General features: G+C 36.7%; 4 long non-coding RNA genes across 15 annotated transcripts; 3 read left to right on the top strand and 1 right to left on the bottom strand.

Moving 5' to 3' along the window:
- Positions 1–37,539: 37,539 nt before the first annotated feature.
- On the bottom strand, positions 37,540–83,807 carry LOC135293863 (uncharacterized). Of its 10 annotated transcripts, XR_010355967.1 has the most exons (8): positions 83,117–83,445; positions 66,662–66,749; positions 60,117–60,209; positions 55,824–55,951; positions 54,851–55,110; positions 50,285–50,362; positions 49,211–49,352; positions 37,540–39,019 (listed from the first exon to the last, which is right to left on the bottom strand). It is a non-coding gene; the product is annotated as an uncharacterized LOC135293863 (long non-coding RNA). The 10 variants fall into 10 exon arrangements; XR_010355963.1 differs by lacking the exon at positions 66,662–66,749; XR_010355966.1 differs by lacking the exons at positions 55,824–55,951; positions 66,662–66,749 and having other exon boundaries at positions 83,117–83,444.
- LOC135293866 (uncharacterized) lies at positions 61,669–104,820 on the top strand. Its single transcript, XR_010355977.1, has 3 exons — positions 61,669–61,912; positions 99,314–99,687; positions 100,653–104,820. It is a non-coding gene; the product is annotated as an uncharacterized LOC135293866 (long non-coding RNA).
- LOC135293865 (uncharacterized) lies at positions 83,858–94,156 on the top strand. 3 transcript variants are annotated; one of them, XR_010355976.1, is made up of 5 exons: positions 83,858–84,006; positions 84,358–84,441; positions 84,526–84,737; positions 89,118–89,168; positions 93,971–94,156. It is a non-coding gene; the product is annotated as an uncharacterized LOC135293865 (long non-coding RNA). The 3 variants fall into 3 exon arrangements; XR_010355974.1 differs by lacking the exon at positions 84,358–84,441; XR_010355975.1 differs by lacking the exons at positions 84,358–84,441; positions 89,118–89,168.
- Positions 94,809–97,144, top strand: LOC135295381 (uncharacterized). The gene is made up of 3 exons (XR_010357450.1): positions 94,809–95,071; positions 96,001–96,018; positions 97,049–97,144. It is a non-coding gene; the product is annotated as an uncharacterized LOC135295381 (long non-coding RNA).
- Positions 104,821–121,896: the final 17,076 nt, after the last annotated feature.

Raw genomic sequence — 121,896 nt, forward strand, 5'->3', positions numbered from 1 at the left:
TACTAACAAAATAAACGTCCTTCATTCATTTTAAGTCAGCAAAAAGGCAGAGGATTCCGGTGGTTTGGTCTATAACTTGCTGTGGAGATAATCTTAGTTTATTTCTTTGCTGTGCTATGGATTCTCTCTGTTATCTGGTGTAAATTGTCTAGACATTTAGGAGCAAATGCTTAATAATGCAGATTTAAGCCTTTGATAACTGCTTTGGGAATAAGATTCATGACAATTATCTAGTCTGTTCAGTGACATAGTTTCCCCAAGTCTTTGACATAAAAGGATTGTTGCTCATCTCAGCCCTTCCCAGCCTTTCTGTGTGGGAATGCACACTGCAAGGTCTTTATAATCCCCCACAGGCAATACAAGCCTGTTCTGCCTTCATTCTGAGATAACTAGAAGTGCTGCTATTTTTGTATGCATAGTGTTTAGACCCTGCCACAGAGAAGGATTTGCTAGCATCAGCTAAGTACTGCAGCAATTACTCTTAAGTAGTTGTTGGAGAAATTGGTGCATATGGCTATCTTACTTCTGCCCTCTGAAAGCATCCTGTCAAAGGTATGGGTCACAGTACTGTACATTTTCACAGCCCAAACACTTCTGTTCTTTTAACAGAGCATCTGTACACACACACACACACACACATACACATATATATACACACATTTATATTTATTATTGTGTGTCTCTGTATATGTATGTGTGACAAAATTCCAAAGCATAAAGCCAACTCGCAAACTTTACTGAAAGTACACTCTTCAAATAATTTCAAATTCCTTCTTTTTAAGCTTAGAGTTTTTCATTGAAAGGCAGTACCATTGTTTTAAGTCCATTCTTTTCAGCAGCAACTTATAATTATTTCCTGGTACATTCTCAGGCAAAATATTTCCAGATTTTCTCACTGTTTTGTAAGGAACGAAACTATCTTCTAATCTGAAATTTATGTTCATTGGAGAGGAAAGGTGACTGGAAAAAAACCAATTCCTTGTGACAGCAATAGGGCTGGCAATCTCGCGTGATGCCAGTGTTGTGCTGTGTACACAGCTGGTTGTGATCACTGATATACAGAATAAAGCTCTCATGGCTGTTCTGCAGTGCTTAACTGATTTGTGTCACCAGCTGTTTTATAGCCATCCTATTATGCCTTGCACTGTCACCCATTCTGTCAACCTTTTTGTTTGCTTTTACAAGCAGCTACTTCATTTGTAACATCCAGGAACTTAATAACTCTGTATAAATCAGAATACAACTCCATAGACTTTTTCAGAAGCTGTTTTGACACCTTCAGTGTTATCTTCAAGCAGCGTTGGGGATGACTTTTGGATTCCAATAATAGGAGCAGAAATTATGAGCACCTCCATTTAAACTTCAGTCAGTAGGTGGTTGAGACCAGAGTGTGTTTAATTGAATTCTTTATAGATGCATATATGAGAATAATTTTTTCCCAGGAAATATTATTTATCTCCAAAGAAAAAGCTGCTTAATCAATTTGTGAATGAGTAAAATATTACCCTTGCATATCAACGTCACCTCGTATGTCTAAACTGAAACTGAATCACAAATTTCTTGTACTCCTTTGCCCCTGACTGAACTTTCTTAAACATTATTATGGTGCAAGAGATACAGGAAACTTTCAAAAACAGATTTGACGTGCATCACCATCTACTTACATGTAATGCTTTCCTCTAAAAAATCTCAGTGTAAGGAATATCAGTTAGAATAAGTAAATAACAATCTTTTTTTCTCTCTCTCTTTTCTGTGTAATCCTCAGAGGTAGCCTTGCCTTGATTAGTCAACAATTCTATAATATACCAGACACATTGATTAATTCCTAATCTTCATGCTCATGCTTATATTTAGTATTTGTTTTTTAAGATTTTAAATCTCTTAAAGGATTGTCTGGTTTTCCCTCCTTCCTATTGCAATATTCTCATGCAAGCACAGCAATGAGCACTTTGGAAATTACTGAAAATATATTTATTTTTGTAATAAATTTAAAAATTGTTTATGTAATTTAATTTTTTAATTAAAAAATACAAATTAGATACTGAAAGTGGATATATTTCTGTAAACATTGCTGATAGAAAAATTGCATCAATACTTAGATTTAGAGTTGCTTTACATTAGTATAATTTTCTTGACATTACTCGGTCTTGAATTCTAGAAAGATTACTTACATTTCTAAAAAGAATATTAAATTTCAAAACCTATATGTCTTAAGATAATTGTAATTAATAAAAAACTATTACACTTTAATGAAGCTTTGGTGGAATTAAATTATTTGTTGACATGTCCTTTGTTCCTATAGTGTCGCAATTCTGGATTCTTGTGACAGAAGTGAAGGTTGATCTGTGGTAGACATTATTAAGTTTAGAGTACTCTATATTGAACAAAGAAAATAATGGTATAATTTTGTTAACAGGTGGTTAATTCTAGAAATATTTTATTTGAGGGCTTTTTGGATGTCTTGGAACCTCTTGTCCCAGAAGTGCTTCAAAGTTGCTAGGTCAAAAGGATTATTCCAGCGGAAGTTTGCACCCATTTCAAAATGCACAAAATCTTGTCTCTCTCTTATTTTTTTTTTTTTTTGTGAAGAAAAACCCCAGACATGTAGAACTTATAATATTCTTTACTCAAATAAAGCCTTAAATTTGATTGCATGGAATTCAGGAGCTTGAGTCAAGGTTCAAAAAAAAAAAAAAAAAAAAAAAAAAAAATCCTTCCTTCAACCTCTGGTAGTTTCAAGGGGATTTTTGGATTTGTTGTTTTGTTTTGGTTTGGTTTTTTTCCCAAAATCTGTGATTTATGTGTGTCATTTATCAAATTTTGTCTGAATCTATGGGCAGTGGGATTATTTATGGATATATGGACAGTCTGAAGATTTCAGTGTTAGGATATGCAAAAACAAACCTTTTATTCTGTAATAACTCAGGTTCTTTTAACTTGTTGCATAAATTCTTAACTACTTGACTGTATCTAACAGGGAAACATCACTTCTATGTATGCAAATGCAGATATATTTTTCATAGGTACTCTCTTCTCTAGGTATCTAATATTGGTGCATGGAAAGAGAAGTATTCAAACAAGGATATAAAAATAAGAAAGTTATAATGTTAACCCTCCAGGAAAATCTGGTGAATGGAAGGATTGGTGTTTTCCAATTCTTTACATAAATTAAGTATTTTTATGTCACCCTATGAATCAAAAGTTATATGCCAAGTTAAGTAGATGGTGAAAAATTAAAGGTCTAAGGGAGAAAATCCTGTGACACTTACGCTTTCCTGAAAATTAGTTTTAGGTATATTTCTGATATAGTTTATTCACTGTTACTTTGTCAACTAATTTTGCTCAACATTTTCATTTATGCTTTCTTATATACAAACCAACAAATATTAATCTGATGTTTATGTTTGTTGTTGTTATTGTTGTTATTGTTTTGTTTGGAGGGGTTTTTTTGTTTTGGTTTGGTTTATTTTTCATTTTAAAGGACTAGAAATGAATATCTGCTTACTTAAGAAGAGCATTTGCATATTTGCAACTTATTTATTAAGGGTATTTTCCAAATCCTATTAAGTTTAATAGCCAGATTTCCATGTATTTAAATTATAAGAGGTCATATCTAATAACAGTTTTGATAGGTATATGTTCAAGCAACCAGGTTAGTTAAAACTGATTTACTATCTTTTAATATCTCAACTTGAAACATACCAGGAAAATGGTCTCATGTCCTTCAAAATGCTTTTCTGCCAAATTGCTAATGCTAGACAGTTTGAAATGCTTTATTTTTAAGGCTGAATTAATCAAGAAGAAGAGTGTACATGAGTAATATATAAGAAATTGGCTTAAGTTTAAAACCAGGGAGAGTACATACCTATGGAGGAAAAAAAATAATTATTTTGTGATGTATTCTGAAAATAACCTCTCCATTAAGTATATAAAAGGGACCTAAAGGAAGGATGAAGAGGGATTTTTTGCAAGGTCATTGTGAGAGATTGGAAGGAGAGTGGGAGGCAGCCAGACTCCAACCAATGCGGGAGAAAACAGATGATGCCCCATGATCCTTTGACTGTGTTGTTGTTATTTATTGCAAAATTTAGGCTCGAGACTGAGAAAAACTCTTGGCATCGCCCCCACAGAGTGAGCTGGGGGAGGGTGGAGGGGGTGAACGGCTCCCTGGGAATAAAAAGTGGGAAATAAATGGAAATTCAGTTTCCCTGTAGGCCCGAGGAAGCTTTACCGACTGGTGCTACACTGCCACCTTCTGGCCGGAGCGAGTGTAGCGCCCCGCCTGCCTCCAGAGGCCAGGAACGGAATTGCCGAAGATGTTGGGAATTAAAGGCCGCAGATGCCTCTGACAGGAAACACTAAACAGCACCAGATGGAAAGTTCTTTCTTTTTCAGACCAATCTAAGCGGGACTAAGTTTTCTTTTTCCCTCCTCTTGCAGGTATTCCAAAATAAGTGGGGTTCCATTAGAAGATGAAGTTGTGACGTGACTGAAGAACTGCTCTTTGTTGCTGCATCGTTTACATGTTTTTATCCTGATAAGTTTTAAGATATTTATGTTCATATATGTTTCATACAAATTTGTTACAAACACTTTTTAATATGTTTGTTTTTTCTCTCTGGTTGGTACCATGGGTAGAAAATATTCTGTGTCACTGATTAAAAAAAAAAACAAAAAAACTGAGGTGATGGGGGTTTGTGTGCAAAGGAGCCAGGGAATAGAAGATAAGACAGAAAAACCTCAGTAATCAGTTAGCAGAGATCGATGGATTTATAACAAGAAACATGAATCCTGAGCCTAATTTCCTCTTCTGGGAAAGAATTTCAAAACACAGGCTACATTCAATGTCATTCTGAAGGACAGCACCTCATAACCATCCTAGAAATTAAGTTTCAAAATGTGATCAAACTGTATTTTCACTGTCAACGCCAACTCATTCAAATGACTATTCACTTTTCAGGTCATATTGCTATTTACATAATTGGCTGAAGCTAATATATACTAGTCAGAAATATTTTGATACACTGCATTTTCCTACTTTATGACTCATGCTTCATGCCTTGATATTTATCACAGATTGAGCTGCACACTATAACTGTTGAGCTTGTGCCTATTTTACTGATTAAACTGAATATTTTAGTAACAGAATTTACATGCACACTGATTGCCCTGTGCTCTTGCATTTTTTTATGAGAGGAAAAAATCTACGGGGTGTTACTTTCATCTATGTTACTTTTAATCTATGCTCTGTTTTCCTAATGTGCATGTGGTTAAAACTTGTTCCAATTATTTATAGGCTTTCTCATTTGCCAGGACTTAGATACTGTGTATATAATTCCAGAATTTAAATCCTTTAGGAATGTGCAGAAATTAAAATAGTCCTCTTAAAAATAAACCAGTAAATTCCCCACCATGATGAAAGAGCAGCCATGTTTGAAAACCTGTCCAAGCAAACACAAAATCTACAGAATCTAGGAATCATATTTTCTGTAATTTGGGGAAACTAAAGACAGTACTGTGGATGTGATAGAAATGTGTGGTTGTTATGTAAAGCGAGCATCCCTTTCCTCTGTTACAAATTTCTACTTTGATGTTTGTTACTGATTTCTCAGTGAAGACTATGAAAGCAGGTCATTGTTTGGAATGTAAAACTATTTTTGAATTAATTTCTGTTTTCGTTTTAACCCTTTATGTTCTCCTGTGTGATTGTGAACATGAACATGCTTTTGATTCTACTTACGCTTTCATAGGAAGTAATTTATTGAGCATAAATACTCACAACATGAATTTTTTTTTCTGCTTATTTGTATTTATACCAAATGGCAATGCAAATGAGCCAGGAAAGATATTTCTGCATTGTTGCCTGGATAGACAGTGTGTTGAGTAGTTCTAGGGACAAAGGCAGTGAACTTTTGGGGATGTAAGAGTCAGAAAATCCCTTACAATTGAGGATTCTCTGGAACTACAACCTTTTGTTTGAGATGAGACATGTTATCACTCTCACAGGAAGTCCCTGGTCCTGTGTTTTATTTCACAGAAGAGGCATAACCTCAGTGGACTTATAGATGAAATTGTAAAATCTAAACCAAAAATGGTCTCAAATCTAAGTGCATACATGCTACATTTAGCCAAGATGGTAGCATTACTGAGCCTTTGTTTAACATGACTCAGTAATTTAGTTAAAGTGCATTTGGTCTATGATAAAATTTCTCACTATGTTTTATCTATCTTAGTTTAAAATAAAGATACCAAATGGAAGATATGGAAGTAATCTTTATCATTCAATCCCAGTCTTTTGGGGCAAGTTTCCATACCAGCTTTTTCCTACCCATGTCAGAGCATTAACTTGAATGCCAGCATTCTGTAGATATGAAAACTCTTGGAATATATTAACTGTATGTGTGACTGTGGAACTGCTTTACAACTTCTCCTTCTATGTGGATTCCAGGTACCAAGTGTAGACCAAAATATTATTATATATGCACTGAGAAAAGTTGATGATTTTCCTAGCAGGTATAGAGGAGTAAGTTTTCAAATATTTCTCTTTTGTATAAATATGATTTATCAGAAGACATTGCATTAGAATAAATACATTGAAAATCATGTAAAAAGGGCATACATCAGGACTAGAGCATTAGCCTGACTCAGGAAGTTATGAGCCAGGAATGCCTATAAGCAAGATAATATTAGCAGTGATGTATTAAAGATTTAGCAGCTGCCCTTTGTTGGAATATCAAAGTACACAGTGAACAAACAGTTAGAAGTGTGAGCTGAATTGAAAACTGACTGGTTTTGAAGGGGACAGCAGCAGCAACAAATATAGTTGGAGGACAGTGACTAGTGGTGAACCCCAGAGGCTAATACTGAATCTGGTCCTCTTTACCCTGTTCATTAAAGATCTGGATAATGAGGCAGAAAGTTTGCAGCCTGAACTGAGAGGAGTAGCTGTGACACCAAAGGGGTATAATTCCCTCCACAGGGACTGAGGAGACTGGAGATGTGGGCTGATAGAAATCCTAGGAAGTTCCACAAGCAGAAATGCAAAGTCCTGCACAGAGGGAAATCTTCAAGTTCAAAAGAAGCTTGTCAGAAAAGGACCTGGCAGTCCCATTGGGTAACAAGGTAGAGCGTAAACTAGCAATGTGTCCATTACAAAATGGGTTACATCAAGCAGAGTATTGCTGGCAGATTAAAGGAGGTGATCCTTCCTGTGTACTTAGTGCTGCTGAGGCTGCACCTGGAGTGCTGCCTACAGTTCTAGGCTCCTCTGGGGGACATGGACATACTGGATGGAGTCCAACAAAGGGTCACAAAGGTGTGAAAGGGAATGGAGTATCTCTCCTATGAGGAAAGGCTGAGAGAGCTGTGGTTGTCCAGCATGGACGAGAGAAGGTCTTTTCAATGAATATAAATACTTCAGGGTGGGGGGGAGGGGTTGCAAAGAAGATGGAGACAGGTTCTTTCAGTGGTTCCCAGCGACAGAATCAGAGGCAATGGAAACAATTTGAAATGCAGGAGGTACCAGGCAACATTTTTTTTTTTTTAATTTTTTTAAAATATGGTCAAGTACTGCAATGGCCTTTCCAGGGGTGGTTGTGAAGTCTTGATCCTAGGAGATAGGTAAAAAAAATCTAGACACTGTCCTGAGCAACTTGTTCTTAATGGCCCTGCTTCAGCAAGGGAGCTGGACCAGATGACCTGAAGAGTGTCCTTGCCAACTTCAACCATTCTGTGATACTGTGAAAGTCATTCACTATTAAAATCTTGTTCAAATATTCACTACTGAAATTAAATGGCTAAACTGACAGCAAGCTGGATTGACAAAAATAAATCTATATACCATTTGGATAGGTATTCATGACAACTCATTACTCTGTAATTCTCTAATTTCACCACATATAGGTGCAAAATTGCATAAATGCTGAAGGTCAATTTCTTAAGAAATAAAAAAAAAAATATTTTTTTTTATAAAGAGGAGGGATTAAACTGTAAAGGAGGAAGAAGAATTTAGCTTTGGCATCCTTGTGAATCCATTATAACTATATGTTTTATGGGTTTTAAAATACTACCGTTGCCATACTGTAGGATATTCCCCAAAACATGCTAAAGGAAATAATGTACTGAAGTAATTTCTTCAGAGTTTGATCATACTTACTTCTGATTTATGCAGTACTTCATCTCAAGACTCTAGCCAACTTATCTTTTCTTGTTGAAGGTCCTAATTGAGACATTAGGTTTTCTATCAGTAGGAAAAATTGCAGGAGAAGGCAGTTTAGGGAAGCCAATGAAGATGGACAGGAAATAAAGGAGATTTTTGGGAGTTCCTAATTCACCTGGAATTTGAAGGTATTGAAGTACAAGCCTAGATTTGAAAGCTTCAAAGATCTTAGAAAGTCCTTTCCACATATAGTGACAGATACGAAATCAGCAGGGCTGTCCAATGTTATTTGAGGATGCTGTGCACATAATACCATGACAAACCTGTGAAATATAGGTAGTGTGCAGGGTACTAAGAGACTCTGTATTATTTTCAATAAGAGGTAAGTAGGTCTCATTTTTCTATATCTATTTTTTAAATTCTAATATATTATTATTTTTAATGGCTGTGAAGATAATTTTGTGTCTGAAAAAAGGAAACAAAAAAACAGCATTATGCAAATGAACATGTCTGTATTGGCACAAAAGAACTACAAAAATCTGAACAGTGGATTGGAGTTGTTTTAACAGAGCAATGAAAGATGAATGACTATATATCAAGTTTTAATGAATACCTGACTGAGGAAGCATATGAAAACAGCATGAGCAGAATTTAGAACAAAGGATTTTCTCAATAGGATATTAGTGATAAAAACTCTCCTGCTCAAAAATGAGACAGAGATGAAGCTTCATAGTCAGCAGAACACAATACTGCCAATATGGACATCAAACTTTTTGTTTTTCAATTCCAACCCATAAAAACTTTACATTCCAGTTGAGTAATAAAACTAGACTTGTTTTGAAAAGCTGTCCTCTGCTTTATCATAAATCTTTTGCTTGTATTGGTCCCAAAATACCAAAGTTTGTAGTAAAAGTTTTAAGTACTTTTGGAATTGCTATTACAATCATAGTGAGAAGCCATGATACAGAAAAGAAATCCCACTCTTGAAAAATGGAAATGGGTTTATTTCTATTGCTCAGATATAGAGTTAAGTTTTCATTAATTTGAGGTAGACTTTTAATCAGAACATTGACTATGTTTATGCTTTCAGAAAAATTATTTAGTCATGTGCTTGGTCTAAGTAATGCATAAACCTATGCCCTAGATTTCAAGTTACTCAAACCCACCCAATCAGGATATTTGCAACTTGCCAACTGCAAATAGTTGATGACTTATGCTGAGTCTTTAGCCAAGACTGTAATTTGTTTTGGAAAGTGTTAAATGACACCTGACCTTTTTACATGAGAAACTATTTTAATATTTTAATGACATAAATGAGCAGTTCCAATGACACTCTCAATGTAACATTCCCTACCACTTTAAAATAATTAGTATAGAGACAGACTCTGCATAAGTATATACAAAAGGAATCAGAGACCTGAAACTGTATGTAAATAGCAGATATCAGACAGAATTATCTTTGTCAATCTACCCTCCACTGGTGCAGATTTATCTTTATTATTGTGTGCAGTTTGCTATACAACAAAATAAAAAGGACATTAAGTTGTTAGAAAGCATCCAAAGGAGGGTCACAGAGATGGTGAAGGGTGAAGGAGGGTCCCAAGGATGGTGAAGGGTCATGAGGATGGTGGAGGGAAAGTTTTATGAAGAGCTGCTGTGATCAGTTGGTTTCTTCAGCCTGGAGGAGACTGAGAAGAGGCCTTGTTGCAGTCTAAAACACCCTTGTGAGGGAGAAATGAGGGGCACTTTGCTCTTGTGATCAGTGACAGGACTTGAAGAAACAGCATGAAGCTGAGTCAGAGGAGTTTTGGGCTGGATATCAGGAAAAGGTTCTTCATCCAGAAGAAGGGCACTAGAACAGTCTCCCCAGGGAAGCAGTCACAGCACCAGCCTGACAGAGTGCAAGAAGCATTTGGACAATCCTAATGGGCACACGGTGTGACTCTTGGGGATAGTCCTGCATAGGGCCAGGAATTGAACTTGATGATCCTGCTGAGTCCCTTTCAACTCAGCATGTTCTGTGATTCTATGAAACTTCTGAAAGGTATTTCATGTGGTAGATTTGTTCTAGATGAACCTCTCAGAGTCAATCTAGAATAAAAGACAAAGAAATGAGTAGTTGTTCAGCTAAGAATACTAATTAATAGTATTTTAGTTTTACTTACAAAGGAGAACCCTCCATAGAATATTTCATCCACTACCATGGATTTACATACTCAGACACAAATTTAAATCAGTTCTAAGCTCTCCACTTCTCATACTGTGTGAGATCAATTATAATTTTTTTTGACTGATTTGAAGATAAATTTGTTTGGGGCTTTATTGTGACAGATAGTGTGAAATAGAGCTGAACTTACTATTTTCAGCATAGACAGGCCAGAGAAGGGAGGATACAATATGCATCAATCCTATAAAGATCATACTGTTCATTAAGAAAAGTGCCGTGGTGTAGGCTTCAGCTTTCCTTTCCAGATACTGATGAGATTACTTATAAACTATTCCAATGCTTGGATTATATTTTCTTGCTGGTAGAGAATATATGAAATATCAACATTCAACTATATTCTGTAATGATCATAAGCAACAATGAAAATGCACATCTGCACTGAGAGTGTGCTGTTCAACAGTGAAGAGGCTGGGTCTTACAGATGACGAGCTACAGTTATGCTAAACATTCTGAAACATCAGTTCTGAATAAAGTCTAGAGGAGAATCTGTGTGGTAAATATCATGCCTGTAAAATTTTTGGAACTAAAAACCCCACAATAATGAGTCTGAGAAATCACAGGGCTTTATCCTCCACATCTTTTGACCTTTTCCACAATATCCATGACATTATTTATGTTTTCTGTATCGTGTTTACTTTCATAGGAAACAGACTGAAAACTTTACTTAAATGTTTTCTTGAAGATCCATAAAGATAAAACAAAAATTTGGTTTATCCTTTAGCAAGGACTTAAACTAAAATACATGATTAGATACAATGCTATAGTTTCATATAATATTGTCTCAGCATCTTTCTTCCTACATCCTTTGCACCTGTTTCTCCTGTGTATTCATAAATCTGCTGCACCAGCATAGTCTTTTTAAATCCCTAAAAATCTGTTGAAATTGCTGGTTTAGCAAGCCAAGGAAATAACAATAAATCTTTAAAAAAATATTTTTGATTCATTAGATTCTGTACATCGTATTGATTTATGCGATTGCAGAGTATGATAAAAATGCACTGATTCTGTTTTTTTCTCATAATCCTCATTCATGGACTTCCTCCAGTTAAAACTGTCTTCCTCCTCAAAATTAGCCATTTGTGTCCCTTGAGGAATGTTCAGTCCCCAAGGACTGAGAGACCCTTGGGTCTTAAAGGACCTTTGTCTTGAAATTCCCATAGAATCAAGAAACCCTGGAGGTAAAAAGCTTCGTAGACATCTGAAGAGAGTGTGATTCTATAAATCTGACCAGTGTACTAATAACATAGTGCTTGAAAAGCCTTTCACACTGGGACAAGCTGTGGGAGCTGCAGGTGCTTCAGGGTCTTAGATCTGCAAAAGCCAGATTTGTTAAAACTTCATTTGCTGAACCTGCTTTTTCTATTGTAAGATTAATTGCTTCAACTAAACACAGTGAAACAGAGGACTGTGCATCATGAACCGTGTTAGAGCTTGTTTGAAAGTTAATATTTACAGATTTTAAACTAAACAGAGTAGCTATACTGTTAATTTATTTAGATATTTCCAATGTCTGCAAAATTAAGAAATAGAAAAATATCACACTGAAAATTAGAGTGCAAGAATTTTCTTTCTTCTTTGCACAAGGTATAGAACAGCACAAACCAGTCTGAAGTGCATATAAACCCTATTTTCCCATGAGACTATCAGACGCTCTATGCTCAGCTCTCTATTCTCTCTGCTATAATGAGCATGGTATATTTTTATCCAGTTATTTCTCTCTCGCTATCAAAAGCAGCATTTCCCCTGCCACCCCTCGCCATATCAGCCCCTTCTCCTTCATTGACCATAGAGCAGTTAAACACTGCTAGGGAAACCTAGGTAGGGATTCCATTTCAGATTAAGCTAAGTGACTATATATTTGCCACATGGACCCTGGAATCTTGGCCACATTGTAATCAAAGAACAATATAGAAAAGAAGGCTGTGGAATGAATATGGTGACGAGCACCAGGTGTGTGACTCAGCAACTTAAATACACTGCAGTGGTTAGGACATCCAAGTGCTGTGCTGTCAGGCATGATACAAGATGCAGTGAGGACTTGCATGCTTTTGGAGTGTCAGCTGGATGCCACACAGGATCAGAGGACAACTTTGGGCATTTGAGTTTGGTTGTCATTCTTTATACTGTGGGGATGTTTTGTTTGCTTGTTTTGACTGATTTGACTGTTTTGTTCTGTTTTGCTTTCCCACTAGGCCTGTGTTCTGTCTCACAGGCATATGCATTAGCAGGTTGTAGGGAGCTGGGTGGATGTAAAGCAAGGGCACCACCATCTCTCCCAGAAAAGGTGTAAAGAAGTGGGGGAACTCATGCTCACAGGAAAGAAGGATGTGCATCTTCATGCCCTGTGAAGCGTGAAGTAGGTGTATGTGTGAATTGGAATGCTTTGGTATTAGTTATGAAACGGTGCTCAAAATGTATAGGGGCTTAACTGACATTTTTGAGTGTTTGGTATCGAGTGTATGGCTGCTATTGACATTGAACTCTTTGACAGTTGATGTCATTAACAAATCAATAAGCTACTTTAATGCCTGATTTGATTTAAAACACGTGACAAACTGCTTGCCTCTGTGACACACTCCAGCAAGCTCTCTATAGATCACCAAAACTCTTGGCCAAGTCAATAGAGTGCCACAATTTGGGAGATACTATTAAGAGCAGACTTCAGTTTTGTAAATCTAACTTTTTTATGTCCTTAAAACACTGTAACACAACCATTCACCTAATCATAGAAAAAATGTAAGTTGAAATAGATCTCTGAAGGTCACCTAATCCAATGAACTGTTGTAAATCTACCCTCAAAATTGGTGTCAAAATGTTCAGGACTTCATCCAGAGAATTTCTTAGGATGGAGATTCCATATCCTCTTTGGACAACTTGTATCAGTGTTTAGCAACTCTTATTGTTAAGTACTGCTTCACTGTTGCCTCTGTGATTTTCCATGCTGCACTTCTACTGTGCAGTTTCTTCTGCAAGTCTGTAATAAGAGTAGAAGAATATTGCTGTCTTCTGAATAACCTCTCTTTAGATAGTGGAAGACTTTAAATACTCCAGTGGAGTTTTTCCTTCCCTTCCCTTCCCTCTTTTTTTTGCTTTTTTGCCTTTTCCTTATTTCCTTTTTTCCCCCCTTTTTCCACTTTTTAAACTTTTTTTCTCTCTCCATTCTCCAACTGAAAAAAGAGACCTTAACCTCTTGTGCCCTAGATCCTTCACCATATGGAGCAAGCCAAAACTACAAGAAGACTGATAGAGATTATTATTTTTTTCTTAGTTTTCTTATTTCAGTGCTATATTCATTATTTCAACAAAGCTTTTAGTATAAATTCTTGCATAAATCTCTTTCTCCCTTTTCTCCAAAATACTGTGAAGTAGTTTGGCAATCTGGCTTTGATGAAAGATACAAAAAGGGATTTGACCCCTACAAAGACTAAGAAGTGTAAAGAATGCATTATTTGACTTTTGAGTGACTGTATTAAACAATATATTATGGTATGTTGAAAAGAAGAATCTGAAGGCTAAAAGGTCTACTTCAAAAACAATTACTTCTTTATTGTTTTAAAGTCAAGGTTAATGTGATCTCAGTGCATTAAAATTATTTCTTTTTAGTGAATATAATCATATAGGAAATAATTATAAAACAAGAAGATGAAAACACGTTTTAAGTCACAGATTTTCACAAAAGAGTACAAACATCAGAAAATGTATTTTAAACAAAGCTATTACATTGAAAATGGTAGGTACCCCACCTCTTCCAACACTTGAACATTATGTACCCTTTTAGATATGTCTGTCTAAAATACTGTGGGTGCCATTTATCATAACGTGATGATGCTTCTTCCAAATAAGAATGACCCTCTGCAGAAAAAGATCACATTCTGTATTGATGCCACATTGGGAGGCTCTGCCTCCAAGCTGTCAGGAAAACTAATAAACCAGCTAATGCAGTACACTTTCAGCATTATTAGCTTTGAGTACAAATGTTAAGGACACTTCAGCTTAGTAAGTAAAGGAATTATCCTTTTTTTTTAATCTTTTTTTTTCTAAAATAGGAAATTGAAAGAAATAATAATCTAATCAATGTAGATTAGACTAGAATATTATGCCAGAATAAACTACAACAGACTTCTTTGCATTCAAATGTAAATTCAACAAATATACCAGTTAGAAGTTTTATGACTTTAGCAGATATTTTAAGCTGAGTTGACATTTTAATTTTAATTATTTTATTAATTATTTTAATTTTAATTTTAATAACATTGCAAAACAAAAATCAAATAGTTTTAAGGCACTGAGTAACTCTATTTCTCACTGAAGTCAGCAGAAGGTAATGACACTCAAAACACTTACAAATTCCATTTCTAATACAAAGGTAGCAGCATGAACCCCTAAAGAAAGATTATTTTTATACCTATAACCAAAGAAGTTTCCTGCAAGTTCCATGTAATTCTGTCTTATGGTTTTAATGAATGCATGCAAATTGTAAATTTGCTTGTTTGGATCTGATTTTAGTTTGAAAAACCCTTTTCTTTAATTCTAGGTTAAAGCTTAACTCTGCAATAATCATGCTAAGCCAGTCAATAACATTAATTCTTGGATCAGATTCACTGATACTCCACAGCAAATTTGTAATGGTTCAGTGCAAAGAAGTCATAAAGCTGATTCATTAAGTTCCTGAGGATTCCCTATAGAACTGCTGTAATAGTGTATATTTTGGGCTTGTGCCCAGAGAAGTTTCCCTCATAAATGGGGTTAGTCAAAGATCTCTTGCTGCCAGAATAAGCCTATAGGCTATGAGCAAAAGCACAAAAATAACCTTAACGTGGGTGACATTATATTCATGACTGGACTGAACTACAGCCAAACCTCTTCTGAGAAAATGAGACAGGCATTCAGTTACCCCTCAGGCTCAGCAAAACAAGGTTAGCAGATCCTCTCACGTAAGTAGATGTGATCATTTTCTGTATTCTTTTAAATTATGTGGGAAGTTAAAAGAATTGAAATGGCAAAACATGCTTGTCATGATGAATCTAAGATTTCATTTATAAAATCTTAATAATTTATCCAAAATGCCTGTAACTCTTAATAGTGCAATAGCTGCTGCTTGTACTTTATCCTCAAAACTATAAGATCAGTATATTTATTCATTAATAGATTAAAGAATTTTTTTTTTTTTTTTGGAAACACAAGTATAAAAGATTTTATCACTTCGTCTGGGTCATTGATTTACATTTTCACTTCATAGGTTTCAAAGAGCTTTTTACCTGCTTTCATTTCCTTCTATGTCCTTCAATATTTCCATTAGCAGATCTGAGAACATTAGTCTGGTGGGTTTTATTTTCCTTTATCCAGTGCTTTAATTTTTTAATGTTATTTTTTGTTTGGGATTTTGTCCCATGCCCCAGCTCAGACTGTCCAACTTTGACTATATTTTTAGCTTTTTTTTCCCTAGTTTATGAATCATTCCTACTCCTAACATTTTATACACACGCACAAAAATTTACAAACAAACATAAACATAGAAATAAATTTATAATAATTTCTATAGATTTGAATTAGATTCTACTTCTCATATATATGAGATGGCTGACTCACTCTGACTATCTTTATTTCTGTTATACATCTAAGTTAAAACTTTAAATTCCATCTGTAATAATGGAGAAAGGTAAACACTTCCACAAAATTACTGTTTAATTTAAGTTAAATTGTCAAGGAATAACATTCAATACAAGGAAAAATCAGTTCTTTAAAGTGTCGTTAATTTCCCTTCCTTGCAATATTAGTTTTGTGATTAATCTTCCCAATTTACAAGGCATGTATTTATATTTGAAAAGAATTTTTCCTTCTGAACCGGAATACTTGCACTTGTTTCCTTGATAGAACAGCTCATATAAGCTCCTTGCTCTCAGCTGACAGTCTGGAAATTTCTTGTAAGTAAAGGAATATTTTATTGCTTTGAAGTGTTATTTGCAATTGGTGACTGATGCTTCTTCTTTGAGTTTTTGGTTGTTTTGTTTGGTTTTTTTTTTCACAGATGTTAAACTGGGTTTTGATTCAGCTCTCACTGGCCCATACTTTGAATGAAAGTTCTAATTACTGTGAATTTTAAAAACCCTTCTGGTGTGTCAGTTTCAAAGCTATGAAGTACAGAAAAAGTGTTATCATCTTCCTTGTTTCTTGTTCTTGTTCTTTTCTTTTTCAAAAGAGAGATTGTTTAGAAGAGGGGAAACTAGAGTATTCAAAGTAGCTTCAGATGGTGGCATAGTCAATATCAACAACCAAGTGCATGGAAGAGATGTGCTGCCAAATCAGATGTTTTGTTCTTAGAATACTGATAAAATCTGCTGAAAATGTTGCAGTAGTATTGCTAATACTTTGGGGAACTGGAAAGTTCCACTAACTGTGTAAACTTGTACAGACATTGTGCTACTGGATCAAACTATTGAATCAATAGCCCAACAGTGACAGGTTGTAGCAAATATGAAGTGGACTAAAATCAAGTGACTATACATATAAATTTCAAAAATAAATTTATTTGTTAATGCAGGATAGTTTATACCTGAAACTTGTCCACATTAACACAACCAGGCTTGCTATTTCGTTTGTTCAACAAGAGATAAACGTTGTGTGCTTCACACAGAGATGCCCAGCCTCAGAGCAGCAAGGGGCTCTGGGCTCAGCCTATTGTTTTCCTCTTGAAGGACTGTGAATAGGTAATTTTTAAGAACTGGAGCACAAAATGGAGAAGAGGAAAACAATTTTCCTTGTGTACTAAATAATTATATATGTACTCCTCTGGAATAAATAATGGTATATATTTTCATAAGAAAATATGTACAATGTTGAAATATACTGGATAAACTAATATTCTCAAAACCAAAATCTATTTGTCCTTTTTACTTTTACTGTTTAGAAATTTGGAACAAGATTGGAATTGCAGCAGTATGGCTTTTCACTGTACTGTGGCTATATTGTTCTGTATCTTGTCAGTGTCATGTGCTTCATTAAGTTACATCAATTCCTGTTTCTGAGCCATTCTGTTGGCTTCTACCAAATAAATTCTCAGTTTCTTCCTGAAACTGAACCAAAAGTACACATTTTCATTACCTTGGAAAGAAATTTGATTTTTAATCAGAAATAACTGATCTTGAATTTGGTAAGGCTCCTTGATTTTAGAAAAAAAAACAACAAAACTCCTCCTTATGTCCAAATGTAAACTGTTCTTTACCTGACAGTGATCAAGACAGGGCCTTTCCCTTTTTACACTTTCACAGTAGTGATATACTATTATTAACTATTAGTCAAAAGTGGTTTCACTCTGAAACAGATGAAACTCAGAGGTCCCTTCTGCTTTTGGTAATGTTGTTTCATAATTATTCAATTAAGGTTTCTTGCAACTCTTGAGGAATAGATTCAATGCCAGTAGGTCGGGGTGCAGCCGCAGTTCAAGGCGCAGGTTGAGCTTGGGGTGTTGGAGCCCCAGCCAGGAGGCTGTGAACTGCTGACCCTTTGCAGAACAGAGGGCACAGGGGCCTGTGGCCCAGCCAGGTGACTGGGAACTCAGGGACACTCAGCTGTAAGACCTCAGACTTTACCTTGCATTGACTGTGAGGGTATGAAAGCCCAGGGGTCCTTTGTTCAGGGTCTGTCCTCAGAGGCACCAGCTTGGTCTGCTGTTCTGTGATTGCACTATGATTAAATTATTTTAGGGATCCAGATGTCTGAGATTCTGCTATGGAAATCCAAGGGGTTGAGCTATTAAGTTTTGTTTCGTCGGGCCAGGGTTTTATGAGCCTTTAAAAGAAAACTTAATACACACAAAGGATAGCTCAGCTATTACCTTTGGAGGCAAATAATGAGCAGGATGGCTTCTGCTGCAGTGTTGGAAACAAAACTGTTTAATAAAAGGAAAAACAATAAACAGAAAATCCGATCCAGGTACAGAGGTCTGCTCCTGGTAAAACACCTTCACAAAAGCCTCGCAGTTCTTTTGTCTTCTCTTTTTCTACCTGATGGCCCAGGCGGGATCTTTTGGCTCTCATCCAATTAGGTGACCCTAAGGTTTTAGTGAAGTCTCTGGGGTCCTATAAGGTAGCTTTTCACCTGATCGTTGGGAGAAACTTCTGGGCCTTCTTCCTTTTTTGGGGGACAAAGGCTAGTTTGTCCCTCTCTCATTGGGGGCATCCCCCTACACTCCTTCATCTCACCCCTTACTATACATTTAGAAAGAAAGAGGAGAAAGGAGTATAGATTAGAATGCCAATAATTTTTGCTGCCAATTCTCTATCTTAACTTTGGTGAAGTGTTTTTCCAGGTAGGCTTCAAATTTCTGGCTATATGTGTGACTTTTACATAGAGGTAGGTTTAACAACTTTTTTATCACAACAATAACTACAAAACTTTTTTAGTGCAAAACTTTCTTGTAAACAATTTTAACTAATGCAAACTTAGAAAACAGTCTTTGCTTCTATCCGTGGCTCAGTTGTTTGTGCATTTTTCTTCTGGTGCCGTCTGCTGCTCTCGGATCGGCTGCACTTGTGGCTTGACATTCTTTGCAGGGATCCATCGAAGACCTGTGTTTGTAGAAATGCATGCAAACCCCCGGCCCCATGTTACAAGAGGATGGGGTCCTGAAATCTGTCCTGTCTCTGGATCCTTGATGAAGACTGGTGGTTTTTCCTTGAGCTTTGCCTGACTGGTATTGCTGAAATGCCTGAAAATTGGTGGTACCTGCTCCATAAAGGAATTGTTTAAGAAGTTAAAAACATATACAGCTTTATTCAGCCTCTCTATTGTAGAAAGCACTTCTGTCCCCCCTTTCTGTCTTTCTAGTATCATTTTCAATGACCTGTGTGCTCTTTCTACAATAGACTGGCCTGTGGAAGAATGTGGAATACCTGTGGTATGTTTGATACCCCAAGTTTTGAAAAACTCTTGCAATTTATTAGAAATGTAGGCTGGTCCGTTGTCAGTTTTGACTTCTTGAGGAATACCTAGGGATGCAAATGCTTGTAAGAAATGTTTAATCACATCTCTACTTTTTTCTCCTTGATGTGCAGAAGCAAAAATTGCTCCTGAGAAGGTATCTATTGATACATGTATATGTTTGAACCTTGCAAATGACTGATATTGAGTGATGTCCGTTTGCCATATCTGCAGGCTATTTAAGCCTCGAGGGTTAACTCCTGTTGCTATTGCTGGTATAGCTAATTTCTGGCAATCTGGACATGACTGAACAATTGCTTTTGCCTGATTCTGAGAGATGTTAAACATTCTTACTAAAGCAGGTGCATTTTGGTGATAGAAAGCATGGCTCATTCTTGCTTGTTCAATAACATTAGGAAGTGTGTGCTGGATTGGCATGGCTAACAAATCAGCCATGGCATTTCCCTCTGCTAAGAAACCTGGAAGAGAAGAATGTGAGCGAATGTGCATTACAAAGTAAGGTTCTTGTCGAATGGAAAGAAGTAAGATTAACTGTTTGAGCAAACTATATAACTGATCATTAGCAACTTCTTTTAGCAGAGATCCTTCTGCTCTTTCCACCACACCTGCAACGTAAATTGAGTCTGTTACTAAATTAAAAGGAAATGTGAATTTTGAAAAGACCCGTACAACTGCTGCCAACTCTGTAATCTGTGCAGAACCATCTACTTCCTCAATATCTGATTCCCATTTTTTTGTCTCTGAATTTTGCCAAGCAATCACAGATTTTTTAGACTTCCCAGAACCGTCTGTAAAAAATGTGATTGCCTCAAGGGGTACATTACTTCTTAAAGGCTTATGAATTAATTTTAAAGATGAACTTAATAGCTCATGTTTGGGACAATTGACTGAAATTTTTCCTGCAAAATTTTCCAAAGCAAATTGCATAACTTCTGAATTTTGAATTAACCATTCTAAGTAGATGGTTGTGACAGGCAGAAAGATTTCTGCAAAATCTCTTCCTGCAAGGGAAAGCATTCGAGATCTAGCCTTGATAATCAATTGTGAAATAATTTCAGGGCAAGTTGTTATAGTTTTACCCAATTGACGCGATAGGAAAACCCACTCTAAGATTATCAGATGGTCCTTCTTCTCTAGATCCCACTGGAATATCAAACCATGAAGTTGTGGACTCTCCCCTAAAACTGCAAACAAAAAAGACAGGTTAGGATTATACCGATGAGCCTGACGTGACTGGATGGCTCTCATCACTTTCTCTAAAGCATTTTGAGCTTCTTTGTTGAATTCTCGCGGTGAGTTTAAGGCTGTGTCTCCTCTTAACAAATCTGCCAGAGGAGCCAAGTCCTGATTTGAAAGGCCTAGTAGTGGACGAAGCCAGTTCAGAGTGCCTACAAGCTGCTGCACTTCATTCAAGGTCTTTGGATTTGTCCTTAGCTGGAGTGGCTGCGGAGTTACCGTTTGTTCTGTGATCCTGTATCCTAAATATTTCCAGGGAGGAAGTGTCTGTATTTTTTCTTTTGCTACAGTGAGTCCTGCTTTCTCTACTGCTGAGATGACCTGATCTGTTGTCTCCTGCATTGATGCTTGGTCCTTTGCTGCTACTAAGATATCATCCATGTAATGTAATATGAGAGAATTTGGATATTGTGCACGAACTGAGGAAAGTATTTTTGCAACATACCACTGACTTATACTCGGCGAGTTGCGCATTCCTTGTGGTAGAGAAAGCCAATGGTATCTTTTCAAAGGTGCTTGCTGATTTATGGATGGGATGGAAAATGCAAATCTTGGTGCATCGTCTGGGTGCAAGGGAATATTGAAAAAACAGTCTTTTAAATCAATAACAGTTAACTTCCAATCTTTTGGAATCATAACAGGAGAGGGTAAACCTGGTTGTAAAGAACCCATTTCTTGAATTACTTCGTTAATTTTTCTGAGATCCTGTAACAACCTCCATTTCCCACTGTTTGGCTTTTTGATTACAAAAACTGGAGTGTTCCAGGGACTAGTAGTTGGAGTTAAATGACCTTTGGTTAACTGTTCCTGCACTAACTGCTCTAAAGCAGCAAGTTTCTCTTCAGGTAAGGGCCACTGGCTGACCCAAATGGGTGTGTTAGATGTCCATGTAAGTTTTAAAGTGTTATGTCCATCAACAGCTTTTGTTAAAATCCAGTTTCTAACCTGAGATGCCATTGTGATAAAATGTCCCGTCCCCAAAGAACTATATCAGCTCCTACAATGAATGGTCTTGTGGTGGCAACACGACCTTCAGGCCCCTCAAATGTGACTGCGTGCGAGCTTCGAAAGCTCTCACAGTGACCACCAATACCTGCCAGCTGATCCAGCGTAGGCACGACGGTCCAGTCCTGTGGCCATTTCGATCTCGATATCAGAGTGACGTCTGCTCCGGTATCTATCAGGCCAGTGAGGGTGATGGCTTGCCCGAGGTGCTTCAGGACACAGGTGAGCTGAGGCCGCCCGCGGCTGATGTGCCTGGTCCAAGCGATGACAGCTGTGTTGTTCTGTGACTCTGGTAGGAGGAAAGCTTGCGCTATGGTTAACCCTTTGGGTAAAAAACATGGAGGGTCTGGACACAAAGCTAAGACTGTAATTTCTTGTGAACAGGTGACAGACAGCACAGTTGGAATGACATAAAAACCTTCTGCATGGGATCTGCTCACTCCCACTATTAAGAACTGACGTGGTTGTGGTTCAGGTCCCAGCTGTCCTGTAGACACTGTGTGAGCAACAGCATTGGTTAGCATCACTGGCTGGGCTGTAGACAGCTCCAGTCTGGTACCTGGGGACATTGTGGTCGGAAGTCCTGCAAGGATGTGTTGCAGTTCTGAACTTGGTGGCCTGTGGTGGTCTCTGGCCTCTGGTGCAGTGGTTTTTGTATCATGGCACGCCACTGCTCCGTGCTGGACTGCACGTTTCCCGGCAGATGGCACGAAAAACCCTGTGCTGGGTAAAAGCTGTTAGTATTGTGACAGAAACCTCTGCATCCACTGTTTCTTGGCAATGGCCTTCTGCGGGTCCTAGGACATCCCCTTTTAAAATGACCTCTCTGACCACACGAATAGCACGAGTCCCTTGGAATTTGTTGGTTCTCAATTGCACCTTTGAATGCTATTAAAGCTTCTGCTAGGGTTTGTGTTTGCCTTTCTACTGCTTTTTCCTGCTGCTTTAGGGTGTTTTCTTGAGCTGTTGTGATGGCACTGGCCAATACTTCTGCCTGCATGGCTGCTGCATGCTCAGGGGTGCCCAGGCGGTTGCAAGCATCTACTAGCTGTGTCAGGGTGGGCTCAGGATCCTGTGGTAATGTACGTAATGCCTTTTTACAGGTTGGGTTTGCATTAGAAATTGCAAGCCGTTTTAATAACTCTTGTCTGGCTCGGTCTATTGGAATCTGCTTTTCTAATGCCATTTTTAAACGGTCCAAAAACTTAATATAAGGCTCATCTATGCCCTGTTTTATTTCTGTGAAATCTAGTTCTGGCTTGTTGCCATCAGGGACCTGTAACAAAGCTGTTTTTGCTGCTTCTTTGACATCCTGCAATACTTGTCTACTAAGAGTTCGGGCTTGTATTTGAGGATCTGTATGAGCTCCTTCACCTGAGAGCTGATCTATAGTCAAATTTGCAGTAGCTGGAGTTCCTGCATAACCTCTTAAAAGGTCGTTTAACAAACGTTTCCATGCTAGTTCCCACAGAGAAAATTCTGTTGGAGATAGCAGGGATGTGCAAAGCTGTTTTAGATCATGTGGAGTGAATATGTTTGCTGTGAAGGTGGCCTGTAATAGGCTTCTGAAATAGGCAGAATCTCTACCATACAGACGAGAGGCTTTGCAAATCTCTTTTAACTCAGCAAAGTTGATTTGTTGCCATGTATCCCTGGGTCCCGGACCTGCAGTGTATTTCACAGGAAAAACCTTCAATTTCGATGCAATTTCCCACTCTCCTTCCTGAACTGCATCCTTTCTTATCCTCTGCCAGGTATCTGTGACTCCCTGTGTGTTAAACTCTTCCTTAGATTGTTTGAAATTACATTGTGGAGCATAGGAATAGTTTGTTTTTTGTTCCGGTAAGTTATCGGACATGGGCGCCGCCATTTTGGACAGGGTCAGTTCCGGCGCATCACTTCCGGTTCCCACGCTCGGCAGAGAGGGGGTGTGCTGTCCCGGGCTGTGGGCGGGGAGCAGGGGCAGGGACACTGACCGGGCACCGCCTACAAAAGGGGCGCATCCCTGCTCCGATGGACAGGAGCTCAGGGAGCAGCCACCCAGGGACTCCTGGGAGTCCGAGGAGCCACGCCCACGAAGGACAGAGCTGGGCTCGGGGCTATAATGGCGATTGCCACGTGCTCTATTGTTCTCAGACTGGATTCTATCGGCTCGGCTTTTTTCAGTTTTACTGTCAAAATTCACCGATTTTGAACACCAAAGCAAGGTTTTGAGAGGAGATATAGAGGACTTTGCTCTGGTAGGGTTTTTGGAAGACGGGTTTTGCAGACAAGCCTGGCCAGGGCTGGTCTGCTCCCCCCTGTTTCGGGATGGGGTCGGTGGGGCAGGCGGGGGGGCAGCTGGCCTGGCTGCCTCCCGGCCTCTCCACCGGGGTTTCTCGGCTGGGATAAAGGAAGGTTTTTGGGTCCCCTCAGAACTTCGCTTTCTCCTGTCTTCTCTGTCCTGCCTGCATTCTGCTCTCTCCCTGGTCTTTGCTTGCTTTTCATTTTCCATTATTACAAATTTCAATACCGTCCTGAATATTGGACGCAGCTTTAAGTTGGACTTCTTGTTCTTTTCTGTGTTATATAATTTCAGTCCAACTGAATCCCAGAAGTCTGGATCGAGTTTCTGAGACATGTCTGAGTTTGGGAACTCTTTTAAGACCCATTTTACAAGCTTTTTAAGCTGTTTTTTGTCAAACTGAATATCTTGGATTTCCAACTTATAGTTAAAATACGAAAAAAATTCCTGCTCAGCTACTGACAACCGATTCCCCATGGTGAAACTCACCGAGTCTTCTGGTCGTCCTTCTTGGTATAGACTTTTTCCCGGGTCCTGGGTGCAACAGTTTCAGCTTAGCCGATTCACAGTATCCTCTGAGGGTGTGCCGTTTGCTCCCGTCCCGTCTGAATTATAGCCTCTTCTTCACCGGTATGAGGCTTCGATTTGGGATTCCCTCTAAACCCCAAATCTCTTCTTCTGAGTTTTCTTTTTTAACGCGACAAAAAACTCAGGTGCAGGCCTGCTTCCCCAAAAACGCAAATACCAAGGAAAATTGTCCTATTTTGATTGAGGTAATCAAAAATTCCTAGACCATCTTCCTCAATATGAGAAATTCTGTCCAGGTGCCACGTATAAAGTTTTGTTTCGTCGGGCCAGGGTTTTATGAGCCTTTAAAAGAAAACTTAATACACACAAAGGATAGCTCAGCTATTACCTTTGGAGGCAAATAATGAGCAGGATGGCTTCTGCTGCAGTGTTGGAAACAAAACTGTTTAATAAAAGGAAAAACAATAAACAGAAAATCCGATCCAGGTACAGAGGTCTGCTCCTGGTAAAACACCTTCACAAAAGCCTCGCAGTTCTTTTGTCTTCTCTTTTTCTACCTGATGGCCCAGGCGGGATCTTTTGGCTCTCATCCAATTAGGTGACCCTAAGGTTTTAGTGAAGTCTCTGGGGTCCTATAAGGTAGCTTTTCACCTGATCGTTGGGAGAAACTTCTGGGCCTTCTTCCTTTTTTGGGGGACAAAGGCTAGTTTGTCCCTCTCTCATTGGGGGCATCCCCCTACACTCCTTCATTGAGCCAGTATGGAAACCTGATCTAACTGTGTGAGAGTGGGGTGTGTAAGACATCATGATGGACACTTGTCATCTCCTTGAAACTGCCATGATCAAGGTTCCAGCAATGAAAGTCTCAGGTGGTGGGAGTGTGACAGCCAGAGTGGCTTCTGGATGGTCAGGCAGAGAAATTTCCTTAACACTGTATCATCTAAAATTACAGTGAGCTTTTCGGGCCCACATCATTTTCTGTCTACATGCTTTCTTTGTTGGGTATCTTGACAAGCAGAAATAGGATCTCCAGCCCAACACACTGTATCTACTTTTGTTCCCATTCTATATATGTGGGTGGTCTCAGATTGTACTATTTATTACTAAATATGTGAGCTGGTCTAGGATCCTTCTTATTTTCACTTCATTTATAAACCTTAAGCCAATCTGCAGAACCCCTGCTCTCTGAGGTAAAATGCTTCCTGCCAGTTCTTTTGGTGGTCTTCTTTCACGTTGTAGTGGATTTGTTTTGATACTTTCTAATGAACTTTTATAGAATGACAGGCACCATCTCAACAATCACAATGATTTTTAGGGAAATTAAACTTTGAGTTGATCTTAACTTTATTAACATTTAACATTTAATATTAGCATTTAATTAAGCTTTCTTTGTTTTAAGCTGTTTTGAAAGAAAGGAGGGAATTAAGTCAGTCCACTGTTTTTAACTTGCAAATAGCAATTAGATACCTCCTGTAGTTTAAGGAAAAACAGCTAGTATTTTGAGGACAGTGTGCCTTTGACTCAAGGAGCAATTGAAATTTTGCTGATAGTACCTCACAGGTAAATTCAGTACTTGGAAGCCAGAGCTGTCTTGAAAATGTGAAACTAGGTAACATTTGTCATGGTATGTCTTATTCTAGTTCAATTTGTTGTATTTAGTGTCATACATCACCATAGATGATTTTGAGCTAAAAATTAATGCATAATAATTTGAAATTATTTGGGAAAGGATTTTACAGTAAAAACATGTTTTCTTTTGTCAAACAATGTTAGACAATATGAAAATTTGAAGTACATTAATGATGAAAACCCAGTATTGTATTTCCTGCCTCTCAGGCATTCACTGGTTTTCCAGGTAGAGCAGAGCCTTAGGCCACCTTAAAGGAATATTTGCTTCAGGCATTTCTCACATTATTGTCTTCTTTTTGACAGTGAACCGTATGTCACCGTATGAAGCCTGAATGTCATGAAAATAATAAACATTGTAACAATTTTCAATTTTTATATCCTTTCTTTTGCATTTTAAAGGCATCACTGAATATATTATAGGTTGTGAACTGAAAAGCAATGACTAAAGCAGATAGAGGCAAAACCAAAATATAAAGTCCAGTTTTTCACCTGAACTTTTCTGGAATGAAACACTCAACCAATCTTGAATGAAAGCATTAACAGATTTTCTGCTTTAAAAACCATACAAAGATAAAATTAATAGCAAAACTATTCCTTGAGAATGCTCAGACAGGCAGGAAAATTTACTAATCCTAAAAATATTTACTGGAAGACATATGTTTATATATACAAAGCAATGACAAAACAAATTATAAAAAATTGTATAACCTGGTCATTTTGAGTTAGAATTAAAAGTTGATTGCTGATTATTTACCAGAGAGAAAAGCAAAATCAGTATTACATATGAATCAGATAATGTGTGCTGGATTATTTTACTCTGTTATTTTTAAAAAGGAAGGAAAAAGACTTCAAATATGAGAAAGGAGGAACATCCTTTACATTTTCAGTCAACCTGAATGTAAATGACCTGCTTTGCTGGATGCTATGACATGGTAAATCTCTCTGATTTTTTTAAATTAAGCATAATTTCAAATACAATGCAGCATTTTGAATATAATTACAAAACTGGGTAATTTAGGTTTGAAAAAATATAATAATCTTAAAACACAAGATTTGGTATTGTGCCGTCAAGGGAACTCAAAAACTACTGGCTTTAAAGAAAACATAAATATAGATGTATCTAACTAAAAAATTAATCTGTTGGGTTAGTAAGGGAATATCTGGTTTTTTAGAATTATTTAACATATTGGATTTTAGGAAAATAAATTAGGAAGACAAAGAGGGATTTTTTTATTTGTTATTTTCTAAATTTAAAGATATGCTAAGACAGAAAAATAATGCAAACGCACAAATTAAAAAGAATTACTTATTACAATAGGGAGAAAAATCCTGAATTATATTGTATCTTTATTTGAAGCACTGGTATTCAATCTAAAGATAAAATGTGAAGAACATAAAAACTAAAAGAGGTTAAGAGAGGACAGTTTGCTGGACATTTGACTATGAATCTGCAGTCAGGCCTACACCACACAAACAGCAATGTTCCTCATAAAACTAATAATGATAAATTCTTTTGCATACAGCATTTTGTTACCATACAGTGAAAATCCACAGCTAAAAATACTGCTGAGGATCCTATGACTGTTGCAAACAGAATAATAGTGATAAATCAAAAGATACCAATAAATGAATTGAAAAATGGTCATGAATTTCTGCAGAGATGTAATTGAGTGTAGGCGGGAAGGAGACATGAATAGCCCAATATTTATAATTAATTAAGGTTACTGATTAATACTTCTTCTGTGATTTCATGAAAGTCTAAAACCAATTTTTGTTCTAAGAAGACATGATTATCATATCAAACAACTTGATGGAGAAGAGGCTAGTCATTGTATCGACACTGGATAGATGGTGGAAGAAGAGAAACTTCCAGAAATGAAAGACACTTAATTAGTGTCTTAATTATAAGACATATTTCTGAAAATAATGATATTTAAAAAAAAAAGATGGTGCTGAAATATTTTATGACTGGAGGTGTCTTTGAAGTGGTAAAGAAAACTGCAGCATATATTTGGAAATTCTCTATGCAGACTGCTCAAAATTCCAATAACAAGAGGTAAGAAAGAGAAATGGAATATTATTAGGAAGATGAAATGAATGAATGATTAGATTATTATCATACAAATGGTTAGGTATCTCTATAATACTTGTAGGTACTTCTAAAAACTCAATACCTCATATCCAATCAGTATTTCAAATATTAATCAGAGGAAGGACCTGTAACTGATTCTCTTTCACTCAAGAAGACTCATTACAGAGCTTGATTGTAATATTAGAACTGCCACTGAGATGTACCAGACTAAAATCTGAAGTGTCTTGTCTGCTAGAACAAGAAATCAAAGCTTGTGATTTCATTAATACATGTTATTAATTTTTTGTTCTAATTACAAGTGGTTTTGCACTAGAAATATAAACATAGAGGGGAATATTTTAATGTTAGAAGTAGATTTTGTAAAAATATGCTCCCTCTCAAATGATTTAAACATTTTAAATATTTTTACAAATATTTAAAGTAATTAATTCTTTGCTATGAGGTCAACTTATTATTTTGGAAGCTTAGTAAAAGAAACTAAGGATTGCTGGCTCGAAAAATTTTGGGTGCATTTGTGGGAGAAAGGGCAGGTCAGGCCATGCCCTGGTGAGGCGATGCTCTGTCCTGCACACCCCACCTCTCCAGGTCTGTACCCCATCTCTGCAGTGGCCACCAATCCCTGGCACACCAGAGGTGCTCCACACCTGTCCCTGGAGCCCCTATCCCAGCTCCTGATTGGCCAAATGACCAAAGTCCTCCCTGGGGGCAGGGCCCAGGAAAGCCAAAGGGTACTTAAGCCAAAGCATGAAGTAAGCACATCTTGATTCCATCTCTTCATGGAATTTCTGTCAGTAAAACACCGCTAGAACCAGGAGTTGTAACTATACTTGTTTTTTTGCCATTTCTTTTCTCTCTTTCTTCTTCTAATTCCCTCTTCTCAGAGTTTTGAGTAACATAAAATCGGACAGGCTTGATGTTTGCTAAGTCGAATATGCCAGATTAAGGATTTGTGAAATTCTTTACATTCACTGAATGCTGCTCTAAACTTTTGCCAAGGTTCTCTTATGTTCTGAAGTTGCCAGTAAAGTTATTTCTTGTTTTGACCTTTTGAGAATATCTTGTCTGTATTTCTCCAGTGCATCTAACTCAGAGTATATAAAAAACCATAAGCCTTTTTAAGAGGCTTGTCAAGGGAGGTTTTGGGGCCTTACAGCCATTCTTGGCAGAAGACCAGAAGAATGGTGTGGGTTTATGTTATATTTTATGTGTATTTTGTTCAATGTTTTATACAATATAAGGATTATATAAGGATTCCTAAAAATACATAGGATTCCACTCTCTTTGTCAAATGCCATAATAGCAAGGGCACAGATAATTTTCTTTCTACCTTCTTTCATCCCAGCTTCAACTCCTTTTTAGAATAATGTCTCATTTGAATTGGAAGACTAGACAAGTGCTTACATAAAAATTTCTCTTTGCTATAACCTGGCTGCTGGCACACAGGTTAGGGCTGGGATGGAATTAGCTTCCCCCACAGCAATGCTTATAGTGCTGTGCTGTGTAGCCAGGATGGTACTGATATCACACCTCTGTTTCAGAGGAGTGAGAGCAGTGTATGAGTGAGTGTGAGTGTACGAGCAGTGCTCATACAGCATCAAGGTTATCTGTCTTGTCACTCCCCACCCCTGCTTCAAAGGTGAGCAAGAGCTTGGGAGGAGACATAGCCAGGATTACTGACCCAAACAGACCAAAAGGTTATTCCATATCATGTGATGTTGTTTTCTGAAACAAATCTAAGTGAAGTAAAAAGAGAAGGAGGGAGGTATTTGTAGTTAAGGTGTTAATTTTCAAAAGCAACTGCTACACATCCTGAGGCTCTACTTCCCAGGAAGTGACTGGACATCAACTGCTGCTGGCAAGTAGAGAATACATATTTTTGTTTTCCTTTGCTTCTATGTGTGTCCCTTGCCTTTCTTCATTAAACTGACTTTATTTTGATGCACAATTTTTTATTTTCCTTTTTGTTTTTCTTTTTATTTGTTTTCCTCCTGTCCTGCAGAAGAGAGAAGTCATAAAGTGGATTTATGGACACCTGGTAGGTGGTAATCCAAGAGGAGCCCACCACAGTTCTTTTTGGTGGCTGAGGTAGGGCACTTGAATATTTGAGAGGAGGACAGTGATTGAGAATGGTAACAGGTACAGTATGGATCAACCATTGTGAATGACAAAATAACTGTTTTTTTCTGTGCTTGTGTGTGATTATGATGAAGAGACAAGGGGTAAAATGAGTGCAACTAGTCACTCTTTGTTGGTGTTATGATGTTGTTTTGACTTAGGTGTAGGAAACTATTTTTGCTAAATATATATAATAGCCATGGCAAGGTTTTTGGTAGTGCGGAGGCTACGAGTGGCTTTTGTGAAAAAACATAAGAAGTGTTCCCATGTCGGGGTAAGTTCCATCTGGCTCCAAGACAGCACCACTTCTGGCAAAAGATGAGTCCATCAATAGTGCTGCAATTGTGCTGGGATAGTGTTTAGAAAGGGTAAAAAAACAAGGGAGAGCAGTGATAAAATTTGAGAGAACTAGTTCTGCCAACACCAAGGTCAGGGAGGAAGTTTGAGAAGAGATGCTACAAGAGTCAGAGCAGATATTCCCCTGCAGCTCACGGAGCAGCCCATGAGGCAGGCTGTTCACCTGCCACCCATGGAGGTCCATGGTGGAGCAGAAACCCATCTGCAGCCCATGGACGATCACCCACTGGAGCAGATGTGTGTGCCCAAAGGCCACGGTGATCCCATGGAGATCTCACACCAGAACAGGTTTTCATACAGGACCTGGGAGCCCAGTGAGGACTCACACTGGAATAGTCTATTCCTGAAGGGCTATACTCCATGGAAAGAGCCCATGTTGGCGTGCTTCATGAAGAATGACATCCTGTGGGAAGGATTTATGTTGGCAAAGTTTGTGGAGAACTGTCTCCCATGGGTGGGATGCCATTCTGGAGCAGGGAAAGGATGTGAAGAGGAAGAAGCAACACAAAAAAAAGTGTGATGTGATCATAGCCTCCATTCCCAGTCCTTGCCAAAGTGCTCAGAGAGGAGGTAGATGAGTCAGGAATGAAGATGATACTGGTAAGACGGGGGTGGAGGGAATTTGGATTTTGTTTATATTTTTCACTGTCTAAAATAAAATCGTTCTGATTCTATCTTAGCTACTTTACCCCACAGGTTCATGTACATATATATATATATATATATATATATATATGTGTGTGTGTGTGTGTGTGTGTGTGTGTGTGTGTGTGTATATATATACTTAGATGAGTTGTCATTAGACAAAGAATGACTGTGCATATGACAGCACACTTTGCAAAGAAGAATAAAGGTGTAAGAATACACGAGAAATATACCTCATGGTTTGTGATTTCACGCGCTGATCCAAATCTTCACCTTTAAATTGGTTCATAAAAGACTATGTGGAAATCTTTGGACTTCTCTGACTCACTCTTCAGATATACCTGCCTGAATCACACCAATGGTTCATGACCAACTGAAAGGCCAAACTGCATGACAACTCAATCTACTTTTCACAGTTATTTTAACATGTTAGCAAGTATATTATTCTAACTTTAGTAGATGGATGAGAAAAAAAAATTCTTCAGCTTTCTACAGAAAAAGTAACAAGAATACATATGTGTTACAATAATGCATTGAAGTTTTTTTTTATGGAGTATACTTCTGTACTGTAAGAGTAAAAATTATGTGAAGGAATTAGAAACAAATAGATGTTAAAAACAAGTATCACAACTAATATGTCAGTGAGAAACAGAAGAGGATTTCAGGCTGCAACTGCGGAAACTAATTGTGGGATACAGGATGCAACTGATGGAGTCCATTGTGGGGATTGAATTGTAAGGTTTAAATTCTGTGTCATGGCAGAGGCTTGCAGCAGGCCCATAGTGTTCAGCTCAGGAGAGCCATAGGGGCCACTATTCCCATAAAAATAATTTCTAGGTCATAACTACTGTGCAGAAACAATATCTGAATATTCAGTTTAAATTCTATTGTAGCAATTCTGTTACAAGACTAAGTATATTAGCCTGGTGGCATACATTTTGTGTAGCACCATTTTGAATGTTAGTTGAATTTTGGATTTGTATGGCCAGGTTTGTTTTGGTACTGAGAAGGCTGCAGGGTGACTTCTGTGAGAAGCTTGACAGAAGGATCTGGAATGGACATACCACTGCCCAAGGCTGGGCCCACCAGAAACGGTGGCAACACTTCCGTAACAACATATTTAAGAAGGAAAAAAAAATAAAAAAAAAAGTCGTGCAGTTGTAATTGCATCCAGAGAAGAGTGGAGTGAAAATGTGTGAGAGGAAGAGCCCTCCTGACACTAAAGTCAGTGGAGAAGGAGAGGGAAGTGGTGCTACATGTGCCCCTGCAGCCCATGAAGATTCATGAGGAAGCAGAAATCCCCCTGTAGCCCTTGGTGGAGACCCATGCCAGAGCAGATGGATTCCTGAAAGTGGAATATGAACCTGGGGGATGTTGAGAAGGTTCCTGGCAGGGACCTGCAGACCTATGGAGACCTGCAGACCCAGGGACCTTCTCTATGGAGAAGAACTGCAGAAGGTTTCCTGGTAGGACTTGTGATCAAATAAGGGACCCACACTGGGGCAGCCTGTCCTTGAAGGACTGCATCTCTGGGAGAGTGACCACATTGCAGAAGTTTGTGAAGAACTCTTGCCTATGGGATGGACTAAAGTTGAAGAAGCCCATGGAGGACTCTCTCTACTGGGATGGACCCCATGCTAGAGGAGAAGCACTCTTCTCCATGGGACTCTTCTCGTTGTGATGAGCCACCCATAGCTCCCATTTCCCACCTCCCTGGGGTGCCACTGGGGGAGGAGGTAAAGGAGAAGGAGAGAGGGGTGAGGGGAAGGTGTTTCTAAGATTTATTTTACTTCTCATTATCCTCCTTCGATTTTGTTAGCAATAAATTCTATTAATATCCTCAATTCAAATCTGTTTTGCCTGTGATGGTTTTTGGTGAGTGATCTCTCATGGATCTTATCTCAACACATGAACCTTTTGTTACATTTTCCCTCCTCTGTCCAGTTACAAAGAGAAGTGATAGAGTGACTTCAGTAGGTAGCTGACGTCCACCCTTGGTCAACCCACTACACTAATCCGAAACATTTGGAAATGGATATGAAATCAAAAGTTCTTATGTGTTTGAGAACACAGAAATTCTGGCAGATGTGGAGTTGTTCACTACTTATCACAGTCCTAAGTGAATGTCACACACAATTAGCAGCACCTGTAATTTATATTATCTGCAATGTGATATTGCACTTCACTGTAAGTTCTTCATTGTGGTCTGTGATTTTGTTGCTAATGTTGCCTTTTGTGTTTTGTTCAATAGTTGGGGTAAGGCTCTATCTCTAAAAGAACATTGTAATCTTGAAACAGATACAGAAAACCCCAAAAAAACAAATTAATAAACAAAACTCAAAAAAGTTGCTTGCTTCACCTTGTCTTATTCCCCGATTGACTTGAATTTCAATGAACTCATCACATCTCAGAGTGGACAAGCAGCACAACTGCTGCAGCAAAGTGGAATGCTACAAACATATCAGTAGGGTGGCATAGATTTACAAAGGTAAGGATTTAGCTCATTTTTCTGTCACTGCAAGATTGGAACAGTCATTAACTTAATGGAAGCTCCTGCATTCTTCAGAAATATTTGGAGGCACCTCATCATGGAGTGCTACTGTTCAGCATTTTGTCAATCCATGATGCTTTACAATGTATCAGTCCTAGTATGTCTAGCTGTTGTGCTTTAGTGTGCATTGTCACTAGAAAGATTGTTTGAGAATGAAGAATCTTTGTCAACATGTGTTCCATCACCATCAAAAATGAAGTGTACTATTTTTGTTTCTAAAAAAGAATCAAGGAGTTCTCATCTTGTATTTTCATCCTTGTTTCTTTTGTCTACTTACTACCACTGAGGCAGACAAAAACAGCTACAGAGAGCAGAGCATAGAAGGGAAAAGATAGGAAAGAAGGAGTCACAAAGGCAGTTAATACTTGAAAAAACTTAGTTATCTTAAAAGATAGGCACACTGAACTTAAAAAAAAAAAAAAACAAAAAAAAAACAAAAAAAAAAAAAAACAAAAAACCCCACAAAAACTTTTATCATTAAAACTTTACTTTTAGAATTAAAATTAGGATTCACATTTTCCTAGTCTGTGATGGTTTTAGCTTATAGCTTCTGAGTCATAGAATCATGGACTTGGTCATCCACCTGAGTGCCTTCCAACTCAGTGTATTCTAACTCCTGACCCTGTGACAGACAACCCTAGTGTCACACTATGACACCATATGCCTGTCTTGTCCAAGCGCTTTTTTAACTCAGACAGGCTGGTGCTGTGACCACTTCCTTGGGAAGCTTGTTGCAGTGCTTAACCACCTTCTGGGTGAAAAATCTTTTTCTGATACCCATCCTAAACCTCCCCTGACTCAGCTTCATACCATTTTTGAGTCCTGTCACTCATCACCAGGAGAAGAGATGTATACCTGACCTTCCTCTTCCCCTCATGACGAAGATGTAGACTGTGGTGAGGTCTCTCCTCAGTCTCCTCCAGGCTGAACAGACCAAGTGACCTCAGCTGCTCCTCATAAGTCAGCCCCTCCAGACCCTTCACCTTCCTTGTGGCCAGCCTTTGAGTGCTGTCTAATAGTTTATTGTCTTTCTCATATTGTGGTGCTTAAAACTGCACACAATATTCAAAGTGAGTTTGCCCCAGCACAGAGCAGAGTGGGATAATCACCTCCTTTGCCCAGCAGGTGATGCTGTGCTTAATGTACCCTACTCTCTAGGCTTTTGAAAGCAGAGAGGAAAATAAAGCAGGACAAAATGCAACTCATGTAAAGACTATTGCCTTTCCCCCTTTATTTCTTTGCATACCATTTCAGAAGTAAAAGGGAGGCAGGGAGCAGATGTATTTAAATTTTACCTGCAAAGACAGATATTTCAGCACTTAGTATTCTAGCATCTGAAAATAATGCACATATGACAAGAGGACCAGCAAAGAAAAGACAAGGATGTCTAAACTAGAATGTTCATGAAAATACATAATGAATAAGAGTATAATTGCTTTGTTTCTATGAAAACAAATATCTCGGACTTATGGCATTTTCTCCCTCTTGCCCTGCACTTCTGGCATCTAGAGGGTGCCATTAACATCAGGTTATTAAAAGAAGAGCTGTAAGAAGTCTTGGCGAAAGGAAAAAAATGAGTTGTTGAGGGAGACAAAAGAAGCAGAGATAACACAAAGTGAAACAGAATATTGTAGTTTGTCACAGCATATGTTGCTGTTGAGAGGACCACGATACACAGAGTATCACCATAAAATTTCAGCAAGCTTCAACACATACAAAGTAACAACAAACCACTTCAAAAGTCTTCAACCATTGGCCCTTCTTCTTCTTAAGCCCAACCTTTCATACCCCTGATCATTCATGCATTACACCTGTGTGCCCTCCGGCCCTTTTGGTGATAGGTCAGTGCACCTGGCTACTCCATGTCTCATTATCTTCAATATTGCTCACCTACTTTTCACAGCTGTAGCCCATTAGGGACAAGACTCAGCCTCAGCCCCATTCCCAATTACCACAAATTTGTACCTACAGTAGTGCTTGCAGCTAAAAGAACACTCTGTCACCACTGGCTGCTTCAAACTGCAGCTTCATTCTGACTTTCAAGATGCAGCAGACTTAAGGAGCTAGAGGAATTTGTGAGGACTGCATTCACGAAGTTATAGTGTAAGGTGAAAAGATGGTGAAACTGGAACAGGAACTGGGAAAGGAAAGGAATAATACAGAGGGAGCAAGTTCTGAGTCTCAAAATAACATGCTTTGTCATTACTTAGAGAGTCATACTGTATTCAAGTGAGAAAGAGGGAAAGAGGACTTTCCCTCTTGTTTATAACCAAGTGTAAAGAAGTGTAGCAGCAATCAATTTCTAGAAAGACTGTGACTAAGGTCCTGTCTTTACAGTAATAATTTAAAATCCTTATTAACAGGTCATAATTTCTGTTACAGAATACTTTCCTTTAAAAAGGAAAAGATATATATTTCCTGCCCACCCATTTGCCCACTCTCATCACCACCCCCTCCCCCCCAAGAAAAGATATTTTAATAGGAAACTAAGACTTGACATGTTCTAAACATGTATACTTGAAAAGGAGTTATTGCAGCAATCATTGGAGATTCTGGTTACTCAAAGTAGAAGCTGTCCCATTGTGTCTCCTGCATGGCTGAAAACAGTTGTCACTTGCAGAAGCAGGCCCATGAGTTCCAGAGTTAACAATGAGCTAAGGAGGGAGGGAGAGAGAGGATGATGTGGGAATATGGACAGTCAAACCATAATACTGCCCTACCATGAATCCCAGCAATGCTGTACTGTCATGAATAATACTCCATCTGAATCCAGGCTAAATGCAGGGGTTTGTCCCTGTCAGGCAAGAGAAAGGTACTGAGACAAAACATAGCCTAGGAAAGCAGAAAAACTTTATCTACTTGGACAAACTGTGTGTCCAGCATACTCATATTAAAGATAAGTTTTACATTTAAAATAAGTAGTCTGCAACTAAAATGAAAGTCTAGGAAGATTACAGAGAGGTTTGAAAACAGTGACTTGTGCCAAATGTGTCTTCGGATAAATAACTATTTTGATAATTTCTTTAAGTGGAGCATTTCAATGTCAGCGTGTTCCCTATCAAAATGGAATGGAACATTTTGATTGCTCAATTTGAAATTATTTTCTTCTGTGGAATGTCCTTCACATTATATAAAAGAGTGGAATTACATGTAATTGATCATCTTCTACTTAAATGCATTCTTTTTTATTAGCAATAATTACTTAACATACATCTGTGAAAGTCCAATAAAATTTTGGGTGCTTTTGAAATTTCACAGAGAAAAAAAAAAACCAAAACATGAACCCACTGAGTTTTATAAAAACAGAAAACTGTCTTCTGTTTGTTTCAAATGTACTAAAAAATACTGTCATAATAATTCAGAGCAATTATTTACAGCCCTTATATTTTCCAGTTTTCAAGGAACACCATGGAGTCTAGTTAGTTCTCCCAGCTTTTAGTCCGAGAGCAAGAAAGACCAGTTTCCAAGAGCTACCCAGAAAAATAAAAACAGTGAAATAAAAACACATCCTCAGGGAGCAAGAGTTCTGGCACAAAAACTATCCTGGGACAATCAACTGCATAAATGTAGCTAAGTATGTGCCATCTGTGAAGGAATTTGTCCAGTGAAATCAGCAGCAGTTCTCTTACAAAACACGCAATTGCTTCAGGATGTGATTCTATGCAGGTAAATTCAGGATATCGAAAGCTGTTGCCAGCCTGTTATCTTGAAATGTCTGAAATGGTGACTGCATTTTGTGTGGCAGGGTTTATTGCAGAAGCCATAACACAGAGAAGCTTCTCGATGTTTATTCCAGCGTTCAAGTGACTTGTTTACCCCTGAACAGATGGTCATTCAACCACAGCATACATCAGCTGACACCTTTATTGCCCTAATAAGGATTGGGAAGAATCACTAACAGGTTTCTATCTTGTTAGCACAGTGGGATGTGCAGGCTACAGCATCTAAGTGCCAGAGGTATCAAAGTAGATGGATCCACCAGGAGTGCGGCAAACTGATCTGCCTTGTTGTGTTGTCAGAGCCCTGGTCTTCTTTGGTACTGGATAAAAAAGGTTTTTGTTTCTCTCCTAACAGGTTTACTGATCTGCAGCATTTCTTAATTTTTCTTTGCTTTTACAGGGTTATATAATATATGTAGCTCAACCAGGGGCCATAAAAGTTGTGGGAAAGAGTATTTACTGCTTGAATAGTATTTGTTCTTTGAATTACACTGAAAACAAGGATGGTGAGGCTTGTGGAATGGACATAGGTGTCATTCCAATGGGAACTGCTGGGCCCTTGGGAGAAGGGAACAATACTTTGTGTCACAGTGTGGGAGTGTACCATGAGGTTATAGGCTGTAGCTGTAGTTGGGGGGCAAGGGAGAAAGATGCACCCCTAGAATCAAGAGCAAGACCTCAGGCTGAGGGGTCTGTACCTGCTGTGTGCTCCTGGTGCACACAACACCAGAAGGAAGGTCGGGGTTTATAACAGAGCCCTTTACACTCTGCCATTTGTAGCTCCATCTACATGCTGAGTTTCTTGGATCCAGAGCACAATTTGGGGCATCATGTTCAGCTTTTCAGAATGCATTAAATGTTGCAGTGCTTAGAACTGCTACAGCTGGCCCAAAGAAACAAAATGCTAGAATATCTGTGTGGGGATGCTTGGTCACCATTTTCACTTGTTTTGCTTAGAAAATTTACCTTCTATTGGTTTTCATTACCTGCTTGTGCAAAAGTAGACCTTTTCCAGTAGCAACGGCTGATGCACAGCAGATTTCCAAAACAAATAAAATTATTTGGCTTCATATATTTAATAGTCTTTCCCTCTTAAATACACAAAGATAAAAGATTTTAGAAGAAAATGCAAGCAAATTTATCCATCTTGTCTCTACAAAAGATCTGACCAGAGCTACATACGCACTGCTTGCATCATGCTTGCCTTCTTTCCAAAGACATCCAGCAATTCCCATCACCATTTTTGCTTACTGCATTTCTAGCATCCATGTTTGTAGAAATGATGTGGCAAATATAAAGCAATATGTAAGTTCTGGCAATGTATATGTCTGAAACTCTCTAAATATTTATTTTTATATTATTCACTGTAATTAAGTCCATTCAAAAGTAATTGGGTCAGACAAATGCTTTATGCTGTAGTTTACTGCTCAGCAGGTACAGTACAGCCTGTGGTGCTGTTTGCTTTCTTCTGTCATCTGGAAAATGTCTCAGCTCTGAAGGTACACCATTGAAGATATCTTCTGTCTGACACATCTGTCAAAATACAATTTGATTATTATTTTTATTTACTTATTATTTACTCTTATTAAACCACTAATCAAAATATTAGGAAAACAAATTATGGCAACTTTGAAAGTAGGATTTCCCTCACAGGTAAAATCTGCCCCAGAGGAATTCCAAGCACTGAAACTGTGTAAGATTGCTGTATACATCAAAGGGGAGAATTAAGTGCTTTTAATAATAAAACTGTATTTCAGAAATAGTTATATAACTTATAAATAAGGAACACCATCATTATCACCAGCAGTGACAACACAGTAGATTCTCCTAAAAAGATAAGAATTTATCAAATCCATATAACTTGAACTTCAATCAAAAGTACTGTCCTTCAATCCCACATTGCTGCTGCCACAGGGATGGTCTGGAGCCGGTGCAGTAAGGCACAGACAGCAGCACACTTCAATTTGTGCACCAGTTTAGGGGATGCTAATCTGATGCTGACATCTCCTTGAATTTTGATGGCACTCTTTAAGTGACATGATCCTAGGAAGCTTTCTGCATGTGTAAGATACTGAAAAGGCAGAGCATTCTACAATTTAATAATGACAATGATATTTTCTAATTATTATTGCCGAAAAGAATCAGAAATGGAATGAAAGATTTCAGTTCCAATATATTGTGCTACATCTTCATGACTGCCCCTTCTTAAAAAGAAAAATTTTGTATTTTCATCCATTTATTTGATTTTACTGAAGTACATCCCATATTTATGAGTTGAAAACAGCTAGGCTTTTATTCCTTCAACTGCTAGTAAAATCACACTTCTGGGATTACTGACCTCAGTACTTGATTTTCCATAAAAATACAGAGGTTTTTTATTTTTGCAGTGTTACTCAAAAGAGAAAATCTCTTCTCCAAGCCCTGTTAGCCCTATATGCATAAAATTCTTCTGCATGCATATAGACATGGACATTTTTAGGATGTGTTTCTTACTTTTCATTAATATGATTTCTTGAAAAAATGTATATTTTACACAAAGAGAATCCTCAGATAAAAATATATTTATGTAGTTATTCCCATCAAAGCAACATGCCCACTGTTATGAAATACATTGTCTTTGCAGAATACGTGCATAGGGCTGACATGCAGTACACAGTTTCTATAGGAGATCTGTATCTTTATGAAAAATGAGTTTTAGGACATCTGAGATGAGCTGAGAAACTGTGTTTAGATGACTGAATCAGATCCCTAGGTGGTTTGTTAAGTGACTTCAATGTTACTGATAATATTTGGATTTCCAGGTCACAAGTTATTTTCTAAACACCACCAAGCAATTAACAGCTGACAGAAATTTATTCAAGTGTACAGTAACAGTCAAACCTCCAAAAATCTTCACAAGATTGAGGACACTGCATGGGCCTTATGGGAGGTCTGGGCAAGGGAGAGGACAAAGATAACAGAACCAGTCTTTTCTTTCTACCAGTTGCCAATTTGATAAATATCTCTTGGAGCTGGTGTTAGGTGTCAGGCAAAGCATCTGAAGTGGGTGGAAAGTAATACATCATATAAATAAAAATGAAACTCTCAGCGTCTGACAAAAAATGCCTGCAGTGCAATACTTTCAGTCATAACTGATTCTCTTAGTAGAGAAAGGAAACATACTGAAAGACTTTTAGCCCTTCACCTTGCCACAGAAAATAAAAATGGCTTCATTCATGATAGAAAAACACTGGCATATGAAATATAAATTTTCTCTCAAAAAAAGTATAATTTTTGATGCAAAAGAAAGGCAGAAAGCAGCTGTAGGATTGTTTAGTATTCCAAACTGACTTGCCCACTTCAGAATGTCTGTTCTAAGTGAATATTTAGTAGTGCAGCTGGCATTGTTACTGATTGAAGAACTCCACTTATCACATTGAGCATCTTACTATCCTGGAAAAATCTCACAGCTTCCTACTCAATTTATCCATCATCTGAGCTCAAATTTCTTATTTGTTTACTTTTTTTTTCCTCTTTTGGTTTTTTTTTTTCTTTTGTTTTCCTTCCCACCCTTGATATCCTCCAATCCTGTTGCCTTCCCCCCTCTAATTTTCTTCTCCCTCTACTTTAACTTCTCCCTCCTTGACCTTCTCATCCTTCCCTTTTCTCTTCCTTCCCTTTAATTTTTAACAGGTCTGAATATTTACCTTTCAAATAACAAAATAAGAAAAAAAAAACAGCTATGGAAAACAGACAATTAAATTATAACCATTAATTTGTAAAAAATGTTCTAATAAGAGAAGCCACGTGCAATGGTTTAGGGGCTAAGATGTAATTATTGTGTGCAAAAAAACCTCAACAATAGATCAAACTCTGAGGTAGTAGCTACTGCAACATGGACTTCAACAAAATGTGGTAATTTTTATGCATTTGAAAATAAGGTATTTTGTCTAGCACTAAGGTGCTGATGGTGATGGAAGCAGGAGAACAGGATATATAAATCTAGAAGAGGTAGCAAAGTCTGAATTTTCAGAATATTAAATAACTTGCTCCAAAAGGTTACGTTCCAAAGGGCATTAAGAGAAAAATATTTGTTATATCTGTATCAGAATGTTTTTTGTCATGCTCAGTTAGTTGTGCATCATACTCTACTTGTTCTGCTGTGTTTACATGCCCAAGAGTTGCAGAATGCTGTTCTCTTTTTAGCCCAAATCATGCTGAAAATATAATTTTTATTTACATTCATAAAAATAAGCAACTAAATGAAACTATCAGGAGCAGCCCTATCAGCTGATACATGTCCTGTAAAGGTAAAATATGTGTACAGTACAGCATCCTGCACTTTAACCCTTTAATTTCAGATAGAGATGATCTCAATTTAAATAGTTTTTGTACGTCAATATTCCTGTCTCTTCACCAGATTCAGTAATAAGTCTTATATTATTAGAAATGGCATGTATTGATTCCTTCATGAAGCAGAGACTCACATTTAACAATTATCTCCATAGTAAACACACATGACACATTCTAGGAATAGAAAAAAAAAAAGTAAAATTGTCATGCTGATTCCCTTTTCCTTAATTTTTGTCCTTTTCTTTTTGTTAAACAGGGTATGCTTATTTAGCTGTATGCTCACCTCTCTTGCTTTATTTTGGAAGTCTCCATATCATGCTATGCCTTAAGCCATTTTTCTTTTCACTTAATTGTGGAAATAATCAAAGGGCCAAAAATGCAGCATGTTGCTAAGCTCTTATTGCTGCTGCAGATAATCGAGAGACAACCCAAAGACAAGTATTTGGCAACTCAGCAAAAATACCTCCTTTTTGCATGTTAATATATTATTTCTGTACAGTACATTTTACTTCAATATTATTATTTCATAAGTTGTAATAATACATTAAACGGGTAAATATGGAAAGAAAAATGCAGCTTTAATGTATCCAAACCCCATTTGTAAACATTAGCTAGGATATTGTATTTGAATGTCAAACAAGCAAACATTACTTTTAAAAATGAGGGGTAGCAAAAGCTTTATCTTCCCCAGAGAAATCAGGAAAAATGCTTCTGTGTCATCACCTGTACTTCAGATGCAATTGCTAAAAACCCAGATTCTTTACAAGGGACTTGAGGTACTTTCTGTGTCCAGCTTCTTGGACAGTATTACATTTTGTTCTGTATAATACTGCAGTAACAGGCACAATAAAGCTTTGATTTTAGGACTGTTTCTGGCAGCTACCTTTCAAATGCTCTTAATTATTATTAAACCTTCTCAATCTTGATGTAGAAAAGACACATTTATCAACAGTCTACTCATCTTTTCAAATAATAGTCTTCTTTTGTGAAGTGGAATCATGGAACATGAAAATCAAGATCAATTGCTGTTTTGGTATGAATTATTTTAAGTAGATCTTACTTTTCCTAACTCTGTGGGCTGTACTTTCATTTCTACAGGAACAATTTCATTTTAGTGGTAGCTGTTTAATCAATGCAAATTCCAAATTTAAAGGATGGTTAGAATCTACTAAATAATCAGAATGGAAATACAAAGAAAAATAAATGTGTAGCCTTCATGGATAGCTTTTCTCTTTGTTTACTTTTTCTGTTGCTTAATTTTGAAGGTGAGGGGGTGTATCTTTTCTGGATGCTTCACTATATGAATAATCTCCATTAGAGAATTAAATTTTGTACTGTGGTGTGAAAAATGGGACTTCCTTTCAGACAAAAGTAGAATATTGGTTACATCTTGTCTTTAAATTGCACAGCTATGTGCTTTTGAAAACAGAATTCTAATCTAAAATCAATTCATTATGTGAGCAGATCTGTGCTTTAATTGCTATAACAATACCAAATGCTGCACTTGCTTAGAGGCAGAATATTACGTGGATGAAAGTGTATTTTGCTTCAGGGTGAGACTGGAATATAAACAATTTAAACCCCTTATTTTCTTGTATTTCTGTTTTCTATGCTTATGTTTTGGTTTCCATTTCACCAGGTTTCTCTGTGTACTTTCCGCAGTCATCTTGAAAAATCAACAGTATAACAAAAGAGATAATTTTTTTGTCCACACTTAGGAGAAATATCCATTTCATTTTGTGAAGTTATTTCATGTAATAGTTTGAATCTAGAGAGTAGAATAATAAAACACAGATGATTGTGCTTTATTATTTACAAAGTTTTCTTTTCAATAGCTAATGAACTCAATAAATCAGAACCCTTCCCCATAATCTCAGAACCCAGACAGTATTGCTGCCACCGACAACACACTTGGGGAGAAAATATTTCCAGTTGTTCTCCTGAGTACTCAGCACCCACAGGCTGAGAGCTCCCTGGAGAATGATAGTAGCCTCATACTCCAGTATGACCCTGGCTCAGGATGCTCAGCAAAGGTGATCCTGAGGATGCTCAGTGAACAGAAATGGCTCAGAACAGGTAGGTGCTGGGTTGGCAGGATGGCTCCAGAGGACAAAGTGGCACTGGAGAAGATAACTCTGCCCACAAAAACCACTACCCTGTCCGTGTGCTCCGGCAGGGCAGTGACAGGGAGGTGCTGAAAGCTTCTGGAGCATGCTTTGATCTACATGGTAGAAGGCAAAGCTTCCCTGGGGACAGAAATCCAGAGTAGCCTGAGCACGCTGCAGCACAACTGTCCATCAGCAGCAGTGTGCACTGGGGGCAGGACAGAATACAGCTTTCAACCCACCAGTACACACCAGGGACTCTGAAATATGTGCTGCTCCAGCAACTGGAAATCTTGACCATTTAACCCATTGTGGGGGTGAGAAGTGAACTCAGCAGCATTTTCTTCTCTCAGAATATTTCTTTCCCTCCAGAGCAATAAAAGCAGGAGTAAGACATCCAGAAGGGGCTGGGGATGTGGAAGGAGTAGTATAAATTCAGCCCACATTCTTCCAGCAACCAGGCCATAATTCTGACTGGCTCATATATCTTCTTTTGTTTGTTGGTTTTTAGTCCCCAGCAGCTCTGTGGTGACAGTTCAATTCCACCAGCAAGATCAAGGGACACTCAGTGTCACTGCACAGCAACATGACTCACAGGAGCCTGACCATATTTTGGCTTGCTGCCTGTCCTCACCTGGTGCCTCAGTCTACATCTCTCAGTTGTATCTCACTGGCACAGCCTTCTCCTGCTGCATGCCATCATTCCCAGCTCGGAACATGGAGAGAACCCAAGGAGGACAGCTGGAACACAAGAGCCTGTACCAGGAGGTAACACGGGTGTGAATGATCCTCCTGTGTGTTGTCACGGGTGGGCACGGCCCTGTGAGAGCAGGCTGAGGGCAGGGAAGTAGGGAGAGGTACGGGCAGGATGAGAAGCATTAGAATAGGGTGCAGGTTTGCTGATTGGGCTGCTTCAGTGTGGGGTTTGGAGCAAAGAGAGGAAAAAAAGGCCAAACAAGGGATATGACACCCTGGAAGATGCCCAGAGATGCTGCCAATACTCTGTCCCTGGCAGTGTTCAGGTGAGGCTGGATGGAGCTTTGAGCTTCCTGGTCTGACGGAAGGTGTCCCTGCCCATGGAAGAGAGGTTGAAACTAGTGATCTTTAAGGTCCCTTCCAACCCAAACCATGATTCTGTGATTCTAAATAGGAATAAAGTAGCCTGTACTGAAATTCTGTCTGCTGTGGACAAATTGCTGTAGGTATTTATGGTAACTGACATCTGCATAAGTGTATATTTGAAGTCATGTACTGATGAAATGTAGCAGTACGGAACCTGGTTGACTTCAGATCCTTTTACTGGTGGTTGCCCATACTGAATAGAATGTGCTAAAATTGTAAACTAAAGCCGTCTGAGACATAGAAAAATTAACTTTTACTCTGTAACTTATTTTTCCAGAATAGTTTCTTTCATAATAGTATTTATCTTTAGAAAAAAAAAAAAATCCATGGGCAAATAGCAGTTTTCGATTAACTGACAGGTTAAAAATAACTTGTCTTCTGTTACATTAATACAGTGAAAACTGAAGAAAACAGTAGAACTGGAGATTTTATAATTTTAGAATATGAGTGAGTGTTTTAAAGATACAACTGCTTTATAGGAAAAAAATAAGTCACAGTTTTTCTCACTTAAAAGACTTGTAAAAATTTTTATAAATGAAGAAAACAAAAGGTCTATTGAAAACTCGTCTCTCCTAATTGCTAGGGGGAAAAATCAGTTTCTCATAATTTCTAGAATCTAACAGTACTCTTTTAGGCCTAGTTCTGTAACAGGCTTCTGTCAGAAACAGACAGCTGAGATAAGTGGACTGTAATTGGGGAAGATAGATAGGCACCTCCAAAGGCAATTACAACATCCTAAAACTGACCTCTAAATTTGATCTAAATTTGATGAGTCATTCTTAAAGTGCTTCCTTTGACCATAAATAAAAGCATGGGCAAATAACTTGGGTTTGGGAACCTGAGACATTTCAAATGAGAAAAATTAATAATGTCCTTAAACTGATATCATATGTGAAGCTTAGATTCTCAAAAAGAGAAAAATGAGTATAATCTTAAGTGAGACATTTAGCTAGTAAAATGCTTTTGTTTATGTAGCAGTTGGAGTAAGTTAACTATGACCTAAGAAATTTTTATCTGTTTGCTTTCTACTCAAAAATTGAAAGTATATAATCTAATTCTCCTAGGGGAAAAAAAAATTCTTACTTTGAGCAGAAAAAATTTATAGACTTCACACATACACAGACATTCAGATGTATATCTTAATTTCCAATGTTGGTTCCTCAATAGCCAGGGGAGGAAAGGATTTTGTTTGCACAAAAGTCAAGTCTTTGAATCTGCTGTGCTTGCTTTGTACAGATTATCACTGTAAACAGCCAGTAGAGAATATTCCCTATGCAAAATCCTGAGCTGGCTTACAGATACCATGATTCCTGCATTTCTTTCTGAATACACTTAAACCTCAAAGATAGTGGATTGAAATAGTGAGGAAAACTTATTTTAAATCCCCGTATTTTCAGATGCTACAGATTAATAACTTCAGCTGCCCGAGCAGAGCAGGATCAACAATATTGTTTCGTTTTAATTTAGATTAGGAATCTGCAACATCTGGAATCCTGATCTGATACCTAGATTTGGAAACCAGAGTAAGTATCTCTCATTCATCTTTCTGTCCCAGGTTTACTGTCCTGAAATTGTGAACTAAATAGAATTAAACAGATTAGGAAAGAAAATTTGTACTGGGCCAATATTATTATGCTGTGTTCTGTTCTGTTTGTTGAAATACTGGCATCTTCTTTATAATATTCTTCTGATATCTATTCTTCTGAAAGTACTTACCATTAAAACAACCAAAACAACTAAATTATAATGTTTGATTTCAAAGTGTTTTATGTAAATCTTCTCATTGTCCAAATGTTCATCTATTTTAACCTCATTTGCTTTAATTCAATTCCAAATCAAGATTATCCATTCCACTTAAACATTTACCAAAAGGTATGTGCTGATTCACTAGTATTCTGTTTGCTTCAGTACTTCTTGCTGGGGGAGGGGTATGTTGTTTTGGTTTGGTTTTATTTGCTGCTATTTCATTATTTTTATCTCAATGATCTTCATTCAGGTGAAAAATAGCAAAAAAAAAAAAAAGAATTCAAGAATAAATTTTTATCAATAATGCCAGTAGCCTCTTGCAAAAACGCTCCAAAAAGCAATTATTGAGGCAATTTTGATTTGCTAAGTCTATTGGCACAAAAGTTTCTTTTTGGTTATTGTTTTAGACTTTTTTTTTAAGAAAATTGTGCACTTGAAGTTATTATTAACCTTTCTACTATTAAGGTTCAATAGGGTTCCTAACCTACAGCCAAGTTCTGATATGAAAATATTTAACTGGATATGCTAATTACAGGAATGTATCCCTGTCCTGATTTCTTTTGAGATAGAGTTACTTTTCTTATGAGTAGCTGCGGCAGTGCTGTGTTCTGTATTTAGGATGACAATGTTGATAGCACACTGATATTATAGTTGTTGATAACAGTGGTCAAGAACTCATCAGCTTCTGAGTGTCCTGCCAGCAAGGAGTCTGGAAGGCACAGGAAACTGAGAGGAGACACAGCCACTACAGCTGACCCAAACTGGCCAAAGGGATATTCCATAACATATGGCATCATGCTCAACTGTGGAGAAAGCTGGCTGGGTATTGGCCATTGGGTGCTGAGGTGATGCAATATATATTGCTTGTTCTGTATTTTCAAATTCTGCTATTACTGTTATTGTTCTTATTATTATTAATAATAATAATAACATGTTTTTTACTGTTCCTGGTTTTGTTATTATTATTTTCCTTTCATTTTCTGTGTGATTAAACTGTCTTTATGTCAAGACTTGGACTTTAGGATTTTTTTCCCTGATACTTTTTCCCCATTCCTCTGTGAGTGGGGAGTGAGGGAGCAGCTGTGTGTTTAGCTGCCTGCTGGATTACTAGCTAGGGAAGGGTTAAGCAGTGGGGAAAAGTAGGCAGGAAATTAGTTGAAGTCTCACAGCTTTTTGGTCATATTTCAGGTGGTCTCTCAGGTGCTTGACAGAATGGAATATGTGCTTTTGTACTTCTTCTGTATACTGTATATGAAGGAAGACTTGCAGGAGCATGAGGAAAAATTCTCAAAAAGAAGCAAAATTAATATATGGAGTTTCAGATGGACAGACCTCATTTCAGAGGTTATCTCTTTTCTCCTGAAAAATTTATTAGACAGCATTAATGCCCTGATGCCCAGTGTTTCTTGTTGCTGGTTCTTTCTGCAACATTATGCTACTAGAAGTACTTATTTCATTCCATAAGCAGCTGCAGAGCCAAAAGGAAAAAAAAATAACCAAAAAAAACCCCAAACCAAACTAAAAAAAAAAACCTCCCCACAACAAAACAAAACAAAAAAACAAAACCAAGAAACAAAATCTCTCTATCTTGTATCTATCAGAAGAGCTAGCTAGTATCAAAATTCCTGCAGATAATCCCATTAGATCTATGTATACAGAAAGAATTAAATTACTTATTCTATGTTTTAATCTGATTTTTAGCCCTGTAGGCCTCACCCGCTGACCCTTTTCTTTTGAAACTGAAGGCACCATCGCTTCTCTAGCTGTAATTCATCTTCTCAGTGGGTAATCAGTTTTGCACTCACAAATGCATTTGATTACATTGAGGGGATACACTGAGTGTCAAGTCCTGCTTGAAAACCTGAATTTCCTTTATGACAAAGTCACTCACTTAGCTGATCAAGGGAAGCCAGTTGATCTAATTTATTTTGGATTTCAGTAAAGCTTTTGATAATGTCTCTCATAGTCTTTCTTATGGACAAAATGTCCAGCACACAGCTGAATAAGCACACCATATGATGGGTGAGCAACAGTCTCACGGGTCAGGCACAAAGGAATGCAGTAAATTGTTACATCAGGCTGGTGACCAGCCACTACCAGGGGTCCTGTAGGACTCCATTTTAGGGCTAGTTCTCTTCAATGTCCTCATAAATGGCTCAGATGCAGTACTTGAAGGCATGCAAATTAAGCTTGCTAATGACACTAAACTGGGAGGAGCTGTAGACTCCTTTGAAAGCGCTGAGGCCCTGCAGAGAGATCTTGAAAAATCAAATGGCTGGGCAGCCATGAACAATATGAAGTTTAACAAGAGCAAAGTCTGGTTTCTGGTTCTATGATCATGGTTATGAGCACTGTCCTCATCCATGCCAATGTGCCTGTATTGATATAGGAGAGAACTTGTTATTCTAGAGATAAATACCTTTTAAGCTATGTATATGTTCATATGCTGAGTCTCAGTTGGTCCACAAGTCCTAGAAATACTTTAGTAGAGTTCTTTTAAATGTTTGGTGCAGATGCCGGCAGAAAAAAAATTCTAGTTTCCTTATTAATAAATATCTCTCCTGTAAAATAAAATCAGAAAATAATATACTATCCAAAATCTGTCAGCTGTTTATCTACATAGTTTTCTAGTGCATTTTGAGTCATAAACTAAGAAAGTACCTATCCAGAATTTCTATGTGGGAAAACAGGGACAATATATAATATTTTTATATTAGGTCTATACCAGAAAGAATCTTTTTGCAGCCAAGAGCATCAGAACGCATAAATATTCTAATTAGAGATCTAAGTTTAGGATAGCTATCTTGACAGTACAGATGTGTGACTGAGTCATTTTAAGCTCTAAGTGTTCATTGCTGTTAAATCTATATACTCATTCCTACTTTCATAACTAATCAAGTTGACATTTCACGTTTGAGACATGCAGATTTGAAGTCTGTCTGCTGACTCCCTTAAAAGTGTAATAGTTGTGTGATTAAACATTTCAGGGGGATAAAAAATGTTCATGCTCCATGACATGTTATCAGAACTTAAATGAGTGACGCAGTACGAATGCGGAGTCAAAATGTGGGGGTTTTTTAACATCTGCATACAGAATTGAAATAAATAATAAAAATTAAAATGTTAAAATAAAGTTTCTTAAATAAGAAAATAAGTCAGATATAATAAAACACCAGAATAGTTTTGTTTCATTTCCAATGAACTAGCATATAATATAATAACAAAATAGAACAACACCTAGTTAAAGAGTTTGAGACCTTTTGTGTCAGATATAGTTTTGAATCTTGAAAATATTTAAATAATCTATTCATCCGGGACATCATTTTTTTTGCTCTTTTACATTTTAATTAAGAAAACAGAGGAGATTCTGACTACTGTAAGAGTTGTTCCATCTAAAAATTGCAGTACTAGATATTTTTCAAGTCAAAAGTGATCCTGTTAAAAATTCTATGTCTTGGACATGAGCAGAAAAATTTTAACATGACTGACTTACCTAAAAAATCTGATGAGAAGTTTTCTTGATTCATAGATAAGAAACAGCACATTGATGCTTTTCATTCTGGGTTTTATTCTGAAATGGAATTAAAGAAATTAGTCCCTTAACTTGGTAATGGCTCACTGAGATTTCTGGTCACCAAAGCACAGGTATAGTATCCAAATGCCGGTTCTGTTGCTATTAAAATCTACCTCCAAATGAATGATTCTGATTTTAAGGTTATAAATTGTATGTCTTTTCACAGGAGAATATGCAGGTACAGTAGGCATAAATTAATATAAATACTCCTCTTATTTTAAGAACTGTAAACACGTTTGAATTTTCAACAAATAATAAAAGTGTTACTATATAAAAGCTAAATTATTTTATATTAGAAAACTAACAAGGCCCCTCAGAAACCCCTGATTTGAATTTTGATAAATTGCAACTTTTGATTATGTTATGTTGTATCTATACTATATTAAATTTAGGTAAGGCCTTCCTTCTGCTTTCCTCCATTCACCTATTGTTCAAATCAGAGAGATGATGTGACTGGTGTATTTTTTTCAAATATCCTGTATATGCATCAAATAGAACATTTCAAATAACATACTAGGAATCTCCTTGCATTCAACCTGATTTATATCTAGGTGCCCCATGTACAAAACTGTGTTTGGCAATAGCTGAAACAGAAGATGGTGACATGGTAAAATATGTCTGAACAGCTGTATGAGCAGCCTGTAGCAATGTAATGCTGTGATGCCAGCTTCATTCAGACCTACAGATGTGTCAGCTGAACCTTTTGTCTCCTCTAAGGCTGCTGTATGTCCCTGTACAAATATCTGAACATAACCATAAAGTATTCTGTTGCAGTTAGTGCTAACATGCACTTGAAACATAATGGAAACATCACTATCCTCATTTTTGTATTTATTCATACTAGCCTGTTAGAAAACATCAAAATATCCCCAAGTAAGCTCTTCAGCAAGGAAGACAAAATCATCAATATCACATTACTCCTGGAATAGGAACCCTGTCATTAAAATTACCCTGCTGATTGAGAACTGGCAATACTGGCAGCTGGGTGTGACTCCTCCCAAAACTAAAACACTGAGACTCAAAAAGGAAATACAAAGGTGAGCATAACAACAAAAGAAGGGGAATTTACCAGGAAGTATGTATGAAACAGCTTTAATTGCTCATTATTCACATTTTCCATAATGGTATTACTTTATTTCTTTTGTTTTCTTTCTGTAAAAATAAAATCTGAATTTAAAATAATTTCTTGATTTGACAGATATGATTTTCATAGTTTGTAAATTGCCAACTTGTCTGGAGTTTTTTTGGTGGTTTTTTTTTTGGTTTTTTTTTTTGGTTTTTTTTGTTGTTTTTTTTTTTTTTTTTGTTTTGTTTTGTTTTTTTTTTGTGGTTTTTTTTTTTTTTTGTTTTTGGGTTTTTATAGAAATTGTTAGTGTTGCAAATACACATCATATATTACATGGTCTGGGACATGTTCTATCTGCTTGGTTCATCATCATACCCTGTGCTGTATAGGTAAATTAAGTCAACCAAGCTACATAGTCACTGATCTCATATAGGAATATGCACATAATGAATACAATCTTATATTCCATGGATTCTGCACCTATATTGGGACAAAAATCTCATTCCACAATATCCCCAGCTTTTGGAAGGAAGCAGTTCTGCAAACACAGTCCTTCCAGGTGATTCATATCATGTACTGTCAGTTTTTAAATATATTTCTCTAACATACAAAGGACAGTTCCTCATTCCTCCCACAACATTCTCTTTTGTGCTCCATTCAATCCATAGACTTATATGGTCTAAAACTGAACACCAAGTTATCAAAATAGTTAAGGAAATTAATTCTTATGATAGATTTAGTCTTCCTTGTATCATATAGAGCACTCATCTTTGTCTCATCTTTCCCTTTTACTAATGTCACCTAAGAACACCTTCATGTCATCCATTTCCACAAACAGATGTTGTAGCCTGTGAAATAGCCTGACAGAAAATACGCCAGGTGGCAATCATAAAAATAGCAGAACTGCCAAACAATGTAAAAAAATGAATAATTTTGAACTCTTCTTCTCTGGAGAGCTCTGTTAAATATGGGAATTAAATAGCAAAAGGGTAACATAAAGTGGTAATATCAGACTGGGTAAGAGTTGACTCTAGGACAAATTATGAACAGTATATGTGTTAAACTGTACACCTCCACTTGTACACACATACACCCACATTCCCACGCACTGACACTTATGAAAGTTACTGACATGTATTCCTAGATCATCTAAGATGTACTGTTTTTTTGTATATGCTAATGTGGGTAATGCATAAAGGTGCACTTTTAAAAATGTTGAAGTCTTTTAAATCATCATATTTTAAAGAATCTGTGGTTATGTTTTTCCTTTTTAAGTCTCTGCATCATGAATATGCCGTGGTTTTGGATGTCACTCTCTTGGCTTTTATTAATGACTTTTCATTTGAATTCTAATGGATTTTCAAAAAGGAACATACTAGTTTAATCTCAGATGTGGCTATTATTTTCCTTCTGACTTCTAGAGCATGGTGTCTGGACTTTGACAGAGAGACTCGATACTGATTTTATCAAGCTATATAGTGATAAACAAGGACCTCATAGACCTATTCCTGATGATGTTGATGTTAACTCATAGTATCAATTCATTTCAAAACTAAAAAATTGCTAGGCCGTAGTCATAATTTTTCTCTGCTAAGGAAGGTTTTGATTCATTTAGCTCTACCATGTGATTTTCATTACTGTTAAATACAGCTAGCCCTTGTGGATAAATGAAGATGGAAAATGCAGAATACAAACCAGATTTGTCATAGTTTGAAGATGTGAAAGCAATAATCCTATTTAATTTAAAAAGATGTTTGTCTGGACTCAAGTTTTCTCTGTAAATTTGGCAGTCCTTGAGCTTGTGGACACTTCTCTGTTTTTGTTAAATACCTTTATATATAATATGTTTTAAATGGTTGTATGCTACTCCTCTTTCAGGAGTGAGCTAAATGATGGAACAAAGAGAACGTCCTAGGGCCAGCCTTACCCATGGAAAAACCCTAGCACCTGACAGGTAGGTAGATTGGAATGGATGAAGTAAATGTATGATGTTTATAACCTACAAAGAGATGGAAAATCGACTTCTAATAGCCTCCCCATTACAGTGACTCTGTTGCTGGGCATGGCTTAGGTTTCGCTGCTCTTCAATGATTTATATCAAGGAAAAATCTTTAGCACAGGAAATCTTTACACACGATTTTTATTTTTAAGAAAAGAAGAGAATTCAGGTGAAGATAAAGCTGATATAGGTGAATCAGTCAAAGCTGATATAGGTGAATCACTGAGCTCAACAAAAAAAATAAAAAAATAAAGAAAAAAGTTAAGAAACAAGTACAAAATATTCATTCTGTACTATTTTGGAAAGGCTCTTCAAAATAAATATAGGAAATTCTTGAACAGGTTGTCTTCCTCTGGAAAATTTGAAAAGGTGTAATGAAAAGGAGACAGAGACAGAAACTAAAAAGCTGCATGAAGTTTAGAGGTCACTATGGTATTTTCTTAGTTGTTCAAGATATTCTAATAGCCTCCCTAAAACCTGATTAAATCAGAATTAAATAATAGAGTATTATCATGCTTTGATATAAATAAACCACATGCTCTCAAACATATTTCATCTTTACAGATATTATTTATCATATAAATAATATAAACATATAATCATTATTTTGCAAACACAGTTTAAGCAGCACTATTTCATCCCTACTAAATATACTTGTACTCTGAAGAGTTTTAAAAAATATCAGTGACTGCTATTTTTTGAGTTCATATCTGGTCCTTCTAACTATCTCCATGTGTTTTCTCTAATTATACTTCCATTAGATTCAACTGCAGAAAGAACTCTGTACTCAATTTGATGAAGACCCTACTTACTGTCTAGAAATAAAAATATTTTCAGTTATCTCCAAGATGGAGTAAGAAACTTTCAATTACAAAACAGCAATCAATGTTTATAAATAAATAAAATATCTGAATAAATAATCTGAACATTTACTTTATCACTGATGTTCTCCAGTGATACTTAAATGCCACTGAAGTATGTGGTTAAGAAACAACTTTCTATGAGCATAATCATCCATAAATAGCTAAATAGATGACTCTGCATTGGTATATAAATAAAACTCCCTTTTCTTGTCCAACTAATCATGTTTGCATACTGAAAGACCATTAACACAAAATGTTATCCAAATTATTATAAATTTACCAATCTCTCATTTAGAGTTTCACTCAACTTCAGGACTTTGCAAACTGGAGCTCAGAAGATTTGTGGCACATCTATACTGACATGGAAAACAGAGCAGGAACTGATCTCATACTATTGCTAGTTAAGTATCATTGTGTTCCCTTCCTCTGTTTTAGACAAACACAAATAGGTTTGTCCATGTTGGGATGTAGGAATAGTTACAGAGATTGGTCACTCTACAGACTTCTTCCAAACCAAACGGCCAAGATTGCTCCAGTTTCAACAGTTTTTATCTTACCTATTACTTCAACAGAATCCAGAATGCTTCAACCAGACAAGTTGGACTCTCACCCTTAATTACCCCATATATCCACATCTCTCTCTCCTTGCATCTTGCAAAATGGAGTCTGAAGTTCATAATTTATAGATACCAAACTGCTTGGGTTGCAAGAGAAAACAAAACAGAAAACACAGCAGCACTCTCTCCTGTCTTTGGTTTACAGCATAGGCACAGTCGCCATGTCTTCTTCTGTCTTTTAATTTTGAATGTATTCACATCTAAAATGAAAATTCAGCTGAACTTCAGCAAAAGTTTTCATTTAAAAGTAAAGGGGGGAAAAAAGAACACCTTCCCATCCCAAAACCCACAAACCAACACCAATCCCAAACAAGATTTTAAGACTACTAAATCAATATCCTTTAATTAGAAGGTTTTTTTCTCATTGCTCTAGAACATATATTTAAAGTTAATGTCTTTGTATTGAAGGGAAAGATAATTCAGTCCAATATACTGCATAAGTCATGACCAACAAAGTAAGATCAATCTTCATTCAGCCAAAGTAGGAATAACTCCAAGGGTGGAGATTGCACCGTCTGAGTTTTGATGTGCTCCTCCAAGAAAACTTTGACTGTTTTCTTGTAATCATACATCAGGTAGCTGAAGAACACAATTAAAACCCCCTTGGCTTTCTCTTCCCTAGTCTCAACAAATCGAGATGAAGTTCAGTAATGTCTATGGGATTTGTTCCTTGTAGGAACTGCCTCCAACTGAAATAAAACAAGCAGAGGTCTTTGAATAAATGTGCAAGAATATTTGGTTGAAATATGCAAGAAAAATAGTGAAAAGCATTCACATAAGCCCCAAGACCTCTTTTGCTCTATTGATAGTTCTCTATGCAATTTAAATGTAACTGGAATATTTTACACTGTCAGTATGATGGTAATAAGTCCTATTGTATATTGTAATATTTCATATTTTCATCTTTACCTACCTCAAGTGATTAAAGAAGCTAGTAGGCATTCTGAAATGAGATCACATCACATTGGTGGAAGGCCATGCAGAGTTATGAAAACCTACATCTTCTTAGTGAACCTTTTTATTTGTTATGATGGCACTGTTCTATCAAAAAAGTAGTAACTCCAGTTAGTCCAACATGGAGTGAATAAAACCACAATAAAAATTTGGAGTGAATAAAATGACAAAAAATATGCTTGGTGGATTTTTGCATAATTTTGTGGTGTTTTTGTATCTCCAATATGTCATTTTTATTGACTTTTAAACCATTTTTTTCTGCTAGAGAAAACCTACAGGTACAGACACTTAGAATGCTTGTACTAGCAATGACAATGTTAGAAGAAAGAGGTTGGGTGGTTTTTGTTTTTCAATAATTAAGCATTTGACTATAAAATTCCACTGTGGAAGACTATAATTTTAAACATTGAATTTCTTAAAACTTAAAAGTAGATGTTTGCTTGCCTTTTGCGTGTGAGAGACAAGGAAATTTTCATACTGAGTTTAAGATATTTTGCTACAGATCACTTCTATTTATAATGCTTAAATAAGCATGACAGTGAAAAAAGACCAGGAACCTACATGCACAATTGTATTTTAAGAGTTTCCCCTTCTGTCAGTAGCTTTGATTACTTGTTAGAGTCTTCACAGTGGCCACCACATATTTTCTGTGAATATAACTGATGAGAACTGATTGGCACTGACTGCTACCAAATTGGCATTTCCATGGCAGCCAACATCAATTACTATCAATGACGGGATGCTCATCTAGGAGAATCTGAACAGCATTGCAATATAAACCAAATCATTTAGGCTACAACAAATGCAAAAGAAATATTAACAAATAGAGAGGGAAAATAAATTAAAAATAACCCAATGTCACTGTCACTACAAGCTGCATATTTGTTGCTACAAACAAGAATGAGTATCATTAGGAAAGAACAAAAAGTGAAACTTTTGTTCTTTATATTTTACCTATATCTATTGTAAATGTAAATATTTATGTTGTAAAAAATATATTCCAGAAATATTTACACAAGGAGTGGGGTTTTTCCAAAGGCAATGTGTTCAGGTTCTTTTCTTTTAATCAGTCTTTTAAATTTTGAATTTCTGATAGGTCTATGAGATTCAGAAAACTTGATATCTAAACTTTCAATATCTTAATTTTCATGAAATATATGTATCTGATGAGAATCTTGTTAAAATGTTTAGGGCTCTTTCTCTGCTTCTCTAATTCATTGCTATTCTAAGGTGTTACTATTCTGTTAACTTCTAGTTAAAATTTGGATACATCATCTGAAATTAGGCAAAGACCTGAACTACCATTTTCCTTTGAAAACAAAGGACTCCCAGGCTTGAGGGTGAAAAAATGCTGCAGGAAACTCTACCAGATTTCCATTCAGATTTGACTCTAGGATGTCAAAAGGTGAACATACCTAATTTTTGAGACAAACGAAATAGGGAAGCTCAAACTCATAACCAGTGTAAGGTAAAATGGTTTAATGTTCACATGAAAAGGTTGAAGAAGGAGAAAGTAGGCAAAAGTATTTATTTTCTTTTTAGTTATATTTTCAAAATATATTTCCTTCACTTTTTTGCAAACTTGCTTTTGAAACATAGCTGAATGTACAGTACCTGTTTAAAAGAAACCTGTCTACAATATTTAAAATCAATAAGAAAAGATTGCTAGTTACAGTTAGGTATAACTAGTAAGAGTGGAAGTTTGGACTTGACTATAGAGAAATTTAACAGAAAGGCAGAATTTTCCTAGACTCAAGAAATCTCATGTGTCTGCAACATCACTGACTCCAAAACATTCATATTTTTATTTGAACTCCAGCCAAGACAATGATTTTGTGATCTAGTTATGACTTAATGTGTCATGGTAATATTAGATAATATAGTTATTAGTATTGCATGTTTTTCAGTTGGCCAGAAAAATACCCTGTTTATCACTTTATTTCCTTAGATGTTGAGTTACCTGAATTATTTTTGATTTGTCAAGCAGACTATAAAAGTAACACCTTGTTCAGTTAATATTGAAATATTAGACCTTATTTATTCTATTTTCCAGCCTTAGAGGAAACCCATAAACTCGGTGCTCTCTCCCCTGTCAGTAGCTGTAACCTGAAAGACTGGTATGCAAGCTATAAATATCTATAAAACTGTGCATAAGTTTCCTTAACTGTGATTACAATTTGAAATACGCCAAAATATAACTGATGTTGATAGTTTATATCCTATAGGTAGGTTAGTGTCATTTAGTTTAGTAAAGCTACATCATTATTTTGTTTTGAATCTCAGCATATGTGGGATCTGAAGGGAATATGTTCCTCTCAACAGTCTATAAACCCAAGCAGGTTCATAAGCATGCACACGTGCATATTTATTTAGTTGCTGGGGGAATCAGAAGGGAAGATATTCTCCTTGAAAGTATCTACAATACTAAATAAAAAAGTGCTAGAAGCCTGTGCCTATCCTCAAGGCAGTCCACCAGTTTATACTCTCAGAGTTTAGACATAGTCTCATTATAGTGGAAACTGATATTGCTGAATATTGTTATCTTGGAAAAATCCACTTGGAAAAGTATACAAATAAGAACTAGGGAATTAAATCAATTTTTAAGCTCTGTGTAACTCATATAAGTAACACTTTTTCCAGGTTTATTTCTTATGTGAATCCTGTTACAATTACTGTAAAATACATGAAGAGTTTTCATCTTCCTTGAACAACAGAACAAATATCCTGATAAATAGATAGTGACAATATTTCCAGTTTGCCTAAACATGGGGGTGGTTCTTAATGTATTTGTAGTTCAAAATCTATAGATTGCCAAGAATCAAAGCTCTTTATTGTGTTCTCATTTCATATTGTCCCCCATGTTGTAACTTTATTGAAATAATAGTATGATAAGGAAGGAGAAGGGAATTAAGTGTGGGAAAGGTGATGTGTCCCCACACACTTCTCACTCAAAGTATTTGAGATCTTACTGTTAAAAGATTGGCTTCCTATAAATTAATATTGCTTCAGAATTGATTGCAGCATTACATAGATTACATCTGACACCTCTGGAAGGCTTGTTTGTGCCCCAGGCATCTCTATATGTGTCTGCAATATTGACAGTATGAGTTATATGGGTAAATATTTACATACCTTCTGCAAAATGTGCTGAGGGGCAAATAAAAAAGCAGAGTCTTCTCTGCTGGAAGTGAAGGGGAATTTGCTACAGAGAATTGCACTGATCAAGCACAGCATGCTTAGTTTAGTATTGAAGGAATTTCTCTCTCTATCCGTCTTGTGTACATTTTCTTGCAGGGACTCTGACCCTTTTTTAACACCTTACTGTCTCTGCATTTTTGCTGTGTATAAAATATTATGTATATGTTGACAGCAATTCTTTCTTCCTTATTTTTTAATACTATATGTCAAGACCAAATTCCTGCAGGTCCTCTGGTTTTAGCCATGAAGCTTCAATTTCTTTCTACATGCTTGTCCTTTCAGGAATACCTATTATATTATAGTATATTCCTTCTTACTTGCAAGTGTTTGGAGGGGCAGGGGGGTGGTGGATGTTTAAGTTTGGGGGGGGGGGGGGGGGTGTTTGTTTGAGGGGTTTTGTTGTTGTTTTTTGGGCCTTTTTTGTTGGATTTTTTTGATTTCTTCAAGATTTTTTTCGGATGTTAAAATGTGTCTTTCAGAACTCAAGAAACCCTTAATATTTGTTTTTCAATTTTCCTTTTCCATCTCCCACTTATATCTGGTAGAAAAATAATGCAGTTGAAACTGATATGTCTCCATGAATGTATTTGGTCTATGAGATGTTTCTTCCAATTTTCCTTTTCTTTGTATTACAAAATATTTTTTTCTTTATGTATTGATATAATTAGTCATATTTCAGTTAAATAATACAATACTAGAATCCTTAATTTGGACATATAAACAATTATGCTGTAAAAAGTAAGTGCTAATTTACTCAAGTATGTTTATATTATTAAATATTAATTTAATGTTTTAAGGATTTTTTATGTTTATAGTTTTATTTTCTATAGGATTACATCTGCTGGTTGATGGAAGCAACAGTGAAAACAAGTTCTGGATATATCTGATATCTGGATATCAACAGATATCCAGATAGATAGATAGCAAGATATCTGGATATCAACAGATCAGAAGATTCACAATTATATAGTATTAAAAATGTAAATTAGGTGGAATTCACAGTATGTGTTTCAGATGAGACAAAAAACTAGCTTTCTGGCAAATACCCACTAACCTTGTAATAATGAGATGTCCTGCTCTCTTGTAGTATCTGAGAAATCATGTACTGGGCTTACTTATGCCTGGTTTCATTTTGGAAAATGTTTGCCTAGAAAATTAAAAGTGATTTGGAGTTTGTAGAATTATTAAAAATAAGCAAAATAACAAATTAATAAAAAAAAAGACTAGTATTTCAGAACAAACCAAATAATTTTGATTTTTCTGATTTAGACCAGTAAAATATAAGTGACTTATTAGAGAATCAGGAATTTTTGCTATCCCTGAAAGATAACACTCTGACAAACATTTCTTTGTCTTGATTATACATAATGGGATGAAAGTCACATCTGTCCTTGAAGCTTTATCACTGCTTTAAAGAAGGGAATTCCTCATAATCAGCATGTTCTCAAAGGTCTGTGCTAACACAGTCTTGTGGTGGCTTCTAAACCAAAGTTTTGGTCTTATGCCCAGGGAAAAGAAATCTGGTCTGTCTATACAAGAAAATATACCTAATATAATTGTGCTTAGTACCAAATATCTGCATAAAATATAAAGTGTATTGTATTCATAAAGTCAAATTGAATAAGTTGATATTCTCTGTTGACCTTGATGTCCATGACAGTATCACTGATAAAAAAGTGTATAAGGAATGAATAAATAACCTGTTTCAAGCATCAAGGACAGTTAAGACAGACTACCTTACATTTCTATTACTAAAACTAGTCCTGTGTAAAACAAGTTTTCTCTGAACATAACCATTTGGATGTTCCAAAATGGAGTCAAGAGACAAACCCACTGTTTAAGACAGTGGGCAACTGGAGTCCACTGTTTAGACGTGCTTTTTGGATATAGGGGAAAATCTGGGAATTGATAACATATTGCTGTATTGGATAGACAAAGTTGGTTGGATGTTAACACAAATGAGGTTAGCTAGGCGAAGTGTAATAATTTACTTAAACAACAATCCATTGCCTATAGATGTTAACTCTAGAGAGCGGATTTAGTTGTTTAAAGTCTGATTGGAAAAGCTGCACAGGAATATAGTGGGATAATATAACCCATTAACGCAGCTGTCCAGATGGCTGAACTTTTGTTTTAGTACTATGAACTGTGAAACTCAAGTTCAGTAGCAGACATGGATGCCAGTACATTAGAACTCACAAGAGAGCATAAGTCTTGAGGCAAGAGCCTTCAGTTTTCATCTCCTATGTACGTTTCCAGCTTGACATATGGCATGCAATTTGGACATAACATTTTTGGCATGTCAGCCACTGAAGGGCTAAGAGAGAATTGGGCAATAATTTTACAAAACGGTCTTGACTCAAATTCCTACTAACAGCAAATCAGAGAAATGGGGGGGTTGTGACGGAAAGAAATAGTAATATTCTTCCATGTGAGCATTTTCCAACTCACAGTAAGCAATCATTGAAGCCTACTGTGTTCACTACTATGAAAACTGTTCATGCATAGTTAGAACTCCTATGTAAAATTGACCAAATAATGAAATGAAAGCTGTTCTGAGTAACTCTTTGCTTTACTCTAAAAAAAGCAGTTAATTGCTTCCGGATATATTAGAGTTTATTGGTATTGTACAGATGTGTATAATCACTGCTTTTCCCTGTTTGAATAGCAGCCATCTGTTTGTCTTTGAATGATTGCGGCATTTAATAAATACACTTCTGTCTGTATCTGAGAAGTATTCACTCTTTCTCTGCCAGTGGAAGCAGGATGGCAAGACACAAAATGATCTTCATCTATTAATGCCAACTAATGTATATAAGTATTGTAACTGGCTGTCCTGATTTTGATCAGGTAGGTTTAATTTTCTTTGTAGTAGCTTATACAGGACTATGCTTTAGATTTGTGCTGAAAACAGTGTTGATGATACTCTGATGTTTTAACTGTTGCTAAGCAGTGCTTGTAGATCATCAAGGCTTTTTCTGCTTCTTTTCATGCCTTCTCACTTTCAAGCAGGATAAGGCTGCATAAGAAGTTAGGCAGGGGACAGAACTGGGACTGCTGACCCCAACTGACCAAAGTGATATTCCATACATGACATTGTACTCAACAGTAAAAGCCAGGAGAGAAAGGAGGAAGGGGTTAACATCAGCAGTTATGGCCTTTATCTTCCCAGGTAGCTGATATAGAGGATGAAACCCTGCTTTCCTTGAGATAACTGAACACCTACCTGCTCAGAGCAGCAGTGAATGAATTCTTCTTTTTGCTTTGCTAGTATGAGCAACTTTGTCTTTCTCTATTAAACCATCTTTATTTCAACCCACATTTTTGCACTTTTACCTTTATTTTCCCCTTTCTTCTGTAAGGGTGTGAGTGAATAGCTGTGTGTTGTTTACCTGCCTGTGAGGTTAAACTATAATAACACTGACTTAGACCAATACAATATTTTTTGAAAGAGCTCCTATGATTCAGTAAACTCAGCTGTGCTAAGTAGAGGTCAATCACTTATAGCATTTATAGAAATTGCAGTTGAGATTCTTTCTCTTTTCATCAATATGTGATAATTTCCTAAGAATCACTTAGAGAATTGTTGCATTATCCGTGTTCTTATTATTTAGCTAAAGAAGAATAAAAAAAAGAGAGAAAAAAGAAGAAAACTCAGTAATTTTACTCTTAAATGTACAGGAGCCTCAGAATCCAGAATGCTACAGCAAGTATGTTATTGTTGCTACTGGGAATTTTTCTTTTAATGTTGAGTACCACTTCAGAAATAAGTGAACTATAGCCATATAGTTCATTCATAGGAGAATATGCATGACTTTAAATTAATTCAACAGCACTTATTTAATCTTTAGATTTTTTTTTTACCCTGAAAGCTGAGTGTATAAGAATGAACTCTTTATGCTTCCTCTAAATTTCCAAATACAGGCATTGACCAGTATGAATCATATAAGTTACCAAACAACTACTTTTAAAATTTTGACAGTCAGTAGGGGAACAACGAAAGATTTAATTTAGATTAATTTTGAAATGTGCAACACTCTGCAATAAATATGTCTAATTTTTGCACTTCATTAACAGCTACAGCCAAATACAGAAATTCCATATATCACTTTTGAAGTAATATGCGTAAACGGGAGAGTATCAGGATGTACCTTATAATGTATGATGGAGAGTTAATAACTTAATGGTTGGTGCTTTGAAAGAGTTGTATTTAATTTTGGATTTATTCAGTGTTATTAAGAACTACTGAATCAGACTCTTCTGAGCATCCTGTTGTGCTTTATGATGTGAAAATCATGAAAATGGTAATTTCCCTTGCTATGAAGAAGTGAAAGTTTTGAGGCCAGTCCTTCTTAAAATGAATTTACCTGTCAAGGAGACCATATGAAAAAGAAAGTAACAACTAATGATAAATAAGACAGAGCTGCACAGATGGTTATACCTGCAAAGCTTATCAGTGGAAACCTTTTGAGAATATTTCAGTCCCAGCCTTCCCCAGAGGTTTTGGGGCTCAAGAACAAAGTAGGGCCAGCGCAGCCAGGGTTGGACCCTGTGCAGCCAGTGGTGGTGGAAAGAGACTCCCAGGCAGAGCAGCAGGATTGTCACAGCTGAGGTCCACCCCTAGCCCTTGAACTCTGCTTTCAGCTGAGTGCAGCCCTGCCCTGCCTGGCCCTACTGAGCCAGACCCCATAAGTGGGCTGACCTCCTGGGCTGGCCTGCACAGCCCTCTCCCTGTGGCACTCCATGTATGTCCCAGGGCTATGTCTGACCCTGTTCATCTCACTGAGCTTGATGCTGATGCCACAGCTGCCAGCACCTCTGCTATTCCTGAAAATCACCAAATTGAGAATTTATACTCATCTGTCTTCCACATGTGCAAAACTACATTCACAAATATTTGCAGTTTTTCAAAGACTATACTTCAAACATGTCTAAACCTTTCAGAAGAGATAACTGGTCCTGGTTTTAACATTTTTCCCATATTTGATCACAAAATTCGTGAATCTCTACAAATGTGATAAAAATGACATATCGTTTGGCCTTGTTCCATGAACCCTCGTACTACATACATCTTGCCTAACTTGAGGCACTTCATTAACAGATATTTATATAAGTTTTCAGTGAAGGAATATAAGTTTTTTCAGGGAAAGATTCAGCTGTTCTGGAGATGTTAAATTCCTTTCCTGAGGTGGCTATTTTGCTATATGAACTGTTTGTTCTGAATAAGACAATGTCTTAAATTAGTCATCTAAGTGCCTAGAGATATCTCTTGGTCTTTCCTTTGAGGACAAGATAAGTGTTATGAGAATTTGCAAGTGATTGTGAGTTAAAAGAATTCAAAATGTAAATCCTTTTTTAAATATAGCTGCATTATCTATCTCCCTCTTTTTTCAAGAGAAGAAATTAATCTTTTATTTGAAAGAACACATACCTCAAATTTTGTGCATATATTAAGATCTTATACCCAAGCTACATATAAACAACCATGACATTTTTTTTAATTGAGGGTATTAATTAATAACATACCTAATAATTATATTATAAAAACAACAAAACAAACAAACAAACCAAAAAAACCCCCAAAAAATCTGCTCACAGCTGTACAAGATGATCCAGACTAAATCTGAATGCATGAATACCATATTTAAGAAGGAAAAATCTTCAAAATTAGAAAGGATTGAGTAATCAATGCTTAAAAAATTCTGGGCTCATTGTGACCTAAGTATATGAGCACATCACTAAATATAATTTCTGATATAATGTAAAACAGATTTTTATTCAAGCACTTATTCCTTGTAACCTTAAAATAAAGGGTTATTGAAATATTTGCGAGAGCATCTTCATTCTTTAACAAATTTATCCTTTTTAAAAGTCTGCATCTAACTGAAAGTTCAGAGTCTTATTTTGTTGGCTATGCAATAACTGCAACTATTCTTTTCTGCGTTTCTTTTTATTCTTTAAATTACTGATATTTTTCTCAATTCAATTCTGTCTCAACAAACTTTAGGTTTGGGAATAATTTCATGTAATAGCTAGGCTTTCTGAGGAGTAGAAATTCTCCTCAAGTTTCCTAAATGTAAGAGAAGCCTCATGAAAAATCTATTTATTGATAAAATACACAAGCCACCACATAATTGGACGGTTGTGCATATTGCCTGCTCTACTATATCCTGCTGGCTGTTAGTCTTGTTTCTAAGGAAAGAATTTACTGAGGGTGTTATTTTTCGTTTTGTATTTTGTTCTTTGGATATTTTTTGTGGTAGGCATATGGGGGGGGGTGTATTTTTTTGCAAACAGATCAAACACCAAAGGCTAGTCATGACCTTTATCTGCTTGTTTTTAATTTAGACTTATAAAATAGAACAGTTAAGTGAATTGAAGGACAGAAAAAATTTCACATTAGAGCTGGCTGGATATTGGCTGTGAATGTGAGGGTTACCTTAATTGGGTGGTGAGGGAGTAGTTTTTGATAATTACTCTGGTTGGTATTGATTTATTCTGCATAAGTATACAAAGTTTTGCCCCTTTGTCTAATAAGTCAGGAGCCTAAAAGGAATGGAGAATCATGTATTTTATTATCAGTTATCAGGTACATGTTTAATGTGTGCTATGGGGAATATACACAGCCCCTTCAGGTAGTGACATGGGTAGCAATAGTTGTAGATATAAATGGCAGCGCAAAGACTAACACACACACAGACACACAGGGAAAAAAATAAAATAAAGAAAAAGAGAAAGCTTTCTCATGCTAATAGGATGTTTGTGTTCTGGTTCCTCTTAGAAGCCTTACCTTTTCTAAGGCTCTCAGCAGTGACTTCCAGCAGGGTTCTCATTAATATAAATTCCTGTGTGCTTGCAGGGCTTTAAATTACACTTGTTAATGCACACGTTGCTCTGCATGTGAATTCTGTGGGATCAAACCCAAGGAGCAATTACGATGATAGATGTAAATACTAGAATGTGTGGAGGCCATTAATTAACTGTGCGGATGTTTTACTACAAATGCTTCTTACCACATGGACTTTTAAGTTTTTCTCTCATATCTTCTGAACTAGCAGTCTGCTATTTATGAAATTTGAAAGGCAGAAATCTAAAAGAAATTAACTCTTTGTATATTTTGTGAAAATATGAATCCAGACAGAGAAGGTAAATGTCAGTAACAGTCTCACTGAAAGTATTTTAGATTCCACTTTGCAGGGCAACATACACATACAAGAACACAACTAAATAAAAATACTTCATTTAAGCTCAGAGGGATAACCAGCATTCTGGTTATCCACAGTAATTAATTCAGAATAATGGGGGGGAAAAGCCTCCCTTAATTTGATTATTTCAGGACAAATATTAACACCAGTGTGTATGATGTAGGTGTAGAATCTGAAGGCATATACGTAAAGTTGACAGAAAAATAAAATAATCATACATATCATGATCTGTCATGTTGGTCTTTGAAAGGAATTGCTCTTTTTTATGTTTGATTTGAATGCTGGTTATCCCTCTGAGCCAGAATTATGTTCAGCAGCAAGACTGCATTTTCTTTCAACAAAAACATACAGACCTGCCATGCATTACATTTATGGGTCCAATATGTCAAAGTACCTTAAGCACATATGGTGTTTAAGCGTATCAACTGTCCTTTATACGGCTGCACTTTGGGACCATGGAGCATCTCAGGAGATGGAATCCACTAAATGCATAAGGAAAACACTTATTCTAGATTTAAACAGAAAATAACAGCATAGCAAGCCTATATAACTTCAATATATAGCAATTTTACTTGAGGGCAAAGCAAAATTTGTTTTTTAATTTCTCCAACACAGGATGGTCCTGCTAGGATGTTGGTTTTTTTTCATATTGAAATATTATAATTTTTGATGGCTGCAATCACTCAATCTATGAGTCATGTTTTCTCTTACACTTTGCCAACACACTCTGAGAAAGAGTGGATGTATCATTAAAAAGACATAGCTTATATATGTTTCATGAGGTATACTCCTTAAGCCCTACAGGGGGAAAAAATGGAACAAAACAACCCAGTATTCAAATTGTACTTGTTATAATTATAATTAGTTGGTTTCACTGTTTTGATTACCTTTTCATAGTATTTAATCAGATTCTAGTTCATGGTTAATGTGTTCTCAGGCTATCTGAGGTAGGTCAGCGAAAGATGTCATGTACCTACCTTAACTACGCATAGCATTCTGCTTTGTATAACTTAGTGTCTCACAGAATCACATTCGATAAAGCACATACTATAGACATTTTCAAAAAAATTCCTGTGACAAGACTGCAGTACTTGTTGACATGTCAAAAGTGAGACACAGATATTGTCAAAATAAATAACAAGTAACCCCATCCACACACTTCAGTTTCCTTCACTTTTCTGCAGAATGTTTTCAGAATCCTCACACTTTATTTTTTTTTTCCTTGTACCTTTTTAAATCAACTTGTATACTTTTTCCTTAGTTATTGATTCTGACTGGGCTTTTTTTTTCAAGATGCACTACAGTTGTCTAAGTCTTCTGTTTCAGAAATTTTGTGCCCCAAATATCTTTACTAGTTAAACAGACTTAAGTGATAGAAGGTATTCTAATAATGAGTTGCAGTGTATCTAGTTCATTTACATCTGAGCCTTTATCAGCAATGAAGATTTAGCTGTTAGATACGGAAGGATGAATTAATTATGACATAAGAGATTATTTGAAATGGTTCAGTTCAAAGATTTCTCAAATTTCCATATGTATTTCCTGGCTCTAAGGATGACTGAGCATCAATAGCTCAGACATAGATCTATTTTGAAGATGCCAAGAATTAGATTAAGTGATGCTCATTTCCAGTATTCGTTTAATGGATGTATAGGAATTCACACATTGCTTAATTTTCAGCATTAATTAATTAACAAAATTATTTAATTCTTTAATTATTTAAATTTTGCCACTGTTCACACAAACTGTCAAATTCCTGCCCAGACAAGTGAGCATAGTGTTAACAGAAAGATATTTGCCTTATGAATTTAAGTTTTATGATTAAAGCATTTATTTTGGATGTTGGAAGACTTGGCTTCTAGTATAAAATTTTCAGGAAATATAACTCCCAGCCTAGAGAGAATAAACTGTCATGGCTCACATTTTGGGAAAGTGCTGTCTTGAGTAGGTTATAAGGCATTCAGATAAAAAGAAAAGCGATTCACTGCAGCCAAGTACCCAGGTCCAGCTTTTGTCTTAATGCTAGTTTAGCGCATTCCCTTTAAAACATTAAATATTCTGTAAAATCTGTCTACATTATGTATCTTCATGCCCAAAGTGCAGAGTGTATCCATACTAACACCAAATCCAACCTCCCTACCCACTCCAATGTGGAGTATACACTGCAACATGTTCACATTGTTTCTGCTCTGTAGCCCTTGAGGACTGGTGTCCTCACCATCCAAGAGACATTTCAAAATCACTGTGTTCCTCCTCCCGAGGCTGTGTTGTAGTCAGCCATGAGTGAAAGAAGCAGAAAACAGAACAGCAGTTTAAGCAGTCAGGTGAGAAAGAGTGACATCTGCGATTAGACATAAAAATCCCATTCATGCAATTATTTTTGTCTCATTCTATTCCTTTATTCATTCTCATACAATATTGCTGCAAAATTTTATGGTAAGAACCATAAAAAACTTCTTCTAAGTTCCATTTCAGTAGATGCTCTTGTCAGGACTTAAAGAATGCAATAAATTGTCTCAAACACTGACAAAGGAGGAAGTTTCCACAAGACAAGCTAACTTAAGACAGGCACAGATGGTGAAAAGGAAGGTGTTAATTTCAGGCCTACACGGAGGTGAAAGGTTTGGAATTAGCACACCAGACAAGACTCTACTGTGCAGACAGTGGGAAAAGCACAGATGCAACAACACGAAGATGCCAGGCCTGGTGAGGCAGATCTGGGTAACCTATTCAGACAAAAATGTCCACCATGGCAAATTGTGGGAAAGGAAGCAACTGCTTACTCACATGTCATCCCAACTTGTGGGAATAATACGGCTCTGGACATCTGGGACTTGGACTGTACAGAATTGTATCATCCAGAAAAATGCTCTGGGGACCCACATCACAGAGAAGGCCATAAGAAGAAAGGTAACGATGGGGTGGTGACTATAATTCTCTTTCTTTCTCTGTCCCCATCTCTCTCTCTCACATTTACTGTTCAGTAAAATCCGTACTATTGACTTTGGCATACGGTCTTATTTGCACCTTAATTCAGGCAAAGGCATTTTTAATAACTGGACTGCAATATTATTTCAGAAGTGGGAACATAAGACCTGCTTTTAAAATATTTGTTAAAAAAAGAGGCAACTTTATTGGGCAGTAATCTTCAGATAATTGCCAAAGATAAACAGAATCTAACTTTCTAGAAGTGCTTATCTTTTAAGATAAGCAACCTGTTACATGGTCAGTGGAGAGGCAGTGCCCAAAATCAGGGTGCTTAATTTTCCTTTCGAGGTGCTTACAACTCTACATGAATATCAAGGTTCACAGAACTGGAGTTCTTCTGTTCTCTCCTGATTTCATGTTGACAAGTTCACTTGACTTTGAAGAAAAAAATATTTCATTTTATCCTAGACAATTAAAAATTACTTACAAATGTAAAGTAGGCAGTAACTCAAGTGCACAATACTCTGGGTTTTGTTTTGGTTTGGGGTTTTTTTTGTGTAAATATGCGGGTTTTGGTGGTTGTTTGGTTTTTCGTGGTTTTTTTTGTTTGTTTGTTTGATTTTTAATTAGACTTGTTGACAGAATAGGAAAACATATATGGAATTTTCATCGAGATATTCTATTTTCTGTTCTGGTTCCAAATGCTGATGAACTTCAGCAATGTCCTTAAGCAGTGACAATCACTGCATCATATTACAGTTGAATTTGGAAGGGAATTCTTGAGGTTATCTGCTCCTGCTACCCTGCTCAAGCTGACTGCTTAGATTTGTGTCCAAACAACTTTAGAGTATCTTCAAGGAGGGAGATTCTGCAACCTCTGGACAACTTGTGGCAGGACTCAGTCATCTTTTTCAGTAAAAAACTGTTTCCTGTTCAAAGGGAACTTCGTGCATTCAGTTTGTGCTTGTTGCCTCATGCCACTGAAGAAAGTCTAGTTCTATCCTCTTTCATAGTATCATGGAATAGCTTGTATCGGAAGAGATTTTTAAAGTCATCTAGTTCATCCCCAGAGGTTTGCATGGGTCCACTTCTTGAGCTCATCTAGGTCTCTCTTGATGGCATAGTGCCCCTCAGATGTGACAACCACATCAGCCAGTTCAGCAGAGCTCATCCTCTGCAAACTTGCTAAGAATTCACTCAATCCCACTGTCTTTATCCTTGGTGAAGGTATTAAAGAGTATTAGACCCAACATGGACCTCTGAGGAACACCACCTGCTACTGATTCCCTTGTGAGCACTGAGCCATTGACCATTTCTGCCTGGATATGACATCCATTATTCCTTCCTTGTCCACTGATGTAGTCAGACCATCATAGAAGGCCACAAGGCCGATCAGGCAGGACTTGTCCTTGGTGAAGCCATGCTGGCTGTCTCAAATCACCTCCCTGTCCACCACCTGCCATAGCTTCACCTCTAGGAGAATATGCTCCACAGTCTTTCCAGATTCAGAGGCAAAGCTCACAGGTTGGTCATTCTCAGGGTCCTCCTTTCTGCCCTTTTTGAAAATGGGTGAAATATTTCCCTGTTGAAGTCTCTGGTGACTTCATCTGATTGTCATGACTTTTGAAATATCATGGAGAGCATCTTGGCAATTACTAAAGCCTCAGAACTCTGGGATGCCTTCCATCAGGACCCATAGACTTATGTTCATGTTCAAGTTCACCAGGTCATCAGAAATCTGATCTTTCCTTACAGTGAGAGAGACTTTGCTCCCCCAGTTCCTCTCTTAGAGTCCACTTGCTGAAGCAGTGTGGGAAGCAAGGCTGCCAGCAAAGAGTGAGGCACAAAATGTTTTTGAGTACCTCAGTATTCTCCTTGTCTCTCTATATCAATTTGCCTGTATGGCTCACCGAGGAGGGTTTCTTTGAACTTTCTTTTCTGGCTGCCATTCCTATAGAAGCCCTTCCTGTTAGTCTTTGCATCTCTTAATAAGTTCAGCTCCAGGTGTTCCTTAGCCTTCTTAATGTCATTCTTACACAACCAGACAGAATCCCTATACTCTTCCCAGGACACCTGTTCCTGCTTACAGTGCCTATGCAATTCCTTCTTTCCTCTTAGTTTGACAAGGAGATATTTGCTTATCCATGCCAGACTCTTGCCTTCCTTTCATGATTTCATACACCTGAGAACTGAGAGCTCCTCTCCTGTATGAAAAATATCCTTAAAGATCTGCTAGCCCAGATCTGTTCTGCTCCCTTGTCTTTGAGGGCAGTTTCACAGGGGGTCCTACTGACTAACTCCTTGAACAATTGCAGTTTTACTTTCCTAACATCCAGGGCCCTGACTTTAGTCTGTACATCATGCATAATCCTTCAGACTGCAAACTCCACCACTGCATGACCACTACAGACAGGCTGCCTGGAGTCTTGATGTCACTGATTAGGTCACTTGCACTGTAGCTGCAGCAAGAAGGTTTTTTCAATCAGTTCCCCTTGACTGGGTGACCTGTAGTAGACACCAGCCACAAGATTCCCTTTGTTGCCTCAGCCTCCGGTTCTCACTCAGAATCGTTCACTCATGTGAAATAGTGATCCTGCTCATCACTATTCTTCAGACTTCATCTCATACTCCATCCAATTCTTGAGGTCTTTTAACATTTGCTTACTATTTAAATGAGGATTTATTCTGAGGTTTAAAGTGAGTATTTAAGCTAAAAAGCTTATAAAAACCCCCCAGAGTTCTAAATATACACTGCAGCATAGAGTTGTACTTCCTCAAGGAGAGATATTAAGAGGAATAGGGAATTTTCATATGAAAATTAAAAATAATTTTTCTCTAGAAGCTTTTAAAAAGAAAACACTTATTTTAAAATAACATACTTTTCTTTCAATATGCTTTTGTTTCTCCTTCATAAGCATGTTCATCACAAAATTACATTTGCTAACACTTTTAATATATTTGCATATATATTTGTATGTTGTGGAGCAGAATGAGTTAAATGATATGAGGAGCAAGGCTGATTTGTTAAAGCTTGTGCAGCAACAACCTTGAAGCTGATCAGGAAGCATGACCTGTGACCAAGAAGATGAAACATCTCATCCTGTTCATGTATGCAGTGTAACCACAGAACGCTCAGTTCACCAGGCAAGCACGTTAACATGCAACCAGTAAGCATAAAGTGGAGCATCTTATCCCAGCTTTGGAAAGTATAAAAAGAAGCACTTGAAACGAATAAAGGTCTTTGCATTAACACTGCAGAGCCCATGCCTTATTCCACCATTTATATTACTCTTTTTAATCACTACATATGCTACTCAGTCTTCAAAACTGGATTTCATTTAATATAGACAGTCAGCCTTCACGTAACTTAAATCTATAAAGTTTCTCTCATTTAAGTGTTTTACACAGTGAAACATAATTTTTCACTACAAATAGCAGTGCACATATTAATTGGTATGCATTTTAATAAATTGAGCTAATTCAGTTTTCATGATATTTTAGTTGAATATTTTCTTGCAAATAGTTTCTAAATCATGCATACATATTTTAAAAAATGTCTGTTGTGATAGAGATAATTATTCATCATGCAGTGTTTATGTAGCTTTTTCTCAAGTTTAGTAACTCAACATGATTTCCTGAGAAATCAGCTTCTATCTGCCAACACCTTCATAAGGAAAAAACCAATATTGCAAGGGTTAGACAAAAAATATTTTCCAAAAGCAAAATATAAGTTCTAGTATTTTAAATGTGAATTAAATATTCAGGAATTGAAACTATCATATTATAATTTAAGCATCAGTGTCATTATCACTAAAAATTGCCTAAATTGTCTCATAGACAACAAATATCTTGAGTTTCTTTTAATCAAAGTGATTGCTATGTCACCAAATGTCATCTATTTTTGTTGCTGTTGAAAAAAAGGTAAGTCTAATTCTGAAAGATGAGAAAGAGGGATCCAGACAGTGTTATAACCCTGCAGTGAATGCACAACATCTCTAATTCTGTTTTATGCTGTAGACCTTTAGAGTAATTAGCTGGATAAAGTCCTAATTCTCGCTTTTCTTTCACCTTAGATGAAGTGATTTGTTCCAAATTCACAGATAGTGTTTTCTGTTTAAATGGTGTCCTGGTTTTAACTAAGATAGAAGTATTTTTCTTTCTAGTAGCTGGTGCAGTGTTGTGGTTTGGATTTAGTCTGAGAATCATGTTGACAGCACACTGATACTTGAGTTGTTGCTGAGTAATTCTTACTTGTAAGTGAAGGACCTTCCTGTTTCAAATGTTCAGCCAGGGAGCAGGTGCACAAAAAGCCAAGAGGGAACACAGCCAGGAACACTCCACTTCCCCATCCCGCCTGGGTCGAGGAGAATGAGCAAGAGGCTGCATGGTACTTAGTTGCTGTCTGTGACCAGGACAAGTGGTTCCATAGTGCTGAGATTTACACAGTTTGGCTGCACAAACTTTCTTTTCATCCTTTCAATATTCCTAATATGTTTGAATTTAGTCTTCCTAATAATCAGTTGAGCAAATATTAGTATTTCTTGTTCTGTGGTAGTTAATTAACTACAGATAAATAAACACAGATGTTTTTGTTTAAAACATAAATAATAATTAATAAAAATAAAAATAATTGTATCTGTTTGATTGCTCTCCGAAGTGCAGAATATGTGGCAAGACCTTACACAGATGTGCTCAAGCAAGACAGTATATGAACCATAAAGTAAAAAACATATCTACTGTTAGTCAAATAATCTACTAAAGTAGATGATTTGTTAATGCAGCCATCTCACTTATATTTTCTGTTTTTACAGTAATTTCTAGTTGAAAAACTTTGAGAAGCACTGCAAAAATTGTTTTAGCATATGCTCTATTTACATAGTGTCTAGAGCATATGCTCTATTTACATATCTGACAATAAATAAGGCAAATGGAAGCCACTGGTCTCTATGATAATTCAGGAAAAATAATTTGATTCTACCTATTTTAAAACTGCATAAAAACTTATGTGTCATCTTATGTCACTATCATGCTCATGACACATGTATGGATCTGAGGCTAACAAACAAACAAACAGAAATCTTAAAGGGAGACACTTGGATCATTATCCTTCATCTGCAAGCAGACTGAAAATACTGGGCCTCATTCATCCTGTGGGATTGACAACACCAAAGATATCATATTATGTAAAAAAAGGACACATTTGAAAACTTATTTCTTTGCATACACCAACACTGACCATATAAAATTAGTATGTAGAAATAAACTTTGAACTTATCTTTTGCATTTTATCAGTAATAAAATTATTCAGTTTAAAGAAGTGAAAAATATGGGTAGAACTGAGTAATAATGACAGACTGTAGCATTCTTGAAGCTATGCCTGATGGAGTCTTAGGCTCATTTTTTTCTAGTAGTATTCCTTAGAATTAACTTGCCTTGGAACCATGCCTTGTACCATCTTGGAATAAAATATCTGAGTTTGTCCAAATAGTCAAGAAATTAGTTCACGGCTAAACAAGTGTCTAATTTAAAGGATCAAAGCTTACTCATAGTCTTTCTTTGGCAGTGTAAATGCATCCAGAAGTTTCAATTATTGTATTCTGTTTATTTTATCTACTTCAAGTTTACATGTATACATACATATATATAGAGAGAGACAGAGTAGGTAAAACCCCCAATGTTTTTTTTAATGGAAAGCATAACTTTTTGTTATCGAGATTCAATCAAGAACAGTCATCTGGCAAGAGATTAAATAAGACATGTCCCTTTAAGTAAAGATTGCGTCTTCATTTTTTGAACAAAGAAAATATATTAACAATATTCCCTTACAGGCTGGATCTTCCCTCTGCCCACATAGTAGAATAGAGGCAATAATTTTGAGGAAATATGGAAATAATAAGTACCAGGACTCAATTGATTTATGACAGCCCTCTGCAATTGCTGGTTCACATGGCTATCTCAGCCTGAGATGTTTCAAACAACACATGTAAAATATTTAAAAATGTAAAATTTAAAAATCTAAACCCTGCATTAATTATCTTCTAGGGCAGGATTCAAGTCTTACATCTCGAGCCTCGTGCTTAGATTTTAGGAAAAATTTATATAAATGTTAAGGAAACTTCCCTGTCTGATCATCCAGGATGTCACTCTGGCAGTGATACTTGTACCACCTGAGCTGGGGCCAAAGCCTCTCCACAGCTACACAGCCCCCACTCACACAATCACATGAGGTTTCCCAGGTTTCTTGATCTTTAAATCGTCTTGTTGCAATAACTAAATAACCAAAAAAACCCACAAAAACACCTTGAGCTGCTACCTCTGAGGAGGGGTCCCAAATTTAGGAAAGCCTGGGCTTCCACACCCTCACAGTCTCAGCGAGAAAGGTGGGACCATCAGCTCCTGCTGTGTGTCTCAGTTCTCAATCACCTGGTTGGGCCACAGCCCTCTATGCCCTCTGTTCTGCAAAGGGTCAGCAGTTCACAGCCTCTTGGCTGGGGGTCCAAAACCCAGAGCTCAACCCACAGCTCAAACTGCAGCTGCATCCCTAAGCTAAATGTATCAGCACTGAAGGTATTCCTCAACATAAATGTGGAATAAATCAATAAAATCCAGATATGAATTTAATTTCACAAAGCCAAATAATCCTCAGATGCCCTAAGTCATCTAATACATCTGTTGAAGATGAGAGAATATGACATATGATTTACAAGAGATCTGTGTCATTCACAGATCTGGAGGCGAGAAGAATATCTTACACAGGCTCTAAAATGACACTAGATGCCTATATTTGGGCAAGTGGATGATTTTAGTCAGGGCTTATATCTATTGACAGTTGCGGTACTTCAGGCACCCAGCACACATGCAAGAAACTAAATTTAGGTAAATTCATTTGGAACTTGTTTTCCATCTCTAGGGAAACGGTAACCAATATCTGCTGTGATGATACACACAGGATTTTGATGCTTGCTTTATCCATGCTTGCTTTATCCTTGTAAAGTCATGCTAGCTAGCACACTGAAGAAATTGGAGACAACTCTTTTACTTAATATGCAGAAGAGGAAGAGGAGATACATAAACCAATTAAATCTTCTCTCCCATTTTGTCTCCTTACTTTTCAGCAGTGGAAAGGGTTTCTTTCAATTCACCAGTTGTCTAAAGCAGGGGTAGAATCATTAAGTCTGGAAAAGGCTCCCAAATCATCAAGTCCAACCTTTGAGAGACTATTACCCTATCAATTAAACCATAGCATAGTGTGGCATATCCAACTGTTTCTGGAAAACTTTCAAGGATGGTGACTCCAGCAACTCCCTGTGCAACCCATTCCAATGCTTAAATACCTTTTCAATGAAAAAATTTTTCTTCTGAGTTGGAACCTCCCCAGCTGCAAAATGAGGCTATGCCCTCTTGTCCTTTTTCAGGCTGCCCAGGAGAAGAGGCCAATCACCATCTCGCTACAACCTCCTTTTGGGAATTGTAAAGAGTGATAAAGTCTCCCCTGATCCCCCTTTTCTCCATACTTAACAAACTCATTTCCTTCACCTATTCCCAAGGTGACCTCATGACCCTCTAGAAGCTCTGTTGCCCTTCTCTGGACTCTCTCCAGCACCTCAATGACTTTCTTCTTGTGAGGGGGCCAGAACGGGATACAGAAATTAATGTGTGGCCTCACCAGTGCTGAGTACAGGCTGAAAATTGATGTCCTGGTCCTGCTAGCCACACTATTTCTGATATTTCTGGTTGGTCTTCTTGGCCACCTGGACACATTGTTGGCTTAAGATCAGCTGCTGTCAACCAGCACCCCCAGGTCCTTTACTGCTGTGCAATTTTCCAGCCACTATTGCCAATCCTGTAATTTTGCCTGAGATTTTTGTGGCTGAAAGGCAGGACCTGGTACTGACTGCTCTGAACTTCATACCACTGGATTTGTCCTATTGATGGAGCCTGTCCATATCCCTCTGCAGAGCCTTCCTACCCAACAGCAGATCAACACTCCCACCCCACTTATTGCTGTCTGCAAACTTAGTGAGGGTGCACTCGATGTCCTCATGAAGAAAATTGATAAAGATATTAAACTGAACCATCCCCAGTACTGAGCCTTGAAGAACCTCACTAGTGACTAGCTGTCCACTGGCTGGGACAACATATGCCACCACACTCTGGGCCTGGCCACTCAGCCAGTTCTTAACCCAGTGAGGAGTTGGACATAGCGCATAGCTTGGACAGGGGCTATCAGCTTCACGAGGAGTGTGCTGTTTCATACAACTTCCTCTTCTTTAAATATGCGTGAAACTTTTCTAGGTCCTCATTGTAGGTTGGTTACACTCTGTAAATTATACACTAATGTGCTCCCAATTAAGTATGCAAAAAAAGAAAGTTATAGTAGCTATTGTGGTCCTTCCCTATCCAGCCACCAGATTTACTTTTTTTCAGAGAACCCTGGGTAGGAGCCCAGACTTTTTCCCAAGGTAACATCAGCACAGATGAGCACCTAGGGAAGAGGAGGTCACATTCTTTACATTGCAGGATAGACATAACCAACATGAAACAGATTTGGCATTTAAATAGATAACATATACCTTTTTGGTGTTTCTGCCATCCTTTTACCTAAATTATCAAAAAAGACAGCAAAACTGTGGAGGATTTGCTGTTTAAAAAATATAACATGTTAGCTTTTTGATTTAGAAATTTTTCACCCGGTAATTCTGTAGCTGTGATGGGTGAAAGCAGAGCAAGCAAAAAAGACAGTGAAATACAGAGATTAAAAAGAGATGATTAAGACATTTTTTAACTTCAAGCTTGATTCAATAGCCCTGGGGAATCTCATGCTTCTTAAATGAGTGCTGCTCTTAGCCTAATGAGAAAAATAGGTCCAGAGAGATCAGTTCAAAGTTAAGTGCTTCAAAGACAGGTTGAGTTTAAAACCATTTTCCCCTCAGCTTCCCTAGTCTGTCTCCGTGGCTTTTTTTTTTTCTTCTGTCACTCAGTATTCTTGAGCATGAACCATAGGAAGGCCTTGAAATTAACAATTTCATTATGCAAGGAGCTATTTCTTTGCCATCATTTTCAAACAAATAGGGTTTCCTGTAGTTAATGTCTCTGCCCATATTTAATGTCACTCTTCCATTAGTTTTTGGTTGCTGCTCTACTACATGTTTGTTTCCTGGCAGTGATAGCTGGCAACTTTTATTTCTGGTAGCCAAGAAACACCAAGATCTATGTGGTATAGATATTCCAAACCCATACAATGATTGCCCGCCCCCTTCCAGCTCTATTTCACATATAGCCTAACTGTGCTTCTGTGTAATCTGTTGTCAGAACATACCCCAAATAATCTGTATGGACACGTGACTAATCATTCATTTGCAACCTTCATCTCAGCTCCCTAATTGATATCAGAGCTGCATACCTATCTACAAGTCCACAGATATAAGCACAAAAGTATATAAATATATGAAAAGCTGCAACTTGCAACTCTGGAAATATTTTAAAAATAAATAAGAAAAGCTTACCTTTGCAATCATCATCATATTCTTCTAAATAAAAAAAAAAAAAAAATCAAGTAGGAAATCTAAGGAAATACCTGACTAAAAGGGATATATGAGCTCTTCCCTTACAGTAATTTGGATAGCTAATTTGACAACTACAGGTCTCAACATATACAGTTTTGTATATTTCTTTCAAGTCAACTACATCTTTTTATTTTATTTTTCTAGGGCATAAGAGGAATTTTGTTGCCTACTAAATTCTGGTTCATAAAAAGACATTTATTAACCTTAGGGTATTGAGGCATATGCTGGCCCACAGGTATATTGGTAATTTCATTAGCTTGGAGTTTGTCTACAGGAAAGAGAAAAGTTGTATGTTTCTTTAACAATTCCTGTAAGTGATGCTTTCAGTAATTCTGGCAATGTCTTTTTCTTTGCTGAAAATGCTGCTCTTCCTGATTCTATAAAGTCATTCTCAAAAGTGCTGCCTCAAAAAACCTTAGCTTCTGGGAATGGTTACTTAACTGCAGGACTTGAAGAGATAGCATAAACAGAATTTGAACCATAGAAAAGGTTAGATCTTGGGAAGTTTTGAACTGACTAAAATGTCACCTGCCTAGTCTAAACATGTATTACATCATCAGTAATCAAAATATGAGCATGTCTTTATTTATTTGAAATACTTTATATTTGTGCCACCAGTTAAAGTACTGTGAAATTTTTAAACCAATCATTGACAATGTAATCTTAAAATATTTTTACTATTTTTTTTCTATTAAGATAATTGCATGCATTGTGAAAAATGCTTGCAGTGACAGCATACCACTGTGACAGTCATGTTTAATAACATTTCTAAAATATGTCAGACTCTTCAGAATATCACCACCTGTTTGCCATCCACACTAATGCAGCTGAAAGCCAATCAATCTTTCACAAAAAGAGATTTTGAATGCAGGTATACCTTCTGTGGTAAAAGGGGGCTTGGCCACAGGAAGCAAAGGTCCTCACTGCTATGAAGACATAATAATGTGCAACAAATCTTAAGCCTGTGATGAAAGTTCATACTGTGGGAAACTAGAAAGGTTAATAAAATCCAGCTAAATCCACAAGCATGTAATACTCAACTTGTTGCTCTGCTACACTCTTGTAGTCATACTGTTTTCTGTTGTATTCATGTTAGAGCTAGCTGACTTGAGCCTCCTACATTTCATATGAAAGACAAATACCAGAAAAATATTTCTGTTCCATGTTTTTCTTCTATTCTGAGTGGACCTTCCTACTTCATTCACTCCCCTTCTTTTCCTTTTAATTTTTTTTCTACCTTTTTTCCACACCCCTGAATGCAGAAATATGAACCTGAGGATTGTATCAGGATGGTGTGGCAAGGTTTGGTAGTGGCGAGGGCTATAGGAGTGGCTGTTCTGAAAAGTTGGTAAAACATACCCTGTATCTGATAGACCCATTGTCAGCTGGCTGAAGGATGGATCTACCTCTGGCCAGGGCTGTCAACCAGTGATGCTGGTAACAACTCTGTGATAAAATATTTAACAAGAAGTAAATAAAATGTTGTGGCACAGAAGCACTCGCAGCAAGAGAAGAGAGGAATAAGGCTATGTGAGGGGAACAGCCCTGCAGACACCAACGGCAGTGGAGAAGGAAGGGAGAAGGTGTTCCAGACACTGGAGCAGAGATTACCCTTCAACCCATGGTGCAGCCCATGGTGAAGCAGCTGTGCCCCTGCAGCCCACAGAGGTCCATGGTGGAAAAAAGATCCACCTGCAGCCCATGGAGGACCCCATACCAAAGCAGGTGGATGCCTGAGAGGAGGCTGTGACCTTGTGGGAGTATCAACTTGCAGCAAGCTCCTGGCGAGACCTGCAGACCCATGGAGAAAGGAGCCCACTCCAGAGTAGGTTTGCTGGCCAGAGTTGTGATTCTATGAGGATCCACACTGGAGCAGCTTTTTCCTGAAGGACTGCACCCCATGGACAGAGACCCGTGTTGGAGCAGTTCATCAAGGACTATAGCCTGTGGGAAGGACTTGTGCTGGAAAAGTTAATGGAGAGCTGTCTCCCATGGGAGGGAGCCCACACTGAATGAAGCAGGGGAAGAACTCCTCTCTCTGAGAGGGAAGCAACAATAGAAACAACATGTGATTGACTGGTCTTTATTCCCCATCTCCCTACACCATTCCAGGGAGAAGGGTTCTGATTCTCCTGTACAGAATCAGGAATAAAGTTAAGCCTGGAAAAGAAGCAGGAGTGGGGAAATGATGGTTTTAAGATTTTTCTTCTAATTATCCTACTCTGATTTTGATTGGTAATAAATTCAAGGAATCTCCCCAAGAGGAGTCTGTTTTGCCTGTGACAGTGACGGGTGAGTGATCTCTTCCTTTCTCTTATCTGAACCCATGAGCCTTTAGTTTGGTTTTTTCCTGCCCTGTCCAGATGAGAAGGGGAGTCACAGTGGCTTTGGTGGGCACCTGGCATCCACCCAATCTCAAACCATCATATCAAGATAGTGAATGAAATTTCTCTAAAATTTGAGGGAGCTTCAGTATCACAGATCCTCATTTATATGGGAGATTCAAATACCATACACAGAAAATGTTGTGAAATGCAAACTCCCGATATCTCTGGACAGCTTCTGACGTAACTTTTTGATTCAGATGCTGGGTTTGACAGCAGGAGTGAAACAGAGCTGGATCTCCTCTTCACTAACACTGATTTGTGACATAATAATCAACAGATGGCTCAGATGTGGTGTTGTGTGAAATAGTGGAGGGACTGTGCCTGTTTATCCCAAGACAGAAGGGGGACCCAACAACAGCCAGCAGTGCCTGTGGGAAGGTCATAGAAGGGATTGAGTCAGCCCCTTAACAGTAGTGCACTGTGGGAGGAGGAGAGACAAGACACATAAATGAACACAAGGCAGCCTAAGACTGCACATAAATAAAAATCATTCCCCATGTGGACAAAATGTCAGTGGAACAGGTTGCCCAGAAAGCCTTCATCACCTCCATTGTGGAGATGTCTCAAGACCCAAATGGGTGCATTCTGAGCAACCTGGCTTGAATTCACCATTTTAACTCTAGGCAGGAGGTCAGTCTAGAATGTACTATTGTTCCCTCTAACCTGAATTATCATATGATTTTGTGTTTCAAGGCCCTAGCTCTCAGAAGGCATACTAGACTGATAGTAAGTAAATGCTTACAAGTTCTAATTTTATTTTTATCAAGCAGCTTTTCGCTGCCATGGATGCTAAACTGAAATTAAAGTGATGGTTGCGTTTGTTTCAAAAGCATAACAGGAACTTTTTTTCTGAAAAGGAAAAAAATTTACAAAATTAGTGACCCTAAGACCAAGTTCTTTCAGAACTGTCAACATGCAATTCTGGGAGTCTGTAAAGGATTTGATCTTTTTCCATTAAATTCGGTGACAATTTTCATTGAATTTCCTTTTGCTGTTTTTTCTTTTTAATTTTGACTTCAATGACAGCAGCACCTTGCACAAAATCTTCAGATGCTTTCTGAATATTTTAGTCCTGAAAATGTTAGTTCCTCATTTCCTTTACCAAAAGACAAGTGTTACAGATAGCTATTGAACACTTTCATTCGCACCAGAGGTTCTTTGCAGATGCATTGTCTGACAAGCACAGTGTGAGATGAAGGGGAACACAGGACAGAAGAGATAGTGCCAGGAACCCAGCATTTACAGGAGTTGGGAAGAAAAAGAGGCTATGAAAAGTTGCCTACTGAGTGGGAATTTATGCAGGAACTAGAGAAGCTCATTGCCAGCTCCCTATTTAACTAACAGCCAGCTACATCTGTGACAAAAAACGCTACAACTAAGACTGGTATGCAGGTATCAGGCACTTACCATTTCCCTTGGTCTACAGGCGCAAACAGCATATTCTGCTCAGTGCTGCAAATGTTGATGGGGCAGTAGTGGTAACTGTAGAATAAAGCCTGCTGTGAGCACCCCAACCTGTCAAAGGCCTCAATCTAGGAGATCTTAAGGAAGGACACATATGTCCAGTCACAGACTGTAGGTACTGCCTTGTGTTCCAGAAGCCAGCAGGGTTTGGGGTGTTGACTGCATCCCCTTCAGGAGCAGCACTCTGGTTGAGATAAGTGCCTGCTGGTAGAGCTAAGTAATGAAGTAAGAGTACTGCACAAATGAACAAAATGCCCAGATGAAGGATAAATCAGTAGGACATTTGCGGAGACTCTGCAGAGGCAAGAGCCAAATGTCACCTTGGCCTCCTTGCTGCTCATCTGCACAGACTCTGATGACACTGCCAGGGGACACCTTGAAGGAATAATCAGTATATGGGTCTACAATCTACAGTACAGGGGATGAGCATGGAGATGCTGTCCTTCGCACCACCATTTAATGGGAGAGGCCAAATTAGGAGACGGGATGCATTTAGACACTTACCTCTGGTCTGACACCTGGTGTCCTTTGCAGACTTCTGCGACTGTACAAACCTCTTTGAGGAGACACTGTCAAGGAGAGTGGTGTAGAGTATCTTTCCCAACTGGCTTGCTAACCTTGTGAGGAGTTATTTAAGCCAGGGTCTTCAAGCATTGGAGATCAATGCCTGCAGATAAATGAGGGAGTGCCAAGCTGCTGTCCGAGGTTTTCTCTCTACTCCCCCGGGCGGGGGAGGAGTCTGCACCTGCCCAGCTGTGGCACAGCAGCTGACAGCCGGGGGGCACTGCCCAGATGCGCCGGGGGCATCTGGGGAGCGCCTCAGCAGGAGGCAGCAGTGATCAGCAGGAAGGCGAAGTAAGAAAAGAGGGACTTGTCTCGGGGGCAAAGTCCAGAGTTAATACCAGGAGAGCCAGCCGAGTCAAGACCACGTGGTGTGGTTACAGCCGATTATAAAGGGACGGAACTTACAACACTTCAACCAATGAGGGAGAACTTGGGAGGGAACAAACTCATGAGAAACATGCCGGCTAGCCAATAAGAAATGTGATAGGGAGGGACCCTTGTTCCCGATCCAATCACCCACCGAGGAGGGGAGAACTTTCTGGAAAGAGGGAAGGGGATGGTGGGTGATGGGCAGGAACTCAGGGAGGGATTGACAGAGGGTAACCAGGGGAACAGGGGTGGAGACAATAAACTGACACTCTCAAAAGGAGGGGTTGCCAGGGGAGGAAGGGTGGGGGGGATGATGACCCCAGGACACAACTTTATAGCTTTAGGGGGAAACAGAACAGACCAAACCAAATGAACCATGCAACAAGGGAGGGGGAGATTGTAGGAAGCACACTAGAGACAAAAATAAAGGTGAAAACCTCAACCTCTCTTTGGCAAAAATGGTATGTCTAGAAGCCTGTATAAGTTGTGGCAACATAGGAAACAAAGAGAAGGAACTGAAAACCTATGAATAGTTGCACAGTTATGACCTCATCACAGAGAACTACAGGGACAGAGTGGAGTGGTTTCCACTAATGTTCACAGGTCCTTTAGGAAAATTGGGAGGACGAAGCATATAGTAAAAGCGGGGCAACCCATAGTCTGGAAGAAATGATGAAAAGGACTCCATTGATATCAAAAAGCTAATTAATTACTTTATTTTACTATAATAAGAATATTATACTGTATTATTCTATACTATATTATACTACATCTAAACTGAATATTCACAAACACTCAACTTTGCTGAACAGAATCTTGTGACTGTTTGCTGACCGACAGTCTGAACACGCGCTTGGCCCCTGATAGGCCAAGGAAACAAAACACCATCACTTTGGGTAAACAATCTCCACATTGCATTCGACATTTGCACAAACACAGGCACAGCAAATGAGATAAGAAGTGTTTCTTGTTTCTCTGAGGTTCCTTGATGTGTTTGCCAGAAAATATCCTTAAGAAGTTGTGTCTTGCTTTTCTCTGTGAAGAGAAATGCAGCCACAGAAGCAAGGTGGGAGGATCATGTTCTATGCAAAGGATCGTTTCACATGTGTGACACAGGATCAGAGAAGATGCCAACAAGGAGAAGGAGGTCACAGTGAGCACCTGCTACAAATCACCTGAATGAGATGATGAAGTGAGTCAGACCTTCTGCAAACAACTCAATGTAGTCTTCCAGTTGTATGTATTATGTGTCTGCTCAGCAGACATGAAAAAATGTATGTCAGAGACTTAAATTCTGGAACAGATATTCATGTGAAATTTGAGGGAAAAAAACAACAAACAAAAAAGCAAACCAAAGCAACAGCCAGACTCCACCTCCCTTACCTGCCAGCCAACAAAGTTCATATGCCAGAGTTTGGTATTCAATTCTGGTATAAAAACAGCTATTTAATAAGTTTATTATACAAGGATATGCACCTTGCATATTCTGGAGAATAGAAAAAAAGTGTTTAAGGAGAATATATGCTCAAATTTACATCTATGCTTATTATTTTGTCCACAAAAAGATTCATTTGCGTTCTAAAATAATGAATTAAATCAACAACAGTTTCATCACAGATTATGTATTAGGTAAAATTCCATCCTTGATTTCTAAATGTTTAAAAAAAAATAAAGTCACCACCAATATATTTTCAAATTTAGTTAAGAGAATTCCAGAATCTTAAGCGGAAACAATTCTGCTTTTACCATCTAAAAATTGGATATATAGCCAATGAATCACCTTTAAAAGGTTCTGTCAGCCAATAAATGAATTCTGAGTAACATTGTTTAGATGATTAAAATTAGTTAAGATTGATCCCCCACAAATGAGTGAGGATAAAGGCATTCTTCACAAACACATTTTTTTGCTGCAGAAAATTGTTTGTTACTCAATGTCTTATTATGAAATTATTTTGTTCCATTTTGTCTCTAACCTCCTTTTTAATATTATGTAACATATAAAAGCATTTCTTTTCTTCAAAATATGAAATTTTACTTCTAGAAAGTTAATTTATTGAGGTCTATTTCAAAACATTGTTCTAATCTACATTATTAAAAATTTTAAATTTAAATAAATGAGATCTTTGTAAGTTTACTCAATTTCCATAGGTTTTGTGGTGGGATTCACTTTACCATGCTTAGATGTTGACATTAGGTAGCTACTGAGAAGATTATTGCATGATTTCCATTGTTCACCACAATTTCAGAGGAGCTTTAGGCATCTAAAGTAAAGTAACGTTAAACCCACTTCTACTGTTTTGTAAGTGAGCAATCTGCCTGCAACCATAGTCTTAAACCAGCATTCATTATGTTTTCTTGTTGAACTTATAGCTATTTCAAACACTCTTATAATATTCATATGTATAAATTAATAATTGCTATATATGATAAGCAGCCTATACTAAAATGCATATTAATATTTAATGTGTCCTTATTTATAAAGTATATTAAATTCATGTGTTAACCTCATACATTATTTCTTAATGGAAATCTAACAAAAAATAGGGTATAAACCAGCAGTATCTCTATACTGATGGGATCTGACAGAATATTCAATCAATCAGGATACTTTAGTCATTTTTGCTACTTTTCCTGTCAGAATTGTCACATCAATTCAAGCCTAGTATGCTTTCTAATTGAAGTATAATATATCATTTACATTAAGTTGCAGCAAGTTGAATATACAAATTTCTACCTTTGATACCCTTTAACAGTCAGTTTTTAGGTAAACACTAGTTCTTATTTTATATATATATATACATATATTTATATAGTTTATATTTATATATACATACTTGTATATTGTATGTATAAATATAATCAGAAAATCAAAAAGGAAAAAATGCTGATGTCTATCCCCTTATGGCTTTTGTGTACAATCAGTTGGTCCCTTGTATGTACACCTAGATCCAGGAATGTTAAAGTAGTTGTATGTAAGTGGCTATAGATGCAGTTTAAATCACCTATCTTATCTCATTATTTTTTAGTTAGACATCTTTTATTATTGAACCTAGAGAAAGCCTCTGACACTAACTTAAGCTAATAGACTACTTCATTTTAAAGAGATAAATGTTTACATGAGTTGCTTAATTCAAATTTTCAGATATAACTGAATTAATTAATTTGGATGTTAATTAGCTTACCAAATGAGCTAATTTGAAAACTACCATTCAGATAGCTATGCCCAACTATAGTTAGTCTGGAGGTCCATTATTTCCAGGAAGCTTTTTAGCATGGTATCAAAAGGTTATGCAAAATATCTATTCAAAGTATTCTCTGAAGACAAATGATAGCAGTTTCGTGCTTAACTGTGCAAAGCTTACCATTGTTCCAAGGAGTGCTCAAGCATATTAATATCCAAACCTCAAAAAGCTGCAATCTCACACTCTTCTGTATGGCAAATTGTGTTTCGGCAGTCGTTTTCATTGTATGTGCCAAACCAAAAAATTAATAGCTACAGATTTTATGTGCATGAAAATGGGAAAACATGGTGCACAAGCATAGCAACTAGTAGTTTCACACCATTTATTTTGTTCACTCCATTATGTACTGTTGCAACTCAGAGGGCTGAAGGAGTTTGAGCTGATCTGCAGGACCACCTGCTCTGCAGCATTTACAGTGTGCAGCCAGAAGGATACATGAGATCATTATGAGTAGACTGCTGTCATAAATACATTGGTACATGCCTAATGATATTTTTTGTAATTAGATTATAGGAAGACTAAATACACAACGCATTTCACGTTTAGCCAGTGACTAGTGCTTTACAAATCTTATATTTGAATATTTCAACCTATTCCAGATTAAAACCAGGGGACATTCTGAAGTTCCTATTTGTTTCCAAAAAAAATAACAACAAAAAGGGAAAAATACCTCTTCCTTTTTTCCCCAGAAAATTAAGGGATAGTTGCCAATATTGGTATATATCCTTACAGACATATAAGTTTGAATGACAGCTTGCAGCTCCACATGCCTGGCTATTTTTAAATGCATATAAAGATTTTTGCAGACAGTTGCAGCCCATCCCTTCTGTGACTACAATGCAAAAAGGTGTGCTTCAAGATTCACTGCGGTTGAGTCAGTAAAACTAGGATGAACAACATTATTAGGTGCTGAAATTTACATATCTGTTTAACTACCTGAGACCATGTGTTGTCCTTACATTGCATTTAGGAATATTCAGCATTTCACTAAATTGGTATTTTGTATCTGTCAGTATAAAGTATCTGTCATGCTGACTGGGAAACTGATTCCAGTTATATATGCAGGAAGCAGCATGATTTGGAATATCCTAAATCCCCTTCTTTTATGGAAGTTAGGGATCTTACGTTGACGGATGTCTTGTTTATCTTGACTAACAAATAATCCATGCTACATGTTTAAACAGCTTTAAGACTTTCCTTTCTTAGTGAGTATATTAAATAATGGGCTGTAAAATTATTCTCATCTCGCAGATGTTCTCCACATCTTTATTTATCACCTAATTCAACTTTCATTCTTTTTTTGAAAATGGAATTTTTTTTTTTAGTATTTATGGGCTACTTTGTATCATGCTGAAGTATTCATAGGAAATATTCTACAACTGATGTGGGTAACCAAATTTATGTTGCTTGGAAGCTACATAACTGTAATGCTCATAAAAAAATTTGTGTAAAAGAAAGAAGGTCTCTCCAGTCACTTTTTTAAAGAAAGTGGCTATTGTCACTTCATACTGAGTACAGCTGAAGTGGTTATTCATGTACAAGTTAGACCCCGTAGGTTGAAATTGCTGAGCTTCTTGGTGGATGAATGCCCAGTTTCTGGACATACACTCTATTTAGTCAATATAAAAGTAGCAAATTCTTCTGCCTGTTTCAAGATTAAAGACTTTATGAGCATGTATGAATAGAGAAAATTTTATGCCTGAGACATTTAATGGTGAAAACCTGAGTCTTCCATGGAGCTCCGTCTCACACATCAACAGCTGAAAATCTTTCAGGATCACAGACTTGATCTCAGATATTTAAATTAGATAATCTTGTGTATGTGCTAAGATCTTAATGTAGGAATCTAAGCTTCCTGGTATCCCACTGATGTTTTTACTTTTCTACTTCTCCAACACCCTGATGATATTATTCTGTGCAAATGCTCCTGGTCCAGGACAATATGGACTTTTTGGAGGGTTGCATTGTGTTTGTGAGTTTTGCTTGTTTGTTTGTTTTGTTGGGTTCTTTTACTAAATTCTTATACTACTAATTCTGGCTTTAGATATTTAAACCATATCCAGAAATGTGGTAGAAATATATCAGCACTGATAAGAAGCTGAAGTCTTATTAAAACTAATTGGACTTTTAATATCCCTGCTGTTATAATCCTGTGCTGCTAAGCAGTCTGGAGGGATGAAAGACATGGTAACATGGTCAGCTTTAAATTGTTATGAGGTTTATACCAATCTAAAAGAGATAATAGTTAAGCCTTAGCAAACACACTTATTTGATAAGATAATTACCTCAGCTTGTATTATACTGAAGATTTAATAAATTTTTGTTTTCAGAAAAGATCTCAGTATGTGTAGGACGTTGCAACTTCTGCTTCCAGTTCTGTGGTGAGTTAACCTTGGCTGGATTCCAGGAGCCCACAAAAACTGCTCTATCACTCCCCAAAGATGAGAGAAAATATAATCAAAAGTTCATGTATTAAGATAAAGACAGGGAGAAATCACTCACTAATTACTGACACAGGCAAAGCAGATTCAACTTGAGGAAATTTGCTAAATTTATTAACAACCAGATCAGAGTGGGCTAAGGGAAAATAAACACAAATCTTAAAACACCTTCCCTCTCTCTTCTTCCCTTCATCATGAGCTTAATTTTGCTCTCTAATTCTTAGTCTCCTCCCCACCAGAAACACCGAGGGATGGGGAGTGGACACTGGTCAGCTCATCACACATTGTGTAGGATGGTCCTTCCTCCTCAGAGGAGGACTCCTCACACTCTTTATCTGGTCCAGTGGGGAATCCCTCTCTCAGGACACAAACTTCCACTATCTTATCCAATGTGATTCCTTTCCACAAGCTATGATTCTTCATTAACTGCTCCAGCAGTCCTCCATGGGGTCACAAGTCCTGATAGCAATCCCAACCCAGCATGCGTTCATGTCTTTTAACAGCACCCCATGCCCTGGGATTCCCACGGGATTGCAGCTTCCTTCTGATGCATCTGCAGGTCATTCACAGGCTGCAGATGGATCTCTGCTCCATCACAGACCTCCATGGGCTGTAGGGACTCAGCTGCTTCACCACAGTCTGCAGAGAAATCTCTGTTCCCATGCCTGGAGCACCTTATCCCCCTCCTTTTCCTGTGACCTTGGTGTCTGCAGGGCTGTTTCTCATACACTCTCATTCCTCTGTCACGGAATTGTTGTTCATTCCTCTGCAATTGTTGTTCTGCAGTAACTTTTCCTCTTGAAACTGTTATCCTAGAGGTTCTACTGTTGTCATTCATGTGCTTTACCTTGGCCAGGGATGGGTCCTCCTTGGATCACATTGCCTCTGTTGGAAATAGGGGTGGCTTCTGGAATTTTCTGAGACAAGCCACCCCTCCCATGTCCCTGCTGCCAAAACCTTGCTATGCACATCCAATAGAACCTCACGCTACCCCCTTAGCTTTTTAAGCAAAGAGACAGTTTCAAATCCTTCAATTTCTTATTCACAAGACACTAGGTAATGATGTCTCTAAATTCTCAATAATTACTTGGACCTTTGAATCTGTGCTATTTTTATAACACTATCTCTGGTCAGAGTATCTTGGCATGAAATGGTCTTATGAATCATCCTGTTTTCCTTGTGTAACCTTAAAATCAAATTATTGCAGGAGAAATTTTCAAGTGTGGTGCATAACAATCAAAACTTCAGCTTCTGAGCTTTTCCATTGCCTTTTTTTTATAGTGTAGATATTCTCAGTGAATCTAACCAATCTAACCAAGTCGCAGTCGTTAGGAGACTGTCAGTCTCACATTTTTCTAAATGTGTGAACTTCACATTAAAAGCAGCTTGAGACAATTTTCCTGCTCTTCCAGCAAACTTTACTATTACCTATTTTTGGTTACTACAACAATTTTGTTTGGAATCTACCTCTACTTTGGAATGCAAATTTATTCTTGGCATTACGTACTTTCCCAATCTCATGCCAGCAGTATCTGCTTACAGTGATCTTTCTTCTCTGATGCAGTTTCTGCAGCTATATTTCTAGATAGAAGCCATATTTTCCCTCCACTTTTTTTTTTTCCAGTTTAATAATAGAAGTATTTTTGGGATTATGACTATTTTTTACAGTGAATAGTGGTGTAGAAATTACTGAAACTTAACTGAATTTCTCCAGAACAAAAAGATCATAGAATCACAAGAATTGTTGAGGTTGGAAGCGACAGATGAATGTCACCTCCACCATTCCCCAGGCTCAAGCAGAGTCATCCAGAGCAGCCTTACCAGGATGATCTCAAGTTGGATTTTTAACATCTCTGAAATGGGAGACTTTGCAAACACTCTGGGCAACCTGTGCCAGACATTCTCACAGAAAAAAACAAAAAGGGTTTTCTGATGTTCAGACAGAACACAGTGTGTTTCTGTTAGTGGCCGTTGCTTTTGGTCTTCTCACTGGGCACTACTGAAGAGATACTGCCACAAGTTCTTCACAGAAAAGGTGATTGGATGTTCAAGTGAGCTTCCCAGAGAGGTGATGCAATAAACATCCCTGGAGGTGTTGAAGAAAAGAATAGATGTGGCACTCAGTGCCATGGTCTAATTGACGTGTTGGTGTTAGGTCATAGGTTGGACTTGAAGATCTCAAAATTCTTTTCCAGCCTAGTTGATTCTGACATTCCGTGAAAGACATATCTTTGTTTGATAATACTAATGTCCTCATAAAAATAATCTCCTATCCACAAGCACAGTGCCAGTCTGAGAAAGTAAACCTCTTTTCAAAGTCAAGACAACGTCTTCAGGAAGGCTCTTTTGCATAAGTCAGACATTTCTATGCCACAGTCTTCTATTTGGTATAGACATTCTTTTAGTCTTTTGTTGTATCTCAGGGTCTTTTTTCTCCCTATCATCATAATAGATCTCTCTAATGTATTCATAAATTTCAAAATATAATAGTACATATCTGTTTGAAATGTCTCCTGAAATAGCATGTTATTACATCTGATTTTTGCATTACCTATTATTATTGTTTCAGTATCTTCATTGCTTACCCATTAGAAAAAACACAGTCATGAGCTTGCTCATGAAATATTGAAATCCTGATGAGTTCCTCTTAGCCGCCTCACTGACAAGGAACAAATTATGGAATTCTGTTATATCAGAATTTTGTAACCCCATATAAGTTACCGCACATACAGTGTAATTTTCAGTGTGTGCATCAAATCTCCTTTGTATTATAGGCTATTTTTGGGGTTTTAGCAAAAATTGGGATGTAAATCAAATGCTGCTGTCCAAAGTTAAGGGCATCAAAACTCTATATGAAGGAACTGAGACTGTGGATTTAAAACTTTTGAAATTATGCTTATTCACTTAGATACGCTCCTAAAGCCTTTTTTACTTTTACCCGCTCTTTGGTGGAGGGGACACTGCTCATTCCATTTCAGTTTGGCTTACTGGCTTTTGCTATTTTTATTTTATTTTACTTTTTATTATTTTAAATACAGGATGAAGTATGAACTTTACAACTCAGATTTCTGTAGAAATAGCCAGAGAAAAATATAGATCTGCTTTGACATTAGCAATAAGAATGTCCTCTTAATTTTGTTCACTTCATTTGTTTGTTTGCTTGGTTTGTTCCCATTTGGATTTTAGGAATTATAGGGACTTTCAAGGGAGTTTAAGCAATATAAGAGATCAAGTTCCTGCATATCCCTTGAGTTTCTTCTGTAGCAAATTTGGAAGACAAATATTGTGTAAATGTTATGTGGAAGACCTTTTTAAAATAATTTATTTTCTTAGGCCTGGCATAATACTTCATACTGTAGGAGATTCCGTAGAAATTTACTGATATTTAACCTCTGTACATTGAAGTCCCAGTTTCCCTCTAATTTGGGTACATACCGTTGTTTCCTGACTTGCTCTTGAGTGTTGTTTTATTCCATGTTTTACAGATTCCTTCAGGGTACTGAACTTTGAAAAAAAAAAATAGTATGATAAAGGAAAAGCTAGTGCAAAAAACTAAAGAAATATTCAGTGGAGAGTGGATCAAGACTGTTGAACAGTAAAGGGTTAAGCAAATGTAGAATATCAATATTAGTGTCACTCAGAGGCATATCTCCCATTCTCATCTTCAGTTTTTCATGGTGTAATTATTTCTCTAGTCCAGAAACCCAGTAAATCTAACATTGCCATTACTAATTGTCAGCCACAGGTTTAGTATCAGGTTTGAAAGGCCTCAGATCTGAAATTTATCAGGTTTTGTCTGAGCTTTTCTAAACCTATCTGTAGTTTTGCTTTTACCTGATTTAGCTGAACTAACTTTTTTTTAACAATCAGATCTATAAAATTAATTTGTATAAACATAATTTTTATATAGGTATTAGTAGCAGAAAGTGATTCTATGTAAAATGGAGTATTTATAATTGCCGACATTTATTGATGTAGCACAGAGAAATGAATACTTGGAATGATAACAAGGGCCTTGAAAGTGATCATAGTGTGCATGGGATGATGAGAAGGGAGGCACAGCTTGTTACTGGTGATTGCAAGGCTATGAATAATTCACCAATCATCAGTGAAAGAAATAGGAGTTGGACAGGAACAGTTACAGGGATAACAAGAGAAAAGAATAACAAGCATTTGACATATGTAAAATCCATCTGGTACACTAAATTTGGATGCAACATGAAGATGCAGATCAGAATCCCTGAAAGAAATATCAAGGTGTAAAAGTATGTTGGACAAATAGTAGAATTTGAATCCTAGAGGTAGAAAAAGAAACCTTGTCATGCACCTCTCACTTCTTCCTGTAAAAGACACTTACAGCTTGCTGGAATTTCCCTGTTCTTGTGTGATGACGATGAGTACTTTACACTCTTGGTACCCAGAAAATGTCCACCATAATTGTGAGCATAAATCAGAGGAACAGTAACAGTAACAATGAAGTGTGTAGCATTTTTAATTGAATTATATTGTTGTTGTTGTTGTTGTTATTATTATTGATGTTATTGTAGTTTTTATTAATATTGAGATGCTTTGTACAATAGTATACTTTATCTTCTTTTATTTTCCTGTTTTTTCTCATTTTGTTTCAAATATATTTGAATAATAATTTTTAACTAAACCACAAAGATTTTCATTACAATAAGAATAAATTCATGTCTTACTTTCTCTTTTTTTTCTTGCCTGTGACAAAACAAATTTTTTAGTGTGATATTTCCTACACACCTGCACAAAGTGCTGCTTGAGACATCCTGCAGTGTTCAACCTTGCTGCCAGCTGCTTCTCTGTAGGAGTAAAAGGCTACCATGTGCACCAAATTTATCAGCTCTGCTTGATTGCTTCTCATCTCTTGGGGTAAAATAGCAATAAATGCCTCTGTACAGACAATCGAATTAAGACTTCTCTCTTTGTACTGTATCTTGGGAAAATACATCTGGGGTTTTGTTTGCATGTTTGTTTGTTTGTTTGTGGCTTTTTGGATACTGCCTAAGTTAAAAAAAAATAAAATCTACATACTTTATTGTGGAATTTGAACACTTTTTAACCTGCAAATTTCTGAGAGTGTCAGAGTTGTCCCTTTTTCACTAGGGCTCAACTAATTCCAAAAGGATTAATTTTCATTATCTAGTCCACACTTGCCCCTAGAAGATAAGAGGAGAATTAAGACAAACATGTTGGTGACTCCACCTAATGTCCAGTTACTTCCATACAGCAATTTAACCACTCCTGAAACAGGGTGCAATCATCCTCCAGAGTTGTATTCCTTCCACGCTGAGTCACTTTATTTCAGTATCTTTTGCTGTGTGAAATTAATATGCAAGAATGTTATGCATGACTTAAAAAGTAAAAAATTATTATTAGCTTCTGCACAGAAGATAACAAGATTATTAAGGCTAATATGGAAATCATGCTTATAATCTAATTAAAGGATTTTTGATGGACAGGTAGGCATCACCCCTGAAGTGAAAGGTCTCTACTGCTCCCTGGAATGGATCATACGAGCTTATTTATTTGTTTTTCTGTTTTTGATTTGCAGGTATTTTGCAGGTCTTATAATAAATGCCTTATATAAAATTGGGAAAATCAGCTGAGATTCATTCAACTGCTTCTTCAGGGTGTCCTTTGGAAGTTAGATTATAGATGATGAAGATGATAGACTTTTAAACAAAGATCCATCTGAAACATTAACAGAGGACATTAACAGAGGACCATTAACATTACTGGTCCCAGACTACATACAGTGCATGTAAAAGGGGCTTAATGGATAGCTGTTCCTTCTAACAGCAATATCAAGAAGCAATGACAAGGTACAGGTCTGAAGAACATTAATTTTGGTTTTAGTAGGTTCGAATCTGCCTTTCTACTTCTCTAGCTGTGATTCCAAACATCAGGTCCAAAATAATCCGGATATAAATGCTTGAGGACTCATCTTTCTGTTATATAGCAACTCACTGTAAAAGGTGAAATTTTGGAGGCATTTCAGGTCTATGAAGCAAGAAGCTGTTTCACAAAGGCTAGGACGCAGAGAAGAAATTGTGTGTTTGGCCTCTTCTTCACTGGCTATTTCTGTTTTATGCCAAAATTTTTTAAAGTAAAACAGAGAGGCATCTCTGGGAGACAGTGATAACCCTTCTACATCTGGTATAAGGGGACTGCAAGTAATTAGCTGCTCCAGAAACTCACACATCTCTTTGGGAAGCCTCATACTAATTTTCAGGCTGAATGTGCTCCTACAGATACTTGTCTGTCTGCTGGAAAAGATTGTCTTATTTCCTGATTTTACATTCTGATATGGAAAGAAAACATGTCTGCCTAAACTTCATTCATCTAAGCTAAACAAGTTGAGCTGTCATAGAACGCTCTTAAACGAGGAGCAGACCTTCACCAGGTGAATCAAAGAGCCCTTCGCTTGCTCTGCTGTAAATTCATTTTGAACTAAAGTGAGCAGCATGGGTTTTTTTGTTTTGTTTTCATCTCTTTTAACTCTTGCCCTGACTCTAACTCTTTGTATCTTCAGTACATAAATCGAGGAACGCTGAGTATGTATTTAAGTAGTACTTACTTCAGGCCCCTCAAGCAAATCTAATCAATTCAGACTGTCATAAATAAAAAGCTTCTGATGCAATTTATATAGAATCAGTCATGTCATTGCTCCTCCACAGTTCTCTTGCTCCTTTCTATTCTAATTTTCTGAATTCTTAGAAAATAATTTTCTATTTTATTCTTTTATTCACAGAATTGTTGGTGTTACAAGGTATGTTTGAAGCTACATAATTTAACATATCACTAATGCAGGTTTACCTAGAACAGGTTGCACTGCTGCAGGTGGGTTTTGGATATCTCCAAAAAAAAAAAAAAAAAAACCCAAAAAAAAAAAACATGATCTACCACCTATGGGCATCCTGTTTGTTCTGTTCCAGTGTTCTGTCCTTCTCAAAGTAAGGGAATTTTTCCTCATATTCAGATGAAGCTTCCTGTTTTTGAATTGTGCTCATTGCCCCCTTTTACTGTCATAATTTATATCTTTTATTTTATGCTTTTTGTTCAATAATTTTTTTTCTGTTTTTACGAAGAAGCCTAAAATATTTCCATTTGAAGAAAAAATTATTGTTGCTATTATTTCCACATTAAATAGGTCTTTTTGTTAAAATTATATTTGCTTTTTGAGTCAATCTTATGATGGACTGAAAAATTGTAGTTTTTAATACAACATTCTTCTGCTAATAGACCAAAGATGAAGTTCAAGTGCTCAACACACATGATCTTTATTATTTTTATTATTGTTTTATTTTAAAAAGAGAAAGATTTGTTTCATTCTTTTTACTAGAAATTAAGAAGGTTTTTTATAGGGATTGACTGTTTTCACTACAGATAATTTAATGTAAATAATACTTAAATTATGCCAATATTTCTAGAGCATTTACATGTCAGTTACACAGTAGTTGATGATCAGAAAAGGTTTTCATTGTTGATATAATGTCTACTAAATTGCACAGACTTCAAAATGTCTAGCTACAGTGATAGCAAAAAATAACGCTGCAGCAGAAATGCCCAAAACTTATCTATTTAGTGCTTTTGTGGTAAAATCATTCTTACCAGAATTTTAAAAAGAAGGAAAAAACACCAACAAAAAGCAAAGCAAAACAAAACAAAAAATACTATCTTGCTAAAGTAACCTTTCAAAAGTTGAGACAGCAAGCATTTTTACTTACCAGCCAATCTTTTTTTTTTCTCTTTGTGTACTTAACAGATTGTATTTAAATTATTAAATACTATTTCCACAGTTTCGCAGAGCAAGTGGGAAGAAGAAATAAATTTAAAATTGTTAGAGGAAGACAACAGTGATTAATCTTTGTAAAATATTGGAAAGATGTAGTAGCTGAGAAAATCAGGGAATTTTCTGATGTAATTTGGGCAGGTAAGTTTCAGACTAGGAAGACACCTTGATAGCCAAGAGAAAACAAATACCTCCAAAAGTGATTCTTCTCATGTGGAACAGATTCAATGAACATTCTTTTGGAGTTGTCTCTCTGTCTCTATTGATTTGAAATAAAGCTTCAATGATCTGCTTTAACTCGACTATCTTGTTTAGTTTAGATAGATCTCATCCTAAGAGAACCTACAATAAGAAAGGAGTCATATTTCAGATTAAACTAATGTGATGTGACTGATTTATTCAGACTACTGTAAATCTCTTAACAATTAAGGCTATGCAGATGAGGTCCGAATTGTTCAAATGACCAAAGGGATAGCTCATACCATATGACATCATGATCAGCGATAGAAGATGGGGGAAGAAGGTGGAAAAGCAGACATTAGGAATGATGGTGCCGGTATTACCAGATAACTGTTACATGTGACAGGGCCCTGCTTTCCTGGACCTGGCTGAACACTTGCATGCCCATAGTAAGTGGTGAATTAATTATTTGTTTTGCTTTGCCTGTGTGCACAGTTTTTTCTCTACCTATTGAACTGCTTTTATTTCAACACACAAGTTTTCCCACTTTTACCCAATCAATTCTCCCTCCCATCCCGTTGGAGGCATCCACTATTGTCCCTGTGGGGCTGAGCTATCTAGTAGGTTTAAATCACTTTGGTTAAATCAGATAAAAGCAAAGACTAGTAGTCGAGATGTATTCTGTCTCACAGTGCAATACTTTCTTCAGAAAGGGACAAATATTTGTGGTCTGGTTTTTTGTTTTTGGTTTGTTTTTTTTTTAATATTTGAAGAGACACAACCTACCTGGAAGACTAAAGAATAATTAGAAGTGAGAGTTCTGTGTCTAGAAGAGGATGGAGGAGAAAAACTTTTTACTAGAAGATCAAAACAAGACTTTAAACTAGATTTGAGTGATTAGTAGAAATTTAAACTAAACTAAATTCATATCCATATCAAACTATACAATAAAAAACGTGAGATATTTTTCACCATGGAGAAGAAGTCTGTAGGCATTTTTTTGGCAGCTATTTAAGCTAATAGGTTGACTGGGAAGAAGAAGACATTTCATCTATGGTGGCTTCTGTGCCTGGGAAAAGTGAAACCAGCAGCAGCTTGTAGTGCTATGCTAAGATACTCTTAGGGTTCCTTCAGTGACCTCTGTGAGATTAACTGCAGAGTTTTTTCTTCATTTAGGAAATAGGGCAGTGGGAAGAAGGGGAATACTAACTTCTTCAGTAATCACTTAATCTAGGTGTAAGTGTATTCAAAACACTGTGGATTAAAAAGTTCTTTGCAGTTGAAATAGCCTGAAACAATCCCTTAAGAATCAAGCATAAGTATCCTAGGTTTAGGAAAGAGAACATTTAAGGTCTGGCTTCTAAGGCAAGGGGTAGTTTGTAACACTTTTTCAAAAATGAATGGTCTTGGTAAAAGAGCCATTTCTTATGTTAATGAGCATATTGCTCATTCTGTGCAAGTCTGACTCTATTCCTCCGAGACAGAAGAGCTAAACGCAAAATAAATTTTTAGCTCTTCACCACTTTTGTCACTCTCTTATGAATTCCTGCTAGAATCCCTTGAAATGGCCTCTTGACAGTTCTTTTAAGTGAATCTTGATCTTGGGATCACTGAGTAACATTTAATGAGATTAGAGCATCTCTTCATAAAAAGACATGCCTCCATAATGAATGTGTGGATTTGGTTTTTTTTTTGTTTGTTTTGTTTTTTTAATATGTTGTTTCCTTTTCCATCTTCTCCAGAGATATTTAGTGTCAGTATTTTGTTTGGTTTTCTGTTTGGCTTTTTTTCTTCACAAAGATTTATGATTGGCCTGAAGCTCTAAAACCAAGCCTCTAATCCAGGAGAATGTGAGGGATTAGCAATTCTTTCAGAATATTTCATTAAGTCAATGAATAAACAGTTGAATTTTAAAACTAGATTGTTGTTATAAACATTACTGATTAATCCCTTACCTATTTGGTCCAAGCAGTGTCATCAAAGGCCATGCCTTGTGAAATTGAGCTTTTTACCTGATTTGGGTAACCCAAGACAGAGCAAAAAATCAATGAAAAATTGTATGTCTTAAATTTTGTCCTCTTTATTTTGACAGGTCACCATGCCAAAGAGAAGCTGTAATCACATCAACCATATTGATATTCAAATGTGATTCCATTTTTATGTCCATGTTGTTGCAACTCTGTGCTTCCCTCAGACTACCAGTACCAAAAACTTTCGTGGTCTGTGAGGTGGTCCTCTCATTTCACTTGACACTATGCTGGGATCTGAACGACAATTCAGAGTTAAATACTTCAGATAGTGAGAAACTGAGTTCCTCATCAATGTATGTAAAGAATACAACAACTTCATTGCTAGAGGCTTTTGTCCTTTTCTCAGTAATTTACTCACAAGGCTAGGAAGACCCACCAAGGATGTTAATAAACCTTACTGCTGAGATTGCCCTTCAAAGCTCCTCCATTTTGTCCGGTGAGTCAGAATTTTCTTCCCTTTTATTTCCAGGATCTGATTCTGGTTCTTAAGCTAAACTTTGCATCTGAATAAAGTCATATCCTACCACCTAACTTGCTGCCCAGATGTAACTGAAAAGAAAAAGAAAGCAAGTACACCAGTCCTTCCTAGTGAATTCTACTCCTGCTACATACTCACATTCCAAGGAGAAATACTGCAACCTTGTACTTGCATCCATATTTTAGGACTACCTCCTCAGAATTATTATCCCAACACCACTGATTCAAGAAGATATTGGAAAATATAGCAGACAGGAATTTTGGAGCACTTAAAAAAAAACCCAATTCACAAAACACAACAAAAATTGATTCTTTTCTAGAGAAGTTAAGAGATACTATTTCCATACTCATACATTATCTGATCACAAAATGGGACTGATCCTGTTTCAGGAATCCTTAAATGTTGTTGATAGTGTGAGTCTATTATATTATAGCCTGCATTTTAGTCTTTCCTTATGCCATTTTGAAGTAGGCAACTCTGGAACAATAGGCTAAATGATTTACCATCAGGAATCAAGTAGCCTTTTCTTTTCCTATTGAAAAATAAGATGGACCCTTACATAATGAAGGAAAAATAGAAAAGTTTACTTTTGTATTCCTGTGAACCAAAATAATAGATAGCCACAGGAACAAATAATCCTGTGTATTTTCTTTAGTTGCTATTAGACCTGTACATAGAAAGTCACAGTTGTACCCTTTCCTGAAGTTTACACCATTCATTATTTTTGCAATAGGAAAAAGTTTCTTGTCCTGTCTGGAAGCTATTAGCTTAAAAATTCATGTCTTGGATTCCTGTAGGGATGGAGGTGATTAATCTTTTTGCCATCGCATGCTCAAATTAACATGTGATATATATGTGTTCATGTATTTTAAAGGTTTCACTACATGACATTAACTAATATTTCTTCTTTCTTTAACCAACAGCTATTTGCTTAAGAAGAAATGACACCTATAAAATAAAGAAATGAAAGTCAACATCCAAACAGTCATCTTACTGAAGTGAAAATTGCTGGATAGGCCAAAAGCAGTTTCCTTCTATATTCAGCCTGAACAGAGAAAATGGGCATCTCAATCCTTGGAAAGCAAAAAATTGAAAGGAAAACCTCTATCTGTTTAAGACTGCAGAGAAGAAGAAAAAAAATTAATCTTCTTAAGCAAAGGAAGATTAGAAAGGAAATATGTCTGAAGAGAAATATTGATACATACAGGCTTATGTGTGACTATAAAAGGTAGAGTATGTGTAACTAAAAAAATGTGACATCAGATTATATGGGAGGCAAAGAAAGATATTGTAATTTTTCTAACAATCTACCCATAAAAGTTAAGCTTATCAAATAATAAGAGCAATTATACCTATTAGTATGCATGCAAGTATTTGCTGGAACAGAGCAGTTATGAATATTCAGATGATAATCAAATGCTTTAAAATTCTAAATATTTAACTTACTAACTTGTTCTAGTTTCATGTTTTCATTTTCCATAAGCTGTTTGCTGTTCATTACTTGGTTTTTGTTATAAAGCAGATATTTCACTGATCTATCATGAAGTTCAAATAATGCTCTATAAAGTCCAAGTAATCAATTTATAAACATTTTATGAGAAAGCCACAGAATAATTGCCCATCTCATAAAGTTTGAATTCCAATGAACAGAAAAACATCACAAGTTTTGGACAAGCTTGCACTTAACTGCGTTTAATTTAAAGGTGCTAGATGCACTAGTACCACTGATTTGAATTCCAAGAAATCTGGCTTTCTTTGTGCAGGAAAAGAATCTGTTTCACATATCTTTGGATCACAATGTTGATTAATGCTTGTCTTTTTTATTTGGAGAATTGTTTCATCTTCTTTTCCTCTGGAGAGTCCTGAATGGAAGAACAAGACTTCTTCTTCAGTAGGAATGCACCTCAGTGTCCAGAAAGATTCTGGTTTAGTCTGAATGGGGAACATGATGAATTTTATGACCTAAGTAAATGATTCATGATATGTATGTCACAGAATAGTGCCAATATATCTATTGTATACAGGCGAAGCAAAACACAACTTGCAATATAAATAATATTAAAGATATTTAAATGCTCATGGAGAAAGGTCATAGAATTTAAGTTAGCTTTTTCAGAAGATGAGTTACATTATTAAAAAATGCAAATATGCTATGGGGAAATGTGCATATGTGAGAAGTGCCCGTCCTCATCTGTCTCTACAGCGATAGCCTTGCTCAAAGAGCAGTGATACCTTTCTGCAGAGAGAGAAATCTCTCTACATCAGCCTGCTAGTGGTACCTGAGCAATAAACATTTCTGTCACTGCAGAAGGGAAGCTACAGGGGCTGTGCCATACAGTAGATGAGCATGCTTTCATTGCATGAAATTTTGGTGTGGCCCTTTTTTGCAAATGTCCGATTAATCCTTTCATAGACTCTGCATGCGCCTCAGAATAAGTTTTCAAGGAATACCTGAGATCTCACTGTGGAGTCTTTCTGCACAACTCTCTTATGCATCGATTTTAAGACAATTTTGTATCAGTGAGTGCTAAGGAGTGAAAGTAGAGACAACAACGTGTCTGTAAATAATTCAAAGAAACAGAACCATTTCTGGGAAGTCTTTCCACCTTCTGAAGATATTACAATCTTTGATGCAGACTAGTTTAAATATGCATTTTAAAATCGCATAATGTAGTTACATTCCAAAAATAGAGAAAGGTGTAAACAGAAGTGTCAACCAGCCCTTCTGGCTCTAGAAAAGACACCTTGAATTAAAGTGAGAGACTGAAAAAAGGACTGTCTGAGGAGGGAAATGTCAAAAAAACATGTCACATGAGAGTGCATCTTGCTGGTACTTGCAAGACTCATCCTTATCTCACAAGGAAAGAAGATTAAGAACAGAGTGAGTCCAATGGAGGTCATCACATGATGTACATTTTCCCCGGGAAGTGAGTGGCAATATCGGTGAACTCACAGCCCCACTCCTGAGTGTAGTATGGCCTTTAAGATGAGAGAAAAGAAAATATGAACAGCTCTTAATATTACAAGCATTTGAGAGTGTTTCCAGCTTCAAAGTTCTGAAATGAGAGTGGAAAGAACACATCAACTGAGACATAGCAGTTCCCATTGCTGTCAGGTACCAGTAGACTAATACATCAAATAAGTAAGTGAATTACCAAGACAATGCACTCTTCAAAATTACATTTGTAGTTGTAAAAGACAATTTCTTTATTTACCAATAAACAAAATAACCAAAAATGGATTTATGGCTATTATGTAGGGTAAGAACATCTCAGGCAGAAGCAAAACATGTTTTAAGTGAATACATGTATAGCCCCTCTTGCACTTCAACACTACTGCAAATCATTGAGCCAGTTCTTCAGCTGGTAGAATTGACTTAGATACTCTGAATTTGCTTGGCCTACATTTATTTGCACAACACACGTCTGGCTTACTATGTAAGTAGATGTGGTCTGGGCTCAAAAGCAGATAGTAAGATTGTTGTCTGTTGATTTAACCATTGATTTCTCATGGATCAGATGATGGGTTTGTGGATCACTTTGGAAAAAAAAAATCAAAACTTATTTTTATTAGCTTTTGTGCAAACACCATAAAATCTTACTGTTGTAATGTTTGTAAAGTGGACCTGAGCCAAACCTTATCAAGTTTCCCATTGATTTCAATGGGTCTTAAATCCAAGAGGGAAATAACATAATCCTGTGTGAAGGGAAAGAAATTTAGGTTTAGATTTTATGAACCTAAAAATGAAATTTTTTTTTAATTTTTGCCATTTTTAATTGTAACTCACTAGTTTATTTTATAAGAGTTTATAAGAATTTAAAGTCACTTTAATTGATTGCTTTTACTTCCCTTTCCTCTTAGGGAAACATCATTACAAAATTAGTCTTTTATAGATGGTGTGAGAATAAGAACACAGAAAAATTATTGGAAATACAAGGAATTATAATGGATTTTTATATGGATATTTGTTGTTGAATAGCTGTTATAAGCACTAAGGGATGTTAAGGGGGAAAAAGAGAAGAAATTGTACTATTGTTTTTCATCCAGCACATTCTGTATCATAATCAACAGAATTTTCTTTGTTCATTCTTTTTTTTTTGTTCAGTCTATTGTTCCAGTTCCAGCTGTGTAACACTGCTATAGCTCCAGAAAGAATTTTAGTACAGTTTTCAGGGGCTATCAACTTCAATCTTAGAACCTATTATGTAATATTCAGTTGATATTTGCTTTCATTAAATACAGTTAGCATTGGTTGCTCATCCTGAGTAAATAAGTATTATGTGTATTTTAAGTTGTTATTTAATATATGCTGCATAAACATATCTATCATTAGAGACCAGACTAAGTACAGCTTTTCTGCCTCTATTAGTAAATATGAGTGACAGTTTTTTTCAATTTTCCTTTGGACTCTTTTACTCATTTTTTTACTCATACTCATACAGCAGCAAATCCTTGAAAATAGTTCACAGTAAGGAATGTTAAAACTCAGATATTACAATTAGACTAAAAAAAAAAGTCTGACCAGAGGCAAATAAATGATTGACTTTAACAGAAAACCGGAATACAGGGAAGCTTGCTGGAGCAGTGACACAGAGCAGGAATACAAGGGTGTGAAGAATGAGCATGGTATCATATATATAAGGTTAATGATAAAATTTTAAATATTAGATTTCTTTCATAAAGATAAATAGAAGCAGAAGTTAATGTAGACATTATGGGCTGATCATGTTTCCTGTATATGATTTCCCTCTCCACTAAAAAAATGAGAATAGAAAGAAAAGGAAAAGAGAAGAGAAGAGAAGAGAAGAGAAGAGAAGAGAAGAGAAGAGAAGAGAAGAGAAGAGAAGAGAAGAGAACTAAATTAATATTATAGATAAATTATTCCAATTTAAACCAAAGAGTAGGGAAAATACTGAGTTCTATCAAAGAATTAGGAAAGGTTTAACTCTGGAGCGGTTCATGAAGAACTGCAGCCCTTCCCAGGGGAGGATTTATGTTGGGGAAGTTTTTTTAGTGGGTTATTTATCATGGTAAGGATCCCACACCAGAGCAGAGAAAGAATGTGAGGAGTCCTCCCTCTGCAGAGAAAGGAGAAGAAATATGAAATGGACATAATAAGAAGAAGGAGAAGAAATATGTAATGGACATTTTAATAAACTGACTAAACCCCCCATTTTTGCTCTCCTTTCACTTCTGGGCAGCGGATGAGGTAGAGAAAATTGTGAGCAAAGTTAAACCCAGGAAGAAAGCAGGAGCAAGGGAAAAATTTTAAGACTTAATTTTTCTTTTCTCTTCATCTACTCTGATTATGATTTGTGATCAATTAAACTAACTTCCCTAAATTGAATCTGTTTTGCCTGTGAAAGCAACTGGTTCTGTCTTGACTCCCAAGCCTTTTACTATGTTCTCTCCACAGTGCAGCTGAGATGGGGAGTGATAGAGTGGCTTTGGTGGGCATCTGTTGTCCAGTCAGGGTCACTCCAACACCATGTTATTTCAAGAATAGCCTCTTTTAGGGTATCTTTTTGGTTCTTTTCTCAATTTTTTTTTTTTAATTTTGAAAAGATATTAGCAGGGACGATTTAAGCTGCATTGTAAGGAATAAGAAAATATTTATATATATTTAATATAAATTTATTTAAGAATTATATTTATCATGACATTCAAGACAGAGCAGTACTTTATTAAAAATTATTTTCTTTATTTCTCTTTTTATTTTGATACAGCTGAAATGTCCATTTCCTACATATATTTACAGCCTGACACTCTGTTTTCTCAGCATAAGCAAAGAAATTGCAAAAGTTTCAGTCTTTAAAAATTTAATTAGATCTATTTTTGAATCTCAGTTTGACTGTATAATGCCCAGAGGGAGCCACAGACATATCTTTAAATGACCTAAAATAGTGTTTCTATTCATAAAAATGTCACAGCTTTACAGTCTAGTATCTCATGGCTCTGCAGGCTAAAAGTGAGTGCAAGTCTCAAGAGGACAATCTCTTCCCAGTGGAACAAAGTATTTCACTGTGGCCTTACAGAACCAAAAGACATAAAACTCCCACCTTAAGGAAACAAATAGACCGGCAAAGAATGGGAACGTAATTATAAGAAAAAACATTGATATAATTTTTTCTTATCCTAAGCTTGAAACAGGCTCAGATATGGTGGAAAGACAAGAATTTAGTGATAATGTTTTGACACAGTATTAAAGTTCCTTTGGTAACGTGATCACTGTTTTACAAATAAGCAATTTGAAGTTAACCTGACTATATGAAAAATCCTATCAAGCTAAGCTAGTGGACAGTTGCAGCTGCCAAAAATATATACAAGGAATAATGTTTTACCATAATGTATATTCCATCTGTATGTAGGTGGTATCTGCCAGTACAGTTTCTGGGGAAGACTGCAGGAGATGTACTATTGTATGAGGAAAACAAAAAATTAAGCAAGCACAAAATCCCCAAAATAGATATTTATCTCATTCCTCTTACTCCTTCACTCCTCAGAGACAAATACAATAGGAATGACCCCTTGTCTTTCAGAAAATTACATCATAATGTTAATCTTTGAGGCAACCTGACTCTTGCTCTTGTTTTGCACAAATGTCTTAATCTTGAGCCGGCAACTGAGATGTACTAAGTAGGGTTTCTTTAATTCTGGCTCAATTTCCTTCTCTTTATATTTTTTAGGTATGAAATAGTATTGCTTCCTTTCATATTGCATTCAAATATGTTCTCACAGGTGTTTTAAGTCCTTTTCCACCTTAAGGCTTTATTTGAACTCTATGTACTAGTCCTTGCTACTAGCTGGGTCTCAGACATTGAGTGAAGGAAGACCTGGCAGCCTTCAGAAGTCTTACTGGTAAATGAATGAAATCAAGTACCAAAGCTAAAATGAACCTGAACCCACTGAAACAAACCAACAATCAAAACAACCAACCAACCAACCAAAAAACACCACAAAGCAAACAATCAAATCCTTCAATATATAAACACAAGATTCAAGGAAATTTGAGGGAGAAGTTTAGCAACTCAACACATTTCAATTTTATAAATAAATCAAGAACAATGTGAAATATATGCAAAAGCACTTCACTAAGTAAGGAGTGGGTGCCAATAGGCAGGAAGACAGCTAGAAGGTAACAATTTCTGACAAGCATACGTTCACTGGTAAATAGGTTCATGTTTTTCATAGTTCTGCTAATTCTGGAAGAAGAATTTAACTATAAATGCATAATACACGAGGAATGAGAAAAAAAGAAAAAAGAGAGGATTTAAATCTATGAAATGAAAAAGAATAAATTATAAAGTCTTAAGGCAAAAGGGGGAAAAAAAGTGAAAATTGAAAAGGTCTTATATAAAATTGAGATAATTAATAGCCAGTTGGGAAACTAGTCCTTGAGACAATCTTTGTACTTGAGGGTTAGTTTGAGTACCCTGAACATGTGCATTATCCATTTTCGGGCTTTAGTGAACAAAAGTATTAGGAGAGCAAGACACACTGGGTTCACAGAACAGCACATATGATGGCACATTTCAGTTGTGCCTGTGAATTAAAAAAGCCAGATCACACTCTAAGCACTGTCACCTGGCTGTTTATTTTATCCAATAAGCATGGACATTGGTACTATTATGGTCCATGACAAACTAGCAGTGTCCCACCATGGTTTAATTTGTGCTTGACAGCTGAGATGCTGCTATGCACTGTGGATGTTCAGACATGAGCCACACCATCTTACTGATCTGAAGGGCTTTCAAATGCTCTCTGGCCCTTTTATCTCCTAGTTTAAGTAGAATATTTTTCGTACATAGCACAGCCTAAGACAATGACCTATTTCTAGTCTACAGATAGGGCATGAACAATAAAAGAGGAAATAAAAACTGTGAAAAGGAAGAAGCTCCACAGAAATTCCTGTCAGAATAATGATCACTGCATTAGAAGATAAATGGTTTATTATTCTGAATAAAATCAGGAGCCTTGCTTAATTATTTTTTCTATCATTGTACACAGGTGCACAAACTGGTTTTTGTCACAATATTTTTTTCAGTAGCATTGAAATAAAAATAGTAAATGATGGAGGATAAATAAGTAAAATACAGTTTATTCCAACCACAGGCCTATATAAACCATATTCAGAAAAAATGCATAATTAAAAAATCTTTGAAATCTGAATTCATGACAAAAGGAGCTGTTTTGCCTCCTTTACAAAGAATAGAAAACAGCCAGTGACGGGGGGTATTTTTTCTAATTTCTAAGAAAGCAAATTATCACTATTGTTAAATGCTACAGGAAAATAACCCAACTAAAGGGAAAAAAACAAAGCAGAAAAAAAGTATTGATAGAAACGTTTTTAATAAGTAACATAGTGAAATTAGCGTCTAATAAAATAATCAAGGTCTTTAAAACTTTCAGATACTGGTGTGAACCAAAAATTTGCAGAAACTGAAGCAATCTCACCCTCACTAAGTGCTGTTGCACATTCTGATGAGGGTTTTGAAACTCCAGAGGCACCAGTTATCTTTTTTCTGTCTCCCACTGATATTTTCCAGATTGATGGTTGTTTACGTTAATGAGCCTTGATAATGCAGTAGGTCAGGAATCATGAAGAGTTCAGCTCTTCTAAGTCCAAAAGGCAGAACAAAGGGGATCTTTTTGCTGCAGTCAAATAATCTAGTATTTTGCACAGTATTTTGTTTTGACTTGAGAAATACACTATTTATTCTCAGAGGTCAACTATGTTCATTCTTTTCACTTTCTAGTCGAATTTGTCCAATAATCCTCTTTGGTTATCTGAACTCTGTTTTTTCTGAAACTTCCTTCTATCACAGAGAGATAAGTTATGTCTGATGCCTTAGGCTACAGAAGGCCAAAATATGTTTTGTTCAGTCTATAGGAGTATAGCTGGGGAGTAATGTCTGTAGCTGTTACTCCTTCCCATCTGTCCTGTCTTCTTGATATGTTTGTGAATCTTGTTGAAGTCTCAAAAGTACTTGGTGTCTTCAGACATTTAAAGAAAGTGCTGTTTGGGATCCAGATGTTATATTTTTATTTCACTGGAGAAAACTCAGCTTGCTGATCCTGTTAGCATTGTTTCCTGTGAAGACAGAAGTAAAAGGGACAAAGGAGAGAAAGGGGGTAAAAAAGGTAAAGAAAAGAAAACCAACAACAACCTTCATATAATGCATTGGAACTAAACCAATTTTCACAATGACTTTTTATTTCACTTGCTTTGGAAAATCAGTTATTTTAATTACAGTAGATTCTAACTTTGCTGCTTTTTATTTTCTCTTTTTCATACATCAATATCTAAACCTACAAAGTCTATATATTCTTAGACAAACCTGCTACTTCTCATAAATATTGGTTCAAATGCTAAAGAGTTTGTTCATCTAAGTTTGAAAATTATGTTTTTGTTTCTATAATACAATTGGAGTTGAATACCTTTCTTCAATTAGACATGAATTTTATAAGGGTGTCAGCATAGATATTTTTCAATATACTCCTGTGCTTACATACAAGACATTAATTTAGCTGTGTAATTTAAATACATATACACATACGCACACAGAGTTTTTTCACTGTGCTAGTTAAGCATTACAAATATGCATCAATAAATAAGCATATGATGGAAATCATTTTCAGAGTAATCTACATGAAATGCAACTATTTTTTCTGCCTTTCACTCTATTATGCATACTTATTAAGAAGCTTATAAAAGAGATATACTTCTAGTCTTCTCCAAATCCTTACTATAATATCTTAATATAATGACACATTATATTTTGTTACGGAAAGACAGTGATTTTCAGATTTTTTTCTGGCACAATAGGGGATTTGAATAATATAAAACTCCTGGATTTTATGTATTTGTGGGGAATTACTTTGTTTTATCAACATTTATGCACACAGCTATGCAAGATGTTCAGGGTTTCAGTGTTTGTAATGGTAAGTACACTTACACCCGTTTAGAGCATGAGACATATCTTTCTTTTTATATTCTGTGTTAAACAAATAATTCAATGCTTTCTTCAGTAATGAAGACCAATTTAAGAAATGGTCTTTTCTACTTCAAGTGATTTCTACTTCAAGTGTTTTCTTTATTCAACCTCCATATGAGCTAGGTGCCCTCACTTTCCTTATCAAAAGAATGAAACAGTCACCTTCAGAGCACAAGTAATTTCTAACTAACATTTACAAGAGCTCTTGTAAGCCTCTTATTTTTCTTCTCTAGCTGAAAATACTAGATTTCTGTCTCAGACATGGACCCATCTATGCTCTGGCTATTTTAAGTTAGACAAAATTAATCCCACTTGAATTTTTACAAAAGTTACAGAAACTCCTTGGCTTCAATATTAGGGGATTATTAGAACTATTAACTGCCAGTTTTAACTTCTTTATTTTGTTAAGATTAAAATTATGTGTAGGCTTTGTCACATGAGTGACCCATAAATAAGCCAGGGATGAAAATTATTGATTTCTATCATCCTGGTCTAATAATAAGATGCATATGCTCAGTTTCGTGTGTCTGAGATGAATAAAGTTAAGAAGAGATCAATTAGATAAAATAATGTGGTGCATACTGTGCTTGTACAGATCTTGGAACTTTTTCTTGTTGCCATATAAAATATCAAAGGAAATGTAGTTATGTAAGTGACAGTACACTGAATAATACTTGATCTCATTATATCCAGATGTATTTTTAGTTTATTTCAGTTTTCAGTTTGGTTTTCATTTTTTGGATTTTTTAACACTTCTGGTAGGTGTTTTCCAGAGTCATATGTAAGAATTGTATTACATGTGTCATTGTAAATTGGTTATTGCTTTTCCTTTCCTAATAAGCTTGAAAAATATATCCTTTGAAAAGTCAGTCACTGAAGCACTGGTATTCATAAACTGTATTTATCCCTGAATTATCTTTCCAAATGTTTCACCTAGAATACTTTTTAAATCTGAAGGTATTTACATTAACTTGTCCAGCACTGTCTCGTTTTTTATTTTTCTGTGGTTTTCTCCTTATAAGCTTTATTTTTCCATCTGAGAAAATACACCTTAAAATATGTTTGGCAATAAGATTATGACAGTATTAGGACCTCAGATTCCTTTTCCTTCTGATATATTTCACAGACTTAAAATCTATAAAAAGACTTAATGGGACAAATCACAGCATGAAGTCATTCTCCTTTTCTGTGTGCTGTAGTGCAATAGTTGACACACAAGAAACCAGTAGGGATAATAGCATCATAGAATGGCCTGGGTAGGAAGGGACTTTCAAGATCATACAGTTTGAATACCCCTGCCATGAGCAGGGACATATTCCCTGACCAAGCTGCTTAGGGCCCCATCCAGTCTGGCCTTAAGTACTTTCCACAGCTTCTCTGGGAAACATGTTCCAGGATCTCACCAGCCTCACGTTAAAAATATTTTTCTTTATATATAACTTGAATCTCTTTCAGTTTAACACTGTTTGCTTTTCTCCTCTCACTTCAGGCCCTATTAAAAAGTCTTTGTCATTCTTGTAAACCCCCTTTCAGTATTGAAAACCCACAATCAGGTCTTCCTGGAACCTTCTCCATCCTGAACAGCCCCAACTCTCTCAGTCTGTTTATCATATCAGATATGTTCCAGCCTTCTGATAATTTTTCTGGCTGACCTGCTGCAACAGGTCTGTGGCTTTCTTATGGCAGTTCTCCAGATGAGGGTCTCATGACTGTAGAGTAGAGTAAAGGTAAAGAATCACTTCCCTCAACATGCGGGCACTGTTGTTTTTTTATTATAGCCCAGGATACAGTTGCTTTTCTCATCTGTAAGTGCACACTGACCGATGAAGTTGAATTTTTCAACTACCCCTACACCCAAATCCTTTCTGTTCTGTTATCAACCCATTCATCCTGTATTGATACTGATGGTTGTCCTGACCCTGGTGCAGGACCTTGCAGTTTACCTTGCTGAACCTAATGAAGTTCATCTAGGCCCACTCCTCAAGCTTTTCAAAGTCCTTCTATGCAACATCTCTTCCTTCAAACATATGAGCTGCATCACTCAGTTTGACGTCATCTGCAAACTTGATGAGGGTGAACTCAATCCCACTGTCATTAATTTATTAATGACTTTAATCATGTCATTAATAAAGGCATTGAAATGTACCAGTCCCAAAATAGACCCATTAGAGACAATGGTCATTTGGAAGTAAAACAGATTCCTGCATTCTTATTCTGAGTTTCTCTCTGTTAGTTCTAAATATCTTAGAACAGGGATAATTTTATAACACTGTTCTAGAAATATCCACATAATCACCAATGAGGAAATGTGCCCAGATGGCATAATGCCATGACAGAGAAAATAGCTTTTTCTCGGGAGCCTTTTGCAACAGGATTAAATAGCTCAGGTGGATTTGTGTTTGATATTTTTGGTTTTCTTCCAGTTCTACAATTAAAAAATCTAAACCTAACTTGTAAATTTTTGAAAAAAAGTGTTCCCTAGTATACTGCTGAGAACACCATAAAGTCCAGCAAATTTTGCAATTTTTATAAGAATTTTTCTCACATGGAAACTTGTATGATCATCTTGTCCGCTTTATGCCAGAAAATCTAATGCTCTTGTTTAGCATATAAGCTTTGCAATGAGTTAATATATAAGAAGCAGAAAAAGTTTAGGAGAAAGATTTTCCTTTTAAGGAGGAAGACTATTCTAAAATGTCTCTTTTTTCCCCCCTTCCCTTCTGCAAGGAGAACAGCAACTTAAATATAAGGGCCTCACTGAATGTAACAGCTCTGGCAAGTTGTTGTCTCTTATAATTTTTCATGATGACAGCTTATAATGACATACACTGTTATGTTGCCAACTCTCATTAGCGTAAGGTAGCAAAACGTTAGTGCTGTCATTTTCTTAAGCTGCCCTCCTTTTGCTATGGCATGGCATTACATCCTTGTTTTAAATCAAACATCTGTTCTTTGTGTCTACAACCAATCTGAAGAACACAGTTTGTATTGTACAGCAGGCAAAAACCAATATTTTGCTATTTATGCAGATCAAGAAGTCAGTGATGTAGAAATGACCTTTTTTCATTTTTAATGTCTGAACTAAATATTTTTCCAATATTTGAAAATACCTTTGACAATATTTCGTTGTTTTAGTAAAAAACTAATTTATCAAGACTTATTGAAAGAAACCCTTAACTAGGGTGTATTCCAAACATTTTTTATTTTAATTTAAACATCTTTCTTTTTTATTGAAATTAATAAAATTCCTATAAAAACAAGGATCACAACCTGGTTCTTAGTAAAGTCAAACTGACTCCCTCATTGCTTTAAATTCTAGGAAATATTAGGTCTGAAATTGAAAATCTGAACATTTATCCTAATAATCTATAATCTTAAAATTAAGTTTCATTCTGTCACTAATTCTTAGGAAGAAGAAGAATAATTTTATTAAGAAATTACCAGTAAATTCTCTTCTTTCTAGAATATTGTCATTTTCCTGGAACTGCCAAGGAGATATTTCCTAAACATGTGTGGCTAAGAATACTATCTGAATATAAAAAAATAATGTCCAAACTTTTTAATATAGAAAATATTGTGATTTTAAAGATGTTTAGGAAGACTATTTTCTATCTTAATAGTTATTAAAAAAAAAAAAGAAAAAATAAAACAGATAAAAAACAGATATGTTTTGGAACAGCTAAATGTGAGACAAATTTGAAAAAAAATTAAAAATATTTGATTTTTTGTTTTTTAAAGATGTGAACTCAGGTTTTATGATCAGGTTCACATTTCATATTTAATATGTCCTTGAAAATACCTGAAAAAGAAACATTATGTCCATGATATGTACCTTTACAGAAAAAATAATGCTCTGATTTTTTTAATAGCTACACCATCAATAAAGTGTGTTTCTGGATGAAAAAGGTAGAAGAATGTTGAAATTTTAGGATATCAGCAGTAAAAGATCCTCATGGTGGAATTAATTTCAGTCCTTTGGGGAGTGTTTTTTTTTAAAAAAAAGTACAATTTCAACTGATTTTTTGGTAAAATGGATTTTTGATAAACAGTCCTCTTAATAGACGAGGTGGTAAATTAATAGTCCTAAATTTAAGCCTTTGTTTTATATGTCAGACTTGTCCTATGGTTCCATATTCTACAGATTACTAGCAGAATATTGGGAAGGAAGGCATCTGAAAGAAAGATTTCTGGAGGAAAAAAAAAGGAAGGAAGTGGGGAAGGAAGGAAGTGGGGAGGGAAGTGGCGGAAGGAAGTGGCGGAAGTGGCGGAAGTGGCGGAAGTGGCGGAAGTGGCGGAAGTGGCGGAAGTGGCGGAAGTGGCGGAAGTGAAGGAAGGAAGGAAGGAAGGAAGGAAGGAAGGAAGGAAGGAAGGAAGGAAGGAAGAAAGAAAGAAAGAAAGAAAGAAAGAAAGAAAGAAAGAAAGAAAGAAAGAAAGAAAGAAAGAAAGAAAGAAAGAAAGAAAGAAAGAAAGAAAGAAAGAAAGAAAGAAAGAAAGAAAGAAAGAAAGAAAGAAAGAAAGAGAAAGAGAAAGAAAGAAAGAAAGAAAGAAAGAAAGAAAGAAAGAAAGAAAGAAAGAAAGAAAGAAAGAAAGAAAGAAAGAAAGAAAGAAAGAAAGAAAGAAAGAAAGAAAGAAAGAAAGAAAGAAAGAAAGAAAGAAAGCTCCTATGTAATTGTTTGGCAAAAAGAACTTTTTTTACTTTCTACAGACCTGACTAAATACAGCTGTCATTGGAAAAAATTACAATCTTCAAAAAGAAATGTTTCATACCCTGGTCACTAGACAACTCCTAATATTACAGCTCTTCTCCATGATAAGTTTCTCCCCTTTGGGGGAAGAGAATAATAGAATATAACATCAGAAGGGACACATAGTCAAGTCCACCTCCCCAGTTCTTTCAGAATTAACTAAAACTAAACTACACATGGCTAAGAGACACATCCAGATGATCCCTGAACTTTGAAAAGCTTGGTTCCATGACCACACCCCTGGATAGCTGTTCCAGTGATTACCCACCCTGTGGTGAAGAAAGTTTACCTAGTATCCTATCCAAACTTCCTCTGATGCAGCTTCATTACATTTCGTCTTGTCCTATCAGGGTTCATCAGAGAAAAAAAATCAGAACCTCCCCCTCCACTGTGAACTTTGAGGAAGTTGCCGTCTAGAATAAAGTCATGCCTCAGCCTTTTCTTCTTCAAACCAAACAAAACACATGACCTCACCTGCCTGCCCTCAAGGCAATGGCATTTTCCATTTGATGATTTTGTTTCTTTCTCAGTTCTTTTGTGAAACTGGACCAGCTGCTCATGTGCCTTTAGGAATGTAGAAAGAGGAAATACTTTCATCATCAAAGTATTTTTCTGAGAGTTAAAATGCAAAATTATTCTACAACAGTATGATCCTTGTTGGATCATTTGTTAGGGTAAGTAATAGACTTCAATTTCTTCATTTGGTGAAGTTGATGTATCAATTTATGCGGACTTAATCTGAAGACAATGTTTGTGTAGCCTGTTTGCAACAGTATTGTATAAATGAAAGTGAAAATTTATTTCTCAGTCATGGATTGCGGCTGAGTTACTGTTCAGTGAGCCAAAGGCAAGAACAGGAGGCTGGCAGCATTCCATCCCCAAACCAAGATGGTGCTCAAGTGTGTTTGCTTCCCATTTGTGTCTTACACATTGACAGCAACAGTGATGCCAAGCTTGCAAAGTGCTGCAGAAGACTGGATAAAAGGGGTCTAAAATTTTTAATGACTACCTTTTAAAATTAAACAGATCTGAAAACATTTGAAATATTTATAAGGTAGCTTTGAAAGATATCAAAATATAAACAGAAAATTAGGTGTGACTACAAAATGATGCACAGAATAGGACATGCTAGCAAAGCTCTAAAATGGGAAAGGACACATGGATTAAATGAAAATGAGAATAACTGTATTTAGAATGCATTGAGAACAGACTCCACATATATTTCAGACCCATTTTGTTTTTAGTCTAGAAGCTTCAGCTCTCTTAAAAGCTGTTATCAAGCTCTTTCCTTTTATACCACTATCTCATGCACAAACATATATGTATTAAAAATTTAATAATTTTAAAAGGGAACACAAGACCTAGGAGGAATAAATTTCCACCATCAATATCATATTTTTTTGAGCAAGAACCTCAGGATACTGGTGAATTTTCATTACTCCCTGGACCAATTTTTCTTGAAGACCAAAACTGTATACCTTAGGACTCAAAGTGTAAACATAACACCAGAGGAAAAGTGGATATAGTATGTATGAATTTGCATTATATTACTGGATGTGTTAGCTTCAGTGTAATTGTAATAATAATAACTCATTTTGATAAGACTCTAAGGCCTTAATTAGACTGACAAAAAATTATGGGTTCCCCATAGAAGGCTTTTACACTTAGCAAAAGTGTTCCTTTTTATTTTTAGCAAGATTTTGAGTGTAGCAAGGAAGGAAGGAGAAATTTACTAATAGAGATGCAGGAGCTACTAGTTCCTTATTATCACATTTATCGCTTGTCCTGTCTGTAAAATAAGGATCTTGTATCACTCTAACCTTCACACTGATCCTCTCTATAATATAGTTTTTTGAATCACTTTGAAGAAAGCAACAGCTTACTGCCCTTATCAAACTGATGGAGAAGATCAAAACATCTTGCAGGCAGAGCTTTCCTTTCTAGGATACTGAGCTCTGTGCTAAGACCAATATTAAAAGGCATTCTGTGAGAGATTGAATGATTTACAAGGAAGATGCAGTGATTTATGAAATATAACTTTTCTACTTGTGCTAAGTACTTTGTACATATACAACTATGTCTTTTTGAATTAAAATAGGAAAATGTTCTTTGAGAATGCAAAATTATATTCTATTGATACTGAGGTTTGCTTTCAATCAGATCTCTTTAAATTTCCTACCTTTATTTCAATTCACAGATCATAAGGGTGACAATTAAGAATTCTCCTTTTCCTTACTGATCACTCATCAATTGAGTTACTTTGATATTTGTTGTTGTGCAACTTTAGCCTGAGGAATTATTGTTTCCCTGTGTAGCAGCTGCAGAAACAGATGCTGGATTTGGTTTCCTGGCACACATCCAAAAAAAGCTTAACTGCAAAACAAAAATGATTTCTGGCCTATTGCCAGGTGGTCCCACTTTTCCATCTGCTGGAAAGATTTTAATTTGCAATCACTTTTAAAAAATGTTTTGTGGACTTTGCAATTGTATTTCTTTTTAAATGCATGCTGGACTGGCAGATAAATTTCATTTTGGCAGCTTTCTATGGTTAGATCACCTTCTCAGTATTGTTGGGACTCTCTTCAAGCAAGAATAAAAGGTATTTTGTGTGAGTGTCTAGTGAACCTGACTGACACATATGATGAACATGGCAGGAGGTCCAGGGCCACTTTGGACCAGAAAAGCAGAAACTTCCACCTTTTTTGAAAGGCTCACACTTGCAAGTTCAAAATAACATGGAGCTTTTCCAGACCCTGAGCACAAAAGTTATGCCTGGAAAAATATTAAGACACAACAAGGAAAAAATTATTTGTTTTTTAATTAAGATTATAAATTTAAAAAAAAACACAAAAAACGAATGAACTAATAAAATGAAACATTATGGTTGTTCAGTAGTTTATCATGCTAACATAGAAAGAGAGCAAAAACACATCCCCTGAAATTTTCCCACGACTGTATGTTCAGTGTCTCCAAAAGACCTTGTTGTACAAGCCCTTTGACAACATTCTTGATGGACATTAAAACTGACCACACCAATAAACAATATGATAAATAAATAAATGGATGAAATAAAATCACCACTAAATTAAAACAAAGCAAAAGAAAACAAAATTGAAATTTCATTTGACACTTTTATTTGCATGAATTACAGGTTTTCTCTTATAAATTGTTGTCTGCAGTTATTCAATGTCTTTCCAGTGTCATAATTCCAGAAACGTCTGTTTCTGTACATCTATGCTTAGGCATTCCAAGATCAACCTTATATAATAAAAAAACCAAAAAACATTGAGAGTTGAATTTATTGGCAAATATTTGCCTAGATCTATTGAATAGAGAGTAAAAAAAACCACCATGCTTCAAAAATACCCATTATTGTCTGTAAAACTAGTTTGAAAGCTTCCAGGATTTCCTTCAAATTCTTTAAAAAATCTTTCTACTTAATTTGTAACTCCTTCTTCAGGTAGTCCTATGGCCATTGCTTCATGTCAGCTAGGTAATTTTTTATGACCAATGTCCATATGCAGGGCTTAATAATAAACAATGACTATCAGATGAATTACCAAGGGCCTAGAGTTTTGACAAAATCTCTCACTTTCAATAGGACTGGATGCTTTCTAAAGTAAAGCCACTACTTGCTTTCTTGACAGCTGATGATATTCTCTGTCCTAGGTTTTAGAGAGGAGGCAGGGACAGAGGTATTATTTTAAATTAATTCGCATTGGTGCAGACCCATGTGAATGCACTGATAACAAAACTGCCTATTCCAATACAAAGCAGATTGACTTTTCTTGATGGTTCATAGCCTGCAAGCAGCTCATCACTCTTTATTGGGGGTTGGGTTGAGACAGTATGGTGACAATGATGTAGAGGTGGTGATCCTGAGCTAAAATCCAGAAAGTTTGTGCAAACTATGGTGACAGAATGTCCTCCTGCCTCATTACAACTTATTCACTGTAGGAGTCTTACCTGTACTTACACATCACAGAGAGAAAGGATATCTTTTTAGTACTGTGGTGAAAGTGGGACATACAATATGTTAATAGTTTGCTTTCAGGTTAGAAGGTGTTTAAAAAACCTTAATTTCTGATTTCTGAAATTATATTATTAAAATTGGAGTTAACACTTGTGGTACTTAAAGAACTGCAGAGACATACAGGACTAAAATGCATTATATGACTGAATATACATAATGGACCCAGCAGATTCTGTTTGTGCTCCCCCACTAATGGGAAATTCAGCCCTGCTGCACATTTCGATGCCCTTCTTTTGTTCTAATCTGTCTTCCAAAGACAGATGGCTTTTGCAACTTGTAAATCTTTTTCTCCTAAAATTGATAAATCATCTGCACAGGAATGTTTCTCTGTTTCTGCTACATTCAGAAAGAAAAAACAATGTGAAAACATTCTTCCTACCTTGCCACAAGAGACCATTTCTCCTTCAAATTACCTCAAAGGAATAGTCATAAGGAAATGCAAGTGCTCAATAGGTCTTAAGTGGTACTATACATTGCTAAATACTTCCCTTGCCAATTGTATTCATTAGAGAAGCTCTCAATCTTACTGAAATAAGGAGCTCTTCACACTTAAGATTTTGTCTCTTCTGTTTTTGTTTCCTCTGGGATTGGTGCTCTTCCAGTTTATGGCCAGCTAGGACATTCTTGACTGTCTGCCATTTCTACTGCCTTTGTAATGACTTAAATGATCTCCCATAATTTTTTTTCTAAGAGTTAACCTCCATTTGCTATAAGGACATGAATGTTTAAATTTCTAGAATATGCACTGTCTTCTTTATCCTCCGTTTTTACTCCAGGCATAACAACAACATCAGCAGTTTCACATCCAATAGATAAGCCTTTCATTAGCTCTTCTTCCTTGCAGCACCTGTAAAGGGGGAACAGGTGATGTCAGACTCCCAGAATCACATTGTACTGCTTTTTTTTTTTTGTTTGGAATACAGTTAATTTTCTTCATAGTAGCTAGTACAGAACTATAGTGCTATAGTTTTGGATTTGTGACACAATAGCAGAGCTGATAACACAGCAATGTTTTAGCTATTGCTAAGCTGTCACAGCCTTTTCAGCTTCCCAGACCACCCCACCAGTGAGGAGACTGGGGGTGCACAAGAAGCTGGGAGGAGACATAGCTGGACAGATGACCCAAATTGATCCAGGGGACATTCCATACCATATGGGGTTGTGCTCAGTATGTAAAGCTGGGGGACGGAGGGGACATTCCAAGTTGACAAATTGTGTCATTTTTCATCCCAAATAACCATCACATGTGATGGAGCCCTGCTCTCCTGGAAATGGCTGAACAACTGCCTGCCCATCAGAAGCAGTGAATTAATTTCTTATTCTGCTTTTCTTGAGCACACAGCTTTTGATTTATGTTTTGAATTGTCTTTGTCTCAACCCATGTGTTTTTCCTGCTTTGCCTTTCCTATTGCCTTCCTAGTCCTTTGTTGGAGAATCGACCAAGTCACTGTGTGGGACTTAGCTGACTACCAGAGTTATATCACAACACACGTAAATCAACAGTGTCTTTGCAGGCACCCTGGGGAGACAAAAGTTTGAGTCTCAAGCTGCAAGGAATAAACTTCAGGTACAGACTACACTCAAGGAAACATCAGGGTTAATGACAAGGAAGGCAGGGGACGTGCCTTCTGGCAGCAGGAGGAGGACTCATTCTCCACCTGCATATTTGCAGCTTCAAAAAACATATATTACGCTAGGAAAAGTGTGAATGAAGAGCACTTAGAATGGAAACACCTGTGTCTATGAGATTGAAGCAAGTGTCTGCAAGGATTAGGGTGGCAAAATGATAGTGACTGGAGACTATGTCCTTAAGAGATGTGTCCAGCCATTTGCCAGCCCACCTTGATGTCCTAGGAGTTTTGCGGTATGGTCAAAGCTCATGGATGGGTGATGATGAGAAATTGCTAAGGCATTTCCAGTCCTCCAACTATCAGTTCTTACAACTCATGATGTGTCCTTGAAACAAAGGTCAGCAGCATCCGGGGATGTGTTAGCCAGTATTGCCAGCAGGTCAAGGAAAATGATTCTTTATCTCTGTCCAGTACTGGAGTAAAACATTCAGTGCTGTGTTTCCTACTACAAACAAGGCATGAGTACACTGGAGCAAGTCCAGCTGAGACCACCTACATGGTAAGAGGCCATATAAAGAGCTTCTAGGATGGGCCTGTTCAGAGAGGTCTGTATAGTAGCTCCTTCTTCCAGCAGGCTGGAGGAAAAAAAAGGTGATGGGAGATCTTATTGCCATCTACACCTACGTAATGTGAAGTTGTAAAAGTAATAAAGTAGGACTCCTCTCAAGGATTCAGTAACAGGACAGAAGTCAAAACACTTAAAAATCTGACTACATATAAGGAAATACTTTTTTTGTCATGTGGGCAATCAAGCCTACAATCTGCCCAGAGAAGCTGTGGAAATAACACGTTTGGAGATATTCAAAGCTTCAAGCTGGATGAGATCCTGAAGACCTTTGCCTTACTGGACCACATCTGAAGTGGTCCAGTCCAACATCAATTTGTGATTCTGTGATTCCATATTCTGCTTTCTAAATTATACAAAACTTATGGCTATTCCCCCCTAAATATAACTTACATTGGTGTATGTCTCTGGGAGAGTCTGGGTGGCAGGTCCCTTAACCATGTGTTGAATTACAATTAGGTTTTTTGGTCCTTAGTTCCCCCAACAAAATGTCTGCAGTCTTGTAGGAGGTATTATGTGGCTTCAATACTGAAGCGAAAATGTACTCTTTTGATGTGTTATTGGTATGAATGGGTGAGCAGACAGAATAAATTTTGTGTTTAAATTAAAAAAGCATAATTTAATTATTTATCAAGTGTAAGTACTTTTGTTTGCAGGTTTGGCTATATCTTAGTTGAAGGTAATAGTGACTTCCTCCTAAATCACTTAAATGGACCAGATACCTAAAGCATGTATGGAACTGATTCTTTCTAACCTTATTTGGAGCACTGTGCCCTAATATTGTGAGTTTTGTGTTCGCTAGTAAGGAACAACTCAAATTAAGCATCTTATAAAAAAGCAGATGTTACTCACAGGGCTACTCAAGAACTAAGATTAATGTACATAAATGAATATTTAATTTGAATGTTCTCCTTTACATGCCTGGCTAAATTCTACTAATTATACTAAATGTTAGTATAATTCTACTAATTATATTAAATTCTACTAATTAGCACATGAACTAAACTGTGCTACCCACATACAGCTGCACATTAAAATATAATTTTTTTAAAAAATTTCTCCTTTTTTTAGATATTAACCTTATTATGGTATAAAAATATTATATTGTAGAAGTATATGCATAAGTATAAAATACATATTATGGAAGCTTTTACCAACTTTTTGGTTTTTTTAACATAACACACTTGGTAACTTGCAG

This window comes from Passer domesticus, chromosome 2, assembly GCF_036417665.1.
Source record: "Passer domesticus isolate bPasDom1 chromosome 2, bPasDom1.hap1, whole genome shotgun sequence".
In the NCBI taxonomy this organism is placed as follows: Eukaryota; Metazoa; Chordata; class Aves; order Passeriformes; family Passeridae; genus Passer; species Passer domesticus.